Here is a 115,656-nt window from a genome sequence, read left to right as displayed (position 1 = left end):
GTTTTAATCATTTTGTTGGACATGCTATGATAGCGATACATTACAGTCTTTATCATTTTACGAGCTCTGAAGGCTCTTGCTACATAGTGTTCATATTTTCATTTATTTATTTGCTTTGTGAAACTATTTTGTACCATAATAGTTTGAGTACGAACCTAGACAGAATTCTCAATAACATTTGTGGTACACAATTAATCCAAATAATAACTTATTAAGGGAAACTAAACCAACAATAAGCACATTTCTTGATTTTAAAAACATAAGTAACATTCTTTAAAAACAAAACCAAGCACAAATAATTTTAAAAAACGTCATTATTTGACAATAAAAAAGTGAAAAATAATAAAAATAAGCACAATTCTTAAAAGAAAAATCTAAACCCTTAGAAAACACCAACAATTACTGAAGAACAAAATGAGCTGCAATTCTTATGACCTAAGCTATATCTTTATTTATAGAAATCAAGCACAATAAAAAAAAGTTAAATATTTTCACAACACTATTCTAAAAATATCAAAAAGAAACGGCCTTAATCCCAAATAAGGCTTCAATTCGTTCTCACAAAAAAATGAACCGTGTGAACCATAGGGAGGCGCTAAAGTGAAGTCATGAAGTTTATATCTCCCTAACAAGGTGAGTGGATGTGATAAACCTCAGATTATAGAAACTGTACTCTGTTGGTTTAAAATATGACGTTTCTCCTGTTATCTCAGGATTTATTTGCTCAAATGTCACCAAATATGATTTGCACCTTGGGTACTGGAATGAATTCAGAGGATATTTGACTACTTTTTTAAACGAATATATACCATTATTTGGCCAACATTGCTCCTGGGTCGGTGTGTCTTTGGTTTCTTATTGCACCGACTGCTTGGACTTTGTGAGGTTTTTTTTTGAAGATCTACATCTTCAGTGGGAACCAATGGGCTGAGATTTGACAGGGAGTCAGAAAGCATGAGGACACAAACACACTTTTGGAGTGGTCGTTCCATGTTCGGAGTGAAGACAAATATTCTACAGGTGCTGCTCTGCTCCCTACGGAGCCCCAGATATGACATGGGAAAAAAATAAATAAGTTGTGGCCACGAAATATTAATTCGTTCCCACGAAATACTAATTTGTGGCCATGAAATATTAATTCGTTCGAAGTAAAGAAAGACGGTCACCAGCAGCAGCAGAGCCAGCAGCAGCAGAGCCAGCAGCAGGACGACGGCTCGGATGGTAAAAGGTGCTGGATCTGATCAACACATGGACAGTTATCACACCAAGAGTCCAACAGTCCCAGTACAAACTGGACAGACTTCAAATCTTAAATCAATTCAACATGAACACTCATCTTGTTCATCTATTACCCTGCATACAAATTAAAAAATTCATTGTGTTTCTACTATTCCGCATGCTCTGTAATGACAAAATGTACTTTGTGTTCATCCTGTTGTTTCTCCTTTTTCCTGGTGAAGGTTTTCTTTTGTGTGCATCCACACACACTCTCGCGTTGTGTACATAACCCTTATGATCCTTTAGTTTAAATAATGTTTATTCATTTATTATCATAGTAATAAGAAAAACATGTGCTGGTTTGTTTAATCTTACATAAAAGTTATAACTGCTAACCTCTACGATACAAGAATTCAGAAATCAAAGTATACTAGCTAATCACATTTCTTTATTCACAGTGTGGTACACTTAATGAGACTAGTTTATACATTAACTAGCTATCAATTTCGTTTCTTACAACAGTTGCTGCCCCAAGAGGAGATTTAATGATTTTATGCATATTCATATTTAGAAATATGTAGTATAGGACAGAGGCTGGACTCTCTCCTTTTACCGAGCTTCCTAATGTAAAGGAAGTCTCTTTGATGTGGAGATACTGACGAGCCCCGGATGAGCTCAGCTGATCAAAGCTGTGTCCAGGAGGTCCTTGGTGCTGTTATGGTGGCAACCAAAGAACCTGCTGGAGAAACCAGGGGCTCAGAAAGCTGAGCAGCTGAGAAGGACTTCTTTCAGGCTGGTTGGCCCAGGAGACTCCTGGAGAAGCAGATATGTTTGTTTCCTATACACAGATTAGGGATGGGCCTTTCAAACACAAATACTATACAGTTTTCACTGGGAACTATTGGACCACTGGTTCTAAGTATAAAAGGTGAACAGGCCCTGGTACCAGGTGTTGAATAAAACAAGGGAAAATATATTTTTGGAAACAAGACCATAGTCAGAGCAACTTTTAATTTCCTACAACATAAATGGTTATACAGATAATAAAATATAATCCTGACCCCTCTGTAACAGATATACTGATCTTGGTGCAATCAGAATCTGATGGACTGAGGAAGCAGCTCCTCAGACTCCATCATGACTGCTGGAGGCAGTATGTTGCCATTCTAGCTGCTGCATGTGTGTCAACCTGGGTACAGTACTGTCAGAGATGATGTCATAGATGATGTCATAGATGGGCTTACCTGAGCAGGTGAGATTCAGGATGTTAGAAGAGGAAAATGATGTAGCACACTCCCTCAGAGCAGATCCAGACTGAACACAGTCAGGACTGATCCACCACACAGATCTGCGTGAGGACTCCTCTCTCTGTCCTACAGAAACAGCAGAGCCACAGTCCAGCTGTCTGCAGACAACGTCTGCTGCCTTCAGGGTCCAGAGAGAGTAATAGCCCCAGAGTGGTCTCCAGTCTCCCTGATGTTTCAGCTCCAGTGTTCCTGCACAGAGACTGTCTCCTCCCACCAACTTAACATCATCAGGCTCTGAACAGAAACAAGAGAGTCATCAGTGAAAGATAAAATGAGTTTGATGAGAACAGAAATGAACCAATCAGAGCTGCAGCTGCTCTTCTACCTGAGCAGGTGAGGCTAACAGCTCTGCCAGGTGAGCAGATGTTTCTCTCTGAGCCTGAGCTTCTACAGTCCAGGAGAGCAGACTCATGGCCTCCACACTGGAACTCTTTGGTCCACATTGGAGCCTCCACTTCTCCATAGAGCGCCCCCTGGAGGACTGAAGGAGCCCCACAGCCAAGCTCCCTGCACACCACCGCTGCATCCTGCTGGTCAAAGTCAGCCTCACACACTGAGGACCACGACCGGTTAGACTTCACCTCCAGTCTGCCTGAGCACAGACTAGTCCCATCCAGCAGCTTGACAGAGTCTGGAGAGAGGACAGGAGAGAAACCAGAGAGAGGAAAGACACAGACACTAAATAGAAAAGAGGTCATGACACAATATTTCAGTGAGTCCCACTGGACTCTGCACACAATAACTCGTCCTAATCTGCAGATTTGTCAGTATTGTCCCTCTACTAAGGTGCTCTAATGTTCCACACAGAGATTACAAAAGTGCTCATTGTTTTTTATTTCACCTCCAAGACCTGAAACACAAACTAAAAATGTATTCATGAATAATTGATGAAATGTTAAAGTGACAGAGGCTGGACTCTCTCCTTTTACAGAGCTTCCTAATGTAAAGGAAGTCTCTTTGATGTGGAGATACTGACGAGCTCCGGATGAGCTCAGCTAAACAAGTCCATAGTCAGAGCAACTTTTAATTTCCTACAACATAAATGGTTATAAAGATATATATATATAATATAATCCTGACCCCTCTGTAACAGATATCCTGTATATCTTGGTGCATTCAGCACCTGATGAACTGAGGAAGCAGCTCCTCAGACTCCATCATGACTGCTGGAGACAGTCTGTTGCCATTCTAGCTGCTGCATGTGTGTCAACCTGGGTACAGTACTGTCAGAGATGATGTCATAGATGATGTCACAGATGGGCTTACCTGAGCAGGTGAGATTCAGGATGTTAGAAGAGGAAAATGATGTAGAACACTCCCTCAGAGCAGATCCAGACTGAACACAGTCAGGACTGATCCACCACACAGATCTGCGTGAGGACTCCTCTCTCTGTCCTACAGAAACAGCAGAGCCACAGTCCAGCTGTCTGCAGACAACGTCTGCTGCCTTCAGGGTCCAGAGAGAGTAATAGCCCCAGAGTGGTCTCCAGTCTCCCTGATGTTTCAGCTCCAGTGTTCCTGCACAGAGACTGTTTCTTCCCACCAACCTGACAGACTCTGAACAGAAACAAGAGAGTGATTACTTGTTGCAGACAATATTTTTTTATTTTTAATGACCATCATTTTCATTCAGGAAGACAATTTTTGAGCATCTAGTTTAACAGCCTATTTATCAAGTTATTGTAATTTTTACTGAAAAAAGTAAGCCTTGTCAGTGCTCAAACATCACAAACATATCCTCCCATTTCTCTTTTAAAAGAACATCATAAATTGGCTTAAATTAGTAGTAGCCTAGGTTTTAGGATTTATTGCAACATATGAGTGATGAAAGAGCTGCAGCCAATCGTGCTGTTGGCGATCCTTTGAGTGCCGTAGCAGCAACTTAACGTTGCTACAGCGGCAGCAGGTGGTGCCGGGGGACTCTCTGTGTGTGCGTCTCTCCCAGAGGAGCTGAGCGCTTTTTATGCAAGTTTTGAGAGCAGCAAGCCTGTGGAGGTACAGCATTTCCAGGAGCCCTGCCCGTTTGTTTTACACAGGGCAGATGTGTGCAGATCCTTCAAAAGCGTTATTCCACACAAGGCTCCTTGACCTGATGGCATCCCCGGCCGTGTTCTCACAGTGTGTGCAGTTCAGCTGGCAGGTGTTCACACACCCACTGGCACTCGCTTTAATCATGATGAAGTGCTTTGAGCGGTTAATCAAAACATTCATCACCACCACCCTCCCTGACTTCTCTGGACCCCCTGCAGTTTGTCCACAGATTACGCCATCGCAGACACCCTCTACACTGCTCTTTCCCACCTGGACCAGAGGAACACATACAGTGAAGGAAATAAGTATTTGATCCCCTGCCGATTTTGTAAAAAGAACTGAACAGTCTATAATATTAATGGTAGGTTTATTTTAACAGTGAGAGACAGAATATCAAAAAGAAAACCCAGAAATATAGATAAAAAAAAGGTATAAGATGATTTGCGTTTAATTTGGGGGAAAGTATTTGATCCCCTTGCAACCAACAAGGATTCTGTCTCTCACGGAGTGGTTAAATAAGTCCTCTCTCTTTAAGAAAGTACTCCTGATGTCAACTCTTTACCTGGATAAAAGACACTGTCCACAGTCAATACATTAGATTACAACCTCTCCACCGAGGACAAGACCAGAGACAGGTCTATGATCATGGTGGAACTAATGTCTAAGGACATCAAGGAATAGAAGACAGGTACGGGGGGGGGGGGGGGGGGTCTGGATAGGTCTTCCATCATAAAAATGACAAAAAAACATACAGCCATGGCAACTGGAGAGGCTACAGACAAAGCCTATTAAGGTGATGGAGGGGCATAGCCAGTCTCCGGACCTCCATCCCATAGAACATCTGTGGAGGGAGCTGAAGCTTCCAGTTGCCAAGCATCTGCCTCCCAACCTAAAGGATTTTGAGAGGATCTGCAGAGAGGAGAGGACCGAAATCCCTCCTGAGATGTGAGAAAACCTGGTGACCAACTACAAGAAGCATCTGATCTCTGTGGGCTTTCTCCACCAAGAACTAAGGCCTGTTTTGCAAGGGGATCAAATACTTATTTCCCCTAATTAAACGCTAATTAATTTATATCTTTTTTTAAATTTACATTTCTGGATTTTGTTTTTATATTCTGTCTCTCGCTGTTAAAATAAACCTATCATTAAAAGTATAGACTGTTCAGTTCTTTGGAAGTGGGTAAACTAACTAAATTGGCAGGGGATCAAATACTTATTTCCTCCACTGTATATTATCTCATTAAATATTAAGGAGGAACACTTATGTGAGAATGATGTTCATCGACTACAGTTCAGCTTTCAACACCATTGTGCCCTCCAAGCTCGTCATCAAGCTCAGGGATCTCGGGCTCAACAGCGCCCTCTATGATTTGTTATTGAACTTCCTGACGGGCAGACCCCAGGCAGTTCGGGTGCAAAAGAACATCACATCCTCCACCCTGATCCTCAACACCGGAGCCCTTCAAGGCTGCGTGCTCAGCGCTCTCTTCTACTCCCTGTTCATACATGACTGCCTGACACACAGCTCCAACACCATCATCAAGTTTGCTGGCGTCATCGATACGGACGAGAAGGCGTACAGAGAGGATGTAGAAACCCTGACATCTTGGTGCGAGCATAACAACCTCCATCTCAACGTCAGCAAAACCAAGGAGCTGATTCACCTGATTCCTTGTACAGGAAGAAGTAGAGTGAGGGACACACACCCATCACCATCAATGGGACTACTTTGAAGAGAGTCAGCAGCTTTAAGTTCCTCGGTGTCCAAATCGCTGAGAAGCTGACATGGACTCATCACACAAACACCATCACCAAAACAGCTCAACAGCGGCTCTTCTTCCTCTGTAGGCTACAGAGATTCAACATGAACTCCATTATACTCTGCACCTTCTACAGGTGCACCATAGAGAGCATCCTGACCGGCTGCATCACGGCCTGTTACAGCACTTGCACCGCCCTCAGCCGTAAGACTCTACAGAGGGTGGTGAAAACTGCCCAGCACATCACCAGGACAAAGATGCCATCCATGGAGGACTTCTACACCCAGCGACTCAAGTAGAAAGCCCACAGGATTATTAAAGACCCCCATCACCGCAGCATCAGGACTAAAACCACCAGACTCAGAGACAGTTTCAATTCACAGGCCATAAGACTATAGTTCCCCAATTATGCTTTTTCGGTTATAACCCGCCCTTTCGTGTGTTATGTAGCTTTTTCTGCATGTAAACGGTATGCAAAGCCCCAAACCCTCAAAGTACACCCTGTAGCGAGTAAAACTCTAAAGCAGAAAAGACGTGTCTATGCTGCCCCTTGAACTCCTCGATTTTTCTTTTTCCGTTTTTTTTTCTTCCGGGGGCTTTTGACGTCACTAAATCTGGAGACCAATATGCAAGTTGGCACGCCCATAGCTATAGACCAGGGGTCACCAACACGGTGCCCGCGGGCACCAGGTCGCCCCCAAGGACCACATGAGTCACCTGCAGGCAACTCACTAGTGAGCTGCGTCTAAAACAACATTTTATTCTGTTGCTATTCTTTTTGAATCACACTTGCATTCATATAGATTTAAAAATGACAATATCTTAAAAATATGCTCATTACACATGAAGTTTAGATAAGTTTAGGTGAACTCTGACCTACTCTAGTTCTAAGGTCAGTATTGTGCACGTGACAAGTGGAGAGTAAGCTACCGGGCGCAGCGAAGATGGGCGCTGAATGCAGTTTCTTACCCCAAAAACATGGCAGAAAAAAGAAAGAAAACGTATCACTTTCACAACGAATGGGAGGAGGGGTTCTTTTTTACGACTGTGAAAGACACCTGCGTGTGTCTCATTTGCTGGGCGACTTTGGGGACGGCCAAGCGGCACAATGTGGAGAGACACTTCACTACGTGCCACAAAAGCTACCATGCTAATTACCCACCTGGTAGAGCACTACGGGCAGAAAAAGCCCGCGAGCAGGCTTTGGGTAAGCAACAGTCTTTTTTCACGAGGCCGGCGAAAAAGTCACAAAAGCAACCCAAGCCTCGTTTAGAGCTACACATTTTTCTGATCAAGAAGAAGAAGGCATTTTCAGATGGAGAAGTTGTCAAAGAAGCAATGATTAGAATTGCTAACACTTTACTTAAAGACGAGAAAAATGGAACCGATCTAACCTCCACTCTCTCCAACGTCCAACTGAGGGCATCTACGATGGCTAGACGAGTGTCAGCTATGTGTGGTAACTTGGCCGATCAGCTGGACCGGGATCTGGCGAATAGGTTGGTTTCACGTGACGTCACATTGCTGCATCGTGAGAGCGCGAAATTCAGATGGAGGGCAGGAGGTGAAGTAGCTTCTGAGGATCTGCCGTCCGAAAAAATGCTCATGTTTTGTGTAGTTTACAGCTGCTCCAATTGTTCTAACCGAGAAAAGGAAAAGGGGTTTACCAAAGATTGTCGTTCACAAAGGTGAGAAATGTAAAAAGCTCTCAGAACTACGCCGTAAAAAGTTGCTTTTAAACCTACGTCTGTGGTCGGGAGGAGCAGAGTCTGATAATGCCCGTGTCTGCAGCGACCACTTCGTCAGAGGTATGTTAGCTAGCTAACTTGGTTTTTGTGGCTGTGTTTATATAGCATTAGGTTGTTGTAAAATGCTCATTTGCCTAGTAATGATCATTAAGTTGCCGGTAGTCTAATATGGACTTCATTGGGACTTTTTAGCCTGCCCTAGCGCTTTGAGTGACGTTGAGTCGGTAGACTGGGCTCCGACGGTCAACCTCGGTTACCAAAAAACTAAGCCCAAATCAGAGGCATCTCTTCAACGAGAGCAGAGGATGAAGCTCAAGGAAGACCAACAAAGACAGTCGGAATGTGCAGAGGCTATGTTGGATCTCCAACTGACAGCTGAGAGCCCGGATATGAAGCAGACAGCCGAGAGCTCCGAACCGAAGCAGCCAGCTGACAACCCACAATCAGAGGGCATCAGTGGGAATGGGACATTAAATGATCACGGTAAAGTACTGTACTAAGATGTGTAACCAGCATTATTATTAAATATTACAAATGTGATTGTCAGAAAATCTATGCAAACCTCAAATTAGGTTTTCACACACGTACGCGTACAATTGCAGTAGTACGGAAGGATGAGAGAGAACGATCAAAGGATTGTCTTACACGATGGACGTTTTCCTCAGATGTTCTCGGTCGTCCCCTCCTCCCTTCATCCAACACTGTCCCTGTCTCCATAAATGTCCTGTTGCCATGCACGAACTGACAGACGTCACGGCGGATATGTTCCAACAAACACTCACCCTGGTGAAGACCAAACGATAATCATCGTGGAGCCGTTTTGTACCGAGGCTGTGGACCCACCCGCTGACAAAAAAGTGATATGCCTCCAGACCTTTATAGGCTTTCATCTGCTGTTTGGTGTAGTAGGATGTCTGAAGCACCAGATAGTTTGTGATATCAACAGCCTCGATTGTCGGCAAACCTTTAGATTTTTGTGGAAAACTCACTCATCTTCATGAGATACGGGTCACGGCCAACATATTTGTTAATTCATTGCTTGTATCTTTGTCTTGAAACTGGATCTAAATCTGTACAATACGCAGTGGCGATTCTAGAGTCTGTTGGGGACCCAAGCAAAAATTCCCAGGGGGCCCTTCCGACCGGTGTCTTTTACAAATGCTGCTTACGGGCCTTGGCTTGTGCAAATGCTGACACTATGTCCTCCAGATCCACAGACCTTCGCACACGGTGCTCTATTGAAATAAGAGCCAGTCCTGAAAGTTTCTCTTGTGACATGGTTGACCTGAGATAGATTTTGATTCGTTTTAAAGCTGAGAAACTTCTCTCTCCAGAGGCAACAGTGACTGGAAGAGTTAATAGCAGACGGAAGGCAATGCTGAGATTTCCATAAAGATCCAGAAGCTGTTCCTTGTAAATGTAATCAAGCATCTCTCTTGGGGAGGCAGATACATGATCAGGAAAGGCATAGACAGCAGCCCTGATCTCCAGAACCAAATCCTCAGAATCAATGTCATGTAGTGTGTTTTCCAGTTTCTTGCAGCTGTCTTCAAGTTTGCCACCCTGAATATTTTTGACATATTTTCTTTGGAGAAGATAAAACCATAAAGGGCATAAACATCCTCCATTTTTGAAAATCTTTCCTCCAAACGAGTGAGGGCTGTGTCCACTAGGGGCAGAAAAAACTCTCTGTTAAAGTGCTCATCTGGAGTGGACTGCGTTTCTTCTCTGCCCTCATACAGGAACTGCCTGGTTGTTTTCCGCTTTCTTTTTTCAGGAAACTTCATATCAATCTCTAGGTTTTCTGCTATCTCTCTAGCATCAGTCTGAGAGGCAGCAAGTCCATTTCCCCTGAAATTCTCCAGATACACTCTCACTGTGCTTGTTTCTCTTTTAAGTGTTTCAAGAGAAACAGTGGGACTCTGGAGAATCTTGCTGACGTGGTTGATCTGATACAATATGTTGTACCAGATTACACTGCACATTACAAAACTCCATGTCAGGAGTTCATCCTTAATGCTGGTTGCTGTGGACAATGTCTCTGAGTCCTTCTTCTGCACTGAAAGTTTTTGGAGAGCAGACAAAGCTTGTATGATCTCCGGCAGGTGGTAACGCACCACTTTCACACTGTCAATCCTGGCCTCCCATCTGGTCACTGACAAAGATTTTATTGTTAACTGTTTGACATGTTCCTGTAAAACTGCCCAGCGTTGCACAGAGGAGCTAAAAAGATTATACAGTCTCTGGAGAACACCAAAAAAGGAGATGGAGACTACTGAAGATTTTGCAGCATCTGCTACAACCAGATTAAGAGTGTGACTACTGCATGGGACACACAGTGCCTTCTCATTCATTTGCAATATTCTTGCTTGAACCCTTGTTTATGTCCCATCATGTTGCTCCCATTATCGTAGGATTGTCCATGGCAATCTGCAATGCTCAAACTGAACTGGTCCAGCTTCTCCAGGAATGTGTCACACAGACCTTTGCCAGTGGTGTCTTGAACATCAACAAATCCTACGAAATGTTCAGAGATAGATGCGCCAACTGATGGCTCGCAGTTTACCACTCTCAAGACAACAGAAAGCTGCTCGGTGTGGCTAATGTCAGGAGTACAGTCCATTATGACAGAAAAGTACTTTGCTTTTTTCACCTTTTTGACTATCTCATGAATTACTTTGTCTCCAATTAGTGCTATGATTTCATTTTGGATTTGACTGCTGAGGTAGTGCACCTTTGTTTCCTTGTTTTGGATCCTCCTCAAATGTTCATTCATGATTGGATCAAATTGTGCCATTAATCCCACCTGTGACAAGAAATTACCATTATGTGGGTCATATAGGTTCCTTTCAGCTAGGTGGCATATTATGGCAATCACTCTGCGTATGACACCTCTCCAGTGCTGCATCTCAAGATGCATCAAATCGTTGTTGATCTGATCAATGGCTGTTTTAGTTTTGAGCCTCATCAGGAGTTCATGCCAAGTTGTCATACAGGTAATGTGTGTTTTGGAATATTCATGTTCCTTTAGATGTCAAGCCAGATTCCTCCAATTTCTGAAACCTCCTTTTGTAAGTGCATTGTCCTGTTTACCAAAACCTTTGCATGCAAAACAGAAGACAGAGTCTGTGCTAACTGAATAAAGAAGCCATGTTCGCTGTATCTTTTCCCCATTTCTCCTTACCATTTCGTAGTTTTCCTTTGTGAATCTACGTGGATTTTTCTCAGAATTCTGTGGGAAAACCACATCTTTGATCTGCTTAGGCCTATTTGTGACTAATGCACACACTTCAGTATGGCTTAGAACACTTGACCATTCTGCAGGGTCTTCTGATGTGGTCAAAGCTGTTGTAGAAGCAGGTGACGTGTCATGATGAGGGGTAGGAGTTGCAGTCCTGCTGGAGGTGGACGTTGCCGGAACTGAATGACAAAAAAAACCAAGGTATACATTGTCATAAAGAATCTTTACAGGGCATGGTATATGTTATCAACTAAAGTAAAATGTATTGATTTATTAAACTCACAGTCATCTGTATCATAACCTGGGATGGGCACTCGATGTGCCTCTGGTGTCTCTTCCTGCTCATGACAACCACCAGGCGGAGTGTCCACTATCCCAAGGGAGGTAGATGTTGCTGGAACTGATATGACAAAAAACAACAGGGTATATATTATCTTAAAGAATCTTTTCAGAGCATGTCACATGTTATCAATTTAAGTAAAATGTATTGAACTCACAGTCATCAGCATCATATCTTGGGATGGGCGCTCGGTGTGCCTCTGGTGTCTCTTCCTGCTCATGACAACCACCAGGTGGAGTGTCCACTATCCCACTGGAGGTAGATGTTGCTGGAACTGATGTGACAAAAAACTAAATTGTGTAGTTCTATATTGTCATAAATAATCTTTACAATTAACAATTAAACAGTTACAGTCAACAGTTAACAATTAAAGTGGAACACTGGACTTACGGTTTTCATCGTCAGCATTTGGTAGGGGCACTTTATCTGTTTTTTTTGTGGTCATAAATTTAAGTAAAGATCCTGAGGAGAGATATGAAAGAGATTTGTAATTGTTCTCCTTGGGCATAGCTTTCATTATTCATTGCTATCATAGCATTCATAGTAGCTAGCTTAACACTAGCAGCTAGTCTGTCTCCCTGTTAGTTCAACAATAACTAACACTAGTCAGTAGTTCAATAACAGGAGTCATTTCCTGTTGATGTTATGCTTAGATCATTATCTGCTCCACTTACCACTGTCTGTCTTTCTTTTTTCTTCATCATCTTTTATTTTCTTCTTCTTCTCACAACCAGATGGATAGCTCCTCTTCATTTTCCTCCAGCTTAGTTTCCAATTTAATGAACGATGGCATCACACGGGTTAACGTGAAGTGGGATAACTGACCTAGAGACGTCACCCATTCACTTACGTTCATTTTCGAAACCGGGCGGGAAGTTGGGTTTCTGACTCGGCAAAGCCAATGTCAATCAACATTCCATCCAATCGGAATATGTGTACGAAAAGACTCCCTTTATTTACGTGACGTTGCCTAGCAACGCTGCGCATGTGTAGTTGGAGAGTAGCACGTTTAAGTTCGCGGCCAAATAGTAATTAACGTAGTTTGTTACGATACAAGTTAAGCGCCTGTAACATCAGTGTTAAATGCGTATGTGCCGGTTGGTGTGCTTACCTTATGAAAGTAAGTGTTTATAGCCGTCGGCTATCAGTATAAAAGACACCTGTCCACAACCTCAAACAGTCATACTCCAAACTCCACTATGGCCAAGACCAAAGAGCTGTCAAAGGAGACCAGAGACAAAATTGTAGACCTGCACCAGGCTGGGAAAACTGAATCTACAATAGGTAAGCAGCTTGGTGTGAAGAAATCAACTGTGGGAGCAATTATTAGAAAATGGAAGACATACAAGACCACTGCTAATCTCCCTCGAGCTGGGGATCCACGCAAGATCTCACCCCGTGGGGTCAAAATGATCACAAGAACGGTGAGCAAAAATGCCAGAACCACACGGTTGGACCTAATGAATGACCTGCAGAGAGCTGGGACCAAAGTAGCAGAGGCTACCATCAGTAACACACTACGCCGCCAGGGACTTAAATCCTGCAGTTCCAGACGTGTCCCCCTGCTTAAGCCAGTACATGTCCAGGCCCGTCTGAAGTTTGCTAGAGGGCATTTGGATGATCCAGAAGAGGATTGGGAGAATGTCATATGGTCAGATGAAACCAAAATAGAACTTTTTGGTAAAAACTCAACTCGTCGTGTTTGGAGGAGAAAGAATGCAGAGTTGCATCCAAAGAACACCATACCTACTGTGAAGCATGGGGGTGGAAACATCATGCTTTGGGGCTGTTTTTCTGCAAAGGGACCAGGACGACTGATCCGTGTAAAGGAAAGAATGAATGGGGCCATGTATCGTGAGATTTTGAGTGAAAACCTCCTTCCATCAGCAAGGGCACTGTAGATGAAGCGTGGCTGGGTCTTTCAGCATGACAATGATCCCAAACACACCGCCAGGGCAACAAAGGAGTGGCTTCGTAAGAAGCATGTCAAGGTCCTGGAGTGGCCTAGCCAGTCTCCAGATCTCAACCCCATACAAAATCTTTGGAGGGAGTTGAAAGTCCGTGTTGCCCAGCGACAGCCCCAAAACATCACTGCTTTAGAGGAGATCTGCATGGAGGAATGGGCCAAAATACCAGCAACAGTGTGTGGAAACCTTGTGAAGACTTACAGAAAACGTTTGACCTCTGTCATTGCCAACAAAGGGTATATAAAAAAGTATTGAGATGAACTTTTGTTATTGACCAAATACTTATTTTCCACAATCATTTGAAATAAATTCTTTAAAAATCCTACAATGTGATTTCCTGGATTTTTTTCCTCATTCTGTCTCTCATAGTTGAAGTATACCTATGATAAAAATTACAGGCATCTCTCATCTTTTTAAATGGGAGAACTTGCACAATTGGTGGCTGACTAAATACTTTTTTGCCCCACTGTATATGTTGCTGCAATCAATAAAGTAGTCTATCTATCTATCTATCTATCTGTCTGTCTGTCTGTCTGTCTGTCTGTCTGTCTATCTATCTATCTATCTATCTATCTATCTATCTATCTATCTATCTGTCTGTCTGTCTGTCTGTCTGTCTGTCTGTCTGTCTGTCTGTCTGTCTGTCTGTCTGTCTGTCTGTCTGTCTGTCTGTCTGTCTGTCTGTCTGTCTGTCTGTCTGTCTGTCTGTCTGTCTGTCTGTCTGTCTGTCTGTCTGTCTGTCTATCTATCTATCTATCTATCTATCTATCTATCTATCTATCTTTTCTTCTATTTTTTCAAACTCAATTCAAAATGAGTGCAGACACAGCTGAGTAGTACCATACAGGAAAGACGCCAAACAACCAATCACAGCAATGTTTCTCCGAATAGCTCTGTCCAATCACATACAAGAAGTGTTCTCCACAAAGGAATACCCTTTTCGTAATCTTTAAAATGTTAAAGTGTTTTGTGAACTGTTGTAGTATTTTTTTAAATGTCATTGTGTTTTATGACATTTTGTAGTGTTTTGTGAAATGTTGTTGTGTTTTGTCAAATGTTGTTTGGACTTGCACTTCAGGGCCACTGTACATCAGTACAACACAAATCACATCCTGAAAGTGCTGTCCCCATTCAATGATACCACAGTTGAGTTGTCAGTGGAGAAGAGAGTGTCTGGATCAAAAGTAATTCCTCTTTTAACAATTCTACACCATGCACTGGAGGAGGAGTACATGGGAATTGTCCAAATTCCAGAGAGCACAGCATTGGCTGAAAGTCTGATGAGACAGTTAACAGAGAAGCTATACACTTTGCAATCAATGAGCTTCATATCAGTGGAGACACGTATGTTTAGCCCCAATTTCTTTAAATGCACTTGAGTTAGCCAAGGTGCTACTTTTCATTTGTAGTCAAATGATAAGACCTCTGCCCTTCACCAGGCAGTCATGTGTACCGTCCCTGCCCAGCTTCCTTTTCTTGGCTCCCTAGTCCCTTTCCCCCCTGAGCTTTAGCTTACACTATTACATGTTTCTCCTGCTCTGCACACTGAACTGTTTTCTTCTATCAAAGATGTATATCTATGACAGCTTTCATCATGTTTTTTTTTTGGACTATTTTGTAAGTTCCTTTCTTACTATTTGCTTTATCTTTACTTTCTGTCCCTCTGTCATTCCCTCGAAATGTCCCCCACATTAATGTCTTTGCTGTCGTTGTCTTTTTTAGCTTTTCTTTCTGATAGTGAAATGACTCAATCTGATTGGCAAATCAAAGAGGCATACGACTGGTTATTCATTAAATTAGTCTGATTTTGTAGGGGTATATATTTGACTTTCAATTTCTTAATGACAACCCCTGGTTGAGCATTAACTGAAAACAATGTTTTTGGGTATTTAGTTTGCTTTAAATGGATTACTTCTTTCAAAAGTACATGTGTGACTGTGAAGTACCCATACCTCTCCTGGTGTTTTGAATGGCTCTTGTCTTGTAAAGAATGCTGGTTTGATTGGTCTGTTACATTTGCATTGATTTAATCAGTCTGTGTGACACACACTTTGTTGAAATGATCAATTACAGAGTTTAAAAACCCTGCACCCCCTTATCTTCTTCTTTGTAAAGGAAATCTAGAAATACCTTAGTAATGAGTTTTAAAACCTGCTGATTGAGGATATGAATGCAGTAGCATTAAAAGTCCCAGTTTTCTGGTGTGTGAGTAACTTCAACAATTTCCCCTGCTATTCCCCATACTTAAAGTGCCAGAAGTAAAGGAGCCTACTTATTGTGCGTAATATCTGTCAGAATCATATATATTAAATGACTGGATTTTGGTTATTGATGCATTAATGAGTTTATCACAGCTGGTAAAGGAGAAGCTCATTTTAATTACTTTATATACTGCTGCTCAATAGCTTAACCTATAATTATACTTCATGATGTATTAGTTTATGTATATGTTGTGATGTAATCTGAATATGTCAAGTAACTAGTAATTTATGTTGTTAAATAAATGTAGTAGGGTAAACAGTACAATGTTGGCCTCTAAAATGTAGTGAAATAGAAGTATAAAGTAGCATAACATGGAAATACTCAAGTAAAGTAACAGTGCCCCAAAATCATAGTGCAGTACTTGAGTTAATGTACTTCAATACATTACACCACTGGTGACAAGTGTGTTCTACACTGAAAACCATCATTTCTCATTCAGTCAGAGAAAACAATACATTTCTGATTTGCTGCTCCATTATGAATCACCCAGAACTCTCAGGTCTTCTGGGACAGATCTGCTTTCTGTCCCCAGAGGCAGCATGCAGTTATTATGCTCTAAATATCTGGAACAAACTACCAGGAACCTGCAGGTCATCTGCAACCCTCACTACTTTCAAATCCAGGCTGAAGACTTTACTTTTTGCCACTGCTTTTAATTGGACTATTCATATTTCATACTGCACTGTAACTTTTATTCATATGTTTTATAAGGGTGTTATTCTATATTAGCTTTTTTTCATGTTTATTTCATTCTCTTTGTTTTTTAATGACTGTTTTTAAATGCCATTTTAAAATGTGATTCCGCTGCACTATTACTTAATGCTCTTAAAGTCTTTCATCTTTGCAAAGCTATGTAGTCTAGTTGACAGCTCATAGAGTCCTATTGTGGACCCAGACATTTTGAGTACCCCAAAGTTTAATGAAAGAAGTTAACAATCGGGGTCCCCAGCACATAGAAACTGCCGGATGCTAACTTGAATTGGGCAATTTACACAATTAGCATAAGTTGGCAGTATGGCCTCTGTGGACAATGGTTCAAAAATGTATCCAAACTATTTTTTTTTAGTGCTTTGGGGGGAATTGAGGATGCTGAATCCATTGCTGGCATTTACAGGATCAACAAAGGAAGTTTTAAGCAGAAAATGGCCACATTGTGCTGGGGACCCCTACTTTACAGTACATTTCTAACGTAACACTTCAGGTTACTCAACATTTCCTGGTTCATAGTGCTGAAATCTAGATGGCTTTGACTTGGTGAATTGCTACGTAAGCTGCCGTGTCTTGCAATACCGCCCCCAGGCAGCAGGGCGCGGTGCCGCCTCCCGCCCAGCGTAAATTCCCTGTCAGTACACGTCATGCAAACAGCAGCTTTGAGCTTCTGAGCATGCGCGTCTGCAACCCCTTCAATATCCGTCACTCGCACAGCAGCAGATCACGGTAAGAGTCTGTTCTTCTATTTCTGTTACCACTCCAAACCGCACTAATTTATAAGTTGATATTTTGTAATGAGATACACCAACATTACTGGCTCACTTTGTGTAGTGTAAACGTAGTCACTGGGCTTTGTTGTTCGGTGTAACTGGAGCTAAAGACATATAGCGTTGTGTCTCGTATTGTACACGTAAGCGTGAGGAAGGCTCATCCTTCAGCACTGACTTCAGAATCTATTACTCTCACTTCAAATATTAACGACTTCTATTTCTCAATACGGGTTTTGTGATTCTTTTAGAATACAACAAACATAGCTGCTCTATTCGAAGCTAGCTGTTTGCCAGGGACATATTTAAATGAAAGCCATATTTCAGTGGTTCATGCTTTGGACATATTTCTTTTTATGTTGTTTAAAGTTCCATTTTAGCCTTCTTTAGCAACTTTTCATAGTTTATGGCATGTTGTAATTTTATTGTCTTTTTTTTATTTACATATCCCTAGGTTTCTTCAGTAAAAAAAATCCCCCCGTCAATTATGGGGTTTCTGTGAGAGTTTGTCCTTGTTCCTGACAGCGTCTCAGTTCATGCTGCTTGAGACAAATGTTTAATTTGTGACACCAGGATTTTAATTAAGTTTGATCAATTGATATGTGTACCCCAGCCTTGTATCCCTGCCTTATTTGCCAGATTCTTATTGATGGTCTTGTATTCGCAGATGATGAAGATGCTTCACTTGCTTGTGGTCCTGGCTGTACTGGCCCTGGGCTCCGGAGAAGAGGGGGCCCGTCTGCTGGCCTCTAAATCTCTGCTCAACCGCTATGCTGTGGAGGGCCGAGACCTCACTCTGCAGTACAACATCTACAATGTTGGATCCAGGTGAGCTCTACTATATATATATATACACCTCTCATGGAACCCTTTATGCAGGACATCCTTAAGCCTTGGGAGCTGTGGACAAACGGTACGCTAATGATTTATGTAATTGTTTAATTTAATGTCGAAAATGTACCTTTACCAGATGGCCTATGTCTAGACACCATGCCAAGACACATAGACATAAGACACAATAGAGTGGTGCAGAAATTAGTCGTAAAACTTTGAAATGGGTGCGCATTTTACTGGTTCTCTCATCTAAAATGCAACAGTTTTTCAATGTGATTTTGGTTAGAAATAAGGTCAGAAATAAGGTCAGTGGTCAACACAAGCTGAGGGGTTTGTTCTACGACATGAAAACTAATCGGTGTATACTCTACTTCTGAAGCTTCTATGTGTCTTAAAAACGGCAGTTGCTAATAAATGGCAAAATTAAACGTTGTCCCGCCAAACATTAGCCGCCTTTAGCTTAGCGATGATGGCTTACAACCGTCATTTTGTTTATTTTTAGCTTATAATTAGCTAATTATTTCTGCTGCTACAAATGAACACCATCACTGCACAACTCTATTCAACATGTAGCAAATAAAGCAGGTTAAAAGGTGTCTTTTTCATTCAATAATCTCACATATTGTGGGGCTGCAACATTAACAGAAGCAAGGTGAGCTGAAGAAAACCATGCGGATTGGTTGCGTGATAAGCACATGCTCAGAAGCTGCTGTTAAAAGTCACAGTGTGGCAATGAAAAGGTCTCGATAAATAACCAACGTGATCCCACACCTTGCATAATGACAGAGCAGTAACATTAAGCGTGCTATAAATGAAAAAGTCCAAATACAAGAGTCAACGGTACAGACTGTAACCCATTACTGTTGCATGCTGCAGTTATTGATGAACTGTTTGTTATGAAATAGTTCCGGGACAAAGCTCCCCATAAATCAAGAAAGTGTCACTTCCACTTCCCGTACGAATCCTACACAGTGTGAAGCACAACAGCAGAGGATATTGATGCAACGGTGGCAGAGTAAATCGAAGGGAAATGCAGTTGTTGTAATGCAATGTCCTTTCTGTCTGTCTCCACAGTGCTGCTCTGGAGGTGGAGCTGTCAGATGATTCTTTTCCCCCTGAAGACTTCGGAATCGTTTCAGGAATGCTCAATGTGAAATGGGACAGGATTGCACCGTATCCTTAAATCGAAATTATTGACCGTGCTCTCACCCTGCAGTTGTTGGTGCTGTAGGATGAAGTCAGTCATGGCAGTAGGTTCTAACTGACTGACACTGAATCCTCTGACTGCCATTTTTAGCATCACAAAAATGTACTGTCACAAAAGGCAGCATGGCATGGAAATGAGCCAGATGTCAGACAAGGTAGCAGCACACATCTGAATAAAAACACACACTTGTTTAGCACATGATCAATCACACAACCTGTCCTGTCAGTAAAGAGACATTCAGGTTGTGTGGTTAACTGAATTGTTTTCAAATATTAGATTAGATTTATTGTCAGTACACAGAGTTCACGTACTAATAGAAGTGTAAACAAGTTATTATATATTTTAATGTAAATATACACATCTGGCAGTATTTACACTGAACAGTATAAGGCAGTATAAACATTACAAACTGAAACGTTGACTTTAATTAAATGTATAATGTCTACAGATTTCACATAACTGTTTTAGGTTAGTTGAAAGCAATAATATTAAGTTGAACCTAATATTTTAGTTTAAGCTTGATATTATTGAAATGACCTGTGTGAAATCTGTTGACATAATACATTTAATTATAGTCAAAATTTCAGATTTTTCAGTGCAGTATAGAAAATAATACACTACAGATCAGGTGTGAATAAGACGGTATAATACAGACCCAATACAACATAAATAAGAATATATTATCAACTGTTATTGGCATTTAAAAAACAAACAAACAAATGAAGTAAGTGAAAAAGTCAGCACTGAGTATCCAGGGATGTGTGTGTGGTGTATAAATGGCCACTTTTTCAAGTTGTTAGATTTAACTGTTGACCTTCCAGAGCGAGCAATGTCTCCCACACTGTGGTGCTGCGCCCCCTGAAGGCCGGGTACTTCAACTTCACCTCGGCCTCCGTCAGCTACCTGGCCCAGGAGGGAGGACAAGTGCTGGTAACAGCTGTTTTACTATCTGAGGGCATTAAAGCAGCTACGGTGGGCAGAGGATGTTAGAGGGGCCGGGGCTCGCTGACCATGCCTGTTACCTTTACATAAATCTATTCCTGGAGTAACTACTTTTATGAGGGTTTCAGGGGTGTGTATTTAAAACAAACTTAAGTGTGATGTTGGTTGAAACACTGCCACACACACACACGCACACTCACTCACTCACTCACACTAATGCTACATGCAGAGAAATGAAGTGACGATAGATAGATACTTAATTCATCCCAAAATGATTTTGTTACAGCAGCAACGTGTCCAGGCAGGTGGAAAAAAAGTATAAATGTAAAAAGAAAAACAATAAACAGCAGCAAGTCTATAGACATATCTAGAGTAGAAAGGACATGGACCACACAAAATACTCAATATAAAATGTTCTATATAATTAAGACTCTTCTAAAAAAGACTGATATCCCACGGCAGCAGAAATATATATGTTTGTTTACATATGATAGTATTTAAATTACAGTCGTGTGAAGTAGCTGCTGGGCAAAATGTTCATGTTTATGGAGAGTGAGAAACTAAAACTATGTATGTCTATCTATCTATCTATGTAGATATCTATATCCTCTATTTAACGAGGTATGTCTCATTGAGATTAAAATCTCTTTTCCAAGAGAGACCTGGCCAAGAAAAGCAGCAACACCAACAGTGTTGCAACAAACAATACAAAAAACTGAAGAAATGGTAAAAGCAGTCGGTATGGAAATAAAAGATACTGTTCAAAGCATAATAACTGGCATAATGTTAAGACAACTTCATTTAAGGGATAAAACAGCAACCACAACCACCAAGAGTATTTTGTTTGTTTTCCTTTTAAATGCACTTGGACTCCCCCATAGTTATAAAATCTGACCAGTTCAGCTCCTTCTGTACATTATTCCAAGCAGAAGGGGCTGCAAATTGAAAAGCTTTTTTCCATAATTCAGTTCTTACTTTTGGAACTAACATCTGTATGAAGTCATTGGAGCATAGGCCATAAACATTATATTTTTTACACATATATGCAAAGATAAAAAGGGACCAGCCAAAGAAGCGATTTATATACGAAACCCAACCAATGGGTAAGTCCGCGTGCATACAGCGATGGACATTTAGCAGCATTGAACAAAGTAAAATGGTGTACACGATATCCACAACCAGTGATAAATCGTAGTGTGCAATGGTCGTAAAAAGGCAGATACTCAATACCCCTTTGAGGTCTATCTGTGCACGTGCCTGACTGTGTGTTTTGTGGTGAATAAAGCTCACGTGTGTGTGTGTTCCCCTGCAGGTTGGCTATACCAGTGCCCCCGGACAGGGAGGCATCCTGGCTCAGAGGGAGTTTGACCGACGCTTCTCCCCCCACTATGTGAGTGTTCCTCTTTCTGCTTCCTCCTCCCAGAGTGCTCTGACCTGTAGTCATTCCAACCAAACCTCTGCAGTGCTTCCTGTTCCATAGTTTCCTGTTTCACGACACAGCAGAACTAAAACCAATCTGTTCAATGTAATATTGAAATATGGCTGTAGTTATGGATGCCTGCATGATATGGAACAGTCTTTAACAGCTTCCTGTACACTTCGTATGTCAGGGATAATTATTCTAACCTGACCTGACTTATGACAGATTCAATGATCTGAAATAAAAATAAATCTGAGCTGCTCCTGTCACCAAAAGTAAATTGTTTTTCTGTCCGTGCAAATAATGAAGGGATGTATTAAGTTATTACTTTGTTTGAAGGCTGTTTTGATGGTCTAACCTAGGGAGCAAACAAGGTTGGCTCTTGTCACGAGAGCATGTTGCAAAATCAAGAGAACCTTTATTATTAAAAGTAGCGTGGCGTTTTAGTCGACTTCTTAAAATTCAAAAGCCACTTTCTGACTGTCGGGGGTTGTTGGTTATGACGCGCCTTTCTTTATAGAGATCGTTGGAAGCGTTTAATCACATCAGACTTATTCATAGATCCAGGCGGCACACATAGAGGAACATAAACTCTCACAGAAATACAGCTTCCGGTTCAATAACACTCTGAGCTGTGTCCGATCGTCCTGCCATATAAAGGCATATAGACATGCACGTCACATCCCCCTGACAGCGCACATTAAATGGCAAAAAAATAGACTTTAATTAACTTAAAAATAATCTAAATTAACATCTATTAAACCTTAGTGCGACTCGCAAAAACAAATAGTTAAGAGTTGAATCTAAAGCCTAATATCAATAAGCCAAATATTGAAACCATAATGCTCCAAAGTAAAATGGCTCTAACAACAGTAGCAAAATAAACATGTGTTTTAATACCATGCTCTGTGATCAAATATATTCAAAATAAACACTCACCTGCCTGTTTTTGAGCTTCAGCTTAGTTTACACTAATGCAGTCTCATAAAACAGTGCTGTTTTAATCTTATTGTCTTATAATTTTATAGAAGTGGATATCAATACTAGTGAAATTCCTCAATTCTTGATACCAATTTCCGACAATAACTACATTGGACACATCCTGACAAGCTTCTTGAATTTGGATTTGCTCAATGCAACATTTTTCTCAATAGAGAATGCATCATTATGCAACTCTTTGATCCTCCAATCACCAGCTGCTAACCACTGTCTTGAACTAGCTCCCTCCTCCTTGTTGGTAATGTAGCAACATCAGAGGATAACAGAGGGCACAGTGTAAATGAGCCAATAGTGTCCAAAAATCTTCTTTATTCTCCAGGATGGCACTGGGGTTGATCCCTGAGGTAGAAAACTGAGAACCATCACATTTTGGCGTCAACTTGATTCCAAAATATCAATTCTGGCTACATCACTAATACTGAGAGGCGTTTTAAGGCTAGCGTAACCCTCGAGGATATCAACAGAAAAACATTATTTAACAGCACCACTAACTATAGCCTTTTTGTGACCTACTTTTAATTGTTTTCTAGTCGCCCTTACAGAGGGACATATGTAAAGCTCTGGAAAAAATTGAGATTGTCAGTTTCTCTATTTGTAGGTATGTGTTTGGGTAAAATTAACATTTTATTATTGTATTCTATAAACTACTGACAACATTTCTCTGTTGGAATTCAACAGACACTGGAATGGCTGCCATTCATGTAGAGATAAAGATTTAAGAAAAATGTGGAGTGGTCTCTTAATTTTTCTGGGGGGGGGGTGTGTGTGTGTGTGTGTGTGTATATATATATATATATATATACAGTGGGGCAAAAAAGTATTTAGTCAGCCACCAATTGTGCAAGTTCTCCCATTTAAAAAGATGAGAGAGGCCTGTAATTTTTATCATAGGTATACCTCAACTATGAGAGACAGAATGAGAAAAAACAATCCAGGAAATCACATTGTAGGATTTTTAATGAATTAATTATAAATTCCTCGGTAAAATAAGTATTTGGTCACCTACAAACAAGCAAGATTTCTGGCTCTCACAGACCTGTAACTTCTTCTTTAAGAGGTTCCTCTGTCCTCCACTCGTTACCTGTATTAATGGCACCTTTTTGAACTCGTTATCAGTATAAAAGACACCTGTCCACAACCTCAAACAGTCATACTCCAAACTCCACTATGGCCAAGACCAAAGAGCTGTCAAAGGAGACCAGAGACAAAATTGTAGACCTGCACCAGGCTGGGAAAACTGAATCTGCAATAGGTAAGCAGCTTGGTGTGAAGAAATCAACTGTGGGAGCAATTATTAGAAAATGGAAGACATACAAGACCACTGCTAATCTCCCTCGATCTGGGGCTCCACGCAAGATCTCACCCCGTGGGGTCAAAATGATCACAAGAACGGTGAGCAAAAATCCCAGAACCACACGGGGGGACCTAGTGAATGACCTGCAGAGAGCTGGGACCAAAGTAACAGAGGCTACCATCAGTAACACACTACGCCGCCAGGGACTTAAATCCTGCAGTTCCAGACGTGTCCCCCTGCTTAAGCCAGTACATGTCCAGGCCCGTCTGAAGTTTGCTAGAGGGCATTTGGATGATCCAGAAGAGGATTGGGAGAATGTCATATGGTCAGATGAAACCAAAATAGAACTTTTTGGTAAAAACTCAACTCGTCGTGTTTGGAGGAGAAAGAATGCAGAATTGCATCCAAAGAACACCATACCTACTGTGAAGCATGGGGGTGGAAACATCATGCTTTGGGGCTGTTTTTCTGCAAAGGGACCAGGACGACTGATCCGTGTAAAGGAAAGAATGAATGGGGTCATGTATCGTGAGATTTTGAGTGAAAACCTCCTTCCATCAGCAAGGGCACTGAAGATGAAGCGTGGCTGGGTCTTTCAGCATGACCATGATCCCAAACACACCGCCAGGGCAACGAAGGAGTGGCTTCGTAAGAAGCATTTCAAGGTCCTGGAGTGGCCTAGCCAGTCTCCAGATCTCAACCCCATAGAAAATCTTTGGAGGGAGTTGAAAGTCTGTGTTGCCCAGCGACAGCCCCAAAACATCACTGCTTTAGAGGAGATCTGCATGGAGGAATGGGCCAAAATACCAGCAACAGTGTGTGAAAACCTTGTGAAGACTTACAGAAAACGTTTGACCTCTGTCATTGCCAACAAAGGGTATATAACAAAGTATTGAGATGAACTTTTGTTATTGACCAAATACTTATTTTCCACAATCATTTGAAAATAAATTCTTTAAAAATCAGACAATGTGATTTCCTGGATTTTTTTTCTCATTTTGTCTCTCATAGTTGAGGTGTACCTATGATAACAATTACAGGCCTCTCTCATCTTTTTAAATGGGAGAACTTGCACAATTGGTGGCTGACTAAATACTTTTTTGCCCCACTGTATATATTTTTTATATATATTTATTTTTATTCTGAAACAAAATAAGGATAATACAAAAAGGAAAATAAATAAAAAGGATAGTAGGTAGTTTTTGGTAACAGTTAATTTTTCAGTCCACTACACGGTGCTGAGCTTTTTCTTGTGCGGTCAGGTCCATGGGTAGTGTCAGTGGGATTGGTAGGAAGTTAGTCAAAACAAAGATGGAGTCAGCGGAGAAATGCGGCGTATAGCAGTATATCGTATCGCAATACTTAACATATCGTAGAATGACAATACTATCGTATAGTGGCTTAAGTATCGAGATAGTATCATATCGTGGGGACCCTGGTGTTTCCTACCCCTAAAGGATAGGGAGTCCCTTACCCACGTCACGCATCACCACCCCTTCCAACCCCCCCTTGCCATTTTACATAAATCATACCTGATGTTAGTAATCGTCTGAGTTCATCTTCACACATATTTTAGGATAACAACTCAGAATCATACATATTTTTTTATTTTCTACGTAAATGTCATCTTTTTAAACTGAATTGACATAAAGAAACTTTACAGAGTAAAAATTCATTTAAAAAAAATCAAAACACACTTAAAATATGATTGACAGCTCGGAGATCAATAGGTGATGGAAGGAAGATATCCATTGGGCAAATGGTTCGTGGTTATGGAATGTGAGAAACTGAAACTATGAAGATGGATGCTGTGGTTTGACTCCTCCCTCTTGTGTCTCCTCTCTCCAGCTGGACTGGGCTGCGTTCGGCGTGATGACTCTGCCTTCCATCGGCATCCCCCTGCTGCTTTGGTACTCTAGCAAGAGGAAGTACGACTCACCAAAGGCCAAGAAGAACTGAGAAGAGCCATGACCGGGAGGGTGGGTGGGAGTCAAAGGCGTTATTGGGCACAGGATCTCTGAATAGCTTAACCCATATTGGGGGTTGAAAAGTGCAGTGACCAAGAAACGTAATTGTGATTTGATAAAGCAAGCTGCGCCAATAAGAGAACTTTGAACAGGAAGTTGAACATGGTGAACAGGTGGCGGTTTCCAAACCATGACCGAGTGCAGAGTGCTCTCTGGCCACCTGATTGCTGTTCCTTCAGATCTGCAAACTGGTTCATGTGACAGAACAATTACAAGTAACACCATTTTGTAATTTTTTTAATTGTGTAACTGAATCAGATTTGAAGTTATCAGCAGTTATTTAACTTCAAGATAAATGTAATAAAAACAGGCTGTTTTTTTTTTATCTAAGGCTGTGTCTGATTTATTTTGGAGGTTTTACATTCTTACTGCTCAGTTTTAGTTTCCACTTGTATTCCATGGACCCATGATTCAGGAAGAACAGTCAGGTTATCCTGGGATTTGGAACACAGCATGCAGTCAGGACATGAGGCTGAAACACATTGAACCCCACTCTACTTTACTTAGTAAAGCATCTGCCTTTTGTAAACCGAAAATATACAAATACATCTGTTGAATAACACAAAAACAATAGTTCTGACTGTATTTCAAGCTTTTATTTTGAAGGATGACTGCACTGTCCTTCCCTCTGTTATCTCTTTTTTCATATTGCTGTGATTAAGATTAAGCTAAAAAGAAAGATAGATAGATGGACAGGCGGACGGACGGATGGATGGATCAGATACTTTATTTATCCCAAGTTGGATTTTTTTTTTATGCAGCAGCATTTTGACATTCAATGTACAAGCATTACAACATTTCCTAAAAATTCAACAAAAAAATACAAATTAAATGAAAATCTACATTAAAAAATGAAAACTATATACATATTTTACGTAGAAAATACATGTGTTCAGAAGAGTATCCACACACTATAACATACATGTGTGTGTGTGTGTGTGTGTGTGTGTGTGTGTGTGTGTATATATATATACGTATATAAATAATATATATACATAATAAATTAGAATACTGAATTGTATATATTGGTATAATATAGGGACATATAAACATAGTGTACTATAAAAGCATTTGCACAGTAGCTTGTAATTAAAAGTAAACTATAATCTGAGAAAGTATCTAGGCTACAACATCGAAGTACAGTAGGCCTATGAGCAAAAAATATTCTGAGATTAAATTCCAAATTCTGAGATTAATATTTTTTTCTGAATTTTTCTTACTACTCAATCATTTTCTAACTTGAGATCACATACGAAAAGCAAATTCTCATGTGGCCCTAATAGTTTTCCATTTATATTGAATTAAAAAAGAAAAGTCTGGTCGTTTTAAACCAGCAGGAGGGGCAGTGTTTACCGTGAACGGAGGGGGAATACGGACATGACATCAATTTGTTGTGGATGCTGCAGTTTGCTTCCGCATTCCCCAACCGCCAGAGCTCCAGCTCCAGTGCCGGGTGCAGAGCAGTGCGAGACTGTTCGGTGAGGAGATCCAGCGGCAGACAGCAGACACATGTGGCGGGAGAGGAGCGTTCATGGAGCCGCAGCCGAGCATCACTGGGTGCGTACGTCCTGTTTCAAAGGCCCGCTTCTATATTTGTGGGCAGTGAACGAACAATGTCTGTTTTTTTTTCTGTGACTAAAATACCGGAACATAGCAGCTGTCCCTGAGCTGTGTCGCTGAGGCAGAGAAAGTTTGCTGAATTTTACTCTGCGTGTTATTTTCCTACATGTCACAACAGGTTGGGGTGGTCATGCTGCAGGGGAGTGAGAGGGTCTGAGCAGACACGCAGTGAAACGCACATTCAAACCTTGAGATTACATCACTAGAACTAGGGATATTACACACAGACCTGCTCTATGACTTAGTGTATTATGTACATTGTTACAAATACCAACAAATAGAACATGTTTCGTCAATGTTTTCTCCTATCCTTCCTTATTACATTTTTTTAAACCTGTAGCAGACAAACGGCATTACTGTTTGGGTACATTTTTCCCCTAAATCTTCAGGCTTAATTCATAAAATCCTTGACCCTGACATACCGGTACCAACTCCATACTGTGTTGTAGTTTCCATAAATTGGGAGGGCAGACATACTTTTTTAGAAGAACTGTTTTAAGAACACAAGTTATTTAGCTTTCACAATCTGTAAAGCAGCTGTGTGTTGTCCAGACCTGTGCTAATATATCCTCTTGAAATGGCTGTGCTTGTTTTAGCTGAGTACTTTTCTATTGCTGGACAAGGACTTAGCTTGGCTTGTCCAGCAATAGAAAAGAGGATATATTAGCACAGGTCTGGACAACACACAGCTGCTTTACAGATTGTGAAAGCTAAGTAACTTGTGTTCTTAAAACAGTTCTTCTAAAAAAGTATGTCTGCCCTCCCAATTTATGGAAATTTATGGAAAATATGTCGATTTTAAAATCAATATTTTGATATGATACTACATGTCGTGGTCCGGTTTTGGAGGTTGCAATAAAATGCGATTTGATGTTCTCAATGTATTATTTTTGTTTAAATATTTGAAGAAAGGACCAATAGTTAACCCAAAAATATTGTCGCCCATGGCATTGGGCAGTAGTATCTCAGTCGGTAGGGACTTGGCTTGGAAACCAAAGGGTCGCTGGTTCGAGTCCTGGATCTGACCAAGTAGGGAGTGTAGACTGGTGCACAGAGAGGCATTGGTTCACGTCCTTGACCAAGGCACTGGACTCCCACACTACTCCCCAGGTGGTCAGGATGCAATGGCTGCCCACTGCTCCTAAATCTAAGATGGGTTAAATTCAAAGGCTGAACTTCACTTTGTGTAGGTCTGATGGTTGACCGTGGATTTGAATCGGTTCCTCAAATTTTAAATATCGATATTGTGGTTTTCCGTCAATTATTAGTCAATGTCGCCCCGGCGGACAATACTGTTTGCGTGGATGTTTAGAGAGGACTGGATACAGCGTTCATTCTTCTGAAAGTTGCTCAGGGACGCATCGACTGGCCTGCCTCTCAAGAGGACAAGTAGCGTATCTGGACTCGTTCAGCATGATTATAATAAATAATCTGCAGATTTACAAAGTGTTTTTCCCAATGTAAGTCAATTGGTAAATCTAGTTTTGGGCCATATGACGTAAAGGACTGACAGGAAGTTGTAACACTACCATTTGGCCACTACAACAATTTGCTTCAAGGTCCAGCTCACTTCCTGGGGGCTTGGGTGTTTGGCATGTTGTCTTTAACACATGTTGTGTGTGACATATTCCAAACTTTAAAAATAACAATTTATGTAGTTTAATTCACAGAAATGGATGAATCTAAAGGCCAATTGTATTTAAGTTCACCGTTTAAGTCAAGAATGCATTTGAACCATCCTGTAAAGCTTTAGTGACCATAACTGGGAACCGGGTTGGGAAGCATGGATTATATAATAAATGCTGCATTTCCATGAGCAACACGCCTTTGAACAGTGGGGGCAGTTGGTTACACACAGCTGATGTCATCCCGGCTGAGCTGTGAGATAACATAATTTAGTGATGATTATATTGGCTACCTAGCTTACTTCCTCTTCTTCATCAGCCAGCATCCTTGGTATCTGTCGTTCACTGATCTGATTCCCCCCCCCCACCCCATCCATCTTGATGTTTTGTTTATCTCTTGTCTTATAAAAGCTTATTAATGATTTATAAAGTGTTCACAACCTAATTAATAAACGAATTACAAACTATTCTAAACCCTTTATAAGGGTAATCTTATGGTAAAGTGGTACCGAACATGGTAAAAGTAAAGAGCCCTCATCTTTATTTAAGTATGGTGTTTATTTTTGGCTGTTATGTTGCAACCAACATTAACATCCTCAGGTTCACTGACCAACAGTAGAACCTGAAATGAGGAAGTGCTACGCCCACATGTGATCTGGGTGTAAAACTGAAACCTTAACACAGAACGGCTTCTACAAACTGTTATATTGGTGAAGAACATACAGAAGTAAGTATGAAAACACTCAAATAATAAAGAGAGATAATTAATTATGCACCACTTGATGGTAAATGAAGGGGGCATTAAAGTCCAATAGACTGAACCTACTACCAGCACTTTGAGAAGGCAGTTATGTTACCTTAGCGGCACTGAATGTTACATTTATTATAATTCAACTTCATTACAGTGTGTATTATAGTCTAGAATAGATGATGATGTATATAGGAACCTTTGAGTATTTAAAAGATCTTAAAGAAGACATATTATTCTAATTTTCAGGTGTATATCAGTACTAAGTGTCTCTACTTTAAAGAGTCCTCTCCTGCTGATGTTCAGGTGTATATCAGTATGTAGTGTCTCTACTTTAAAGAGTCCTCTCCTGCTGATGTTCAGGTGTATATCAGTATGTAGTGTCTCTACTTTAAAGAGTCCTCTCCTGCTGATGTTCAGGTGTATATCAGTATGTAGTGTCTCTACTTTAAAGAGTCCTCTGGTGCTGATGTTCAGGTGTATATCAGTATGTAGTGTCTCTACTTTAAAGAGTCCTCTCCTGCTGATGTTCAGGTGTATATCAGTATGTAGTGTCTCTACTTTAAAGAGTCCTCTCCTGCTGATGTTCAGGTGTATATCAGTATGTAGTGTCTCTACTTTAAAGAGTCCTCTCCTGCTGATGTTCAGGTGTATATCAGTACTAAGTGTCTCTACTTTAAAGAGTCCTCTCCTGCTGATGTTCAGGTGTATATCAGTATGTAGTGTCTCTACTTTAAAGAGTCCTCTCCTGCTGATGTTCAGGTGTATATCAGTATGTAGTGTCTCTACTTTAAAGAGTCCTCTCCTGCTGATGTTCAGGTGTATATCAGTATGTAGTGTCTCTACTTTAAAGAGTCCTCTGGTGCTGATGTTCAGGTGTATATCAGTATGTAGTGTCTCTACTTTAAAGAGTCCTCTCCTGCTGATGTTCAGGTGTATATCAGTATGTAGTGTCTCTACTTTAAAGAGTCCTCTCCTGCTGATGTTCAGGTGTATATCAGTATGTAGTGTCTCTACTTTAAAGAGTCCTCTCCTGCTGATGTTCAGGTGTTTATCAGTATGTAGTGTCTCTACTTTAAAGAGTCCTCTCCTGCTGATGTTCAGGTGTTTATCAGTATGTAGTGTCTCTACTTTAAAGAGTCCTCTCCTGCTAATGTTCAGGTGTATATCAGTATGTAGTGTCTCTACTTTAAAGAGTCCTCTGGTGCTGATGTTCAGGTGTATATCAGTATGTAGTGTCTCTACTTTAAAGAGTCCTCTCCTGCTGATGTTCAGGTGTATATCAGTATGTAGTGTCTCTACTTTAAAGAGTCCTCTCCTGCTGATGTTCAGGTGTTTATCAGTATGTAGTGTCTCTACTTTAAAGAGTCCTCTCCTGCTAATGTTCAGGTGTATATCAGTATGTAGTGTCTCTACTTTAAAGAGTCCTCTGGTGCTGATGTTCAGGTGTATATCAGTATGTAGTGTCTCTACTTTAAAGAGTCCTCTCCTGCTGATGTTCAGGTGTATATCAGTATGTTGTACCTCTCCTGGGACATGTCTCTATGCTTTAATTTTCAGAAAGCTCTTTATTTTTCTCATACTGTCTGTGCTGCAGCACCTCTTTTCACCCTCTGTCTGAAACCAGAGCCCAGTCTGATCTGATTGGTTAGCCGGCTGGCTCTGTTGTGATTGGTGAACCACTAAGAGATGTCCCGCTCCTTAACCTATCACGTACAACGTGTTGGAGCACTAGCCAATAGGAGCAAGTGTGACATAGTGATGTCACTATGGTCTGGAAGTAAACAAAGGGGTCTAATGGAGGCATTTTAGGCAGGGAGAGAAACTCCCCCTGGAGGGAACATAGGGATTTTAGCCTTTGCAGACCATTCAGATCCACAAAAACCCATAGAGCACACTACAGGAGAGGGAAAATCCCAAAAAGCAGAATAGGGCCTCTTTAAAAAACGTGTTCTTGAAACTGCAGATTCCCTGCAGCAGATGTATGATGTGTGCTTATATCCTTCTTGACCTTCTGTTACTTATACTTAATTCCAACTGGTGTGTTGTAGAGTTTGGAGGACCATGACTTGAAGTTGGCTGTTATATCAGCGGAGTGACACAGGAGCAGGTGAAGGGAAGTGAAACAACATGGCCGTGTTCAAGCCTGAAAATGTGGAAGACTTCTACGAGATCGGCGAAGTTCTGGGAAGGTACGGATATATGAAGCTGTTTAAAAAGTATCTTACAGATGTGTTTCCTCTGTACTCCAGCACAATGGATTTAAAATACCACCATGCCATTCATATCCCAAACAAACAAATAGCTCACCTCTAATCATGGTTATACAAAAAACTAAAATGAATCCATCCCTTTAACAGCGACGCTCAAGAGAAACCTTTGACCTTCTATTTGATTATTATCCAAAACATCAAATATTAATAACTTAGTTATTTTAAGTTGCACATTATTTCGTATCATCTTGTTCAAATGAAAAGTGTTAACATATATACAATCAGCGTTTTTTCTAGAAAACATAGTATGAGGGCGGTAACGTCATTTGTAGGACAAAATTACAGCGGAAAATAATAGTTTGTTCATGTTCTAAAGCTGCGGAGTCATATATTGCACCTCAACTGACACAACGAATGTATATACACATCAAATATATATACAGGTCAATTTGGAAGTGCAAGTCCAAAGGTACATTAGGGTCATGAGTTTTCATCGTTTTTATGAGGAGGCCAAGCCTTTTATTGTGCCGCCAAATGTCAACAAAGGAGTGTTTGAGGCGCTTTGTGCTGTGCCGAGGAGGGATGAGTCTGAGGCTGAACGTACTCCTCACCTTCACCAGCCCTGCATGACGGGGGTGGGAGGGGTTGTCCTGGATAGAGATGTGTTTAAATATGTGGATGGACATGCTGTTGATTAATGAGAATTTCTGTCTCAAAGATACTTCTGGGTCTGTCAGTTTGTGCTGCCTCTGACCCAAGTTAGAAAATGATTCATCTTCTGAAGCTTAGTGTTTACTCTACGTCTTTGCCCCTTCCAGTGGGCATTTTGCTCAGGTTCGAAAGGTTCACGAGCGGGCTACCGGGACTTACTGGGCAGGCAAATTCCTGAAGATCCGCAAGAACACATGCAGCCGCCTGGGCCTGGACCGGACCCGGCTGGAAGAGGAGGTGGACATCCTGCACACCATCCAGCACCCCAACATCGTGACGCTCAAAGACGTGTTCGAGAGCCGAGCTGAGGTGGTGCTCGTTCTGGAGCTGTGAGTGTGTGTGTGTGTGTGTGTGTGTGTGTGTGTGTGTGTGTGTGTGTGTGTGTGTGTGTGTGTGTGTGTGTGTGTGTGTGTGTGTGTGTGTGTGTGTGTGTGTGTGTGTGTGTGTGTGTGTGTGTGTGCGCACGCGCGTGTTGCTGACCTTATGTTGTTTTTGACACACGCAAGTCAGGCCTAGAAAACTGACCTGAGGGCAGGAAAGTGAATGTATGCCGCATAGAGGCCCCATTCTGCCTTCTGGGGTATTCTTCTTCTGCCTGAAACGCCTCCATTGGACTCCTTTGTTAACTACCGCAACATAATGACATCACTATGTAAGACTTTGCTTCTATTGGCTAGCGCTCCAACACATTTTAGGCTAAGGCCGCGGGACATCTCCAAGCAGTTGACCAATCACAACAGAGCCAGCCAGCTAACCAATCAGAGCAGACTGGGCTCTGGTTTCAGACAGAGGGTGAAAAGAGGTGCTGCAGCACAGGCAGTATGAGAAAAGTAAAGAGCTTTCTGAACATTAAAGCATAGAGACATGTCCCAGGAGAGACAATAAGTACTAATACGAGCCTGAAAAGGAGCAGAATAAGTCCTCCTTTAATGTGACATTTCTCAGATAGAAGTAAGTGATGATAAAAATATAACTCTTAGGAATAATAAAAATCATCATCTGACCACCTTCATCAGTCTGGTTAAACTCTTGTTCATCCTTCTTTCCCTCCATGGTTAATCATCCTCTTCAGTCGTGCCACATTCATTCTTTTTCCAAGCTGCTCTAGGTCACTCTCATGTCGTTACTAAGCAACCACAACCCGCATGCTGCAATGACTATGAGGATGAAGTTGGAGTAATTTTGCAGCAAGCTTCACTGTCTAATCTAAACAAAGAACAAAGAGAGACAGATTTCTCCCAGTAACTCAAATAATCGGATGATGGCAAACCTGTAAACACCGGCAGCTTAAATACAGCTCAAAAGCTAACAACCCAAACCCCTGAGGGCCAATATCGTCTTTTCTGACAGAGAGGCGGCGGGCAGAGCCTCCTTTCTAGCTATTTATCCAAAAAACGCTCCCTGTGCTTTTTTAAATATTAAATAATAATACAACTTTTTATTTGGAGGTGCCTGTCAAGACACCCAAGGACACCTTACAATGCTTAAAATAAGTACTCTACACAAAATCAGCAGAACTTTGTTTTCCTCTGAAACACATCACTGTGTGACAATCGAGACACAAGAGCTTTTTGAACATTAAAGCATGGAAACTTGAGGCATAATATACATCTTAAAATGAGCAGGATACGTCCTCTTTAAATGTGACAGATCTGCACTAGTATTGTAGGTGATGAGGAAAATGTAACCCTCTCAAAAGAGACATTCATTTTAAAAGCAGACAGGTATGGTTTGGAGGTGGATATGAATTTGGTGATGGTGTCAGACTATCTGGTGTGTGGGGGGGGTGGGGAGCTCCAGAGTCTGGGCGCAGTGCAGTGGAAAGACTAGCACCCAAAGTGAAGAGGCGTGAAGCTGGGACAGACCAGCTGAGGATGAGCGGAGGGAGCAGGAAGGGGGGGCGATCCTGAAAGAGGGCAGTGAGATAGATGGGAGCTGGGTTAGTTCTGGCCAGAGGTCAGTATCATGGAGCTTGTTGAAGATTTAGTGGGGAGGCGAGAGAGGACAGCATTGCAGAAATCAATCCAGGATGTGACAGATGAATTGACCAAGACTTCTGTGATGGATTGATACAGGGATGGATGGAGTTTGGAGATTGTTTCTATGACAACAATATCTTGACAACATATCACCGCTGGCTGCTGGAAATCCAATGTATTTGCTTTTCGGTCTTTGTTATTGTTAAGGAAATATTCAGCAAGGTCTCCTCAGGCTTTGACCCATGTTTATCACTGTACTCCTATAGTCAGTGTTCGGGCATTGGGCTTCCTCTCATAATGAATAGTTTGTCTAGAACTAGCTTAATTTGGGATCTGGGAGAGATCTTCAGAATTACGCAAGAGCTGTGTCACTATTTTTTTAAGTCGAGCTCTCCTGTGTTCTCATTGTGTTTGGAATCCTATAAGCATGTCCTCCAATTTTTTATTGAGGCTTCAACAGCGCTTTTCTGAAAAGTTTAATATTTTCAACTCAAGGCTCTCAAAGGTAATAAACAGCTGTGCTCTCAGAAAAAGACAAGGCCCTGGACCACCGGATAGCTCAGTGCTCAGCTGGCTAGCTTAGCTGGGGGGTGCAACCCCTATTCCGACATACCCCTATTAAGACATGCCTCTATTCCAACATCCCCCTATAACGACATGCCCCTATTACGACACAATTTTAGTACCACCATTCCGACAGTTTAGTAGCGCCATTCCGACAGTCTACCAGGCGCGTCGGGGCATCATCTTTCTTTCATTTGTGTGTGTGTGTCTTTAACATATTCAGTTTATTTTGTATAATATAATATAGCCTATTGTTGTAATGGATTCACTCACTGGTTGGCACTCAATTTCGTTGTTGTCCGATCGCCCTGCATCCGATCTGCAAGGGAGTCGCTCAAAGAAAGTTAAAGCTATGCAAGCCATCGAGGCTGCTCCCAATTCTGCGGAGCTGTAGACCGGAGCTGAAGGGATGACGATGGAGAGACTTGGAGGAGCAGTGGCGGTGGATTCAGGAGGTCTATCAGAAGCGCCCATGAGGGAGGAGTGGGGCCCTGCATGTCTGACAGTGTCAACTACTGCTCCGAATGCTGGAGTGGAGCTATGCAGACCCAACGCACCACTGATGCAGACCTTCCAACACCCTCCCAGCACATCACACACACTTGCAGAGATGGCCTACAGGCCTATGTAAGCCTATGGCCCCCATTTTATATTAATTACCTCATGGCGGAATGTTTGAAAAAAAGTAAAGTGCCACTACTCCGACAATGGAAAAAAAATTGTCGGAGGAGTGGCACGTTTAAAAAAACATGGAAATGCCGCCACTCCGACAATTAGACGTCAATGTCGGAGGAGAAGTATGTCGGAATAGCAGCATGTAACCCTTAGCTGGCTAGCTTAGCTGGCTAGCTTAGCTGGCTAGCTTAGCTGGCGGCCCATATGCGGTTGCCACTGCCTCATAGGCCAGTTCAGATCCTGAGCTGGCTGATCAATTTGGGGCAATCTCCTCCCCTCTGTCTCCCCCTTTCACTCTATGTTCTCTAATAAAGCCCCTCTAGCCCAAAAATACCTTTAAAAAACGAGGCCCAATGCAACGAAGCGATCTGTGCTCATTGTAATCAACTGAGAGATGAGCTGTTCAGAAAGAGGCACTATGCGGACGTGGTCCTCTACTGTTGTCTTTCCCTGTATGGTGTTCTGCTGCTTTGTCCCTGTGTTCAGGGTTTGTTCAAAATAAGAGGAACACCTGACTGTAAGACACTCCTCTGGTTTTCAGTGTTACAGGAGGGGAGCTGTTTGACTTCATTGCTGAAAAGGAGAACCTGCTGGAGAGTGAGGCTATCGAGTTCATGGAACAGATCCTGAAGGGGCTGGGGTTCATGCACAGCAAGAACATCGCCCACTTTGACCTCAAGGTACCAGCTAACTGAAGCTAACTGAAACGAACTGAAGCTAACTGAAGCTAACCACTGCCTGCTGCTGCTGATGTCTGAATCACATCTGTGACATCATTACTTTCTCCATCCAGCCAGAAAACATCATGCTGTCAGACAGAGTGGCCCCCCACCCCAACATCAAACTCATCGACTTCGGCCTCGCACACCGCTTCCAACAGGGGGATGAGTACAGGAGCTCCAGCGGCACCCCACAGTACATCGGTAAGGATGAAGAGTTTTGCAAATGACTTATTCTTTTTACATTATGTTAACAATTGGGTAGTCCTAAAAGACATTATGTTAATAACAATGGAACAAATATTATTTTAGAACCACATATTCCACTTTTAAGGACAAATTTCCACTTTTCTTCAGCTCCTGCTCATGGATTCTTGCCATTTCTATCTGTCTCCGTTTTTTGCTCGCTTGCTCTGCCAATTTAATTCAATTCAATATGCTTTGTTAGCATAAATGTAACTGGCTCTGTCTCTCTCTGTCCCAGCCCCTGAGGTGATCACCAGCGAACCTCTGAGCACAGCAGCAGATATGTGGTGAGCACAATTTCACATCTCCAACAGAGGCTGTCACATTTCATTACTGTACACACACACTCAGTGATCCAAAAAGTGTTGGACTATTTCAGTATCTCTGGGTTTGCTCTCTATAGAGGGAGAGTGTATTCTTCTGTTAGACATGTCAGGCTTGTCCTGAGGCTTACAGGAGCAAATGCATTACAACGGCCCAGAACATGACATTACGAAAAACATGCTGCACAAACGATTGCAAATATAAAAACGCATGCAAATAAAGAAACATCTTCAGCAACTTGAGGAAGCATGCGCAGAGCTTACCAAAAACCAAACGCTGCAAGAAGCTGAAAACACAACGGAACCCAGGGGACACTAAAAAGTGACGCACACAGCTGGGACCGGAGCGCTTAGTGTCGTTCAGGATCATAAAGCTGAACTGTCTCTGTTGTTGAAACTTACCTGAAATGTTTTTTTCTTATTTTAAAACTGTGATCACATGACTCCTTCTGATGCTACTGCAGATCTGCTGTAAGCTAGCTCGCTAACGTAGCTAACCTTCAAATATACTGACAAACACTTCCAGTTAGGAGGCAGACTCACTCTGCCAACAGAGACAGTCCAGCTTTCTGATCCTGGACGTCACCAAGCGCTCCGGTCCCAGCTGTGTGCTTCACTTTTTAGTGTCCCCTGGTCTCCGTTGTGTTTGGAGCTTCTTGCAGCGTTTGGTTTCTTTCTGTAGCTTTTCGTAAATGCTGCTCATGTTTCCTAGAGTTGGTGAAGATGTTTTTTCATGTGTTTTGGCATTGTTGTGTTTTTATATCTTCATTGTTCCTGAAGCCGCAGTACATTTCTCCTATTGGAAATGTTGTGGGCCGTGTTCGCCCCTGTCAGCCCATACTTCTCACTGTCCAACATCAGTGTCAGCAGTCTGTCCCTGACATTATGAGAACGCAACCTTTGTCTTCCGTTTGTCACACACTAATGAAACGTGTCTGCGTCTTGTGTTTCTTTCTGCTGCAGGAGCATCGGAGTTATTACCTTCATACTGTAAGTTGCAAGTCTTGGGGGGGCATGTCAGTGCTTGTAGACATTACACATGTTATTGTAATTCTGCTTATAGACTGTACAAGCATCTGCTGACTCATAATTTACTCTGTGAATTCAGCTAGTGTGTATTACACCCAGGGTTGGGAGGGTTACTTCAAAAATGTATTCCATTTACAGGTAATTACTAGTTACCTGTTTAAAAATGTAATTGTGTTAAAATATAAAAGCAATTCAACCTGATAACTGTACTTTACAATCAAATACAAAGCAAAGAAAATGAATATAAATAAGATGTAAGTTTTTATCTAAGTGTATTTGTAACACAACAGAGCAATGTGAGTTTAGAAAATAAGAAACCAACATATTTAGGATCAGAAATGATTGTGTGGGTAGGAAAAGATGCCTTTCATTAAGCATATTAAGGCAGCAGCCTAACACTGAAACACATGAGCACATACTACAGCTTAAAGAAGAGAAATAAAACCTGAGCTGACAGGAAATGCTCCGTTTCAGTTGAACACACACAGTTAAGCTCACACACACTATTTTATCAACATATAGGTTCACCTGCTGAATCAAAAACAGAACAAATGAACCAAAGAAAGAGAAACCATGAAGCAGATTCAGGCAGTAGGCGTATAGATTCACTCTTAAAGTATTACAGAACAGAACAGCTGACCGAGAGAGAGGACATCTGATCCTTTACACACAAATGTAAGAAATGTAGCCGTAATCTGACTACATGTTTTTTTTTATGCAACTGTAAGGGAGTAGAGTTACCTTTTTTTCTATCTTGACTATGTTATCCGTTACTCCCCAGGCTCCTCCCAAGCTTTTATCTGGGGTGGAATCACAAAGACATATAACTGACAGATACTGTATATCTTGCGGTCTCACTCCTGCTGCTCTCTGTCCTCAGACTGAGCGGGCTCTCACCCTTCCAGGGCGACACTGATGATGAAACGCTGAGGAACATCATCATCATGAACTACGAGTTTGCTGCTCAGTACTTCAGCATGACCAGCTCCATGGCCAAAGACTTCATCCAGAAGCTGCTGGTGAAAGATCCCAAGTATGTGGAATAGGTACTAGTGTCGTAGTCAAGACCAGCTTAACCGAGACCAAGTCATGACCAAGACCTGAGTGTACCAAGACCAAGGCAGGGCGAGACCGAGTCAGACCAGAACCAGACTAGTGTGAATCCAACTCTACATAATACACTTACAGTAGAATGTGGAAGATACCATATTCATTTTGATCTGAAAGATCCACATCATCATAATAATCACTAAATGAGTGAACTTTTTGTGGTCTGTGTCGCCAAATGATCATCTGTTTTTAATGTCAGGAAAAGTGACTGAGTGCAGTTTTAAAGCTAAATACACTTATATCCTTTCTGAAAAATGAGATGGAGACATCACAGGACTCAGGATGTCCACATACTCTCTCTATTTGGCAGCTATCACTACAGTATATTGAGCGAGGAGGACAATCTGCGTATGGAGATAAAAGTACAACACTCACAGGCAGCTTCATTTAATGTTCGCCCGCTGACCTGCTCACAGAGATTACCTTTATTCTTAAACAACAGAATTATCTTTATGATGGCAGCTTCAGTCTGAAAGACAAGCAAAAAAAACATGTTTCACACACTTAAAATGGGTTTATTCCCATTCCGCCCCTTCTCATTTCACCGCTGTCCGTTAACCCTCTGTTGCCTGAGCCCTATTTTCATATGTTTGGCTCGCCTGGGCTTTTTTTGTAAAAATGTTATTAAAAGATGACTCCTGTGCTGCATAATCACGTAATTTACATGTTCTTTTTGCATAACAAGCTAAGCTATCAGCATATACAGTATAGGCTGCAGGGATGTCACATGGATGTACAAATAGTAATGAGACCATAAGTACAAAAGAAAAAACAAGATGAATGTGTTATCACTCAGAAATCTATTCAAACCCCACAGTAGTTTTCAATTCTCAAGACATCAGAAAATAATTCTTTCAAGTCTTGGGGACCATGGGAAAAAAGAAATATTTCAAAGCTCCAAAATCAATATGTATCTACAATATTTACAAAAAAAAGTCATTGTGCTTTTTGTCAAGAAGGTTAGTAGAATGATAACAAAAATATTAAGTTTGATGTTGTTACAATAAATGATTTTAATAAAGCACATGTTACATTTAAATGTTGCTCCTTTGTAAGAAGGGTGTCTAGAAAGCTAAGACCCACAACCAAGCGACATTTTTATAAATTCTTATATGGCCTAATGTAAAAAACGGGCAAAATGGGAATAATTTTGTGGCAAATTGGGAAGGGGCGATATAGGAGACACCTTCATAAATGCATATAAATATCATGTATGCATTATGCTTGTGTTTCATGCTTTTTCTGTTGGTTTGCTCATGTAAAAGGAAGTGTATATCCAGTCACTACCAGCTCTCCCAGTTGTTGAGTCTTGTGTGTCGCTGTGTGTTGCAGTGAAAGGATGACGGCAGAGGAGTGTCTGCTGCACCCCTGGATTAAGGTGACTACGAGACTACTACACATGCCTCCGGCTGGTGTGTGTGTGTGTGTGTGTGTGTGTGTGTGTGTGTGTGTGTGTGTGTGTGTGTGTGTGTGTGTGTGTGTGTGTGTGTGTGTGTGTGTGTGTGTGTGTGTGTGTGTGTGTGTGTGTGTGTGTGTGTGTGTGTGTGTGTGTGTGTGTGTGTGCGTGCGTGCGTGCGTGTGTGTGTTGTCTGTGTGTGTGTGTGTGTATGAATCTAACTGCTTTCTGTTCCAGCCTATCACACGCACACAGGTGGCTAAAAGGAATCGATCCTCGATCAATATGAAGAGCTTTAAGAAGTTCAACGCCAGAAGGAAATGGAAGGTGAGTGTGGACATGTTATGAAGTGTAGTATAATATATTTATTAAAAGATAAGATGGACCTTTATTCACATGAGAAGATAAACAATAATAATAACATGTATTAAGAGTATGAATAGACATAACAAAAATAACCTGGGTTAAACTCTGATCAGATGAATGTGTATCTATACAAATATGTGGACAACGTTAAATAATTATTTAAATGTGCATGTCAGGTTTGGGTGAAAGTTATTTGTGCATACAGTGCAAAGATTATTCATGTTTAGTGCAGGTAATTTTTGATGGATATCATGAGGGGCAACATGGGTGAGTACCCCTGTAACACTGTGCTTGGACCCACCCTGTGGCCCCCCCTACTAAAGAAGAGTCTATGATAATACTATATGTGACAGTGACACCTGTCGTCATAGAATTTAGATTTTAATAATGTAATTTATACAATTTCAACTAAGTTAATGACACAAATTTTGTAAAAACAATTATCATTGTATTATTTTATGTTTTTTGCAGGCTATGACTTCAATCTGGACAAACAGTGTTAAAATCTTGAGCCCTGTCTTTTTGTCTTGTGTCCTGAATTTAATCCTGGCAGTCGCGGTTTTTTTTCTGCTTAGTCAAATAAATAGAGAGATAACTCTAAATTCAGCTCATTTTGAATTTGTATCCCCTAACGATTTAAATAAAGGTTATTCAAGTATTGTCAATACTGGCAGAAACGCCCTACTGATTAACAGAGGACTCTTTCCCAATATAAGCGAAGGGGAAAAGTCTTTCTCAGCTCAGTGTCGTCATGGACTCACATGGAATTGAAGTACATGTATTATCTGTTGTATAAATGACTTGATAAAGACTTCTGTTTGCTGGTACCGTTATCTGAACACTGTAAAACATTGTCTCCCCCCCCCAGATGTCCTATAACATGGTGTGGATGTGTAACCGGCTGGTCCGGTTGAATCTGCTGTGTAAGGGACGCTCAGAGGCAGATCCTCTGGAGGTGAGAGCTCTTTATTTAACATGCTGCTTATTGTAGAGACACTGAACACTTCTACCTCACAGGCTCTTCGGTGAAGGTGGCTGATAAACTGACAGCAGATCATACAGTTAACTACAGGCGCCTCCAGCATGCTCTAAGGAGTTGTGAAGCAAGGCAGCAGTGTCTGCCAGATCCTCTTCCGGTCACGAGACAGATTCCATTGAGTCCACTGCCAGTCAACTACACCCTCCAACATAGTGTAAATTCTAGAGGAAATCTGCCACCCCTCACCCCCACCATCGTCCACTTGCACCCACTCCTCAAATATCCCTGTTAAGTGTGACTGCTGTAAAAATCATTTATAACACTTAAAGCTTCAGGCCTGGTTGTTTAAAGAGGCCCTATTACGCATTTTGTGGTTTTCCCTTTCCTGAAGTGTGTTCTATAGGTTTTTCTGCAAAGGCTTACATCCCTGTGTTCCCTCCAGAAGGGGGTTTCTCTCCCTCCAAGTGCCAGCCCTCACTATAAGCTTTATCAGAGAGTGTGCCTTATTCTAAATCCAGCTGTTCTGGTTCTGTCCTCCAGAGACAATGTGAAAGCGACGTAGAGGACGGCGAGAGCAAGCCTGCCTCCCTGCTGCGCCGCAGACTCAGCAGCAGCTCATAAACTGGAGGGGGTGGTGGTGGTGGGGGGGGGGGGGGGTTGTTGGACACATCGTACAAGCACAGCCTCATCCTATAAGCATGTGTTTTGGAAGAGCCTCAGTGGACAGACCAGCTGAGCATCCTTTAATGATGCTGCTTGTGTTCAGGTGGTTACTGCATCTCTTTTAATATCACAAAAAAAGCTTTGAGTAGATCTTCTACAGAACATGTTTACCTGGTTTTATGTCCAAGTCTTCCGTGACTTTTATGTGAATGTTTTCTTCTCGTCAGCCAAACACAAAGTTAGCGTTTACTCCTGTTGAGATGTTCCTGTGAAGAGATGGAAATACCAAGGGGATGTATTTTTTCTACACAGATGTATATGAATGCAGAATATAATATATAAAGCTGTATAACTCAGACTTATTTGTGAAATTGTAATATTTAATATAGCCCATTCTTATCATATATTCCCAAATGTGCCATAGGTTGTATGCATGCCCCGTGTTACTTTGCCAAGAGCATTAATAAAGAGTCTTGTATTCTCTATCATAAGAATGCGTTTAAGCAACACATTTAATGTACAGATGTGCACATCTTCACAGCTCAAGGTTGTGAGGGTTAGTTAAGCCAGATACAGAACGATATCCAGGTTATAGTCTGTTTCCACCTCATAGAGTGCCGAAATGTATAGAACGAGTCTCCAGCACATAGAAACTGCCGGATGCTAACCTGCATATGTTGGGCAATAAGCATAAGTTGCGTTAATAAGCATTAATTAAAATTATAGCTTATGTGGACAATTAAAAAAAAATGTCTTAGCCAATTTGGACAATTTAAGAGTATTTGTTGGGGTTATTGAGTCCATTTCAGACATGTTCAGTATAAAAAATGACAGTTTTAACAGGGAAATGCAAATATTTGTACTCTGTAGGCTGATTTTGATACATTTTGGGTTTGTTTGAAAAAGTTAGGGGACTCTGGATCCTTTGGATTGGACAGATTGCTTATTTATTTGAATCATTGTCCACAGTAGAGATAATCATGTTCATCTTGTGCTCTCTATGATTGCAAAACTGCTCATGGAATTCAAAGTAATATGGCCACTTTTTGGTTAAATCTGCCATTTTGGATTCTGAAAATGTCAGAAATGGATTCAGCTTCCTCAATAACCCCCAAAACCACTCCAAAATTGTCCAAATCGTCTAAGCCATTTTTTTTTTTACTAATGTTTACACAAGCCATTCATTTGGATGAACACAGCTTATGCTAATTGTGCTAATTGCCAAACATACGCAAGTTAGCATCCGGCAGTTCCTATGTGCTGGGGACCCTACTATACATTTCTAACATAAAACTTTGGGGTACTCAACATTTCGGGGTTCACTATAGGACTCTATGAGTTGGCAGACTAATGTGTTGAATTAACTATGACCTCAGGTTTGTTGACTCAGCTTGTTTGCAACCTGTCACCAGCAGAATGTCCCACAATCCTTCAGTGTTCTGATCACAATCTTGAGCATTTCCTGGTGCGCTGGCTCATTTAGTTCTCATATTTTTCCGCCCCAGTTAATTGTTAGCGATGACACCCTGTTCCCAGGTCTCAATATTACTTTGGTGAGTACACTGATGGAGTTGATAAAACCCAGGTGGACATAAGACGTAGTTTTTCTTAAAAGGGTTACTTTTGTAAGATATGTGTCAGAATTTAAGTCTACAACATTAAAACACATCATGTGGAGAGTTTTACGTTTTGTCAAAAATGTTAATGTATGATGTTGCAGATAATTCTGCTGAAACTAGCATGCTAACCGATTGACAAAAGATGGAGGCCATTTTGTCGTTGCTGCCACAACACACAAACTATCAAACTCTCAGTCAATGGTCACATTGACTGAGAGTTTGATAGTTTGAGGAGAAAGCTGGATGGCAGCAGGCTGATATCTTGAATGATGTACGATATTTTGGATTTAATAAACTGCAGTTATGTTTATGGCTCTGTCTATTTCCTGAAAATGCCACAGTCCATTCTTCACTTCTGTTGTTCACTGATAACTCTTTTCTTCATAAGGAACATTTTTTTAAATAGTTTAAACTACACAAGAATGATTATATTTTTTTATGCATTAAATTATGTAAGGAGCACAGGCAACATGAGCAACCAATCAGAAGCCAGCAGTGACTGCACTCATTGGACTGTATTAAGCAGCACGCCCTTTTATTTTGTGCATGCCCTTTTATCTAATAGTGTTTTACTTTACTCATTGTTTGTCTTTATCCTCGCTTTTGCTGTAACAATGTCAATTTCCCCTCAGTGGGACGAATAAAGGTATTCTGATTCGGTGATGAAATCGAGGCAGCTAGTCTTTGCTCAGATATAGTATAGTGTAATGTAAATTAATTACAACTATTTCTCTGTTGTATAAATGCCTCTTACAGTGGGAAATAATGTATTCAGTATTGGTTTTGATCTTTCACAGGAAATATGACCAACACCAGACCTATTCTTTAAATATATGCTTTACAAATTAAGCATTTATGCAGGATGAAACAGCATGCTCTCAGTTTAATCACTAGGCAAATAGTTTTACTAATGTATGTGTTAGAAATAAACAGGTCTAGACTGTTAAGAGTTTGCTTGTATTTGATAGAGGTATATCCCTTTTTGGGGTTTTGATCTATGCATGAGGTATTAATAAATAAAAAATGGTTCCCATTATTTTTTTATACTTTAAGGGTTTATTCTGGTGACAAAATCAATGTGTGTTTGATATATTTTAAAAAAGGGTTATCAACCCAGCTGAATGATTTATTCCAGAGGTTCTAGGTATTTTTGTATGTCAACAGAACCTTATGTAGTTTTAGTATTGTGGAATAATAAAAAGCGGTGAGGTAAATGTTACTAAGCCTGACAATAATAAAAGGAAACTGATGTAATGGTATATATTCGTTCCATTGGTTTAAATGTAAATGTGTCAGCAGGATTAGAATTAAATTGGGCGTCAAGTGGAAATGATATTATGAACACAATAAAGTGATGCACGGATGACATATTTTTGTAGGCGAACCCGGAATTTAGCATCGCAATGGGTAGTTTGATTTGAATTACAATATGTTGAAGACTTTATTGAGTTGAAGGACAATTGTAGCTCCTAGAAAATATTAAGAAGGACCATTTACCATGATTACATGTCTAAATAACTAACTGTTTATTAAAACTAGGTCTTAAAATCCTACTCTCTGAAGGTTCATGGATATAGATTCTGTTTCAGGACCATCAGAGAGCTGTGGATTAACCTTTATGATCATTTGGTATAAGTTTGGCCCGATGCTGGTATAAGTTCCATCTGCTCCCCATCAGCCCTGCAACCACCTGACATTCTGTTCACCTGCACTCCTGCATTAGCTCTACCGGTTTAGACCATGTTTAGCCTCGTCGGATTCTTGTTGCTCATTCATCAGAAAGTTCCGTTCTGCCTTGGCTTGCCTTGTCTTGCCTTGTCTTGACAGATCCTTTAAATAAAGGTAGTTTCTGTAAGGAGTATCCGTCCGCCGCATTTGGATCCAATCACACACACTCTCACACATGTTCTGACCATCAGCAGCAGCTTGGGGCTCAGTGAATAATAAAAGCAGCCGTAGACACAGCAGTAACTCGAGCTTTCTTCCCTCTCTTGTTTTTACTCTGGTACAGAACAGAGGGGATACAGCAGAACGATGAAGAGTGAATTCAGACGGACAACATTCCTTAAGAGAAAACACACAGTGAACAATGGCTACTAGGAATGAGGAAAGACAGATGACGTGTAATAAAAGGAACGGGGGGTTGGGTGCAGAGTCTTGAAACCACGAAAGGACAGGATGGTGGAGCTTCTGGACGTTTAGCTGGAAACACAAGAGACAGGGATGAAGTGTGTGTGTCAGCATTAGTGGTGAAAGCAACACAAGAATGCAGCAGAAGGCTGTTACACGTCTGTTGTGGAGGTATAGAGTCATGGCTTTTCAGTCCTCGTCTGTTTCACAAAGGGAACACATGGTGGCATCACTGATAAATGTTTGCCGGAACAAATTCCTGAGAACTGCAAAGCTATTATATTCTCATGCATGATTATCAAATCCTGTCATACTGAGAGAGAAAGGATCTCAACAGAATCTCAACTTGCGTTTCGCAAATGAGGGGAACTAGTTCTGGATCAATTCAATCACATTGTCAAAAACCTCTTTCCCAACACTAAAGACTAAAAAAATAAATAAAAAATGAAACATTCTTTAATCCTGGTATATTGGCTGTTGGGCTGAGGCAACTATTAGGATTAAGATGCCAAAATGTTTGCTGCCAACAGGGGGTAATGGTGAGGGAGTTTTGCACTAAATCTGTTCCTATGCTCTGGGAGACAAATTTAATTATTAATCCATGGATTCCAATACGTATGATTGTATGAAAATATTTTAAAAATAAATGAAAATGTAATTATTAGAAACTTAACCTATCACTTTGTATATCACCATTAAAAAATGTCTAAAAAACTTTAGGAAACCCCACACAGCTCAGTAAACACTGAGAAATGTGGACTTTATTTCATAACTTCAGCAAAAAAGTAACGTTCATATTTTTCCTTCTGATTAATACAGTGTTGAACGTTCAAAAGAAAGCACTTTAACAAGTTAAGGCATACGTTTTAAACTGCTTAATAAGCACCATAACTTTCATGAAACGCATTTCTCCGTCACGATCAGCTGTTTCCGTGAACGGCTGAATGTTGTGCCATGGGAAATGTTGCGGCCGCAAGGCATTGTGGGACAGCATTTTCTCCTTTCCTTTGGTAAAGGAAGGTCCAGTGTTCCCTAAGCTCCTTTCCTACAGCTAGAGAATTCCAACAGCTCTTATCATGGCGGCCACTGAGGTTCTTCTGGGTCATTCCACTCCATTAGGAACCTTCCTAAGATAAACTGACTATTTGACTGCTCCCTGGGACTGTCTAAGGACTAAAGGAAATACTCTGGATGAAAGCTCCACTTTTCCATTGAGGTGTTAAGAACCTCTTAATGAAACCTTCCTTGTTATAAAACATACAGTGGGGCAAAAAAGTATTTAGTCAGCCACCAATTGTGCAAGTTTTCCCATTTAAAAAGATGAGAGATGCCTGTAATTGTTATCATAGGTATACCTCAACTATGAGAGACAAAATGAGAAAATAAAATCCAGGAAATCACATTGTAGGATTTTTAAAGAATTTATTTTCAAATGATTGTGGAAAATAAGTATTTGGTCAATAACAAAAGTTATGGAAGGAAGGTGGTTTTCACTCAAAATCTCACGATACTTGGCCCCACTCATTCTTTCCTTTACACGGATCAGTCGTCCTGGTCCCTTTGCAAAAAAACAGCCCCAAAGCATGATGTTTCCACCCCCATGCTTCACAGTAGGTATGGTGTTCTTTGGATGCAACTCTGCATTCTTTCTCCTCCAAACACGACGAGTTGAGTTTTGACCAAAAAGTTCTATTTTGGTTTCATCTGACCATATGACATTCTCCCAATCCTCTTCTGGATCATCCAAATGCCCTCTAGCAAACTTCAGACGGGCCTGGACATGTACTGGCTTAAGCAGGGGGACACGTCTGGAACTGCAGGATTTAGGTCCCTGGCGGCGTAGTGTGTTACTGATGGTAGCCTCTGTTACTTTGGTCCCAGCTCTCTGCAGGTCATTCACTAGGTCCCCCCGTGTGGTTCTGGGATTTTTGCTCACCGTTCTTGTGATCATTTTGACCCCACGGGGTGAGATCTTGCGTGGAGCCCCAGATCGAGGGAGATTAGCAGTGGTCTTGTATGTCTTCCATTTTCTAATAATTGCTCCCACAGTTGATTTCTTCACACCAAGCTGCTTACCTATTGCAGATTCAGTTTTCCCAGCCTGGTGCAGGTCTACAATTTTGTCTCTGGTCTCCTTTGACAGCTCTTTGGTCTTGGCCATAGTGGAGTTTGGAGTATGACTGTTTGAGGTTGTGGACAGGTGTCTTTTATACTGATAACGAGTTCAAAAAGGTGCCATTAATACAGGTAACGAGTGGAGGACAGAGGAGCCTCTTAAAGAAGAAGTTACAGGTCTGTGAGAGCCAGAAATCTTGCTTGTTTGTAGGTGACCAAATACTTATTTTACCGAGGAATTTACCAATTAATTCATTAAAAATCCTACAATGTGATTTCCTGGATTGTTTCCCCCATTCTTTCTCTCATAGTTGAAGTGTACCTATGATGAAAATTACAGGCATCTCTCATCTTTTTAAATGGGAGAACTTGCACAATTGGTGGCTGACTAAATACTTTTTTGCCCCACTGTATAGATCTGAGTACATCACTGCCTGCTCCTATTTTTCTTAAGGTAGATCTTTACTGTACTCTAAGGTCTTATTTACCACTGGAAATGACACACATCATAACTTACATGGAGGTCATGTCATTGAGGGCGTGGTCCAATTCCTCACTGATGGCTTTGTACTTGAGTTTCTGTGCATACAGCTCATCTGAGAGTTGTGTTGCAAAGGAAAAGGGACACAAATAAGAGAGGAAATTAGTATTGTGGAATATGAAATACAAATACATGAAAAGTCATGGATGGCAACGTAATAGAAACTTAGCAAAGACTTCTATGGTGCAAATTTTAAAATGTCAAAAGTAAACCTAACTATTCTAGAAAAGCTTGAATTGTTATTAGTCCTGGTAGGAATTCAAGCTGGAAACAGAATTGGACATTAGTGGAAAAAAAGACGTCACGATGCGCATGATTTTCTCTGTAAACTGGAGGTGTAGTATAAAAGGAGAAGGCAATGATCAAGTAAAGTTATTGTGAAATGTCTATGATGAGCAGAAAACGCTATTAATTAAAAAAAAGTGTGCATTCAACATTAGATATCCTTTTCTACAGGTTTTATCAATTGTTAAAAAAATCAAGCCTTTCTTGTTCTAAACACCGAATGAAATCCACAATTGCAATCAATTTGTATCCATTGCCATATTAATTTCTATGAATGAATGTGCACAAAACAACAGAAACAATCCATTTCTTTTGGAGATAAGCTCCTTCATAACAAAACTGAGCCTTTTTCTTGGACTTTGTGTCGCCCTCATCTTACTTCCTGTTATGGTTAAGCTAGTATTGCTCAAAGCAGACCACTGCCATCACCACATCTAAAACCATGTGACCAAATTCAGTGTTGTTATGTGTTGTAGTTTCCTCTTTGTTTTACCGTTAGTGAATTTAAAGTCTTTTTGAAGGATGCTTTTAGTCCTGGGTAAAGGTGTAATGAATGTCATACCTTCCAGATCATCAATAGTCTTCTCCAGCTTGGCCACAGATCTCTCTGCGAACTCAGCTCTGGTCTCAGCCTGAGGAGAGATAGCATGAGTCAGCGTAAAATCTGAATACATGTGTGGTCAACAATTACCTGAATATGCAACGCTATGTCAACATTTTGTGTCTCAACATATTTTACCAAACAATTCTAGAATGCAGAATGGATTTTAATGAAGGAAATGCCATTTAAATAAAGGGTTTACAATATCTTTAAGTCATCATTCCTTCCTCCTCACCTCTTTCAGCTTGTCAGTCAGGATCTTGATCTCTTCCTCATACTTGTCCTCCTTTTGAGAGTACTGTAAAGAGAAAGAAGATTAGTCAGATTGTGATTTATGTTAGTGACCTGATCGCAGATAACACAGTCCTCCTCTCTTTCACTACCTTCTCAGCCTGGGCCTCCAGAGACTTCAGGTTGTTGGTAACGTTCTTCAGTTCCTCCTCCAGCTCAGCACATTTACTTGTTTAGGATTCAGGGAAGGAAGGACAGAAAAAGGACATCAAATTAGTTTGGACAAAACTCATTACAAAATATTTCATATAGTTGACACTTTTTTGCCAAAGTGGCTTCCGTAAAGGCAATCAACCATGAAGTATGCAACACAAGATCTGCTGACTTTCTGCTGTCCTAATATTAATTTAGGGAAGTTTAAAACCCGTCAAGCTGCAGCATTTTGAAATAGCTCCAGAGGTCAGATGGCTGTTGCAGATACACCAGCCAGGTTGAAGTTAACAGCCAATGTGTGAGATGACAAGAGCCTGGACCAGAACCTGCAGCCACTTTCTTGGTGAGTAGGGGAAGTAGCCTCCTGATGTTGTAATGAGTGTTTGTACAAGAGCGTATTAGCAGAGGAGGACAGTAGGTCGTCAAGTGTCACCCAGATACCTTGCAGTCTAGGACACAACAAGTTCAAGACGGAATCGGTTGTGTCATGGGTGTAGCTGTGGTAGGAAAAGCCATTAGAGCAAATGATAGAGCCAAAAATAAATAGTGTACAGAGAAAAAGGAGGGGACCCAGGATGAGTTGTCTGACACAGATCTTCACCCTGTCATCATGTAGGTGTAGAGCCTGAAACATCCAGTTCTTGGAGGGTACGAAGGAGGACTGTCTCAGTTGATTGGCCGGCCTTAAAACCAGACTGATGGTGGTGAAGACAAGAAGAGAGTTGATTCAAGAAAGTGCTCAAGTGTTTTGGAAAGAAACGGAAGAAAAGAGACACAGCTCTGTAGATTTTAACATCAGGTTACACCAGGTTTCTTTAGGAGAGGGTACTATTTCCTCTTTCAGAGTGTTTGGGAAGCAACCAGTGGTTAGGTGAGAAGGTAAGAGGGGGTTGGGTCCAGAGGGCAAGTCGTAGGGCGATTTAACGAAGGTAAGAACCTTATTGGAAAAGAGGATTAATGGTGAGTTGGGAAATGAAGACTGTATTTCATCTACCTTTTTTACTAAGTAGTTGACAAAGTGGCCTTGGGAGGAAGTAGGTGGGGGCTAGGGCGAAGGAGAAGATTGATATTTAGATTGAAATAATGTTTTGCTTCTGATATAGAATAAGGCAAAGAAGAGATTTATAGGAAAAAAGGTTGTCATGGTGTTTTGCTTTACACTGTTTCCCCTCAGCTTCCCGTAGGATGGTTCTGTGAGCCCGCAGGGAGTCAATGAACCAGGGAGCCAGAGGGGACTGGAAAATCTGCCTTGAGGTGAGAGGAGCAGAAAGAGTGAAGGAGTAGGCTGTGAAGATAGCAGGAGGGGTATTTTCTGATGGGATCTAAGTCTCAGATAGCAGGGTGGGCAATGGTACTGGGAGGCACAGACGGAGATGAACTAAGTCCTGCAGGAATCTGACTGGCCGTTCCGAAGACCACTGTGAGATGTTTTTTATGGAAAGTGTGTAAGAAGAATCTGCTGCGATACCACCAGCCCACAGAGCGGCTGCTGTCCTTCAGCTGATGAACTTGTTCTCCACATTTCAAAAAAACATCATGATTCAATCATGAATCAATTTAGTGATTTTGACTGCACAGCTGCATTCTGTTGTGGAGCCCTGATTTGTGAAATGACAATAAATAACCCTTGAACTTGAACTAAAAGACATGTACAGACTCAAGAAAATGTGCGATATATAGATACTCACGCTTCCGCCAGCTCCGCCCTCTCCTCTGTGCGCTCCAGCTCTGCTTCTACAATCACCAGCTTACGAGCCACCTGGACAAACGCATTACATGTGTATATGCTATGAGGATTCACACTTCACAGACTCATAAATAACATAATCAAGTCTTTGATAATCCTCAGTTTATTGAATGGATTCAGTTTGAGTGCTGATCTGATTGTCACTTAATATTCAGTGGTGCAGAGATGGGATGTGTCTGTAGGCCAACCAAAAGTTATCTTTCTATGGTACTTAAACATTTTGTTGATGAAGCATAAATGCAATCGAATAAAATAAAAAGCTAGGTAACTAGATCACTGTCACATGACTTCATCACCACCGCTAAGCTAAAGGTGGCTAATGTTCGGCGCGATGACATTTAGTAGTCTCATTTAGACACGAGTTAACAACCACAGTTTTTAAGACAAACAGGAGCTACAGACAGTCACCAGCGGGGTATTTACTGACAAGTTTTATCTTTACAGTTTGTGTTAACCACAGAGTATATACCTCTAACCAAAAACACGTTCAAAAGAAACCTGCAGGGTTGAAATGGTAACTAATTTCCAGGTTTTAGGACTCCATACTGCATCTCAACAATGGCTAAATAATTGTTAATACTGTCATAATATGATTACCCCCACAGCAGCAAAATATGAGGCAAATGCGTTAATGATAATATTGGGCTATACAAGTCAAATAGGGCTGATTGATACTGTAAAAAGCTCCTTTCAGAAGAGGACTATTTTGGTTCCTGAAGAAGCCTCCCCATTAGAGTGCCTCCCTCCCCCACCTGGTGCAGAACACTCACCTCCTCATACTTGCGGTCGGCCTCCTCTGCGATGTGTTTGGCCTCCTTCAACTGGATCTCCTGAAGCTCCATCTTCTCTTCATCCTTTTGGGCCCTGTTCTCAATCACCTTCATGCCTCTGCACACACAAAACATTTGTTACTTCTTGCAACGTACAAACATTTGAAACTTTTTTCCCATTACATATCATAGAAATTAAAAAGCTTTCTTAAGCAAGGTGCATATGAATCACTTCCTATGTAGAGTCGATATTACTATTTAAGTTGCTATGAGGCAGTAGTAACATTGGCACCTGACGTTGATTTAGTTGTAGGCCTAGTCTTGGTCTGTTGAGGAACATGTTACTCTATTTTTTTAATCAATTCCAAATCCACCTTCTTTGATAGATTGATGAATTAGTTCATTTGCATTCGGTGAGAGTCTGCTGTAACATTATGATCCGGTTGCAAATTGCTACACCAATCTATTCATGCCACATGACATGACACCAGCTGCACCTTATGTGAATAACCATCCGTCAGCAGTGCTCATTAAAACGTTCTTCACACATTGCGGTGGATTCTCAATCACTCTCGTATTTCTCTTTTTACAGAACCCTACATCTATGTTTCGGTAACCCTATTCCAATAAAAATAAAAATATAATAAACATATTTATCCTATGACATAAATAAATGGTTATCTTTCATAGCATATCATATGGTTCCATGTAAAGGGGAAATGACATTGGTTAGCCTGTGTGTGCTTAGATACATGATTACTTTGAAATAGTATACAGTTTATGACTGTATAACTCATTAGTTGAATTAAATGTTGTGTAAATATGATGAACCTGCCAAGTAATTAAAGCTGTAACAGCAATCTATTGGAGTAAAAATACCAATATTTGTTTTCAAAATGACAAAGGAGTTGACGTTTGAATTAGCACAAAATGGAAATACTCAAGTAATGAACAATAACCCCAAATCTGTATTTAAGAACAGTACTTGGGCAAATAAGAGAAAATAAGATTATTAATCCCAAATTGGGAAATGTTTGTGTTGCATCAGCATGATTCAATGAAAGGCACAGAAAATAATTAGAAATAAAAAGAAGAATTAAATATTGCTAAAGCGTAGACATCTCAAAGAAGAAATACAAATACAAATAAACTGGAATTAGAGAAAATATATATTTACAGTCGACTATGAAGATAAATAATCTATAAACTGTCAGACAATATTATGTACATAATGGAATATTAAATACAATATAAATGTACAAATATGGTACTGTCCACCTTTGCTGGGTGTCTTTTAGCATGCTGTTAAGAAAACCTGCAAATAGACATGTGAATATATTTATTAATAATCAGAACTATCTTCACTTATATCTGAATGTGTGTAAGTACCGCCGCTCAGTGTTTTCCCTTATCTTATTGTTGTTGTGTATATTCAATCAACTACTATCCTGTGATTAACTCTACATGTCATATGCTATGACATTTTTCCCAAAGGGGGGGAATATAGCTCTATCTTATCTTAAATCCCAGCATTGTTCACCTCTCGCTCTCATCTGCAGCCTTCTCGGCCTCCTCCAGCTTCTGCAGAGCGGTTGCCAGTCTCTCCTGAGCTCGGTCCAACTCCTCCTCCACCAGCTGGATGCGTCTGTTCAGGGAGGCCACTTCAGCTTCAGCCTGCACACATACATGGTCAGGACGGATTCATAGAAAACCACTGCTACTAATCCCAATGCTAATTTATTTTAAAATGTATGTAAAGCAACCCTAAGCACTGTAGCTTATGGTTCCTTGCTGAGGATCTGCATATCTTGAGGCTGAATAGTAACATTTATCTGTGTATGTTAATCTAGATACGTTAACTCTTTTTGTTACACAGCTTAGTTGAATACTCAATTCTGATTGGTAAATTTGGGGCGTTCCAGAGGTCTGTTAACTTTCACTAATAGACTGTTGCTAAGGAAAGCAGGCTGTTGCTAAGGAGGATCAAGGGACTGTATGCAGTTATATCAATCTCCAGAAAAAAGTCCGGTCAAATTAACCTAAGAAAACGGCATGGAATATTTTTGGAATATTTATTTTTATATTTGTGGAGAGCTTTGTGTCCGGACCCTGACCACCCTGTCACGGTCATTAAAGACTATTCATGTTGTTTATAGTCGAGTAATATAAAGGATGCTGTTATGTAAGGGAATGAGAGAGGCAATGAGCTAAACCTACAAACTGTTAATAGATTTCTGATTGCTGTTGCTAGACTTTTCAAATGTTGTTGTGATGAATGGTCTTTTACAATATTTGGTTTTTACATATCTCTACAAAGAGTGCAAAAGCCATAGCCAAAATGCCAAAGGAACCCAAAGCACCAGCCCAGGGTTCTACATATCTGCGGCTGTTCTGGTGTCCTTTTGTTTTATTAGTTCACTATCATTTGAGACTGTAGATCAGAAAGTCATGACACCAATGTCGTAAGTATGTTTGGAAGCATTCTAACCATGGGAGAGTTGGACCTGTTAAAAGTAACTGCCTAACATTAACATTACCATGGCAATGACATTGAGAGTAGTGGGGGCTCTGAAGCTAAAAGGGACAAGGTCAATGCTAGAACATTGGAAATCTCTTGATGTATGTTGTTTTTAAATAGATGAAAATGATAAAACAGATAGCCATATTGGCTTTACCTGGGTTGTATTTTATTATTAGATTTTTCTAATAGAATTTTTATTTTATTCTTTCACTTTTTTAAATTATTATTTTTATTCAGTTCTGCATTGGTATTAAGTGTTCTTTTTAATAACAAAGCTAACTCTGGTTACACTTGGGAAGGGGGAGATCTTTGGTTTGTGAAGCACTTTGAATTACCTCTGTTTATATAAAGATCTAAATAAACAAAGTTTGATTTGATTGTATATATTAAATTTGTGCCCGACATGATGCCCCGCCCTGACATAGGTATTTGTACCAGTCATCCGCTGTAGGCAGAACAACGGCCTCCGCTGACAGCTGTGCCTCTGACTCTGAATTACATTGTTGAGCAATGACTCTGAGACTGAAAAGTAGCCGGCAGATTTCAGACTGGAATGTTTTCTTTAATTGCCTAAGATTGTAGATCAGTATATTAGTTCAAGAAACTATAGTTATAACCAGTGGTGGAAAAATAATAATAATCTTACATTCATTTGCTTTTAAATGTAGTGGAGTAAAAGTATAGAGCAGCATACAAAGAAAATGCTAAAGTAATGTACAAGTACCTCAACATTTTACTAAAGATGAGTAAATGTACTAACTTCCCACCTCTGGTTTTAACCATAGAAGTGTGTGCCTTAATTAAGCAGTGTACCAAATGTTTTATTTGTGGTATTAGTCTGACAAAACAACTGAGACTATTTTTAATTAGAGCAAGTCTGGAAAGTAATAATTCATCCTCTACAAAAGGAGACAGACTAAATGTATACTGTGTCCCCGGGAGGACTGGACGATATACCTAAAATGGACTTGGACCATTGTTAAGCCTGCAGTCAAGGTTGCCCGGCTGACATCATGGCCAAAATAGAGCTCTGAATCCCCCCCGACAGCTGTGAGGAGTCCACGCCGAGCATGATGGGAATGGAATGCAACAGCAAAGCAGTGAATCAGCCCGGCCTGCTTTACACTGGCAGCATCGCAGCTTTTATCAGAGGCTCAGTTCAGGGCTCCGGGGCTATGAGAAGGTATCTGTTATATTTAAAGGTTTACCCTGCGTCACAGACAGGTGTCCAACCAACTACTGTACCTCCACTCTAACGCTGGTGTATCTGGTCATGGGTTGTGGTTACGGTGACCAGGTTTTCCCCTGTGCGGGACCACACAGCATTTTCATAGTTTTTCCCACGTCCCACAGATTGAGACGATGTCCAGCATTTAATTGCCTAGAAAGTCGGAACTTGGCTTTTATTTAGGATGTTGAGAAGGCAGAAGAAGGCTATCTCCATTAGCTTCACTGAACAAACTGAAACGTTGACTTTAATTAGATGTATTATTTCAACAGATGTTTTAGGTAAGCTGAAAGCAGTAACATTTAAATACAAACATTAGGTCCAACTCAATATTATTGCTTTCAACTAACCTAATATAGTTACGCTGTGTAGATTTCCTTTCAATTGCGCATGGAGGTGAATGCGAATGAATAAAGACTATAAAGAAAATATCGATCAATAGCTACACTCCTCCTGAAGGCTATACTTTCTATTTTTAAGGGTTGGATAGACATTATATTGAAAGCTAAACTAGGTCTTATCATTGCAGTAATGTCTCTTTGTCCCACATGCCACCCCAGTTGTTGTGTATTGCACTTTGCAATTGTGTAACTCACATCGGCAGCCTTCTTGTCGGCGACCTCCAGCTTCTCCTGAGCATCCTTCAGTGCCTCAGAGTATTTATCCAGCTCGTCCTCTGTCCCCTTTAGCTTCTTCTGCATTTGCAGGATTTCGTCTTCATGCTGGTGGAAGGAGAGATTAAACACAGAGTTATTATGTATTACTGATTCCTCGTTGAACCATTCTAGGGATCACTCTCCAATTAACTTTGGATCCTAAGTGAAACATTTACAAAAGGCTCTGTCAGGAAGCAAAAAAGGGTTCTCCTTAGGGGACAAGCTGACCAACCAAATGGTACTAGTAGCACTACCAAATCCTTAAAAACTTGGAAGCTATCATAAGGACTTGACTAACTCCGACTGCAGGAAGTTTTGCTTCATGTATAACCTGTCTCATTTTTAGGTTCCATGTTGGAGAGGAAATGGTGGGGCTCAGAGTCTAGCAGTTTGGCGACACCTTGAATCTTCATTTGAAGTATTTTCAAATCAGATTTACTTTTCTGTTTTGTCATTCTCTACACAACATAAAGGTGCCATCCATCCATCCATCCATCCATCCATCCATCCATCCATCCATCCATCCATCCATCCATCCATCCATCCATCCATCCATCCATCCATCCATCCATCCATCCATCCATCCATCCATCCATCCATCCATCCATCCATCCATCCATCCATCCATCCATCCATCCATCCATCCATCCATCCATCCATCCATCCATCCATCCAGGGATTCATGTCATTAGATATCTATGGAACACCACAAAGATATTATGACACAGCATCAACAGTGTAGTCCCTTCACATTCTGTTGATAAAGTTACTTCCATTTTTTATATTATAGAATTAGTGCAGTATAACATATTCAAATAATAAAGTATAATTTGATAAATAATATAATGGAGTGTGCCAGGCACTATGTGGAAATGGGGACACAAAGCTGCTGATTGGTGTGTGTTCTGGTCCATCCAGCTGGCGGAGTGAGCTGCCCGTCTGCGAAATTTGGTCATGGAGAGGATGGGAACAGTTATCCAGGATGGCTTTGGTTTTGTCCTTCATCCCCCTCCTCTACTGCCTCCAGACTGTTCAAGCTCATCCGCAAATCCTCTAGTCCTCTATTTGTACTTCATGTACTCTTTGCACACAATGTGTGGATTTTTAATTGGAAGCATTTTTAGTAAAGCACATACTGACAAAATGATAGCAGCCTCTACTCCCATGTTTGGCTGGTGTGCAAAGGAATGTCTTCATTGGGAGACGCAGCAGGTCCTAGGTCCAATTTGCTTTTAGAGCATTCTGATGGATGCTGTCTGGCCCACAAGCTTAGTTTTTCTTTGGAGCCTGGATTGCTGCCGTACCAAAAAAATGCGGCTAGGGTACTGTAGGTAGTCGTGATCCAGCAGCGGTTAAGATGTTATGGATGAGGGTTGCAGTTCAGCCGAGTAGCAAATAAGTTATTGATTTGATACCATTCCAAAACACACCTGTGAATTTTTTTGTTTTTTGCCTGTCTCAGTATCTTCTCAAGTTCATTTGGACCGTATAGGGGTCCCAACAGGAAAATGAGTTCAAAGACTTGTTGTTTGGGAAGCATCACACTGTTTTGGGGTGTACAATGCTGTCCTCAAAGAACGGTCCTAATCATTTATCCTCAATATTATTCGACATTGTCTTCCTCAAACTGTTCCCAGTCTGACATCAGATTCTTCCTGCCCATCTGTCGCCTCACCAATGACTTATAAGTGGCTTCAAGGTCAATCAGGTTGTGGTGTTTTTACACTGCCTTTACACTGGCAAACGTGGGGTGCAGGATTTTGATCTCACTCTGCATATTTGGAGTATAAGTTGATGCTTGCTAAGACACAAACATGAGAGCGCTGGGGTGATTGATCTCTGTGTGAAATAAATCACTACTGCTCGCTGTCCGGCTGGTCAGCCTGCCTTTGTTCTTTGACTCTATTGGTTCCAGCACACCCTGCACTGAAACCCAGTGGCTGCTGAAATCTGACTAAAGACACTGCTATTACCTACATGATCTGAGCCTTTATTCCTTTATAAAATTATGATTCCATACAACATAATTTCTTATGGAGAGTTCAATACTCATGGTTAACAAAAGTAATTGGTATTGCTTGGACAATCAAATGACGGGGTTATGTTACGTCATGATTTGGCTTCAAATAAGTACCTTTGTAACATTACTGAAGTTGTAAATTAAAGTAGCAGTGATGGACATCATACTTAAATTAGAGTAGTAATACAAAAGTGTGTTTACACGTTAAAGTTCTCCATTCAAAATTGGACTTGATTGACTAATAATGTACAAAACCATTAGCAGGTCAAATACCGTCCTGATGTCCATCTTTTCCAGACCTTGATTACAAACTTGTTTGTGAAACGTTTAAAAGAAAACTAATTGACAACACAGTTTCGTTGGGAGATTTTTTTTAAGGGCTTCAGCCAGGACACTGAAGACTCGCACTATAATTTTCACTAATGGAAGGGGCCTTGATGAAAGTCTACAGTTTATAATAACTTCATCCATGATTAACAACTCAATTTTTGAGCTGCTTCAAAGGATCCAGATTAGCTTGATGAGAATAAACAGGTTTATTTTAGCTTGATGACAGCATGATAGCTCGATAATTATAGTACCTCCAAACACTTGTCAGCATGTGCATTGAAGTCTTCTGGTGTCAACTCTGTTTCCATTAAGGATCTCTGACTTAAGCCTTGAGTTTGGCTGGTTCGATTTACAATTCCTACTTTTCTCAGTCTGACTTTTGTATCAGGGACATCATGAGCACATTCATAAATAAACCTATCACATTTCCACTTATACAACCATTCAGATAACAAGAAGTCAGAGCGTTTTGAACATGTCCTTAAAAGGGAAACACTTCCTTTTTGTATAATCTTTACTTGATGAACTATTTTAAAGCTCTGCTTGAGTACGATCTTGGTAGTTGGTTTTTGTCACATTTGTATCGTCAATTTGTTGATGTTATTTTTGTTTTGTTAAATGGTAATTGTGCTTATATTGTATTATTGTCTTTAAGGACCCCTTTGAAAATGAGATGTTACATCCTAAGGAATTATTAAAAATGGGATTCATCAATGAAATGATGATGCTTTTCTTTATGGAGTAGAAAAAGAGCAGGCTGTGGTTAGATAATCATGAAACAGCGAGGCGTTATTAAACACACTACAGATTTATATACTGTAGTCATATGTTCAAATTCCTGGCTGCTATATCTCCTTCAGGATGTGTACTTTGTAAATTGTGTGTTTTCTTTATCTTAATGTTTTTTTAATGCATATTTTCTTTTGTAAAGCTTTCTTTGGCTCTGTTGCTGCTGTAGCAAATTAAAATTTCCCCTCTGTGGGACCAATAAAGGGATTCTGATTCTGATTCGGATTCGGATACCATCCAGTTTTAAAGTTTTCATTTTACTTCGATTATAGACAGAAAACCCCAGTAACAAGTTCCAGACAAATAAATCTTCCATTACACCGTGGAACAGATGCACAGCTGCAGGACCTCTGTAATGTTAGCATTTCCAATTAAACATTAACATTAAGGCACTCAATGATTATCAATGATTAGGTAATGCATTCACAAAACGTGAGCAGTCACACGCGTTCAATTCTGTGGTTCCCTACGTATAAAATCAGACATCATTTTGCATGTTCCACGGACTGCCGTCTGCTCTGACACATCTTGTTGTATAGCTTTATGCAAAAAGGCCTTTTAATAGTTTTTTTAAATTCATACATTTCTTGTTCAAATAGCTTACTTAACATTATGGGATAACAGTCCAGCCGTAGGCTAACAACCACACATGATGTAATGTTGATCAATGTGCAACATCTCTGAGAACCAAAACTGTGAATTATTATTTCTGTCCCTGACTGTACCAACCTATGCAAGGCATGTGCCGCGAATAGATACGTAAGATCAAGAGCGGCGAGACTAATAAAAGAAAAACCCCAGGTTAGACGATCACCATCAAAAAGAATAATGTCAAATAGTTTTCCAGTCAGGTTCCTGACCACAAAAGACATGAGCTTTAGCAACTGCTCAGCTATAATAGCTTCATGAGACAATGGAAGGAAAAGTCCCTTGAGGGAGTAACAGGTAACCCTATGAGAGGCCCGTCACATGAAATCCTTCCGTGCCTCACAGGGCCCTTCAACGGAATACTGATATAGATGATCTGCATGGATTCCCCTTTTGTCTTCATCTTTTTTTAAACCCTAACCCCAACCCTAACCGCTCAGAGTACAATTCTCTCTCTGCATTTAAGGGTTGTTAGGGTTGAGGAGCAGTGGGTAGCACTTATACAGCAACCAGGGAGTAGTATGGGGGTCTAAAGCCTTGCTCAAGGGCACATCGGCATTGAACCTCACAGTTGTTTAATATGAGTTGTTGTATCCGTGTCCATAACCCACCTGCTTGCTTCTGTCTTCAGCTGCCTTCTTGTCTGCTTCAGCTTGCTCTGCCTGGTCCAGTGCGTTCTCCTTGTCCACCTTCAGCATGAGCATCTTCTTCTTGATGGCCTCCATCTTGGCTGTGGTCTGGTGGGCTTTTGCAGCTGAGTACAGTTAGGAAGACAAACGGGTGCAGGACGGATGACCTGAGAGCCTGGCGGAGAGACTAAACTCTGACACAGATAGAGGGAGAGCATTTATATGACAGAGGGGCAGACCCTCCCACATCTAAGCCCCTTAACTCACCCACACACACTCACCCTCCTCTAGCCCTACAGTCACCCCTCAAACACTGACAACTTGTATGTGTTCTTGCTTAGATACACAAGTACAATAAAATTCAAATATTGAATCTACTCTGTTCTTTGTCATGCCGGGAAAACTACAATAAAAAATAACATTGGTGTGATTAGAAAGAACATTTTAATTTCTTGCACAAGATCAATACAGTTACAAAATGAGGCTGAGCTATGATACTTTTATGGATATATGGACCAGACAAAGCTCGGATGTTAGTCATGAGAATAAAGGTGTCCGTCAGTTGATGTTTGTTATCTTCAAAATGTTTCAGGGTCCTCAGATACCTTGTTTCTACCAGTTTTGAAAATACATTTAATCTTAAAAACGATGCTGTTTTTGTCTTTAATTGTTCTTTTTGTTGCAGCCACCATGCCATTAAACAACAGCTGTTGCTGCCATTAAGTGAGCAGAGCACCGTTACAATCTCATATCCTTCTGACACCATTTAGGTCTACAGCGAGAGGCATGTGATGTGGGCGGGTGGTGGTATCACAACACATGGAGGATAGCAGGCAGCTAGGATGGTCACCGAAGGTCTATTTAATATCTGTTCTGATCTTTTGATCAGCAGACTGCCAATCCTAAAAGTGAGGAACACGTGTCTGATGGCTCATAATGTCCATGATTTAAGAAGATTTTCAGATCACAACAACTCATTGCCCCTAATGTATCAGCAGGGCCATTAGTCCACCGGGATGTGGGTGCTTTACCATACTTTAGTAATAGTGTATGTTAAATGAAACCAAAGATTTCTAAGAAATGTTTTATAAGAAAGTTAAGAAAGCTAAATGCATTCATCTACTGTACAAAGAATAACTTACAATTACATAAATTAGAAAGTTCAATAGTGTTGGAACATGGAGAGTCCAATGTTTATTTTTTCTGTTTATATATGGTCCTATAAAGTTCATGTCCATGAGAGTAGTAAGATTGAAGCAGTACAGAAACAATGACTTTCATTTATTCCGTTACCCCAAAAACAGTGCAGATTTAATGCTGCATGTCTAGTATGTGTCCATTTGTAGATGTCGATGCCATATATTTCCTATCAGAAGGAATCATTCAACACTGTTTTTCTCTTTTCACGAGTGTTGAGTTCCTGGGATGGTTGACATGTCTGCTCACCAAACATCGCTATTGTCTTCAAAGGAAGAAACAGCCTTTGATTGGAAAAATAAGCTTTGAATTCATGACTAAAAACAGCCTTTTCACACTTCAACAGTGAGGATGTTTAAAGTATATCTCATATATTGGCGATGCGGGGAGAGTTTGTGAGATAGAACTAACACAATACAATCTGACACTGGGGAGGAATGCCTGTCCTGTAACCCTATTCCATCACCTGGCCTGTAATGCCTATAATTGGATTTCTCCTGGGGATGGGTAGAGTACAGGGGCGACGGGGTGACTATGTCAGTTATTCCCCTCTCTAGGCCCCCGATGGTTATTAATAAACATCTTTTGGCTGACATTGTCCAGAGGATTAGAATAAGAAACCAAGTGGTGCACGCAAATAGTGAGACATGAACACAGAGAAAAAAGATCCAAATCACTGAGGAAGTTTGAGTCTGTGTGTGTCAATGATCTGAATTCTGGGACATTTTTGGAAAACTACATTTGCCATCAAAGCAACAATCAGAGGAGAATGCTGGCATCAGTTTCCTGTGCGGCTCTGTGACAGTGACCTTTCCTGTTATGTGTGCAGCGCGGCCTGATGCTGTTCCTACAGTCTCTGGTGACAGGGACCCGTCTAACAGGGGGGGAAGTGCTATGTATAACTAGTTGTTTAGCATTCATGTTAGAAAGTTAAATGTGAAACAGTTCATTTCACAGAAAGAGTAAGTCACTATGGTTTCAGATGGAGGATGTTGCTACACTCAGGAACATTTCCCTTTGCATGGTTTCCAGATTTTCAGTGTCAAGAAAGAAACAGTAAATGTATAATCTAACGAACCAGGAAAAGAAAAAAATATACCAAAGTACTGAAAAAACATTCAACCCTTCACCACTCAGTAATCTTATCATGTTTGCCATAAATCAGGAGTTATTTGATCTGTATATTTTAACAATAGGACTTCCATTAGACGTCCGGATCTTCAGTTATCAGAGGAACGAACTGGGCAAAGCCCTTAGCTCGTAGCCTCAAATCAATGATTTAAAATGAGAAACGGCTTCATTCATTCTTTTTTCCACTCAACTGATCTGGTTGTTTTGGAGAGCAGGAGACCACTGTGGGAAATATGGCTCCTGGTAAAAAAAAATCTGTATGATGGACAAAGAGGTAAGGCTAACCAAAAGGAGCTGACTGCAGGACTTCCCCACCAAACTCTGATTGAGTGGAAAACTACTAACCAGATCAAAAAAGTATATATTAATCCCAGTAACGTAACAACTTGACCATTAAAGTAATACAATATCCTGATTAATACAGATCTAACCTCTCTAGCACCTGCCTTTCCTGAACATCAAACACCCACAATGATGAAGATGTTGATGTTAGAGCCTCAATAAAATAATTGTTTTTTCAACCTTTACCTGCATTCATAGTTTTACTACCCTCCTTTACACCTGATGGTTCTAACTTCTTATAAGGGCTAGTTGGAATAGCCTTAAATTCACATATTATGCACACATATAATTCATTTTTGTATTATGTGTGTTGTTAGTTTTTCTCACACTGTCTTAAATATACCTTTATTTACAATCTCCCAAACGTTTTTTTTTCAGCACTTCTCTTTAAAACCTCCTCCTGAAAAAGCTCAGTCTGCTCTGATTGGTTGGCATTCCTTGGTCTATGCTGTCAATCAATCTCCGTTTCACAGCAGCATGACTTTAGCGGAGATAGTCCAATGTGAGTACATGGTCATAGTGGTCAAACGGTGGTACTACAACCTGTGAATTATTTAAATGAATAAAATGAGATTGTTCTATACCATTATTCATTGTATTTGTACCTCATTTAGTCAAAGTCTGTGAAATGTATTTACAGATAATGTTTTTTCTTTATTTAGTTAACAAACACATCCATGGCGTTTTGCATCAATCCACTTGGAAATATGTTTTATAATTTTAACATCAACACAAAAACGTTTGATATTACAACTTGTTTATTTTTCCTATAGTTATACAATTCACATGAATGACAAACGGGAGTGCAATAGTAAGGACAGCCCTTATATAATGTGAGGCCTTACACTGTTTACTGACGAATAAAGCATCTGCTTAATATACAGTACAGTATAATACTAGTAATAGGTTGGTTCTGAACAATATTTGCTATCAGAAACTGGACTAACCCTGTCCCTTTAGGCATCACTGAGATGTACATTCAGCAGAATAGACGTACAGCATTTTAATATGAGAATACCTGCTGAAAGTTCACATTCATTTCGCAGCCAAACAAACAGCAGCAAGCTCTATTTACATTTAAAAGCAATAAAACGCTTTATCCTGCATATTACATCCATCAGCCAGACCAGTGTCAGTCGTTCTTGGTCGGACCAGAAAATCAGCCAGACATATAAAACATGTTAAGGATGCAAACACCATGAAGCTCACAGCTTGTTTCTATTGCAGTAGTTAGAAAATGGAGATTGCAGGTTAAAACATGTACTGTAGAACACTCCCAAACTGATTTGAAAATGCAAACTATGAGTGGTAACCCTCAGTTCCTCCAGAGGCATTATGTGTCACTGCTTCTGGAACCCGTTAGTAGTCTAGCTTCTTTATAACACATTATATAAAAATGATACAAATGTGTGGCGGAATGTTTACTGGACAATAAAAGAAACCGTTTTTGTGAGAGCTACAGGATGTCCTCATCACTGGCTCTGACCAACAGTGAAAGTTGACTTCAGGGAGGAAGTTGGGTAATTTGATGGCACCACAAAACGTGTGACTTTGACATGAGGGACTGCTGTGTCTGGTTTCCAGCAGTCAATGATGTCCTCTGATACCCAGTGGCGATTCTAGTGTATGTCGGGGCCCTAAGCAAAAATTCACTCGGGAGGATCATTGGGATGAACCTCTAATGTGAGCCCACCTGATCATGTCACTCCTACCGATCAGGTGGGGCGGCCTTATGGCGGGCTCCTACTGGGATTGCAAACGTTGCGCATTGCCCCACTATTGTAGAGGAACTGAATTTGATTTAGGATAATGGCAATGCATGATGTCTGTTTAATTGCATTATTTTTTTTTTCATTTGTTGTTTGAACTTTGCATCAATAAAAATGTAAAACTGTGTGCATTAACACTGATGTCGTTTAAAGTTGTGTCGGCCCTCGGGGCTCCCTACTAGTCTGGGGCCCCAAGCAGTTGCCTGCCTTGCCTGTTGGCAAGCTGCCCCCCTGTATATACCTGAACTATAGAAAGACCTATGATTCTTTACTGATTTATAAGCTGGGTTAAAATCAGAAATTACATTTGGTAACTTACTGTCGTCAGTGTCATTTACAGCCCGTCACTTGAAACACTTGACAGGGGGCCGTACACAGCGTGAATTGTTGGTGCCCTAAATCCATTGCTGTCAATGTGGCAAGTGAAAGTAGCGCTCATATATTAACGTAGCATCTCTACGGTGGCCGACAGGTGCAAACAAGCTACAGCGGCCAACAACACTTCCTTTAGACTTCACAAACGATGCAAAATTAATAACATATAATACCATATAATATATAATAATTCTATAATGCATTCCAATGGTGAAACATCTTCACCAATTAAACAACACATGCAGCGTTTAAAAACATTTAGATATTAGTGGTGATCTGCTATAAGCTACCTAGCTAATTTAGTGAATCTAGTCATATTAAATCTACTAAAGAGAAAGCTGCAGTTATGGAACAGCTGTTTTTTCATGTGTTCGGCACATTTGTGTTTGTATCGTTTCTAAAACTGCAGTGCGTTTCTCCTAAGCGAGCCGTCCCGGGCCGTTGTATTGCAATTTGCACCTGTCGGCCACCTTACTTGTCATGTGATAGAGACAAACCAATCACAGCCGGCAGATATCCTTCCCTAAGGATCAGTCTTTGGTAAATATGAATGTGCACACAAACTCTTTTGGAAGTATCGATTCGTTTGAGTTGATAAATGTATCAAACCTTTCGCGTCTTCATATTTTTTTGCATAATCTGCAGCCAGTTTCTCTGTGACACTCCGTTATAGTAGATGTACGATCAACTAAAAAACCAGTCATCAAAGATACTTTAAAATCAATAAAAATGTTACAGTCATCTGTAAGGTTTGATTCAGCAACCCAGTGGGAAGGCTGTGTGAGCTCCATGTTAGAGAGACGTCTCTGAACGATGATCTATGGGAGATATTTTCTCTTTGGTGTCACGCTAATATTCAAAGCAGCTATCAATGTGTGTCAGATTCTATAAAATGCAACACATCTTCTACAGCACATCCATTGTTTTCACATAGCTCATGAACCCCTCCCAGAGAAACAGTTTTGTTCATTTTGAGGGGTGTCTGTCTCCACCTGGTGAAATCAGTCGAAATACAAATTATTCTCTTTTGTGCTCAACATGTTTGGAGATGTAATGCTTTAAATGATGAAAATAATAGAAACCCTAACCATCAGTGCTAAAAGGTTCTTCACATTAGCACAACTCCACTCTCCTTTGGTCAAGTGAGGAACTTAAATCACCAACAATCCAAATCATACGGGTGGGGGCGGGGAAACAGCTCAATGTCACAATCCATCTACCTGAAAGCAAAGCAGCTACAGTAAATAAGCATTGCAGAAAAAATTTAGGCATGCAGATTGTTGGAATCAATTAATATCATGATGAAATATAGCTGTAAAGGCTCATTAGCTCTGTGGAAGATGCCAAGGATCAGATCTCCTCTGGAATGTCATGAAGGTCTGAAAAGGAGAGAACACCAAATTCAGTCACAGTTCACCTACAACTGTTAACTATTTATTTACAGTAGAATTAACAAAGGGGCAACACTTCACGGTGATGTTTACAGATGTTTCATAATAGGGGTAATAGGAAACCAAACACAGCAGCTGTTGTAACTCCCAACCAACATCTGCCCAGAACGAAGTGCTGTGTGAGTGAATGTGTTGCACTCAGTCTATGGTAGTATTTAATATAATACAAGCGTCTTTATTGACATATGTTCAGTAGGTACAGTGTAGTATGGCAATGAAAATCTTAGGTACTGAGCTCTTCCAACAATGCAACATATTACTGTATATATAAGACATAAGACAAAATATGAAAATCTAAATAAAACTAATAATGGTTCAAAATGATAAATTAGAATAAAATAGTCCTGGTTATGTTGCTAGATCAAGTAGTATATGCATGTTAGAAAAATAAATAGACACAATAAGTTCAATGATGCAGAGTATCGGGCTGCAGCGGATGCCACGTTTATATTATCTTTACATCTTTTTGTGGGCTGCCTTGAGAATTTTATTCTGGAAGTATTGGATAAATTATAAAATATTTGTAGTCTATAAAAATGTGTTGCACCTGCTGGGGTGTCCAAAACTATTTGATTTTTGTTGGTCTTTTTGTTCAACTATATAAGTATGGCCTCTTTTTTGGTTAATTTTGTTATGGCTAAACTGAAGATAGTGCTTGTATATACATTTTTTAAAAAATTTTTTTATTATTTACTTGAAATAAAATGTATTTAAATGATCATTTGTTGAGAAAGCTACACATTTCCATCAGTATCAAACTGTATTGCTGGTTCATGTTGTGTGAATGCTCTTTAATTTGAAGTCCATGGTGTTCTATAATTAAACTTAAATATGTAGCAGTGTACTCAGAGTAAATTGATTGAACTACTGAGTAAAAAGGTCCACAAAGTAACAGTATTTCTAATTGAAGTCCCCCTCCAAACTACAGAAAACTGTGATACCAAAACGGTTCATCGGCCTGACCTTTGGAACTCTCAGATACAGTCCCATCGTCATCATCTGACGTCATGTCCACCTCCACATCACTGCCGTCCTGCAGGCCCTCTGATTGACTGGCAGGGTCCCGGCTGATCCAGAGGGTCTCGGCTCCGGTGGAGGGCTCCCTGTGTGGCTGCAGAGAAACAGGCTTCAGCAGCAGGAGAAACAGACGGGAATGGATGACTGTGACAACCCTGTCTCCCCACATCTGCTGTGATTAGCTGCTTTTTACATTGAATATTTTTTTATAATTCATGCTGTGAACTTTTACTTATTCCTTGGTCAGTTCCTGCACAGAACGCTTTTCTATTTTTACTCTTTTCTCTTTCAAACTCCTTTAATTAGGTTTCTCCTCTTTTTACAGACTAATTAATCTGTTTTACCAGGTTACGTAGACACAGGTAGACAGTGAACTGAAATAAAATTGAACTTAAATGTACTTTTGTGCAGTACAGTGGTAAAAAAAAAATGCATGGCTTCAAACCAAAGAACCAAAGATATCGTCCTTAACATTAATTAACATATTTTATATTCATTACAATTCTGAATCAATAAAATGATCAAATAATAAACTCATAATTTTTTTGTTCCTACACTCTTGATATTTGTTTTGTTTTTAAGGTGGTGATTATGGATTTTATTCAAGCGTGTTACATTTGCTTTGCTTACTTTATTTCTGGCTAATCCCTTGTATGTGAACTTGGTAATTAATCTGATATTTGACACTATCAGAAAGAAAAAACTAAGTACAGACAGACTTCTGCAATAAGTCCCCTTTACTGCATCTGGTGCTATGATAATGTAAAAATACAAATCAAGATGGTACTTTTAGCCGGAGGTCATCAGTCTTACATTGAGAGTTTTCTGTCTCTGTGATTCCCCAAAATGTATGTCATTGAATACAAATGTTCTTACCTGAGTGTCCTTCATGTTCCGGACCTGCTTCTCCAGCTTGGCCCGGGCCTTCTCACTCTCCTTGAAGCGGCTCTCGGCATCCCGCAGCCTCAGCAGCTCCTCCTGCAGCAGGCTGTGCTGTCGTTGCAGGAGGGTCAGCTCCCCGATACCGGACACTGCACTGGACTCCCGGTTTACACCATCCCTCCACAGGGGGCGCCACACTCCCCCTGCAGCTGGGGAGGTGGACTCCTGCGGCTGCAGCAGCAGCTCCAGGATGGAGTCTTGTTTGATGACAGCGCCCTGCAGGACATGAAAGAGAACCCAGAGTCAGACATTTAAGAGGCTGGACCCGCGAGCTGAGCAGAAGTGTGTCTACTGGTAAGTACATTTACTCAAGTTCTGTACTTAAGTACAATTTTGGGATACTTGTACTTTCCATTTGATGCTACTTTACTTTTACTCCACTACATGTATGTAATCCCTTTAGTTACTTTACAGATCTGGATTAATGATGGTAAATATAATCTCCCTTAAATCAGACTTTAGTTCACCTGCAGTAAATCCAGCAGCTACCCTGCAGTATACAAAGCCATTCAAACTAGCTGCACCTTTACCAGCTCTGAGAACACTTTAATGATCAATAATTATAAAACATATCAGAGATATTATTCTGAAATGGACCAATCAAACAATGACTACTTTTACTGTCGCTACTTTAAGTACATTTAGATGAGAGTACTTTCTACTTTCACTGGAGGAACATTTAGAATACTTTTACTGTGACAGAGTATTCCTACTCTCTGGTACTTCTACTTTTACTGGAGGAATATTTAGAATACTTTTACTGTGACAGAGTATTCCTACACTCTGGTTCTTCTACTTTACTCAAGTACAAGACCTGAGTACTTCTACTTTTACTCAAGTACAAGATCTGAGTACTTCTACTTTTACTGTAACAGAGTATTCATACACTCTGATACTACTACTTTTACTCAAGTACAAGATCTGAGTACTTCTACTTTTACTCAAGTATAAGATCTGAGTTCTTCTAATTTAACTCAAGTACAAGATCTGAGTACTTCTACGTTTACTGTAACAGAGTATTCCTACACTCTGGTACTACTACTTTTACTCAAGTACAATATCTGAGTACTTCTACTTTTACTCAAGTACAAGATCTGAGTACTTCTACTTTTACTCAAGTACAAGATCTGAGTACTTCTAATTTAACTCAAGTACAAGATCTGAGTACTTCTACTTTTACTCAAGTACAAGATCTGAGTACTTCTACTTTTACTGTAACAGAGTATTCCTACACTCTGGTACTACTACTTTTACTCAAGTACAAGATCTGAGTACTTCTACTTTTACTCAAGTACAAGATCTGAGTACTTCTCCCCCCCCTGCTTTTGGAGAGTTCAATCAGTTCCTTTCTCCAGTAGAACACACTTGTATATAAAGGCTTGAGGAGTAACAGATTACATGTAACAGTATGATGCACTCAGGATATAAAAAAGATAACTTTATTCCCCAACAGTTGCATAAAAAAAAGACGTAACACATCCACAGGCACACGCTTTAAAATAAGTCAAAGCTGTTTCTGGAAAAGGGTGAACTTTTCTGACACTGGTAAGAGCAATAGATTTGGCTCTGTGCTTCATCGTGTTTACAAAAGAATGTACAGAGGGCGACACACCTGTTGAAAACTGTTTAATAATGTGTGATGGAGATTTATTTGATCCCCCGCACCACAGAAGACTCACAGTATCTCAAGTCTAAGCATCTGAAGCTGGGAGTCTGCACCTTCCCAAATAGCTATGCCTGTAGCTCCCGTCTATATGTGCTATATAAAGTCCTGTATGTGAGTCACCGTGGTAACACTGCACAGAAACACACTCACCTGGATTGCATGAAGATACACACTCAGATTCACCAGCCTCTGGTAGATCTTCTGCCAAAAACAAAAAGCATACTCATTACTGATTTATCACACACACACACACACACACACACACACACACACACACACACACACACACACACACACACACACACACACACACACACACACACACACACACACACACACACACACACACACACACACACACACACACTTTTGTATCTTGGCCCCCACCTCACCTTAGCTGCAAAGCCATCATGGTCTCCATTGACCAACAGATCCTGATCACCTGAGCAGAGACGAGCACAGCGGTGTTACAGACTGATTGTAACTGTTACTGCACATAAAGCCTGCACTGCACAGAGACCTGCATCAGTATCTGTATACACAAATGTAAATATATTTAACAATCCGGACACAAAGATGTATATATTAATTTAATTCACTTTTTGTTTTAACAGTTACTTACGTGCATCATTTTAATTTGAATTGTATTTAATTGTATTATCCTCTGTGAATCTGTATGTCCTGTTTTTCATTCTCTCTGTCGCTGCTTTAACTCCTGAATTTCCCCACGGCAATTAATAAAAGGTACATCTTATCTTGTCTTATCTTATCTTATTACACGTCTTATTTGAATACTCAATTCTGATTAGCCAATTTTGTCATTTCAGAGGTCGTTAATACTCGCTAACAGACCAATGCTAAGGAGGATCATGGGACTATGTGCAGTCATATCAAACCACAGAAAGAAGTCGATTTAATGTCAGCTGTCAGCTATTTTTTCTCCATCAGAAAATCTTTATTCATGTCACATCTTGCAGCTACAGACTTAAAAGTGTCATTTTCTGACAGGAAGTAAACACTAGATGGAACATGGTATGGGCTCTGGAAAAATCGATATTTGATTTGGATTTATCGACTTATGTAGTAAGTAGTAGTTATGAGCGGGATAAGGTGCAGCGAGCTGGTCATTATAGTTACAGGACTCGACTGTCACCCTGCATATTCCCACTTACTGTATGTTCTTTATAGGGGGGGACTAATTGTTATACTTGTGATGGGTAAGGATGAATGATTGTCTGACTCACTCGTGTCTCCCCCCTCCATGTGGGTGTGATGGCAGGGAAGAGGGATGTCAATGCTGGAACCCAGGAGGAGCTCACTTAACCTTTCAACTGTGGGAACACACACACACACACACACACACACACACACACACACACACACACACACACACACACACACACACACACACACACGGGCATACCATAAACCTTGGTGAACTGTACAGCAGCAGAATCAACTTGTATGAAGACTACTTTTTGTCTTCTTTTCTGGAATATAGATATTTTTTATTTATCTGCATTTGTTCAGGGAAAGCAGAGGATGTTAGAAAGCCAAATCATTGAATAACTTTGTCTGAAATTCCTAATTCTTTGACACCATTTAAAGTGTATTGCATGTATATGAAAACAGACCAATGACCAAAGCAGTATATTTCTTTTCATCATTAAGGCAGGTTCCTCCTATCAACCTGTTTGAGTTTTCTGCACTTATATATGATGGAAATGTCTCTACGCAAAAGTAAACACAAAATTCTGCACTATGTGTCAATGTTGTAAAGGGCATCGTCTCTTGATCTGATATTTTGATTATATCAATATATCTGTTTCCCAAGGGCTTTCAATGCTTTAAAAAATGTTCTCTGTAGGAGGCCTAACAGCCCTTCTTTCCTGAAACTTTCCGAGTCCCTTAACACAGAGGGGACTCAGATTTATGGATAAAAGACATAGAGAAGTGGATTTAACAAAATAGGGGACCTTTCAGAGAACATCTCGTATGTTAATTACATATTTGAGTTTCAGGGTGGTGGAAAAAAGTGTGCTTCATTTAAACAGTGAAAAATAAATCCTGTTCTGTCACATGAGTCAACACTGACAACCTCAGTTTGATGCTTTGCCCTGCTTCAATTATACAATTATAACATTTTTACAAAAGCATTCCTTTCAAGTTGACCTGAGACTTACCCTCAGTTGTGGCGTCCTGCAGGAGCTTCTCTGCCCGGGGGGCTTGGGGGGTGTCCGCCCTGAACAGGATGCGAGTGTTATGGGTTTGTAGCCCCTCATGACCGCTGGTGACCTCAGCCAGCTCACAGAACAGAGTGACCCTCTCCTGCAGGAGCTCCAGCATCTCCCGGTCCTTCTGATGGATGTCCGCTGAGGGGGGGGGGATAAATCATTTGGGGCAACATGTACTGACTCGCAACTAATCCACGAATATGTACAGACATGGATAGAGAGGTGCAGGAATAAGTCCATAACCCAATAATGAGTTAGCGTTTTAGCTTTTCTGGGTGTAGTTGTCTCAAAGTCAACGTTTTTTATTTGGTTAGATTCAAGTCAAGCTGAAGAGATTTTTTTTACATTTTGTTCTCCATTACTCCACTGATGAACATCTAAAGCTTTGTCTTAAAAACTGCAGTTGCTTACAAGTGGCTAAATACTACTACTAAAGGTCATCACGCACAAAAATAATTAGGATTTAGCTTAGCGATATTGACGTAATGGTTTTTTTAATATGTGGAGATTATCTTTCTGAACAGAACGTGACGTTTCATAAACGTTTGTTTGTTACAGGTCTTATTTTCCCGAATATTCCAAAATGCAATGGAAAAATCCTACTGGCTTTTTGTCGAGGGAGCCTTTGTTGTCCGCTAACTTCCGGAACAGCAAACAAAAATATGTTGTCACTGCACCACTCTATATTCACACCTCGCACACACATAAAACACATACAAAATGGCCTGAAAGGAAGAGTGGGACTTGGTTTAATCCATTGAAGATTAATGACATCACTACCTGGGACTATAATCTGAAAACTTATGTTGTTTCCATAGTTACTACAATACAGGCGTAAATATCAGAAATATGTATTCTCGTGGCCATGGTGGAAACTATGGAAGACAGTACTTAAAATAAAGTAAAATAAAGAAAATAAATACATAAATAAATAATGAGTGAATAAATCAATTATTATGACATTACATTTATTTATGTATTGATTAATAAATGTATGTATTAATATTTCCAAAACCCTTTTTTATCTGTGTTCTCTTGTCATAGTGTGTATACCTACATTTAAAATACATTGCTTTATTAAAGCCTATTTTCAGACCTCAGATCTGATAATAACTCTGAGAGCTGCGAAACAGAATCCATTCCAAACAAAAATAGGGACTCAGGTTTTTGTAAGATGGCTTTGTTTCTATCTTCATGATAAAAGCTGCTAACAGCAATCCCTGCTGGCTGGCTAGGGGAAAGAAAACTCCCTCTTCCTCCTCGAGAGAAAAAAGCTGATAGGACACAACGTAAAACTGAATAATGACATGAAAATGTGTCTGATTCAATATAGATATTAGGCTTTAACTGCTTTTCCTTAGGATTTCTCTGAACCTCAGACTCATTGAAACAGAAGCCTTCTAGGACAAAAGAAGAATTCATAAAACAGAATGAAAGAATCACAACGAGACACAGAGATCGTGTCATAATGTCTCCTGACCTTTGAGTCTTCTCAGATGGGCCTTTTGTTCCGTCTCTATGAGGGGAAACTCCTCTCTTGATGGGCACCTGATCAACCAAAAGCACAGAGCTCACATTTATCAACCATGTGGTGTGGATCATTTTTTGATGTCTGTTTTTTGTACACATAAGAGGCAGCAATACAACATAAATATACAACCACAGATCAAGTCATTTTAAAGGGTTAAAGGTTCACAGAGTGGTGCATTGAAGGTGTAGGCCGACTCGTAAGTTAGCATCAAGCAAAAAGCAATGGGAATTTTCCATAAAAAATAAGATCTTTAGCAAACACACTTTCATGATACTTACACCCTTTGTTCACAAGGTTTATATCCACATTTAAAAACTGCTTTTAAAGTAAATGAATTAAAAGAGCTAACGTTTAAAAAGGAACTATCACGGTGACATGACTGCGCATCATTATCATACAACAAACAATCTGCTCCATAGCCTCTCTTTGGTTAGCTGGACATATAACATTCACACTGTACATTTTTACGTTTATATTTAATTTAATATTCCACTCCTTGCGCTCTTAATGTACATGATATCCTGCTTTATATTGTGTTCACTGTAAATTGGCCCTTCAAAACTGTTCTATTTGTCAGACAGTTTATAGATTTGTTTATCTTCACTGTCAAATGTATATATGTGTTATACTCTCTAATGCTGGTTTACTGCTGTTTGAGATGTGTTTATATTTTTAGAATTGTTTTTTTTTCTACTCTTTTAATTTCTAATTGTGTGCAATGCCGAGTTTTGTTTTATGCTGCTGCAACGTAAAAAAAATCCCAATTTGGGATCAATCAATTACGTCTTGTCTTGTCTTGTCTTATCTTATTGCCAAGCTGAAGGAAAACCCATGTTCTGTGTGATTTGGTAGACTGGTGACTTTTTATCAACCTCTAACCACCAACGATACATAGAAACTTCAAACATTCACCAGCGGACTATTAACTGATGTAAGTACACCTTTCTTCAAATCGAGGTAACAGTACCTGGTAAAATACTGACTAATTCCAGATTTATTGTTAATTGATGACATCAGATAAGATGACAGCTCAACAATTGAGGTTAAATAGTGGAATATAATATGTGTTGTTCATGTACGGTCTTAACAACAAAGTTACATGTAACTTTGCAATGTAATCCATTGAAAAGTAAAGAACATATTGTTTAAGGGAAAATCCTTCAATATATTGAACCAAAGTTCACATAAAAGGTTTTGTTATGTTTGTGTTTGAGCATCAACCCACTTGCTGACGGTGCGCTGGATGTGGCGTATCCAGATGTTCTTATCTTCTTTGGAGGCAGCGTGGAACTCGTACATCTCAGGAGGAGTGGAGTCGCTGATCAGGAACATGCCTCGCTCCTGATTGGCTATATCCCTCACTATCAGGTTCTGGAGGGACAGCACTGAGGATTTGTCCTGGATCACACACGGGAGGAGTGTTAGACAAAGGAACAACAAGAGAATCACATTGCTAGATTCAATGTTGTTGTGTTTTCTTACCAGACATGGGAAGAAGTATCTTTGGTCTTTCTCCTGCAGAAACACCAGGATGTCTGTCATCAATAAGACTGTTGTATCTGCACACACATAGACACACAAAACAGGTTCAAAATGTTTTTCCAGCACATGTAAACCTGAGACCAAACCTAACCTTTTAACTATGCTGAAAACAATCTGAAATGTTCCTGCTGTCATAATTGGCAAGTTTCTTGTTTTGAGTTTGTAGATTCCTGTTTTATTTTGAAATGTTTTCCCTCTGTTGTGTCTAGTGTACTTTTACTTCCTGTCTTTGGTGTTCCTTGTGTCTGACTGTTTCATTGTTGTCACCTGTTGCCCTCCTGTTTCTGACTCCCGTCCCCAGTTGTGGCTTGTGTTGTGATTAGTGTCTTTGTATTCAGTCCTGCTTTCCCTTGTGTTCTTAGTCAGTTCGTTGTCGTCCTTCATGTACTAAGTCAAGTATTTTTCATGTCCCGGATTTCCCTAAACTTTGTATTTTTGTTAACAGCTTTTTATAATAAAAGCACGCCTTTTGTTGAAATTGGTATTCCACCTCCTTGTGCTGCACTTGGGTCCTAAGTTAGTTAGCTGGTGATTTTTGGTCAGGTTTGCTGAAATCTCACAATATTAATGCTTGTCTTTAATAATACCCCTTTGCTAACTGGTTGTTAGCTACTGTATCATCATATTAAGTTAGCAGCAGCAGCTATTACACAGCTTAGTCAAAAATGGAATGAAGACTGATCAATTTGGACATTTAGCAGTCTGTTCTTTCTCGATACTGTTGCTAACGACACCTTGATAAGGGGACCACCTCCATTAATATCAATCTGTCAAATTGGTCAATCTAATGTAAGCTGTGAAAGAAGAACATTAGTTTTCTCCATCAGAAACACCATGGAATACTTTTTGAATATTCATTTTGGTGGTGAGAACAAAACTACAAGGGGAGGAAAGAGTTGAAAGACATAGGGTGCTGGACGATAGAGAAATCAGCAGCAGAACACAGACAGGAAGTAAACACTAAAGGGAACAGCAAAAGATGATAGACACTAACAGGAATAGCAGAAGACAGATAGGAAGTAAACACTAAAGGGAACAGCAGAAGAAGACAGACAGGAATTAAATGCTAATAGGAACAGCTGAATAAGAAAGACAGGAAGTAAACACTAAAGGGAACATCAGAAGAATACAGACAGGGAGTAAACACTAAAGGGAACAGCAGAAGGAGACAGACAGGAAGTAAACACTAAAGGGAACACAGTATGGGCTCTGCAGTGTTTAAAGACTGGTTCATGGAAAAGAAAATGTGAACAGACTTGGACAGTTCCAGAAAACCTCGATCAGTGCTGCCGTTATTTTAAGTTACGGAGCTGTTATTGGTGACACCATTGGTTTCACTCTATGAAATATAGATTATAGACCACAGTACACTTAGAAGACTCCATTCTGAGCTGCTCTTCAAACTGTAATTCATGTAGTCTACACACAGACGGACTGAAGTTTGATGTACCTTTGAGCCGGGATCCTGGGGTTTTCCAGTACAGGGTTCCTTCATGGACCAGTCTCCTGCGAAAAAGCTCTGAAGGCTTGAACAGCCCCCCATCCCTCACTCTGGTATCAGAACGCGGGTCAAGCTTGGCCTGGATCTCTTGCAGACGCTGTGTTTTCTCCAGGTCCTCCATCTGCACAACCAGGAGAAAAGTTATATTCCATTCTGAGTACAAAAGACAGTTTTAATGAAAAGGGAAGAGCTTTACTAATCTGATTATATCTAAATGTAGGAGACTAAAAGTGTGTGCTAAATTCATCATGCTAAACATAATCCAGAAAGGAAACATGGGAAGAGATGGGAATGAGGAATAGTTTGGAGCTGAAATGTTATTTTGATTGACTCTCAACACAAAGCAAAAAAACCTAGCCTCCCTTTGTTCACTTTTAAAGGGATTTTGCAGCCTTACTTTTCCTCAATGGTCCCCCCAGAATAGTAATAATACATAAATAAGTCTGCCGGACATCATCATGTATGGGCTTTAAATAATAAGGGTTTATTTTAAAGTTTATCAGTCACTATAGGCCTACCATAATTAAATAATAAACAGTTACAAACATTATCATTATAATCAATGCAACATAATGCCTTAAAGTGCAAAAGGAAACCTACACACAAAGATCCTTTAGAACCCTCTCTGTTAACAATAACGTAGCTTTTGTCACGTCACACTTTAAATCATCCTACCTGTTGCCTTTCACCATCCACTTATTTAACTGTTGTCGCATCCCTTGACATGACATGTTCAGCCCCCGACAGCTTTTTTGCTTTATCCATCTTTTCCCATGGACGTCAACTCACTACTAGTGCCTGCTCGCTCAGCGCTCGCGGCGCCCCTGCTCCCTCTTCTATGTCAAAATCCTATGATTGAATCTTATGAGATAGGGTGCCCTTCTCTAGCATGTTAGTCCTCCAAAATGTTATATAACCTTAAGGAAATGCATAAACTATTTAGAAACGCACAACAGCAGAAACATAAAGAAAATAATATATATATATTTTTTTTAACCATCGCTTTGGCGCCCCCCCTGGTGTGGCGCCCCTATGCATCGCATATAGTGCATACCCACTTTTTACCCCACTGCTTATAACGTGTATATGTTACCCCCCCAAAAAATGTGGTACCTGTTGGTCTATTGAACTTAGAAGTTCTCTGACCATGAAGCTAGCCTGGGCTATAGAGGAGGCTTCCTCTTCATCATCTGGAAGAGAAATGAAGGAAACAGGATTATTAGCTGAGAATAACAACCTAAAGCAAAAAACACCATAGAAAAAAAAGACTTCTAAATCACTTTGTGTAGAAGGAATATTTAACAAATGTATCCATCAATTTTGCTCATAGAAAGACCAAAACATCTCCTATAGGACTTTGCTTTTAAAACGATTGATTGGGGTATATTTCTCGCTTTGGGTATGGAAGTACTTTTCACTTGTATAGTGATTGGTCACTGTATTCTTATATAGGGTGTTTCACCGTTCACTGCAGTGTTTTCCACTATACGCTGAATAAGGACAGGATACTTGGAGATCCGCTGAGTCACCAACAAGATGCACTCCTGAACACCATGGCAACGCAGCAAGGGCCCACGACTCACCCGCTGCCCAGGGACAAAGAGAAACACAGAAAAAAAATATCCTGGTTGACATTTCATTTTTTATTTTGCCCCCACACTCAGCTCACCCTGAATGATCTCTGGTCTGCATCCACGGGTCGGCTTTATTCCCAGCCCTGCAGGCCGAGTGCATGCGCCCATTGTGACTAAATGGCATTGGTGCTCAGATATAAAAGCATGTAAACATTTGACAACAGAAATCTATGGACCATAAAATGTGATTAATCGATAGGTCAGCAGTATAAGGTCCAGTCAGAACATGTGATAGGTTAAAAGATTTAACAGTCCAGTGTTGGCAGGGCATTAGAAACAGATTAAATAGTCAGAGATGAGGACAGCAATTCAGCAGAGCCACTGATAGAAGTCGAATAATATCTAGGTGTATACTCATACTTTCCTTTAATCAGGAAATGAAGGGCTTCATCAGCATCTGTAGCTTGTATCTTTACAAACCAGGGCAAACCCTAACCCCTGCCTGTCAGTCTGTACTACTTTCAAAGACAATAACCCTGCTGTGAGTTTGAGATCATGATCATTTTGGGTCGCCCAAGAGTCTTTGATCATAAAGAGATCCAGGTCATTACAAGGAGCGAAGCGTTGCATGTAGATGCTTAGAGAGCCACTGCTGAAACAAAGGTGGGTGAGGTGCCCCTTCAAGAGGGCCTGCAGAAAGTTTTGTATTTTGCACTGTGTGTCCATGAAGGCTTGCCGTAGTTTTCTGTTGATGGCTTTCTATGGAGCGCATGGGTTGTGTTTCCTCCGATAATACAATTCCTTGCTGAAATCCTAGGGTCTTTATGTCTGCAAGTACCATCGATTGTCTGTTTATATGCATACCGGCACACTTTAGTTGATTATATGGCAACACTTTATGATGAGTGATGCTAATCTTGTTAGCATGTGAGCAGCAGTTAAAATGTTTGGTGGAAATGAATGAAAATCAATTGGAATGAAATGGAATCGAAATTAACCAGTTAACATCCTAAACTGACCTGCTGTCTCCTTGGTGTTTATTGTCAACAATGTTAAGCTATCCGCCAAGCCTGAAACCTAAACATTCTTGTAAGGGCAGAATAGTGGATGTGTGCAGGAATTGGGGAGGTTTACTTAGACCCCCAGCATACAGTTGACCCTCATGCTGTGTCTCTAATGTGTCTCACCCGTATGAAGCACTGGAACTTCTTGTCTCTGGCCAGCAGTTCCTTGTACAGTTTGACAGCCTTCATGTGGCGGCTGCAGAACTCAGCGTAGGTCTTCCTCATGTCGTCTGCACACTGACCTGAGAACTGGCAGGAGAACACAGTGTTGCTTTGTCTCTGTGTTTGAATGTGAGAACACTGCTTAAATGTTAATGGAACACACTGTTCTGACATCTCTTATTCACATTTACCACTAGATAAAAATCTAAAAGCTATAAATATTTTATTAGAAAAAATAAAATCTAATTTAGCAATTCAATGCAAAAAACAGCAGCATAACCAAGATAACAATACCAACTAAAGCTGGACTTCACTTCAAATCACTGTTATTAAACAGCTTAATTGAATACTCTATTATGATTGGTTAATTTGGATATGCAACAGTCTGCTTTTTTTATAGCAGACCATTTTTTAGGATAATTTGATCAAGGGACTATGTGCAGTCATATCAATCGGCAGAAAAAAGTCTGGTCTATTTAATGTCAGCTGTGACCAAAACACCATGACATACCTTTGAATATTTTTGTTAGGGCTGTCAAAGTTAACGCAACTTCCTTTTAACGGCGGTATTTGTTTTAATCATGCGGGTTCTGTGACCCACGGCCCGCTAAGTAGTTTGCAAAAAAATAATAATCAGGAAACCATGGTAACGTTGTGGATCACAGCAGAAACCAGTAACACATCGAGAAGGAATATTCACTTTTGGATGGCAAGTTCACCTGGTATAAAATGATTTATTATACCAGGTGATTTATTATATCATTTATTATGAATAAATTATTTATTATAAATATATTATTTATTATAAATACATTATTTACTATAAATAACCATTGTTTATTTATAATAAATAATGTTTATTTATAATAAACATTATTTATTATAAACCGATCATATTTGTCCACTCACAAAAACACTTAAAATATCCTTTTAAGTTAAATTTAGAATAGATAAAATTGCAAGTAATTTGCGATTAAGCGCAACTAAATATTTTAACCATTTGACAGCCCTAATTTTTATATTTGTGGAGAATACACATTTTTGGATTCATGATGACTAAACTGAAAAAATCTGCTGCAGTTCCAAAACACACTTTTTTTCTTAGTGGAAGCAATGCGATCATAGTTAAATCAATATCTTGTGTCAAATTAATGATTTATTAAGCAGGAAGTTGTGAAATAAGCAAGATTTTATGTATCTATTTAGGGTCATTCAAGACCCCTCTGCTTTGAATTGGGGTCTGGCTCACCCTGTCAAAATTCCTTTCGTTATAATGTTATATAGTATATTTCGCTATAGTTGTACACTTGTGCTAAGCCGTAGAATGACCCAAACTACTTTACGTAATAACCAAATAGGTTCTGAGTGAATCTGCAGTGTGAATGGTGTACCTGCTCTAGAAGTATGTCTCCCAGCTGGTGGATGGTGTAGTTGCGGTATGATCCAGGCTGCAGGCTGCTGTTGTGCCTCAGGAGAAGCTGAGCCAGGAAGTGGGAGTGTGTCCTGATCCGCTGGTCCAGGCAGGGGAACATGGCATGCACGGTGCACAGGTCCATCTGAAGCTCATCCAGCATGCCCTGCCGGAAAACCCTCTCCATGATGTGCAGCGTTCTCATGTGGTGCAGCTCTGTCTGAATCAGCTCTGAGAGGAACACACACACACATACACATATTTGAGTCGATATGCTCTGTGTTCAACGATACATTCAATGTCTGTACTATTGGGAAGGAAGTTAAAGATCAATATACGTCACCATAGATGACATCCTGCCTCTTGATGATGTTCTTGCGGTGTGTCTGCAGGTAGCTGCTGTCCACTGCCATGCTCCATGAGTCGGCCTTAAAGTCCTGTCCCTCCAGCTCCAGCTCCTCTAACACTGAACTATAGTAGTTGTCTCCTAAATAACAAAAAAAAAAAAGATCAGCATCATAGATCACAGGCTGAGAAACACATTTAGAGCTCTTCACTGATCTAACAAGGAGTGAAAAGACAACTTGATCCTTCACTTGTTTAGACATCTGGATTTAAGGTCAGCAGATTACCCTGTGTCTAAATTGTGTAAAGGTGAACATACATTTAGTTACATATGTTTTAGTCATTTCAGACATTCATCATGTACAATATATAGTACTGTACATATCAGCAATCACCATGTAAACAAACACCAGTAACAGCACAAAACAGTATAAACATATCATAAACACATATGAATGTCAATTATGCTCCTTTGGTCTCCACACCCAGTGTACATTTGATTTATTTACTAGATTTACTTTAACCTGAGTCACTTTCCATAGCTTGCTCATGTACAGTAAATATCTCCTGTCTTAAACCATGCCTCTGAGTTGTGTCACAATTTGCATACTTATGTGCTTACATTTGCTATTTTTATTACATAAGTGCTTATGAAAGCAAATATGCAAAATGCAGTGCACTATGAGTTCTTGAATAGTGGACTCATAACAGAAAGATTTGAGTGTGGAACATCGGACACTCACACTGAACAATCCCCATCATGGCTAAGTAATGGAAGTTGCTGAACAAGTGTGGTTCTCCAATGAAACAGCACTATGCAAATAAAAGTTATACATGTGGGTGTTTCTTTGTTTTGTAATCGGATTGATTAAGCAGTCTGTTTTGATTTGCTACCCCCAACGCTAATGTTGCTAGCTAGCTAGCTAGCTAACCCAGGCAATCATCACTTCTTGTGAGGGCACAACAGCCATGTCTGATTTGAGACAACACTTCCTGTTCCCACATTCTGAAACGTCAGGGTACAGCACGATGTACTAAGGGAAGTGTCTGAATTGAGACACAGCATTGGTGTTACTGAAGAGTCTCAACTTCTTGTGGTCTTTCTGACATATTACTACACACCTTACCAAGTTATCATTCTCCATCTAACCTTAAGATCATTACCATTTACTGACATACTCAGAGCACTTTAACTAAATTCACATCAGGTAGGTCTGTAGATCTGAAGGTCCTGTATCCACCTGTCTGTTAACTCGACAAGGGCCTCAAAATGTAATATTTTTAGGTGTAGGCACTAACTACAGACACTATATACGCCCCAAAACCAATGGCAGTGATCAGTTCATTTTTCTATTAGTTGATGAGGACCAGTGTTATTAACTTTTATTTAGTAGAATAACACTTCTCTTCTTCTGTCTTGAGCTTCTTTTGTTCATTTTCCACAAACTCTCTTGACTTTGGATGCAAAACAGTTAAAAGACGATAAGTGAAAGCAGATGGATATCTACGGATGCAGCTGTTGCTATGTATAGACGCTAACCTGCAAAAATGACTGCAACACCCGAGACCACTCATCGGTTTCCATTCTCTATCTAGAAGGCTTTCTTGCCTGCCTTTAAGAACCAGTTTACTCACTTGACCTATGCTATGGCACTGATCACTATTACATGTATCCTTTCAGTGTGAAGATGTGCAGAGAGGTCTGTCGTACCGTCATCGTTCAGGGACTCTATTGACATAGCTCTGTTCCTGAAGCTGAGGGAGTCTGTGGACTGGGAGAGGATCCTGCGCAGCCCCAGGTTAGAGTCCTCACTCAGGGTCCTGAAAGACACACTCTTTTATTAAATACTAGGGGAGGAAATTATTCAACATCATTGTTTGCACCCCTGATGCCATGTTTTGGTTCAGCACAAACAGTACATGTGACAGGAAGTAGCTTCTGATTTTAAGAGAGTGCAAAAAGTGTACAGTTTATTGCAAAAATCTTATAAAATGTGGACTTGTCATATTAGAAGAAGTACATGTGTAAAAGATCCAATGAATAATGGCTAATCCATTTGGCTGCTTTGGTATTATACATGCTCACTTCCTGTTACGCCCACTGGAACACTTGAACACATCAGATGCATCATCCGGGTTGACAGTAACACCATGTGCTTTTTACTATGACACAGTCAAATATCTGATCTATAGACAGCCAATTGCTCACAGAACATGAACAGGAAAGAGGATTTGACTGTTGCCATGGTAATCAACATATTCATCATTATATGCATCCTTTGAACCTTTATATATTTGGATGGGTGCTAAAAGGGTTACAGTTAGGCTCTCTTTTCAGGAACACTCTGATTAAATTACATTATTTTATATTTTGTTATTTATTCTATTTGTTATTACCCTTCATATGCCATTTTATGGGCTATAGCATCTAGCCAGTTATCTTTCAATAAAAAGGAAAATCCTTAAAGTCTGACTTTTGCCTACACCTCTCATCCGACAATAACAGAAATATATAGTATAACGTACAGTATAATTTAGGTATGCAGTTACCCAAACATTTGAGGAATGTATGACAGCTTGTAATTAATATTTAACTTTTTAAAGTACATATCCATTCCTGAACCAGGTTTTGCACCATTACTCTTTTTATCTGCAGTCTGACATTATATGAATAATACATATTGATATAACAGCCAGTGAAATGCAGATAACCTCTTGTTCATGGTTCATTTGCCCATCAAGTTGAAATGGAATCCTGTGTACAGGGACATGCATATCCAGCTATCTTGTTTAATGCTAACATCATAACATAAACCAAGGAAAGGCTCATAACCTTTTCACCTCCTAGGCCCTGCTGTGGTGCCCTTGAGCAAGGCACCGGACACCTCCAATCCCCCCTCCCCATTGCTCCCCGGGCACTGCACGATAGCTGCCCACTGCTCCTAGTACTAGGATGGGTTAAATGCAGAGGACTAATTTCACTGTGTGTGCTCTGCTGTGTGCATGCATGTGACAAATAAAGAGGGTTTCATCCTCCGATTCTATCTATTCTATCTTCTATCTAACCAGGATACTGTGCATGTATGTGGGCAGGTGTGACATACTTAACGATGATCTACTGTACTTAACCAAGGATGTAGCAAGCAAATTTGCAGGATCAACATCCAGGATAATCTACAGCATAGTTCACTAACAGGCGGACCGCGGTCCGGGTCAGGACCCTGACGCCAACCTATATGGACCCGGACCTATAATCAATACATTAATAAGGGATTTTCATTTTGGGGGGGCAATTCCATTTTAACCGACGCCAACAGGGGGAGAAAGAGACGAGTGAGCGATATACAGGGAGATAAACACAAGAAGAAGAGACAAGTTAGCGGGAGAGAGAGAGAGAGAGAGAGAGAGAGAGAGAGAGAGAGAGGGAGAGAGAGAAGGGGGAGAGAAGAGTGAGGGGAGAGACGAGTTAGTGGGAGAGAGAAGGCGGAGAGAAGAGTGAGTGGAGAGACGAGTTAGCGGGAGACAAGGAGAGAAGGGGGAGAAACGAATGAGGGGAGAGATGAGTTAGTGAGAGACAGAGAGAGAAGGCGTTAAGTGGAGCACCAATGAGCACCTTCACATGTGTATGAGAATGGCCCTGACACCATTTCAGCCCCGATTTAAAATCCTGGCCGGAGAGGCTAGAGCTCAGTCTCTCACTGAACTAAAGACAGTCAGTGAGGGAGTGGAATATAAGAGGGACAGAAAGACAAACCTTAAAACTGTTCCATTGTTATGATGTGTTCGGACTGATATGTTCTATAACTGTCTGAAACTGTTAAGATGTGAAACGGTTAAAGAGAAAGGGGAACTCAAGCTGCTGCTGCTGCTCTTTATTTAATCTTTCTAAAAGTAAGCTCTTTTAAGATGCACACATTTTCCAAAGATATTTACTTTCTTTTCTCTATTTTATTTTAAATGCAGCGTGGAACATTAAAACATCTACAGTATTATACTGTATATCTGTGTAGTTCAAGACACAATAAATATTGATGTTTTTGGATTGTACTTTGTTTGTTTGATGAGACAGTTGTTGATGACATGCAGACGTTGATACAGCTACTAGCTCACAGCTAATGTATAGCACATGACATTTTCTCTAACTGGACCTCGTTGAATTTTAGTTGAATCTTGATCTACAGTATGTGAGTCTAGTCCCAAACCCATGGCTAGATCCCTACGCCTTAGGAAGGCTTAAAGGTCCCCTATTGTGCAAAATGCACTTTTTGCTGTCTTTTATACATACATATGTGTCCCCGGTGTATAAGGAGACTCACAAAGTGTCAGAAAATACAACCCTGTCTCTTTTCCTCCTTACCCACATAAAACGGGGGTACAAACGAGCTGATCCAGATTTACTGTCCTTATGACGTAATAAGGGAAATGTGGGCTGGCTTTACATTGAACTCCTGGCAACGTCCGCCCACGTGACACATCCCGACCTATCGTCCCCCATAAACAGTCGCGAGCTGAACCGCCTCCCCAGCTGTGTGTCTGTGTGTTCAGCAGGATGTCTGCAGGAGGGACTTAGAGTAAAGTTGTTATACAGCTCCGGAAAAAATTAAGAGACCTCTCCAAATGTTTCTTAAATCTTAATCTCTACAGTACATGTATGGCAACCATTTCAGTGTCTGTTGATAAATCCAAAATTATCAGTAGTTTATAGAATACTATACAAAATAAATAATAATTTAACTTAAAAACATACCTATAAATAATAAAACAACAGAAAATGATAATGCTGAAGTGGTCTTTCCGCGGCTGTATATAATACATATACTGTCATTAGCTACAGTCAAAATAACTTCAACGTGTATAGAGGATGAGCGACAATATTTTATTTCGCAAAAACTTACAGAGATTTTGCAAGTTATAGCCTACAATACATGTTAATATAGCAAATATGTTCAGATGTTCTTAGTGATATAGGTTATTGAAATAAAGGTATGAAGTGACCACACAATGTTGGTTAGTGACATGCTCTTGGAGAAAGGACGACGACCCGCGGAGCGCACCGAACTTCCAGAGATGGTAGTGCCGAATTGAGCTGCGCATTCTGAGTCTAGGGGGAACTTGTGGGCTAGGAGGAGAGCACTGGGAGAGTATAGGACATACATGGAGGAGGATGGAGGAGGAGGAGGAGGAGAGGAGGAGGATGAGAAGAGGAGGAGGGAAGAAGTTACTGAGGGTTGTTAGGAGGAAAGCCCAGTCAGACTTGGTGGATTTCTTATCTCAGAAAACGTGATAGTTGCATATCTTGTAAAAACGTGAAAATTCATATCTTCAAATAACGTGATAATTTCACGTTATAACGTGATATGATATTTTCACGTTATAACGTGAAAATATAATTATCATGAAATAACGTGATAATTTCATGTAATAACATGATACTTATCTTGTTTAAACGTGAAAAAGATCTTGTTATAACAAGAAACTTTCACGTAATTACTTGATACTGAGCCTTATTTTTTTTTTTTAGTGTGATAGCAATACACCACCGTACTGTTCTAGTGGTAAACACTGGAGAAAGAACAAGCTATGAGCTGTATCAGAAACAATGCTTCACGTGTTCTGGAAGTAATATGGTCTGTGTTTACATTAGCAAGCATCGCTAACACTCAGAGCTAACGCTGTACTGGAGAGACTATGTGTACTATAAAGGTCCTGTCCTTGTGGTAAACCGAGAGAGAAACGTGGACAAAGGGGCGTGGTCAGCAGCAGCTCCAAAGGGGTGTGGCCAGCAGCAGCTAGTTCATTTAAAGCTACAGTCACAGAATCAGCACTTCAGGAACAGGGCTGAAATAGAGAGGGATGAGGCCTGCTACAATGGGGGATCTGTTTGGTATTTTCCGCAAAACACTTCACAGAGAAGTTTTGCATAGATATGGCCCTACAATACATTGTTCAAATATAGCAAAATATGAGACCTTCAAGATGTGTGCCTTAGGGTTAGGGTTAGGGTTGTGAAAGGCTATGAAAGTGAGGCTCACCCAGCAATGTTGTTGGTGGACACGCTCTTGGAGAGGGAAAGGCCGGAGCGACCCCGGCGGGAGCCCAGCAGGGTCTGTCGGAAGCTCTCAGAGGGGTAGATGGCCGAAGTTGGACGCTCGCGCATTCCTGGAGCTAAGGAGGGAAAAGTTGTGGGTAGAGGAGGGAGAGCAACATGAGGGAGAGTGATGAGGGAAAGACATGGAGGAGGAGGAGGAGGAGGAGGAGGAGGAGGAGGAGGAGGAGGAGGAGGAGAAGGAGGAGGAGGAGGAAGAAGAGTACAGTGACAGCGTGTTAGGAAGAAGACAAGCTAACAGGAGTAGGAGGGAATGAGTGGGTGGAAGAGAGGAGTAGGGAAAACATCAATGATGATGGTGCTGGACAGAGTCTCCCTGATGTTGAATTTATAAAAAAGAAGGCAATTTTATTCTGCCAAGATAATTCACCACTTTTGGTTGTTAAATTCAAACATGTGAACATGTCATGTTTCCTGTAACCATCATTAATGTAATCATACATGGTGTGGTGTTGCAGAATGGCAATTAATGATTGTTTGATATGTTCAGAGACGTCTAATAGGGAAGAAATGGACAACGTTTTGAGGAAGAAGAGAATAAAATGCACAAAAGCAGGAAGAACAGATAAAAATAGAAATGGCAGGAGGAGAACTACATGAGGTGTCGGAAGGAGACAGAATACATCTATTAGTGTGAAAAGCTCTCACTCTTTGTGCGCAGCGTGACAGACTGCAGGGCTGAGTTGTTCCGCATTAGGGCCGTCTTCTGTTGCTGTGAGTAAACGAAATGATCAGTAAAACAGCATACTACATTTTCTAAATCGTTACAGACATGCAATAATTCAATCGTTCACTGAATGAAATATTCATATATTCATTTGTAACTGCCGTCGTATCTCCTCTATGGTTGATTTGTCTTAAAAGATCAGGGTGTTATGCAGCCAAACTCAAAAAAAAGTCAGTAAACCTTTTCACATTAAACCCTGAATGATGAACACAAAGGCTTGATCAACTATGAAATTGTGTTGTGCATTTGTATTCCTACTTGATAGTCTTTCTTTACAATCTGTAAAATGCTTTTGTGTTGTATATTTAGTCTATTTGTCACAGTCTAAGACTAGCATTTTTGACTGATGAACACATATTTGATCATAGTCTGAAAAGGGACAGTCTTCCAATGACTTGCTAAATAATAAACCTTTATTATGAGGGCTGAGGATTAGCGGTGTAGCCTGTGTCTTACCCTCTGTTTCATTTTGGCGCAGTTTGGCAAAGCGTCTCGACAGCGGTTGTGGATCGTAACATTGCATGCTGAGGAAGAACAGAGGTAGCACAAAAAGAACAAACTCTAGTTGTTGTACATCCTGTTGAAGAAGCTATTAGACCCTTTTAGTTTTTAGTTAAGTTTCATCCACTCATGGCAATTATTATAAAACAAAACATGTACACTTGAAGCAGTTTTTGTGATGAAAGAAAGTCTTATTTTACCTGACCCTTACTAAAAAATCGAGGGTCTGTCAATCACAGCTGCTTACAGGCAATACTTACAGAAACTTCAAATCACAATCACAATCAAAAGTCAACTCAAAAATCTACCATTGGCGAAACAGGTGATCTGTTATCTTCATATAATTATTTTTAATTATTAGCCCTTCAAATCATTTGGTCAGCAATTTAACGGCAACTGCAGAGATACACATCTGATTTACAGTAGTGCGTGCAAACTGATGGTTAAAGTTCCTATGTTGCTATTTCTCTGAATTGAAAACAAATAGTTTTTGTATATTTTTCAGGTAATATTGAGTTTGTTGCTTTATGCACAACCAATGATTTCAAGTTAGCTCAATCTTTAGGTTTTAAAAGCCTTGACTCAGTAAACAGTGTGTTTGTGTGTTCTCTGGGATATGTTTTATGCAAACTTCCCACTGTTTTTTTCTGTAGTGTGAATAATGTTTTTAAGTCATTTATATATGTGTTGCTCTATTTTACTGAAATAATAAATGGACACGACTTTTCTTTAATACCTTCTCTGTTATTTTACTTCTCTACCCTCCTCTTGCTGTATATGCAGTAGTGAAGTAACTCTTTCACTTACTAGGGCAGCTGAGCGCCTCCTTGGCAGTGATGCTCTTGTTGCATGCTGAACACAACGTAGTTCCCGACACAGTCAGAGAGGTGAACAGGTGACCGTTGCTGTAGCGAGCCTCCCTCTCCCTCGCGGCTTTCTCTCGCTCCCTCATGCGTTCTCTCTCTTTGTTCTAAAACAAAGAAACAGAAGTGTGAAAAAAACACTTCCTGTATAAAGCAGAATGTATACATGGCATTTACACACTGAGAGCTGGCCAGCTAATACATCAGAGCAGACTGGGCTCTGGTTTCAGACAGAGGGTGAAAAGAGGTACTGCATCACCGGCAGTATGAGAAAAATAAAGAGCTTTAGAACATTAAAGCATGGAGACATGTCCCAGTAGAGACACTACATACTGATATACACCTGAACATCAGCAGGAGAGGACTCTTTAAAGTAGAGACACTACATACTGAGATACACCTGAACATCAGCAGGAGAGGACCCTTTAAAGTAGAGACACTACATACTGATATACACCTGAACATCAGCAGGAGAGGACTCTTTAAAGTAGAGACTCTACATACTGATATACACCTGAACATCAGCAGGAGAGGACCCTTTAAAGTAGAGACACTACATACTGATATACACCTGAACATCAGCAGGAGAGGACTCTTTAAAGTAGAGACAGTACATACTGATATACACCTGAACATCAGCAGGAGAGGACTCTTTAAAGTAGAGACACTACATACTGATATACACCTGAACATCAGCAGGAGAGGACTCTTTAAAATAGAGACGCTACATACTGATATACACCTGAACATCAGCAGGAGAGGACTCTTTAAAGTAGAGACACTACATACTGATATACACCTGAACATCAGCAGGAGAGGACTCTTTAAAGTAGATATACTACATACTGATATACACCTGAACATCAGCAGGAGAGGACTCTTTAAAGACTCGTGAAATGAGATAGGAGCAGGCTGTCACTGAAGGCAAATTGTAATCTTGGTCTTTGTAACTGTTGGCTGACCAGTTTAGTTTCATTTAGAAGAGACAGAACTCCTCTACAGCACGATCATAGTATGCCAGTATTGGTATGATCTGAAGTAGCTTTTTTCTCTTTGGCAGCGAGTGCATACATACTGGTTCATGTTTTAAATCTAATACAAATAATTCATATCAACTTTTGTTTTTCTTCTTCCAAAAAGCAATGGGATTTCTCCATTGGATTTCAGAAAATAGCAGAAAATAATGTTTGATACTTACAAGTTTGGTTCAGCAGGATAATTTCCAAATATTAACACCACTGTATGATTTCTGTAGCATAAATGCAATCGGCAGTGATAAAAAGATAACGTTATGTAAAAAAAAAAACTATTATCAGCACACAGCAAAACTAAAGGCGGACTTGTGTCGGTGTGATGATGATTTACTCCCTTGTTAGCAACTGCCTTTTTTATGACAAATAGAAGCTTCAGACATTCATTAGATTTACTGACTGATTTTATGCTGTTGAAAACAATTTGAACATTTCTTCAACTTTTTTAACCACAGACCTTATTTCAGGCTTCTAACCCAAAAATGTTTTTGATTTTGAGACAAGAGAACAACAAGTGGTAAACCGGAAAAGTCTTTCCGGGGATTAAAGACTCATTCCTGCGCCACTCTATCGTGACTGCAGATCTACCATTACAAGACAATCATTCGTTGTACCGTAATCTATAACGCAGTAGACACACAGTTCCGTTGCATAGCGAAAATGGATACAGATTTGGTAGCAAGGGTGGCTATTGTGTATGCAATGAACAGGAGGAGGCAACGTGGTAGCTATCTCCCTCCATTTTTTGGAAAATGACGAAATGATCCGAGCTATGGCTCTCCCAATATATTTACATACAAATGATTTGATGGCTAGCGCTTGTACTGTTATATTTGCATAAGCGGGATTTGATTGGCCAGATGCTTCCGTCGACACTTGAAAAGTTGAACTTTTCTCAACTTTCACCGCGAGTAACGCAGGCAAAGCGAAGAAACGGAACCACAATTCAGTTCAGCAAAGCTTGACGTGACCCCATTCAAAGTGAATGGGATGCGTCTCCGTTGATGCTTCCAACGGAAGTGTGTGGACGGGCTGTAAGTGATCACAATAGCCATTCTATTCTTTTTTTAGAAACTTATGACAGGCTAATGGGCTTTATCAAATCCGGATCTGGTTTCTGCACTAGTCTTCAATACTCTATAGAACCTCTATGTGATGCTTATCTCTCTCACCCCTGAAAGCACTTAGCTACTGTCGCAACTGAATCTGGAACTGAGTAGTTTAATAACTGTGGTGAACATAGGTATGCACTTTATGTTCGCAATCACCTCTTTTGTTAGATGTTCGACTTTGAGGACAGTTGTAAGTCTCAGTCAGGATGGAGTGACCCAGATTGATTCCTAAGGGCAGCATTGCACCCTGGGTAATTTAAGTTTAGCTTTCTTGACCGACATATTAGTGCAGAGCCACTGCAGGAGGAAATAAAAGCCGAACACATAGTGTATCCTATGAGTTGGATGACAGGAAAAGCAGAGGGAGAATAAATAACTGGAGTGTTCAGAGGGGAAGTTACCCTGCCTGCACTTTTCATCCTGTTGTGCAGGCTCAATATCCTCACCAGGTATAACATGTAATTTATGATCATGTAGGGTTATGAACTCACTTATCTGATGTTGAAGGGAAATGAAACCCACCTGGTGAACCTTGTCCTCACACACCTGCGCAAACATTTCTTTGTTGACTGTGCAAGCTTGAGCTAATTAATGTTAGCGGTCAGTGAGGTTTTGTTGTCACCAGAGAGATAACAGTGCTTATTATGCAACATGACACTGCAGTAAGGCTTCTCTGAAATGCCTCTTCAAGCCCTTATGTGTTTTTTCCTGGAGACATCCATCCGGGCGATATGTAACCAACTTGTTATGGGATGATTATGCATTGCAAAGTATGCATAGATTAAAAGAGAAACATACATATTTCTGTGTGGTCCAAACAAGATTGTGATTGCAATATACATGATTGTCTTCTCTTCCTAGTAGATCCTAAAGAGCCTGAAAGTGTTCTCATCCACCTAAGGCTCACAGGTTGTGTGGTTATTTAGCGTGTGCAATAAGCACTAAACAGTGCAACAGTTGCCAATGTTTGGAACTGTCCTAACAAAAGCTTGTTGTATGTGGTGGAGCCTGATGCATCACAAGTTCCTTTTTCATGGGAAGAACTCTCTGCATTTACCCACCATTGCACTGTTTAGTATGGTGACACTTCAAGTTGCAAAACTTCATACTTTCATTTTCCCATTTAAAAATAATTCTGATGAATCTGCAGACATACTAAATAAGAAACCTGAGAAGAGGAAATGTTAAAAAAATAAATAATAATTACGATGTGTCACTGTTGCATTATAGTCTTTGGATGTTTAAGCTATTTACTTTTGTAATTATTGGAATATTGCTTGGATACACTCAATGTGTTCATAAACTAATAAAGATTGAAACTTTAGGAGTATTTTTCCATGTCGTTTTTTTTACAGAGCTGAATGAAATGTGATACGTTGGCTTTGGTTAAGCTAAGCTAATGACAATAAGACTTCAAACCAAACAATGAAGACATCAAACTTTGGAGCAGTCTTCCTCCCAGTCAAGGGAAGCTGTAGAATAGTAAGGTGGGATCATAATATTCCACAGGAACTTCAAATCTAACCTCAAGATACAAGATAAGTTAGCGTAGGTGCTAATTAAAAATATCTTGCTAGGTAGCAGAGAGGGAGCCATCATGACTCTGCATAATTCCATGTGTAAATCCTGTCCCCTCATCATAAAGATACCAACAGACAAACAAGTGCACAACAAAGAAAGTATGTAACCTGTGCTCTCAATCAATTAAAACATGTATTTGTGTTGTATTAATCACAATAGTTTTAAATACTAGTATTTACTTGTATGTTGGGGGGAGATTTAAAAAAAATACATGTGTGGTGTTGTAATAAATAAATGCAAAACAAACTGGAAGAGAAATCAGGAATTTTTTTTCCTGTATTATAACATTTCATTCTTGGTTTAATGATTTCTGAGGTATGGAATTACTGTAAATCCCAAAATGTTCTTTCTCTCGGCTTAAGAAGCAACAATGGTGACAGCTGTGAGGACCCTCTGTGTAATCCGTGCCACACAAGACAGACTTTGGGTCACAATTTGCAAAGTGATTAAGGTTTCAGATTGATAGTGAGCTTTAACACATTAACATTGACAGCCCTATAAGAAACTGAGAAAACTAAGAGAGACCCCAGAGAGGCTCTGACTGCAAATATATGCCATACCGGAGAGGGGCTGGTTATAAATAACCTTCTCCTGCAAACAGACAGCACTGATGCCTTGCGGAAAGCCATCTGTGCCCACTATAACTATCATAAAAAGAGAGACATATGCAGTGGGAGACAGGTAGTCATTGAAGACAAGGACATTGACAGTCCACCTCTTACTGGAAATGTCTATCATATGGGACCATCTTGTTGGAAGAAAATTAGGCCAGCCTCAGCTCTGTACAGGAAGGCTCTATTAAAGCCCAAGCAGAGACTGGCAGGCAAGACAATCAGAACATGGATGGTTGTAAGGAGAGGAGCAGCACTGAACACAGAAGCTGGAGAGAGGGGACCACCAGAGCCGAGCTGCACCTGAGAGACCAAACCATCCCTACAAGCAGGCCCAGACTCAGACCACCAACCACAGCCCACAACCTCAACCGAGACTGAGACGATGCCACAACAAAAACCATCAGTAAGACCCACCCCCTTCACCACTGACCCACAGGCCTAACAAAACATCTGGTGACAAAATAACACCCAGTGATGCTGACATCGTTACACCTATAGACTTGAATGGGAAATCTTTAAATGAGAACCAGTTGTTCCCTTCAAAAACTCAGTAAATGTCGGTGTCCCAAGACTCACAACGCTCTCCAGCTACTTACAGAATCCACCTTTGGCCAGCGTAGCCACTATATTATACACACTGGTACTTAGGAAGTATTTTGCTTAGGTGTTTAACCTTTGACCTAGTTCATAATTTTCTCCTTCCTCTGTCTGTATTGCAATGGCATTGTTTTTCGGCCTTGCAGGTGTTGTTATCTTCATTAAGGAGGGGCAGCCTGGGCTTCAGAAGCCTTGTTGTTCCCACAGTGGGTACAAGCTCATGCTGACCTAAGATTGGTTTTATTATTTAGGCACAGCTAGCTCCAGTTTATCTGGCCCCAGATGCTCCGGTAAACACCTTATTTGTGACCTATTTGACAGTTTAAGTTAAACGTATTGTTCGGGCTTGTTTAGTCTGCTGCTTGGCATATGTTGATTCACTCATTCGGAACTAATTAAACCTCTTCCTATTTTCGAGATCTTCAGAATTGGTTTGGCAACCGCTGTGGCAACTCGTGTCTACAGTAACTGTCTTGTCAATTCTCCGGCCGTAACTCCGAAAAAATGCCATCAAGTTCCTGCTCTCCAGCGTCTCTCTGAGTTTTGTCTCCATTGCTTCAGAAGTTTCCACCACAGTACTCAGGATCATCATCTCCACCCTCCTCCCACAAAGAGACTTCCATCCTGACACCGCCCTGACAAATGCTGACATGTCCCTTGGATATGCCCTCATGTCCACCTCCACAAGGATTATGGCAGCATCTTCGCAAAAACCCTAAAGGACATAGCTTTAGGACGTGACCGAGGAACCTCTTCTTCCTGGAGCCCAAGCCCAGCAGAGAAACCAACCTCCACGCAGCCAGCCTGCAGCTGCACCAACCCACTAGACAACCTGCAATCCAACACCACCCTCCACCCCTTCAACAACAAGGCAGCCTTCCCAGGATCAGAGCATCACCAGAGACCGAGAACCCCCCATCGTCCATATTCTGCAGGCTTCACACCACCTCCTGCTCTTCCAGCCCTACACCTCCCCAGCACCCAGCGCAGTGGAGCTACACTGATGCACTGATAACAAAACCCAGCGCTGCAGACACATGTTTAAATCAAATTCCTCCTCTACGCTGATGATTTAATTTTGTTAAGTCTTACGAAAGATGGACTTCAAGTTTGAACTTTAATGTTACTGTGAGACCTGGAGCTCTAGCCAGCTCATAGAGTGTTGTTGTGAACCCGGAAATGTTGAGTACCCCAAAGTTTTATGTTGGAAAATGCTAGATGCTAACTTGCATATGTTGGGCAATCAGCACAATTAGCATAAGTTGTGTTAATAAGCATTAATGGCATTAGAGCATGTGGGCAACGGTAAAGATTGGCTTGGCCGATTTGGACAATTTTGGAGTTGTTTGAGGTTGATGATGATGATGCTGAATGTATTTCTGACATTTTCAGCATCAAAATGGCAGTTTTAAACAGAAAATGTATATATTTGTACTCCCAGTGGACTGATTAGATTATCATTTGATTAAATTAATGCTAGTTAGGGCTATGTGTGCTAATTGTGCAAATTGCCCAACATGGCTAACATGTAAGTTAGCATCCGGTAGTTTCTATGTGCTGGGGACCCCCGCTATACATTTCTAACATCAAACTTTGAGGTACTCAGTACTTTCCGCCTTTAAAGATCCAAATTACAACAAAAAACGAAATGTGTTTATTTTACAATTGCAACTGAAACAATAGAAAACTGTTTGGAATATAATTCATTAGGCCTGAAATAACGTTTTACTGGAAGTTCAGAACCAGCCAACAATGAACTGAGAGAAAAGCACGCAGGGCATTTTGTGTGTTCAGAAGACACATTACAATTTTTATTTTGCATAAATTACTTCGAAAATAGAACATATTCTACTTTATGGAAGCAAAGTGTGGACCCACAAACAAAAGTCAATGACCCCTACTCCTTCCATCACAAGGCCCTGCAGTATCAAGCAATGAGCAGAGACAATAGTCACTCACCTGGTCCAGCTCAAACTGTGTTCTAGACCCTCCAACAGACCCATCAACGTCAAAATCTCACACAGAGTAAAACGCAATGTTATCTGGCCCTAAAAAGTAAAACTATGTACCATGTATGATGTTTGACACAGAAGCATGTTAGCAGAGTGCTCACAGCCTGGCCATAGAAAAAAGCTGATGTGAAAAAACATGGCTGCCAAAAGAGAAGCGACTGTGCCAACAATGTGGAGGAACTGCTGTAGAGAAAGAGCAACACTTCCTCACACAATGCCCACGATGTATATTCTCTAATGTTAATAAATCAGAACATGAAAAACTAAAAATGGTAGTGGGGAAAGAAGGAAGTAAAGCTGCATTCAGGCGCTACAGTTTGTCTCACATCTCTCATCTTTCATTTGTATGTATTTTATGTATACATTATCAACTATATCACTACATCCAGGGGAGGGCAGGGGGTGTTTGTGTTGACCTTGTTTATAAATGTTAAATAAACAAGTTTTCTTTTAAAGAAATATTGGGTATATTCAGAATGCTTATGTAAGATGTCGTAATTGTCATTTTTCATACAAACAGCAATGAGATTTTTTCATTAGAGTTTGGAATTGTGCAGGAAATGATCTATGTGACAAACAAATGTTTATGATACCTATAACAGTTGAAGCATAAATGCAATAGCCAGAAGTAAAAAGCTAACGTTAGGCCATGAATGAACTTTGACTGTTCCATGACTTCTCATCCCCACCGCTAAGCTAAAGGCGGCTTATGTTTGGCATGATGACGTTTAGTTTCTGTAGTCATGTGTTTAGCAACTGTCTTTTTAAGACATGAAAAAGCTTCTGAAATTCCTCAGTGGAGTATTTACTGATGTCTTCAATTTCGTGGAACAAAATGTGAAAAACTCCTTAGCCGGTATTAACCGCAGGCCTCATTTCAGGCATCCAACCAAAACCTCAAAAAATCCTTGATTTGGGTTCCCTTGAAAATCATTGACAAGGGAACCCAGAAGTGCTGAAATGCCAACTAATTTCCGAGTTTATGACTCATTCCTGCACCACGCTATGACCGAATCCAAAATTATTTTCCCTCTTCCATTCATTTGACTGAGCCTAGATTGGCCGTGACGTAGTAATCGCCGGAAGCCAGATGATGGGGAAGATTTGTGGAAGGTCAGAGTTCTTTTGTTCTCGAGTCAGGTGATTTTAGCTTCATGCGCCACTGATCAACTTTCATATGAACGAACGGGGCCCCACCTCAAATGCTTTATCCAGTTCATTTCATACATCCATGGTAGCTCACAAGAACTGCAAATTGTGTGACCTTAGTGAATCCAGCTGATCCCATGACTACGCGTTTTTACCTGACCCTCTCCTTTCTCACATCTGAGACTGTGAGAGTGGTGCCTTAGTACATTAAGCCCTGACTACTTTTTTAATATATTTATTTACAATGATTATTCAGGCCTCCAACATTCTCGAATAAAGCAGTAATATCACACACACACCCACTGCCATTTCTATGGCAACAGTTGCTATAGTCAAATACCAAGTGAGCAAGCACACTGTGTTCAACAAACATACATACACACCACCTCCTACATTCACAAATACAAAGAAGCTTATCCTGCAGATCTGGATGAGAATGGCACCCGATGCAGCTATAACAGGGACCATGGCCTGAGAGGCCCATGCTCCTGAAGCAAAGAGCGGGCCCTGTGTCAAATGAGGAAATGTTTTATGGGTAAGAGTGCAAAAACAGGCAATGACACATGATGAAGAAACAGGAGGGAAGTGACAAACACAGAGACAGGAAAAGACGACTAAAATATACATGGTATCATTTAGTGGAAATCTTCACTTAACTTTTGTTTCCCTTTCATGAACATACACTGTGTGGTTGGCAGTACCAGAAGTCAGTCAGATGCCAGCCCCTGATAGTCATTTAGTTTATGTTACACCTAATGATGATCATAATGCGAACTCACCCGCAGGTTGATCTCCTTCACCCTCTCTTGCCGCAGCTTCGACAGGTTGGTAACTCTGGACATTGTGACAGTCAGACAATAAAATATCCAATAATAACGTTAGTATGCTTCTCTATTTAATCCTCTAGGTCCCTACCAAAGAGAATAAAAAAAGTATTCTTCCCTCACTGGCCAACTGCAATGTGCTTCTGCTTCTAGTGAAGTGGCTGTTCCTGTGAGAAATCTGACTTCTGAATCATCACCGCCCCCTCACACACACACACACACACACACACACACACACACACACACACACACACACACACACACACACACACACACACACACACACACACACACACACACACACACACACACACACACACACACACACACACACACACACACACACACACGCACAGTGTTCAGCTGTTAATGCCTGGTATAGACTATCCTTTGCTACTGCCCAATATGAAACCATTTACAAAATGCTAACATTTGAAAGCAGTTTACACAAAGGAAAGAAATAAAGTGTTGAAGGCTTTTATCGCCTATCTGTTTACCACAAAAGCATATCTCAAAGAACACAGATTACATTTGTGTTTCACAGAATGATTTGTTTGCGTGCTGTAAGTGTCCAGCTCCTCTATGGTAGGATAGCAGCTCATTTTTTTTTATGTGGGCCCTGACATAAAGTAGATTATTAGATAACACTTTATTTGAATGGGTGTTCATAAGACTGACATAACATTGTCAAAACCATGACATGACACCTGTCATAAACATTAATGAATACTTATGACAGTTGTCGTTAAGTGTCATTCGGTAAGTTATGTCACCTTTGATGCAAAGGTGACATTGTTTGAGATGTCCTTGTTATGACAACTTGACATAAACCAAGACAACAAAACCTGTCATAAACATGTCATAGCAGACCTAACTGTCAAACTTAAAAAAAACGTTTAGCTTGATATCTTAGCCCGACATTAAACCGTCATATATGGATGTCTGCTATGTATAACAGCTTGTGTTGTCTTGGTGTCAGTCTTATGAACACCCATTCAAGTAAAGTGTTACTAATATTTTCTATGTTCTGTTTCTATATTATTAATATGAGTGGTATTGATTACAGTAAGAGAACATCAATTCTGAAGATGTGGAGCGATGCGATGTGTATTGAAATAATGAGTTCAGTAGATGACCCACGGTGGTGATGAGTGGAAGTGTTTATGAAGGGTTTCTTCGATTTGACACTTAAATGACAGCTGACAGCAGCAGAGAAAGGAACAGTTTGACAGGAACAACATGATTGGCTCGCAGAGATTGTGGCAAAATCTGATTGGTTTAACTGACAGCCCCCAGTCATCTGATTCAGTTAAAGGCAGGGAAGGGGGATATAGAAAGAGAGATAAGAGTTTTGTAACAGAAGTCTTCCAGATTTAACTTTCGCTAAGTTTTCTTTAAATCAGGAGAGATTTCATTAAATAAGAACTGGTGGATGAAGTACTTTAAGTAGAAGTAATACCAAGTCAAATACTCAAACAACATGCATTTCAAATGTTACTTAAGTAATTTTAAAAAAGGATTGCATTAATGTGTAATTAAAATACAAATATATATATATATATGTATTATACTGATTGGTAGTTGCAATTCTCCAATTGACGAATGCACTTTCTCTTAAAGCTGGGGTGGTCACCTTGGAGAAGCTAGCAAAAGGAAGCTAGAGACTTAAAATAACCAAACGGAAAAACCCAGTCCAGGTTTGCAACACTGATAGCCCGTCTCCCAAGGTCTCCCTTCAATGCCATTTTTCTCAAAAATGATAATTATGAAACTAAATACAGCATAATGTATAGAAACAAAAAAGTGACTATTGTTACTTCTCACTGCTGTACAGCTATCAACCTTTGGAAGACTCTGTGGCTCGCAGATAGACATGCTAATAGGGAGACAAGCTAGCAAGTAGACAGGCTAGCAGGTAGACAGGCTATCAGGTACTCAAGCTAGCAGGTTGACATACGATTAGACAGGCTTGCAGGTCAACAGGCTACCAGTTAGACAGGATAGTCGGTAGACAGGCTAGCAGGTAGATAGGGTGGTAGGTAGAAAGGCAGGTTTGACCTTACTGAAATGGTGGACAATGTCCACAAATACTGGATTTATTTTATATTTAAAATACAGTATAAAAGAAAAACAGGGGAAAACAGTAATAACAATTTGGGTATTCCATTGTTGCCTAGGGAGATTATCACCCGGCTCCAATAAAGATCATTTTGGGAGTCATTGAGTAAGGTGAATCTATGTTACTTTAAAACATACTGTCCACTACAAACTCATAATATATTATTTTAGCTGCAGTAACCTGCAATTGCTTCCATCGCTGCTCCACCTGGTGTATAGAATTATAACTGATTTCCACACTTAGCATCTTTGAAATGTCCCATGATGCAGCCTCTCTGAGCGTTGAGAAAGAGCCCCCTGCCTCGGGGTCTCTGGGAGTATCTAAGCCTGTTGTAGAAGACAGGGCCTGGGAAACAATAGTGGTTGAGTAGGCAGACAATCACGACTACCATGAAGGTCATCCCCTGCAGGGTTATTTATATCTTAGAAAGTTCTAGTTTGGCATTAGACACAGAGAGATGGAGAGGATTACAGTCATGGGGTTCCAGGGGAGAAATTGATGTCCTTTTATTTCTCAGAGAACTTTAAGGTGATAATTTTAAATCTCCCTGCATGCTTATAAAGTTAAAGCATTCCTATAGTTATTCCAAAACATTTTGTCTAGTGGGAGACATTCCTTCTTTACTTCCTTTTATTATAGTCTGATTTACAATGGAATTGTTGGGGTGATAATGCTGAAAAAAAGGGGGGGAATGAGAGAACAGCTATGTTAGTGTCCCCACAAAGTTATAAATTCTTGCCAGATAGACCAGAAGTAATATTTTAACTGAATTATCTTCACCCTCCCACACAAAGACCTTATATATATATATATATATATATATATAAGGTCTTTGTATATATATATATATATATATATATATATACTGTATATATATATATATATATATATATATATTTTAAATATGATCTTTTCCATAACTTGTAAGCCTATTACAACTAAATGTGATCCAAATGCAAATACAAACACAAAAAAAGTTTTACTATATGGATTATATGGATTATGAAAAAAACAAATATATATTTTTCTTTTTTTTAATATAACCATTTCATAATGACCTGATACCATTGTTTTATTTTTGTCAAAATAAATAAATGACAAATGTTTCTCCTGATGATTTGATGGTGATGGCTGACAGTAAATTGCTAAGAGTGTGCAAAGCATAATGCATTGTTAGTTTGACACATTATGTATACATTGTTGGATACTGCTTTCAGTCACACGATTTACCATTGTCTGATTGATTTGTTTAAAACTATTTTTGGGGGGCAGTGAGTCCAGTTAAGGTTAAGTTGCTGCCAGTATATAATGGCAGTTTTAGTGATTTTTTTGTTCTTTATATGGTCTTATATATATATATATATATATATATATATATATATATATATATATATGAAAGAATATTTTTTTCTTAATGAAGAACTGGAGTTGATGTTTTGGGCAGGCTAAAAAATGGCTTTCAAAGTCCGATTCTAACTGATTTTACATTCATCAATCACCTTTATGAATTTTCTTTTTGGGAAATGCTGTAATGGTTATATATAATAGTTTATGACTTCTGTTTGCTAGTCTTTTCTTTTGGACTGACACTTTCGCTGTACAAAAACAATAATCCCCAAGACTAGTGGCAATATAACTACAGGCAATACTGAAGAATCCTTTGTATATAAGTGTTGGTTGGATCAGATTGTTTTTGCACCTGGCCAAAAATCAAGATTAGTGTGGGCTCATAAAAAAGAACTGGTGCACTATTTGAAGGAGATTATTACGCAAAATTACTCTATTTTGTGGATCAACAGAACTACAAAAACTTAATTAAAGGAAATAAATGCTGATATTGTAACTTGTAGCATATTTGATAAGCTTGGTTAAAAATACAAAGCAATTTACAGGCCATATAATTATAACATACCATTATAATGCGTATTATTTTGTGCCTTCAAGTGTATGTTTTAAATAAAGTTTTATACAAAAAGTTGAGGAAGGAGAAAAAGGCGGAAGTACGAAGAAGAAGAAATCAGCCATCTTCGTGAGGTCGAAATCTGCAGTGCAGGGTAATATCTTTAATATTTATTTATCTTCATTTGCTCCAGGGTTTACTGAACCTGCGTAGCAACCGAAACACTGGGAAATGTTTCATAATGTTTACAACGGCTTAGCTTTTACTAGCTAACTGCTAGCTTGTGGCAAAACTGCGTAGCGTCAGGAACCCGCTGCGCTGCACCAACGTTACTGTTAAATACCTGCTGAATACGAATGTCTCAGAAGCGAATGCGTGTGAATAAAAAACTAAAGTTGTTTTAAAAAAATCAGAAGTAACGCTAAGGAGGAGTCTCTCTGAGGCTCATATCCAACCGGAAACACAGCTCCACTGCCTGCTCTATCCTCTGCATGATGCTGCACTGTAGCCTACTACACGGTGCTACAAAGTACTATACTACGATGTAGTACACTGTATTAAAATGTACTGTACTGTACAGGCTACTGTTTGTCTGTCTGCTTTCCGAGCCAACCTTTTCAGATTTAAACTCACAATGTCAACGGTTTAAAAAAAAAAAACTTTATTGATCAAATCCAGAACATACAAACAAATCAACAGTGTTATCAACAGAGGTGGAAAAGGTACTCATATTATTAACTCAAGTAAAAGTTGCAATACTACAGTGTAGGAATACTCGGTTACAACTAAAAGTCCTGCATCCAAAATGTATTAGCATCAAAATGTAATTTCCTGGAGAACCTGTTGTCTAACCCTTTGCAGAATGGCACATATAAGCATTAATGTGTTCATCACTTTAATGTTGCATTTGTTAAAAGTGGGATTTATTTGAATGAATTGATATACTACTTGTGAGCCTATAATAATATGTGTCATTGAATTTATATTTTTATATATATCTGCAAAGTAGCTCGTAACTAAATCTGTAATATACAGTATAGACAACATCTACTAGTGGAGTTAAAGTATAAAGTAGCATAATGTGAAAACAAGCAAGTGAAGTACCAGTACTGCACTTTTCACAGTACAGTACTTGAGTAGATGTACTTAGTTACAAACCACCACTGGTTATCAAGTGATGTTAAGTCAAAGACAAATAGATGGAATTAAATCAGGAAAGGTAAAAAAAATAAAGTGAAAAAATCTAAAATTAAAACATTATTTTAAAAAATAATAAAAATGTGTGGACCTGAGAGGAAAACTCTAGACATTGATGTGAGCATATTAGATACATTTGAGACATATGACATTGTTTTTGTGACTGAACACGTTTCAGTGTGACAGTTTTTTTTATAGAACAATCATTAATAAGTAGTTAGCCTGAAGACAATGGTCATATAGTCAACATAGTCTGCTGTGCTTATGTTAACCACAGACCTTATTTCAGGCATCTAACCAAAAATGAGTTCCAAAAGTCATTGATTAAAAAAAACATTGACTCTAAATGCTAACTCATTTCTAGGTTTAGGACTCATTCCTGCACCATTCGATGAGAAATGGTTTTAACAGGGCTGATTAATGTAGGTATTTTCAGTAATTCAAGCACCATGGACGGAGATCATTAGTCATTTATTACTTCACAGGCAACAAAGGAATTAATTAAATGACGTCTTTATTTCCAGAAGGTAACCAGGGCTCTGGGTCCACTGGCCCCTGCAGTGGCTGGCCTAGACTTCCATGTTTTTGTTCCTTTTAGGCCAGTCAATTATGGCTTATTGCGCCTTTTAAATTACCAAAAGACATGTTCCTTTATTTCTGCATTATAAATATTCTGTTGCATTTGGAGTCAGGATGTTTTTGTTAGATTCTCTGTTGAGATTGAATTATTCAAGTTTTGAAATAAGTACAAAGGGTTAGTGATAGTTTAACAAATCTGACTACTCCTTCTCTCTTCACTGTATCACTTTCAGATGCCGAGACATTGCTCTGCAGGCGGCTGCAAGTCTCGGGATAACCGTGAGACTCGTAATGCTGGGATCACCTTCCACAAGTGAGCCTCACAGAGCATGTGTAACACATTATAACAATATTAATTGTATCAGTGTTATTCTAAGTCGAATTAGATGCCAGTAAGGACTGCATAGGATTGTTTCAGAGCGCTGTAAGGTCCAAAATTAAACACTTATTGAGAACAGATCAATACACAACATGTTTAACCAAGATGTTCTGCTTCAGTCCATATTTGTCAGTGTTCAGACTTTGAAAAACAACACTTATAAGGCACCCAAAAAGGGTTTGCGTCACAAAAAAGGAGGAGGAACTGACCAGGTATAATCGATGAAGAGAATTGATTAAGGCTAGCTCATTTAATGCCATAAATTACTGTATTCAAAATTGTGGTTTTTTTATGTGTATTTATTTTTGCTTGTATATTTTTGGGATTATTTATATATCCATCCAATAATCTATCAGTCAGTTCAGACGTTAAAAAGAGATCTTGTAGTAAGCAAGGATACACTGCCGGCTAATGTGCACTCCAGACTGAAGCACTACTGCAGCACATCATCATATTATACACTCATTATGTTGCACCTGTTTTGGATAGCTCTTCTTAGTTTGTTCCTGTGGTTCAAGAAGTACTTTACAAAGCCCAGGAGGGGTCGTAGAGCGAAAAAATAAATGAAACGAGCCCATCCTGTATTTATTTGTGCGCACAAGATAGTTAGGTATATAAAGTTCGGTAAAGTTAGAAAGATACTGACGGATTCGAAATTCGCTGATCAATAACTCGTAAATATCACGTTGTAAAAATACAAACAACGTGACTTTACAACCATAACAAGGTAGACACCGAGCTACAGAGCACCTTCTATCAGAACAGTTCAATACTCTCCGTCCTCCATGCGAGTTCATTCACATTGGTTTCTATATTCGGCCGGATGAGAAAAGAGTGAGTAGGGAACCGTCAACAAATTGCACACCGAAAAACTTTACCCCTTCCTTTCTCATCACTCCCCACCTGCTCTCTTTTCTTTGATGTCATTAAAACGTTTGAATGTTACAATTGTATTTATTTTTTTCTCTATGGCCCCTCCCGGGCTCCGTAGTACTCAGATTTTTCACTTTCTTTACTTTGTTACAAGTAAAAGTCTTCCAAAATCTTACTTAAGTAAAAGTACAAAAGTATCGGCATCAAAATATACTAAATGTACCAAAAGTTAATCTACTGATGTTTTATTACACATTTCAGATTTACTGGGATTATGATTATTGATGTGTTTTTATTCAAGCTCAATTAAAGGTGGAGCTAATTTGAATAGCTTTCTATACTGCTGCTGGATATCTCAACCTATAAATATATCAACGTTTATTTAATAATTGATTTATACTTTTTATAAGCTAATGATCTAAATCTAACTAGTAATTAAAGGCTGTAAAATAGATGTAGCGGAGTAAAAAATGCAATATTAGCTTCCAAAGTGTAGTGGAGTAGAAATATAAAGTATCATAAACTGAAAACAGGTACAAGTAATTCAAAATGTTACTGAACTTGAGTAAATGTACTTTGTTACTCTCCACCACTGTTTTATTTTATGTTGTGATCATGGTTCCTATTTACTTTGTGTACTGAAGTGACATAATGTATTTACTTGTGATGGAAAGATTACCAAAAGGAGCGACCCGGAGGAGCCTCTGGATCAACAACTGCCACCGTGCCGACTCCTGGGACCCTCAGACTGACTTTGTGTACTTCTGCTCCAAACACTTCACCCCCCAGAGCTTCGAGCTGACTGGATGCAGGTCTGTTAAGATACGAGAGTGTCGATGTGATAGAGCGCTGTCTGCTGCTCGCAGTGTGAGGACAGCAGATCACTGTGTTTGACCTCTGCTCCCACAGTGGGATCAGGAGGCTGAAGGAAGAGGCTTGTCCCACAGTGTTCGACTCTTCTTCCACAAGCAAAGGGAAAAGACGAGCAACACAGCTGCCAGCAGAACATCTACGTCTCAGGTAACACACCTATACAGTCACTGACTTGGTTCTGACCAAGTGAAATTAATTCACATTCATTATTACGGATGCATAGAATGCTTCTGTTTTACACTATGAATGATTGAATGAATTTATCCTACTCTGTTTCATTTTGCACTAGTATTATTCTTTTAGTTTTCTTATTTTGTTTTATATCCTATATATAATATGTTGCATTGTTGGAGGAGCTCAGGACCTAGATGTTCATTACCATACTACACTGAAGACATTGTGCTCATGACAATAAAAACCCTTGAATATTGAACCTTGAAACAAAGCTAGCAAAAGATTATGCGCTTCCCCCATGCAGCCCGTGTGTGTGTGTGTGGGTGTGGGTGTGTGTGTGTGTTTGTGTAGGGTGCATTACTCCACAGACAGGTTGGATTGAGTGCTGTAGTCATGTCTTCGAAAAACACAAAACACACTACTACTATTTTTATGATTGGGTATAGTTCCCCCCCTGCCTGAAACGCCTACATTTGTTTACTACACTAACATAATGACATCACTATGTAACACTCGCACTTCTATTGGCTAGCAATCCAACACATTGTATGTGATAGGCTAAAGGCCGGGACATCTCTAAGCAGGTTGACCAATCAGAACAGAGCAGGCCAGCTAACCAATCAAAGCAGACTGGGCCAGGCTTAGGCACTATCATAGCAGGTTTTGGAACATTAAAGCATGGAAACATGTAACAGTGGAGGTACAATAGTGGTGGCGAAGTCCGTAAGTGCTGCTCGAGGTTTCCCTGAGCATGGCACCGTTCCTTACACTGTTCCCAGGGCGCAGTACATATTGCAGCCCACTGCTCCTGACAATAGGATGGGTCAAATGCAGAGGGTAAATGTGGATCAGTGGTTTTGATCCCTAGCCCTTGCATGTCCAAGTGTCTTTGGGAAAGCAACTTAACCCTTATTGCTCCTGTAGGCATGTCTATGGTATTGGGGTGGCTTTGGATAAAAGTCTCAGCCAAATGTAATAATCAAATAATAATCCTTTTCTGTAGGAGGAATCGGCGCTCTAACGACTGGCAGAATGCTCAGCTGGAGACAGAGGGAGGTGAGACTTCAGAAAAACCGAATGGAAACACACCTGCATCTCCTCAAGAGCCATCAGAGGTGGAGCAGCTCCCGCAGCAGGAATCAAGTCCAGAACCAGCACCAGGGTCTCGTCCACAATCCCCCTCACGCTACATGAGGCGTCTGCCCCCTCCTCCGGGCTTCTATCTGCCAAAGGAGCACAGTTACGCTCAGCTCTGCCCCTTGCTGTGGAGGAGACGCTACGACCAGGCCATCGACTGCTTGGAGAAAGCTTTACGACAGCTGCATGCGGCCCGGCGGAGGGAGAACCGCCTGCGGAGCACTGTGCTGAGGCTGCGAGACAAAAGGCTGAAGCACAATCTGCTCATGTCACCAGATGGTTCAGGTGTGGATCAGATGGAGCATTATCTTCCAGACTCTAGCAGCTGCTCGGAGGAGGAGAAGGGATTCTGCTTCTACTGTGGAAGAGGGCAGGAAGCATGCAGAGTTTCAAAGACTTCAAATGATGTGGAACCCGCCGTGCATGAGGACACGCTAAAAAATCAGGGACGTGTAGAAACCGGTACAGCTCCAAACGTTACAAACACACAGGAAAGACCGCCTGGGAAAAGTGTAGAAAGTATAGACTTCAATGTAACAAATCCCCAAGTACTGCTCCAAACTCAAGGTGTCCAGCATGTGATCCCTGGGGTGTCCCTGTCTGATTTTCATGAGCAACTGCTGCTCTCTGATGGGGAGGGTGGGGCTGTGGGTGAGGATGCTCCCCTGCAGCAGCTGTTCCTGATACAGAGCGGGGGAGAGGGGCAGCTCCTCCTGGTGCCTGTCCCTGCTGGAGACAAAATACAGAGCTCTCTCAAGACGGAGCGTGTTCCCGATGAAAGGCCAGCGTCAGAACTGGACGTTAAACAGCTGACGGAGAGGGGGGAACATTCTGTCCTCAGCACCGAAATAGGGGAAGATGTTCGGGAGAAGCTTAAAGAACATCTGGAGGGATTTCACCTCCAGCTCAGCACAGAGTTTATAAACTGAAGGGATGTTCACCAAGTCTTTCTGTTACCTGAATCATTCATTGTGCCAGACTTAAATTAACTAAATGTGTATTTCAGAGGCTGCATGGGCTTTATTCTCCAGTTCTTCTTTTGAAAGAATAATTGGTCTTTAGTGTGCAGAGCCAAGCAACAGTCACTGTGTGTGTGTGTGTGTGTGTGTGTGTGTGTGTGTGTGTGTGTGTGTGTGTGTGTGTGTGTGTGTGTGTGTGTGTGTGTGTGTGTGTGTGTGTGTGTGTGTGTGTGTGTGTGTGTGTGTGTGTGTGTGTGTGTGTGTGTGTGTGTGTGTGTGTGTGTGTGTGTGTGTGTGTGTGTGTGTGTGTGTGTGTGTGTGTGTGTGTGTGTGTGTGTGTGTGTGTGTGCGCGTGTGTGTTTCAAAGCCTGTTGTCACTTCTTCTTCAGAGCTCCATTGTTGTTATTCTCCATGTGTTTGAGATAAAGAACAACAACAATGATTCTTTAAGTTGTAAACTAAAAGCACATTAAAAAGCAAAAATCCAACTAGTCAAACACAATATTTACTGCCTGAAATGAAACATATCCGACGCTGAAACACAAGGAGAGGTACACGCTCAGGTTTTTAAACGTGTTTCTGAGTAGAGGCCTGAAATTAGGTCTGTGGTTAACATAAGCTGTCACGATTTTCATGTTTTTTTTACGCAACATAAAATACATCAGTAATTACCCCACTGCTGAGTGTCTGCCGCTTCATTAGCCACCTTTCACATTGGATGGATGGATGGATGGATGGATGGATGGATGGATGGATGGATGGATGGATACTTTATCCCAAATGGGGGAAAAAAATGTTTTCAGCAGCAGTGTCAAACATTACAGGAGTCATAAGATACAAATATAATACAAATAAATATGAACATTACCGGCAAGTATAAATAATAATATTAATAATAGAGTACATTTTTATAGCGCCTTTCAGGGGAACCAAGGCCGCTTTACATGGTGTAAGGACAGACAAAAAACAGACAAACAAACAAACACGAAGGGCAAATAATAAAGTAAAAATTCAATAAATAACAGTGGGAGTGGAAGCAGGGGGTCTGTGATGGGTTAGGGGTCAAAGGCCATGGTGAACAGGTGAATTTTTAATGATGATTGAAGATCTCCAAGGAAGCAGCGTTGCCTGTCTCTCCATATAGTAAAAATACAAATAAAAATGTAAGCAAGCAGCAATAGAAAAGACATAAATCCCTAGAGTACCTAAAACAATATAACAAAATATTGAATAAATTGACTACTCTACAATATACAGACTCACTAGGCTACAGGAATATATAGAAATATACTGTAGACACATTGGTGTTGGATTGAATATAATTCACATTGTAGTTGTGCAAAATGATCATCCATAATTGATAACAGTTTGTCCAGAGTCCTCTTCTTAGTTTATAGCCTGATTGTAGCTTTTACTTAATGGAGACTGCATTTACTCTTTAAAAATCACAACGTGCTGTTAATATGTGGAGAATATCCTGCTCTCTGTTTGCCACAGATCTTGTTTTCTGCAATATGCTGTAATCCAATGTTAAAATCCCATTGCTTTTTGTCGAGAGAGACTGGTCTTGTCCCATCTCAGACCGCAAGTGAGATCATTTCTAGACCCTCTGCAGTTTGCCTACCAGCCTCACCTGGGGGTGGACGATGCCATTATCTACCTGCTGCAGCGTGCTCACTCATGCCTGGAGGGGTCGGGGTGCACTGTGAGAATCACATTCTTTGATTTCTCCGGTGCGTTCAACACGATCCAGCCACGGCTACTGAGTGACAAGCTGCAGGCTATGAGGGAAGACACGTCCACCATCTCCTGGATTACCAACTACCTCACAGACAGGCCACAGTATGTCCGGCTTGGCAGTGTTCTGTCTGATGTGGTGGTTGGTAGTGCAGGAGCCCCACAGGGAACTGTGCTGTCTCCTTTCCTGTTCGCCTTATATACCACTGACTTTCAATGCAACTCAGAGTCATGCCACCTGCAGACATTTTCGGATGACTCTGCAGTGGTAGGGTGTATAAGGGATGGACAGGAGGAGCAGTACAGAGCGCTGGTGGAGGATTTTGTGGAGTGGACTGGAAGAAACCATCTGCATCTGAATGTGGCCAAGACCAGAGAGAAGGTCATTGACTTCAGGAGGAAGAGGACGTCTCCACTGCCCCTATGCATTCTGGGTGAGGATGTGGCTGTGCTGGAGGATTACAAGTACCTTGGAGTGCACCTCGACAGCAGACTGAACTGGAGGGCCAACACTGACGCTGTGTACAAGAAGGGGATGAGCCGACTCTATGTCCTGAGGAGGCTGAGATCCTTCAACGTGTTCAGCAAGATGTTGGAGATCTTCTACCAGTCTGTTGTTGCTAGTGCACTCTTCTTTGCTGCCATCTGCTGGGGGGGCAGCATCAGGGCGGAGCTCCTCTCCAACAGACTGCTCCAGCTCCGCTGTCACAAGGACAGGTACAGGAGAACATTCCTGCCCACTGCAATAACTCTGTACAATAATCACCCTCTGGCTGGCAGACAACTCACTGCTCCATAGCCTCTCTGTAAACTGGACTTAACATGCTCTCCTTCACACTTAACATTGTACATTTACATTATACTGATTCACATTATTGCTTTATCTGTATATTTCTCATTTTTATTTTTTTTATAATTATTTGTTATTTGTTTTGCTTTTTTTTGTATTTCGCTGCTGCAACGAAAGAAAAAATTCCCAGTTTGGGATAAATAAAGTATTTCTGATTTATTTCTGATTTCTGATTCGATCAAGGGAGCCCTTGTGATGCTAATGTGCTGGTCGGCCTGCAAAAATACGTCGTCATACCACCATACCTCTCACCCTCCTGAAGGGAAACGGTTGCTAAATAGTTACTGGATGCTTAGTGACAGCTCTCACTGATTTGTAATTCTGTGTGAACTCCACACCTGTGTGACTGCTTTGAAGTTAAAAACCAAAGTAATGAAGTGATGACACCTAGTGGCCAAAGAACGTCTGCTCCACACATGAAGATCAGCTCTGTTGGAGGGAAAAGCAAACATTTCACCCAAACTTAAGCTTTATTTAAAGTACTGTTTGAAATAAGGCAACATTTTAGAATTGTATTTCTTGGTCTCCACATATTAACACGACAGCTGTTGAAGCATAAATGCAATCAGCAGTGAGTAAACACCTAAAATGAGGCTATGAAGGAACTACATGACGGTCACCACCACTAAGCTAAAGGTGGCTAACAAAGCTTCAGAATGATGTTGGGAACAAAACTTGAAAATCTCCATTAACCACAGATCTTATTTCAGACATCTTACATAAAACTAATTACAAAAGGTTAACTCTGAAACGAGGGAACTGAAAGTGGTAAACTAATTTCCAGGTTTTCGGACTCACTCCTGCACAATGAAAAGAAGACCTAAAAATCGTAATTTAGAAACATTACATCCAGAGGTCCAATAAAAAAGTTCAAATATTTCCCCTCAAGCCTAAATGCTTGAAATGATATAAAAGATTATTGAGCAAATACAGAATTTCAGCAGCAAAAATTAGCTTTAGGGAAGAGATTTAGCCAAAAATAACAATAAAAAATATATATATTATTCACAACACCTCTCTTCCCCTAGCCTTTTGACTTATGTCCTTGTGATCAATCCAGAGATATGATGCACGATATGCTCACATCCTCTCACTGACTTTAAATATGAACATGTGTACAGAACATCTGCTGGCATCATCTCTGCTCCACTCATCAGCACAGTGTTCGACAGATCAGAAGGGTTCGAACAGTTTGGGAGTTTTGGGAGTTTGACTCACGAGAGAAAAACAGAAAGTGTTCCTAAAAACATATTGTGTGTGTGTGTGTGTGTGTGTGTGTGTGTGTGTGTGTGTGTGTGTGTGTGTGTGTGTGTGTGTGTGTGTGTGTGTGTGTGTGTGTGTGTGTGTGTGTGTGTGTGTGTGTGTGTGTGTGTGTGTGTGCTCGGGGCAGTAACTGGTAAAAAACGATTCACTGTGGCTTATTTGACTGGGTGTGTCACCAACCAGTTTAAGGACCTACAGGTGTGTGTGGTGGGGGGGCGCAGGGGCGAGGTTCTGACCATGTTAATAGTGTAATGTAAATAATGTAAATTATATGTTGTAACATTCCCCTCCCCCTTGGAGACATCCACGCTCTGTTTTTAGTTCAAGCTGATGATCAGCTGGAATTCTGTTGATTCTTTTTTCACATTTTTTGTCTGCAGCTAAATTCTTGTGGTTAATTTGAACCAAACTCCCCCCCCCCCCCCCCCCGTGTCACGTGAGCACCCAGCCCACTGACATCATAAAACCAAACAGAAAGAATGTGGTTGTGCCTGTTCCCTTCTCCCTCTCTGTTTTATCTGAAACTGACCCAACAGCTTCCAGTTTCACATAAAGTAACTAAGTACATTTACTCAAGTCCTGTACTTAAGTACAATTTTCAGATACTTGTACTTTACTTGAATATTTCCATTGTTGGCAAATTTGTACTTATACTCCACTACAGTTCAGAGGTAAATGATGTACTTATACTCCACTACATGTATTTAATCCCTTTAGTTTCTTTACAGATCTGGATTAATGATGGTAAATATAATCAGCCCTTAAATCAGACTTTAGTTCACCTGCAGTAAATCCAGCAGCTACCCTGCAGTATACAAAGCCATTCAAACTAGCTGCACCTTTACCAGCTCTGAGAACACTTTAATGATCAATAATTATAAAACATATCAGAGATATTATTCTGAAATGGACCAATCAAACAATGACTACTTTTACTGTCACTACTTTAAGTACATTTAGATGAGAGTACTTTCTACTTTCACTGGAGGAACATTTAGAATACTTTTACTGTGACAGAGTATTCATACACTCTGGTACTTCTACTTTTACTTGAGCAACCTTTTGAATGCAATACTTGTAGTGTGACAGAGTATTCCTACAATCTGGTACTTCTACTTCTCCAACCTCTGG

At 40.3% G+C, this 115,656-nt stretch overlaps 6 protein-coding genes across 15 annotated transcripts; 3 read left to right on the top strand and 3 right to left on the bottom strand.

Moving 5' to 3' along the window:
• Positions 1-909: 909 nt before the first annotated feature.
• On the bottom strand, positions 910-5,203 carry LOC134875209 (scavenger receptor cysteine-rich type 1 protein M130-like). Its single transcript, XM_063899677.1, has 7 exons — positions 5,171-5,203; positions 4,682-4,826; positions 3,966-4,082; positions 2,851-3,159; positions 2,463-2,759; positions 1,167-1,237; positions 910-927 (listed from the first exon to the last, which is right to left on the bottom strand). The coding sequence occupies exons 1-7, from the start codon at positions 5,201-5,203 to the stop codon at positions 910-912; spliced, it is 990 nt and encodes a 329-aa protein (XP_063755747.1).
• A 12,038-nt stretch (positions 5,204-17,241) lies between these two features.
• ssr2 (signal sequence receptor, beta) lies at positions 17,242-26,400 on the top strand. Its single transcript, XM_063898831.1, has 6 exons — positions 17,242-17,311; positions 18,020-18,180; positions 19,261-19,359; positions 20,215-20,323; positions 21,648-21,725; positions 25,897-26,400. The coding sequence occupies exons 2-6, from the start codon at positions 18,020-18,022 to the stop codon at positions 26,005-26,007; spliced, it is 558 nt and encodes a 185-aa protein (XP_063754901.1). The 5' UTR covers positions 17,242-17,311; the 3' UTR covers positions 26,008-26,400.
• Positions 26,401-27,444: 1,044 nt separating this feature from the next.
• On the top strand, positions 27,445-44,970 carry si:dkey-240h12.4 (death-associated protein kinase 2). Of its 4 annotated transcripts, none has more exons than XM_063898809.1 (12): positions 27,445-27,632; positions 32,120-32,260; positions 33,100-33,321; positions 36,752-36,890; positions 37,004-37,133; positions 37,414-37,462; positions 38,462-38,488; positions 39,408-39,560; positions 40,970-41,015; positions 41,271-41,360; positions 42,268-42,354; positions 42,919-44,970. In XM_063898809.1, exons 2-12 carry the CDS (start codon positions 32,199-32,201, stop codon positions 42,997-42,999), a joined length of 1,086 nt encoding a protein of 361 aa, XP_063754879.1. In that variant the 5' UTR covers positions 27,445-27,632; positions 32,120-32,198; the 3' UTR covers positions 43,000-44,970. The 4 variants fall into 4 exon arrangements, with proteins under 4 accessions (XP_063754879.1, XP_063754882.1, XP_063754881.1 ...); XM_063898811.1 differs by having other exon boundaries at positions 27,508-27,636; XM_063898810.1 differs by lacking the exon at positions 27,445-27,632 and adding an exon at positions 29,972-30,047.
• Positions 44,971-46,627: 1,657 nt separating this feature from the next.
• LOC134874692 (tropomyosin alpha-3 chain-like) lies at positions 46,628-62,356 on the bottom strand. Of its 2 annotated transcripts, XM_063898817.1 has the most exons (10): positions 62,097-62,356; positions 57,639-57,764; positions 54,834-54,967; positions 53,294-53,411; positions 52,465-52,535; positions 50,716-50,791; positions 50,568-50,630; positions 50,294-50,363; positions 49,423-49,501; positions 46,628-46,862 (listed from the first exon to the last, which is right to left on the bottom strand). In XM_063898817.1, exons 1-10 carry the CDS (start codon positions 62,208-62,210, stop codon positions 46,859-46,861), a joined length of 855 nt encoding a protein of 284 aa, XP_063754887.1. In that variant the 5' UTR covers positions 62,211-62,356; the 3' UTR covers positions 46,628-46,858. The 2 variants fall into 2 exon arrangements, with proteins under 2 accessions (XP_063754887.1, XP_063754888.1); XM_063898818.1 differs by lacking the exon at positions 46,628-46,862 and having other exon boundaries at positions 49,419-49,501.
• Positions 62,357-65,524: 3,168 nt separating this feature from the next.
• Positions 65,525-100,653, bottom strand: arhgef1a (Rho guanine nucleotide exchange factor (GEF) 1a). Of its 6 annotated transcripts, XR_010167103.1 has the most exons (23): positions 100,441-100,653; positions 91,510-91,672; positions 90,658-90,725; positions 90,123-90,186; positions 89,401-89,533; positions 85,080-85,189; positions 83,367-83,510; positions 83,004-83,254; positions 81,574-81,699; positions 80,275-80,398; positions 79,926-80,002; positions 78,762-78,933; positions 77,252-77,328; positions 76,995-77,167; positions 75,719-75,786; positions 74,188-74,376; positions 73,249-73,335; positions 72,397-72,446; positions 72,155-72,205; positions 70,273-70,554; positions 69,343-69,505; positions 68,017-68,307; positions 65,525-67,920 (listed from the first exon to the last, which is right to left on the bottom strand). XR_010167103.1 is itself a non-coding variant. In XM_063898780.1 (22 exons), exons 1-22 carry the CDS (start codon positions 100,501-100,503, stop codon positions 68,279-68,281), a joined length of 2,664 nt encoding a protein of 887 aa, XP_063754850.1. In that variant the 5' UTR covers positions 100,504-100,653; the 3' UTR covers positions 65,525-68,278. The 6 variants fall into 6 exon arrangements, 5 of the variants coding, with proteins under 5 accessions (XP_063754850.1, XP_063754852.1, XP_063754851.1 ...); XM_063898780.1 differs by having other exon boundaries at positions 65,525-68,307; XM_063898782.1 differs by having other exon boundaries at positions 65,525-68,307; positions 69,343-69,490.
• A 3,931-nt stretch (positions 100,654-104,584) lies between these two features.
• thap7 (THAP domain containing 7) lies at positions 104,585-112,212 on the top strand. Its single transcript, XM_063898798.1, has 5 exons — positions 104,585-104,658; positions 106,514-106,593; positions 108,207-108,344; positions 108,442-108,552; positions 109,583-112,212. The coding sequence occupies exons 2-5, from the start codon at positions 106,514-106,516 to the stop codon at positions 110,643-110,645; spliced, it is 1,392 nt and encodes a 463-aa protein (XP_063754868.1). The 5' UTR covers positions 104,585-104,658; the 3' UTR covers positions 110,646-112,212.
• Positions 112,213-115,656: the final 3,444 nt, after the last annotated feature.

Source organism: Eleginops maclovinus, chromosome 13 (genome assembly GCF_036324505.1).
Source record: "Eleginops maclovinus isolate JMC-PN-2008 ecotype Puerto Natales chromosome 13, JC_Emac_rtc_rv5, whole genome shotgun sequence".
In the NCBI taxonomy this organism is placed as follows: domain Eukaryota; kingdom Metazoa; phylum Chordata; class Actinopteri; order Perciformes; family Eleginopidae; genus Eleginops; species Eleginops maclovinus.
Note: the sequence above shows the minus strand (reverse complement) of the source record. Positions and strands in the feature narration are given on the sequence as shown.

Excerpts from the sequence above, each read along its gene's own strand:
- LOC134875209 (XM_063899677.1), bottom strand. The coding sequence starts at position 5,203 with ATGATCATAGACCTGTCTCTGGTCTTGTCCTCG. Across the intron at positions 2,760-2,850 it reads TGTTAGCCTCACCTGCTCAG|AGCCTGATGATGTTAAGTTG; the intron begins GTAGAAGAGCAG and ends GTTTCTGTTCAG. Across the intron at positions 1,238-2,462 it reads CCTGAATCTCACCTGCTCAG|ATCCAGCACCTTTTACCATC; the intron begins GTAAGCCCATCT and ends TGTGTTGATCAG.
- ssr2 (XM_063898831.1), top strand. The coding sequence starts at position 18,020 with ATGATGAAGATGCTTCACTTGCTTGTGGTCCTGGCTGTACTGGCCCTG. Across the intron at positions 20,324-21,647 it reads AGGAGGGAGGACAAGTGCTG|GTTGGCTATACCAGTGCCCC; the intron begins GTAACAGCTGTT and ends GTTCCCCTGCAG. Across the intron at positions 21,726-25,896 it reads GACGCTTCTCCCCCCACTAT|CTGGACTGGGCTGCGTTCGG; the intron begins GTGAGTGTTCCT and ends TCCTCTCTCCAG.
- si:dkey-240h12.4 (XM_063898809.1), top strand. The coding sequence starts at position 32,199 with ATGGCCGTGTTCAAGCCTGAAAATGTGGAAGACTTCTACGAGATCGGC. Across the intron at positions 32,261-33,099 it reads ATCGGCGAAGTTCTGGGAAG|TGGGCATTTTGCTCAGGTTC; the intron begins GTACGGATATAT and ends TGCCCCTTCCAG. Across the intron at positions 37,134-37,413 it reads CGGCACCCCACAGTACATCG|CCCCTGAGGTGATCACCAGC; the intron begins GTAAGGATGAAG and ends TCTCTGTCCCAG.
- LOC134874692 (XM_063898817.1), bottom strand. The coding sequence starts at position 62,210 with ATGGAGGCCATCAAGAAGAAGATGCTCATGCTGAAGGTGGACAAGGAG. Across the intron at positions 57,765-62,096 it reads CTGAAGACAGAAGCAAGCAG|CATGAAGACGAAATCCTGCA; the intron begins GTGGGTTATGGA and ends TCCTTCCACCAG. Across the intron at positions 52,536-53,293 it reads CCGACCGCAAGTATGAGGAG|GTGGCTCGTAAGCTGGTGAT; the intron begins GTGAGTGTTCTG and ends GCGTTTGTCCAG.
- arhgef1a (XM_063898780.1), bottom strand. The coding sequence starts at position 100,503 with ATGTCCAGAGTTACCAACCTGTCGAAGCTGCGGCAAGAGAGGGTGAAG. Across the intron at positions 90,187-90,657 it reads GCGCCAAAATGAAACAGAGG|CAACAGAAGACGGCCCTAAT; the intron begins GTAAGACACAGG and ends GTTTACTCACAG. Across the intron at positions 68,308-69,342 it reads TGTATCTGAGAGTTCCAAAG|ACCTTCATGACATTCCAGAG; the intron begins GTCAGGCCGATG and ends TCTCCTTTTCAG.
- thap7 (XM_063898798.1), top strand. The coding sequence starts at position 106,514 with ATGCCGAGACATTGCTCTGCAGGCGGCTGCAAGTCTCGGGATAACCGT. Across the intron at positions 108,345-108,441 it reads TTCGAGCTGACTGGATGCAG|TGGGATCAGGAGGCTGAAGG; the intron begins GTCTGTTAAGAT and ends CTGCTCCCACAG. Across the intron at positions 108,553-109,582 it reads GCAGAACATCTACGTCTCAG|GAGGAATCGGCGCTCTAACG; the intron begins GTAACACACCTA and ends CCTTTTCTGTAG.